The sequence below is a fragment of the Pteronotus mesoamericanus genome, unplaced genomic scaffold, assembly GCF_021234165.1.
Source record: "Pteronotus mesoamericanus isolate MK-2021 breed Mesoamerican mustached bat unplaced genomic scaffold, CSHL_Meso_final contig_52, whole genome shotgun sequence".
Lineage (NCBI taxonomy): Eukaryota > Metazoa > Chordata > Mammalia > Chiroptera > Mormoopidae > Pteronotus > Pteronotus mesoamericanus.
Window position 1 is genome coordinate 19,333,720 of NW_026555189.1, and position 138,096 is coordinate 19,471,815.

General features: G+C 55.7%; 5 protein-coding genes and 1 pseudogene across 6 annotated transcripts; 2 read left to right on the forward strand and 4 right to left on the reverse strand.

Annotated features, from left to right (window-relative positions):
• Positions 1 to 4,331: 4,331 nt before the first annotated feature.
• On the reverse strand, positions 4,332 to 21,015 carry MMP15 (matrix metallopeptidase 15). Its single transcript, XM_054579090.1, has 10 exons — positions 20,733 to 21,015; positions 11,584 to 11,732; positions 10,805 to 10,930; positions 9,254 to 9,561; positions 8,774 to 8,935; positions 7,631 to 7,884; positions 7,138 to 7,276; positions 6,520 to 6,670; positions 6,267 to 6,382; positions 4,332 to 5,144 (listed from the first exon to the last, which is right to left on the reverse strand). The coding sequence occupies exons 1-10, from the start codon at positions 20,892 to 20,894 to the stop codon at positions 4,687 to 4,689; spliced, it is 2,025 nt and encodes a 674-aa protein (XP_054435065.1). The 5' UTR covers positions 20,895 to 21,015; the 3' UTR covers positions 4,332 to 4,686.
• Positions 21,016 to 28,627: 7,612 nt separating this feature from the next.
• Positions 28,628 to 40,222, reverse strand: USB1 (U6 snRNA biogenesis phosphodiesterase 1). The gene is made up of 7 exons (XM_054579091.1): positions 40,033 to 40,222; positions 39,028 to 39,194; positions 37,911 to 38,094; positions 34,658 to 34,711; positions 31,979 to 32,084; positions 30,678 to 30,761; positions 28,628 to 29,568 (listed from the first exon to the last, which is right to left on the reverse strand). Exons 1-7 carry the CDS (start codon positions 40,134 to 40,136, stop codon positions 29,464 to 29,466), a joined length of 804 nt encoding a protein of 267 aa, XP_054435066.1. The 5' UTR covers positions 40,137 to 40,222; the 3' UTR covers positions 28,628 to 29,463.
• Positions 40,223 to 40,949: 727 nt separating this feature from the next.
• ZNF319 (zinc finger protein 319) lies at positions 40,950 to 46,916 on the forward strand. 2 transcript variants are annotated; one of them, XM_054579386.1, is made up of 2 exons: positions 40,950 to 41,182; positions 43,227 to 46,916. In XM_054579386.1, the coding sequence occupies exon 2, from the start codon at positions 43,334 to 43,336 to the stop codon at positions 45,092 to 45,094; it is 1,761 nt and encodes a 586-aa protein (XP_054435361.1). In that variant the 5' UTR covers positions 40,950 to 41,182; positions 43,227 to 43,333; the 3' UTR covers positions 45,095 to 46,916. The 2 variants fall into 2 exon arrangements, with proteins under 2 accessions (XP_054435361.1, XP_054435360.1); XM_054579385.1 differs by lacking the exon at positions 40,950 to 41,182 and adding an exon at positions 41,601 to 42,979 and having other exon boundaries at positions 43,080 to 46,916.
• A 5,970-nt stretch (positions 46,917 to 52,886) lies between these two features.
• SPMIP8 (sperm microtubule inner protein 8) lies at positions 52,887 to 58,948 on the reverse strand. Its single transcript, XM_054579397.1, has 7 exons — positions 58,726 to 58,948; positions 55,513 to 55,574; positions 55,060 to 55,234; positions 54,563 to 54,624; positions 54,287 to 54,351; positions 53,996 to 54,028; positions 52,887 to 52,917 (listed from the first exon to the last, which is right to left on the reverse strand). Exons 1-7 carry the CDS (start codon positions 58,946 to 58,948, stop codon positions 52,887 to 52,889), a joined length of 651 nt encoding a protein of 216 aa, XP_054435372.1.
• A 6,161-nt stretch (positions 58,949 to 65,109) lies between these two features.
• Positions 65,110 to 118,989, forward strand: CNGB1 (cyclic nucleotide gated channel subunit beta 1). Its single transcript, XM_054579398.1, has 35 exons — positions 65,110 to 65,250; positions 67,575 to 67,632; positions 67,942 to 68,014; positions 68,811 to 68,928; positions 69,036 to 69,078; positions 69,272 to 69,308; positions 69,808 to 69,954; positions 70,100 to 70,175; positions 70,418 to 70,493; positions 70,891 to 71,050; positions 71,853 to 71,928; positions 73,083 to 73,122; positions 78,442 to 78,607; positions 79,387 to 79,473; positions 85,390 to 85,480; positions 86,046 to 86,073; positions 87,784 to 87,835; positions 87,930 to 88,156; positions 91,391 to 91,553; positions 93,401 to 93,502; positions 95,626 to 95,783; positions 96,869 to 97,024; positions 97,980 to 98,188; positions 99,258 to 99,308; positions 99,580 to 99,666; positions 101,014 to 101,078; positions 101,832 to 101,954; positions 105,151 to 105,292; positions 106,066 to 106,225; positions 107,541 to 107,638; positions 107,734 to 107,817; positions 110,265 to 110,383; positions 110,635 to 110,781; positions 115,993 to 116,209; positions 118,738 to 118,989. The coding sequence occupies exons 1-35, from the start codon at positions 65,110 to 65,112 to the stop codon at positions 118,987 to 118,989; spliced, it is 4,029 nt and encodes a 1,342-aa protein (XP_054435373.1).
• A 16,283-nt stretch (positions 118,990 to 135,272) lies between these two features.
• Positions 135,273 to 135,434, reverse strand: LOC129075318 (uncharacterized; annotated as a pseudogene).
• Positions 135,435 to 138,096: the final 2,662 nt, after the last annotated feature.

The window sequence follows — 138,096 nt, forward strand, 5'->3', positions numbered from 1 at the left end:
ATTTGGAGGCTATTTCTGGCAAAGACCGAGGTGCGTGAAATGGGGGGGTGGGAGGTGTCAGGGACACTTGTGGGGGAAACCTGAGCTGGGCTTCATGCCCTGGGTCTGGGAAGAAAGGCTGGTGGGTGGGTGAGGAGCGAGTGGCGGGGCTGGGACAGCCCTGCCCCCAGGGTCGGCAGGACGAGGCCTCGGCAGCTGGGAGAGGGGCTGGGGGGACAGGAATGTCCCTCCTCCTGGCACCTGTCCCCAAGCTTGTGACCACTGACCCCATCCCACCAACAGTCCTGGGGAGAAAGGCGAGGAGGCAAGCCTCCTCAGCACCCACCAGGTACGGGCTCCTAAAATAGAGACATTGGTAACAGACCATTGAGAGGCTGCCCCGGGCGAGGTGCTGTTCTAAGTGTTCACAAGGATCAGCTCAGTCAAGCCTCACAACCGTAGGACACAGGTGTGGCTATTGGTCTTATTCTAGCGGTGGAGAACGTGGGAGCATAAGTCACTTCCCCAAGGACATGCAGCCTGTGTGCAGTAGAGCCGTGGTCAGCATCTGGGTGCCTGTTAGGCTGGGCAGGCTGGGCTCAAAGGCAAGGAATGGCGAGGACACACGTGCGGGGTGAGCCAGAGGGGAAAGAAACTCCATCACCTCTAGGCAGGAGGCTGGGAATCCAGAAAGGCAGGCCTGAATCTGAGCCTTGAATGATCTGTGCAATTTGGAGAGGATGAAATGTGCAGGGAAGAGTTTTCATGCAGGAGGGAACAGCATAAGCAAAGTCGTAGGGACAAGCAAGCACAGGGGACACTTGGGACAGCGCAGGTAGCCTGGCAGGACCTCTGCCAGTCCTCGGTGTACCATGAGGTCACCTGAGCAGTGGGCTGCGGGTGGTAGTGCTGTGCCCTGAACGGGCTTCGAGACCTGCAATCCCCAGAACTTGCCGTTACATCTGAGGGTGGCCGTCCCTACCCTTTCGGGTGAGTTCATGGGTCTGGAGGCAAAGCCTGGCCGCCTTGGGCCCCAGAGGCAGGCCTGGAGGACGCGGAGGGGCAGGAGCCCTGCGTCTCTCAGACCTCCATGGAGGCGTCCACGCAGCCTGGGCGGCTGTGGATGGACAGGAAGCCGGCCATTCCTTCCCGTGAGCTGGAGGAGAATGGCCTCTGTGTGAGCCACAACAAAAAGGCTTTTCTGCCAAGTCGGAGGGGGAGGAAGCGGCCAGCTCGGCCCCTGCCCCAGCCTGAAAGGAGGCTCTGTTGGTGGCCCTGGGGTCTTCGATGCCTAGCATGTGTGGGGAGGGAAGGCCACGGTGGGCGGGGGCCTCCCTGATCCCCCAGCAGCACTGGAGTGGGTGGGGTTGCACTGCTGGGAAGTTGGCCCTCTGGGTTCTCATCCTGGCGTGGCCACTTCCTAGCTGTGTGGCCTTGCCCAAGTGACTTTACCTCTCTGAGTCCCACCTTTCTCGTTAGTACAATGTAAGTGGAGTCGACTGAGGTCACCAAATGCCAGGCACTGCCCCAGCACTTCACCCTCTATTCGCCGTCCCAGCAGCAGCCCGCGAGGCGGGTCACGTGATCCCCTCCATGGAGGCTTACATTCAGCAGCGTCAGGGCCGAAGCCCAGGCTGCTTTAGACTCAGAAACCCCAGCTGTGCAGATGCAGAGGAAAAAAAGGCTGGAAGGAAACCCGCCAAGCTGTCAACACCGCCTGGGAGAATTTAGGGGACTTACATCCTTTCCTTTCTCTTTATCTGTAATGTCTTCATTGTCTTACTTGAGAATTAGAAAATATAAAAGAATAAAAGATGGTGAGGGAATGGGGGCTGTCAGGGGTCCAAGGTGAGTTTAAGCCACAGCCGTGTTAATAATAATTAAAAAAAAAAGTTAAAAGATGCAGCCTCCTGTTTAATGCTGGGGCAGAGGGGGCATCGAGCTGGGGCCTAGAGTCTCTCTGGGGATGGGGGTGGGCGGGGCTGAGGGACGGAGCTCCGCCCACCCCTCCCCAGAGACCTGCGCGGCACACCTGGGCCCCAGGGACCAGCAGCGAGAAAGGAGGAGCAGGGCTCCTGAGATGCCCAGGAGAGCAAGCAGTTCCATCAGCCACTGGGCTTTGCGATTCTACGAGAGAGTTTGGAGGTGGAAGGTCCCTCAAGTTTCCTGAGGGGCTGGCGCCTCTGCCGAGTCTCCGTGAGACGGGCCTTTATCCTCCCCTTTCTCGTCCCTGTGCCCCTAAGCTGCCCGGTGACCTCTGCGCTTCTGGGTGACCCTAAGGTTTCAGCAGAAGGCAGAGCTGGGTGGGGGCCCTGTGGCTTCTGCCCCAGGAAAGCTGACAAGATGGTGTCTGGCCTGGATCCCTCGTTCCTCCGCCAAGGTCCCTGTGGTGAGGGGAGCTCACAGGCCGTTTCCTAGCTGGGCCGGAGAGGCCTGTGGGGCTTCCCGGGGCCAGGACTTCCTACTCTCCCCAGCCAGCTTTCAATACAAAGAGAGGAAAGGGCGGGATGGGGGGTTGGGGGGGGGGGGTGCCGCTGTGGGGGAGGGTGGGCCTGGAACAGGTTGGAGGGCCCTGCCGGAGTTGTGTAGGCCTGGCCTGCTCCACAGCTCGGGGGGACCCTGCTCCAGCCGATCACTGCGTTCCTGGGGTACAGGCAGGGCCCAAGAGGATGGATGGCAGCGGGCAGGGGATGGTTTCCAAGGCTCACCCAGACCGGAGGGACAGCAGTGCTTGTCTCCCGCTCTCCTGGGTGTCCTCTGCACTCTGCCCAGGGCGAGCTTTTTTGCTGCCTCAGAGATGAGAGGGCAGACCTGGGGTGCCCCTCACCCTGAGCAGAGCACAGGGTGAGAGGAACGTTCAGAGCGGACAGTGGCGCCGTTTCCCATTCCCTCCTGACCCAGCTGGGTCTTCAGGCTGCTCAGAACCCCATCTGGGTGGGCGGAAGGCCAGCTGGCCTGGCCTGGTTCCCTGTCCTTCGGATGTGCAGGGCGTGTGGGAAGACGGGTCGCCCTTTCTCACCGAGAATGAATGACAGGCATCTCCCCCACTCCTTCCCTGACCCACCCCAGGGGGGCCGCCCCCGTCCCCTGCCCTGCCCAGCTGAAGGCAGCTGCCTCTGTTACCCCAGCTCCTCCCCTCCCTGGGCCCTGGGAAGGAGCCCCCACAGACCTGGGAGCAAGGTCTCTTAGGTGTGGGAGCAAGTCCCCCAGGCCCAGCTGGGACTCTACCCACCGCCCGCAGCCCCCTCAGCTGTAAGCTCCAGCCCAAGGCCTCTTACTAAGGAAGCCACACTCGCCGGCCATACAATTTAATCAGTGCAGATTATTTACAGAAACATACGGGGGGTGGACACGGCCCCCCACCCCCCGCCTGGCTTTCCGGTTTTGAGGATGGAGGGGCAAAAGCTGCTGGCCAGCCCATGAGAAGCCCCTCCCTCTGGGGCCCTCAGGATTCTGGGGGGGCAGACCCGCTTCCTCAGGGCTGCGGGGACGCGAAGGGGACAGAGCCGGCTGTACAGTACCATTTCCCACAGCAGCTCACCTCTGCTTGCTTAGAGGAGGAAGAAGAGGAGGAGGCATCTCTGCCCCTTGGGGCTGAGCCAGCAGCTGGGAGCCTTGGGGAGGAACCCCCGCCCCAAGCCTGGTGCATGCTGGGCCGTGGGCACCCACACAGGTGGGCATACTCTGACACCCAGCACCCAGCCTGGGCACCCATCAGCCCTGCCTCCCCAGAAGAGCCGGGATACTGGCAGCTGGAGCCTGAGGCTGGTGGGGCTCTGAGACCCCTGAGGAGAGTGGTGTGGGTGAGAAAAGGTGGGATCAGGCCCAGGGAAGGAGCCCAGGTGGGTCACGCAGCTCAGAGAAGGTAGACAGGAGGCTGGAGGCCCAGCCCGGGAGGCAAGGCTCCTGGGGTGCAGGGGCCTTGGCAGACCCCCTTTGGTCCTTGGTAAGGCGGGCCCAGAACCCCTTCTCTAGAGAGAAAAGGAGGTGTGGGCTCAAGGGGACGGGGGAGCTGGGGCTGCGGGCCCCTCGGCTGGCCAGGGGCAGGGTAGGTTCTTAGGCACAAGGAGCTGGGCTGCTGGGGTTGTTAGAGGTCGGTTGGGAAGGAATCAAAACTCAGCAGACTCACAGCCAGGGCCACCCCCTTCTGTCCCCTCTGACCTGGCGTGGCCCTGGGTGAAAGCTGTTCCTAAGGCAGAGACAGACATCGGTAGGTGGAGGCCAGCTAGGTACCACTGGTCTCCAAAGCCAATGGAGCTCATGGTTCTGGCCCCGGGGCTCAGGCTACGGGGGGCGGGGGGGCGGCCCAGGGCGGGAAGAACCTCGACAGCCGCTTTCCCACCTGGGCCTTCTGACGTTCCCTCTGCTGGCTGGGGCCAAGACAGAGCGGGGTGGGTGGGGACTAGTTCCCTGTCTGGAGCAAAACCCCCATTTACAAACCTCTAACCTCCTGCCCCGGGGGACTGCCCCTGGTCAGGAAAGTAGAAACCAATGTTCAGTTAGTGTGCAAAAAAAAAAAAAAAAAAAATCTGGGCATAAATAAACAATGGGGTCAGGGCTGGCAGGGATGTTGAAAGGCCCGGAGGCCCCCACCCAGGGGCTGAGGGAGCCACGGGAGGCTCTTGCTGGGTGCCCCAGCAGCAGTCTCAGAACCACAGGCGCCGCCAGCCTGGCCCCTAGCACCGTGAGGAGCAGGAGGGCGGCGGGTCAAACCCACTCCTGCAGGGAGCGCTTGCAGTACAGGAGCATGCGGGGCGCGCCCTTGCGTTGCATCTGCACCAGGGCGTAGGTGAGGCCCAGGATGCACAGGAGCAGCAGCAGCGGTGGCACCAGCACCATCACCATGTTCACTGTCCGTGTCACCTCCTCCATCTGCACCACCACGCGGCTGCCCCCGTCCTCATCTGTCCCCGTCCCAGAGTCCCCCTCCCCGGCACCCGGGCCAGCCTCATGGCCCTCATCGCCCTCCTGGCTGTCGCCGCCTGCCCCGGGCTCTGCTCCCCCATCGGGGTTGAAGGGCGGACGGGCCACGTCGGGCCACCGGGGTCCCGGCTCTTCGCAGCCCATGAAGTCCCGCAGGATGGACTTAGGGTAGCCAGGCTCCATGCGCAGGCGCTCGTTGTCAAACTTCCAGTATTTGGTGCCCTTGTAGAAGTAGGTGTAGGCTGTGGGGGCAAGCAGGCCGGGGTGGTGTCAGGCCAGGGCTGCTCGCCAGCCAGAGCCCCTCGCAGGCGACCGGGACGTGCTGAAGGAGCCCTGGCTTTCCAACACCCTCCTTTTCACTTGCTTCCCCAACTTGCCCCTTCCCGACTCACAGAAACCAGACCAGGCCCAGCGAGGGGCAGCATTTGGGTCAAGGGCACTGCTACAATACTGTGCTTCCTGGCTGGGCTGACACTGACGAGAGCCGCGCACGGGGAAGGGTCCTGTACGGTTGCCTGGTGCGTTGGAGGCTGCCGTCAGAGGACCCTGCTCCCCTGTCCCTGGACTGGCTCTGCCCCACACGAGACAGGCCCGTGTCTCGCTCTGGGCCACACAGCCAGCCTGCAGCAGACCTGGAGTGGGGCCCAACGCCGCTTGGCCGAGCTCTTCGGCCTTGGGCGCCCTGCCACGTCCCATCAGCTCCAGGAAGGGCCAGGTTTGATTCATGGGGTGAGTCTATGCTCTGCTGATCACAGTGAGACCAGAGCGGCCAGAGAGCGATGCCATCACATGCAGAAGTAGTGTGACCTGCCCTAGCACCGGCAAAGCCCACAGGGTCTCCCTGGGCCTGAGAACCTGGAAGCCAAGAATCAGAGCTATGGCGTTTCTTAAATTTACCCGAGACCGTGCTGGAGAAATAAATAAGAGCCACGGCTCCCTGTCACTTGGTTAAAATGACAGAGGTCAGGCTTCCTTCGCAGGGGGTGAGTGGGCACCCTGGGAGGACCCTCAGCTCATCGCTCCGAGCTGGGCTCGAGGCTCCCTGCAGGCGGCCCCGGGGCAGCCGGGCTCTGCGGGAGCAGGGCAGTCCGGGTGGGGCCCCTGACCTCGCAAGTCCCTCACTGTGGGATCTTGGGCCCTCTCCCCTGGCTCTGCGGCTGAGTTTGGCTGGCAGTACAACGGGGTGGTGACAACCCAGGAAGGACCAGGGCTGGCGCATTCTCCCAGCAACCCAGGGCCTGACACAGCTGTGTCCCCGACACATGCCATCACAACGTCCGATGACTCGGGCAAGCCCTGTCTCCGGTGTGTGGAGGAGGGGGGTGGTGGGCGCTGGGCAGACTGGAGGGTGCTGGCTGTGGTACCTGCGTCGTTGCTCAGGAAGGCCCCTCTGGGGGAGACGGGGATCCCCTGCCAGACGCTGATGGGCTTGGGGTAGCCCGGGTCTCCACGCTGCGTGTCCTCATTGAAGCGCCAGTACCTGTGACCGAAAGCACCAGCTGTGGGTCTGCTTAGGCCTGAAGTCTGTTCCCCGCTGGTGGGGGGTTCTCCCTGGGTAGGCCTGGGACGGGGCGGGCCTGGCTGGGGCCTTTTTGCTTTAGAGAAACGGGCACCCACCTGTCCTCTTGGAAAAAGAAGGTGTGCCCTGTGGGCTCCCACCAGATGGCCGTGTCGATGCGGTCGTAGGGGATGCCCAGGCCGTAGCTGGTCAGCGGCTGTGGGTAGCCAGGCTCCAGGTTCGCTTCTCGGAAGAGCCAGTAGCGGTCGCCTGTGGAGGCAGCGGGAGGCGGGTGTGAACCGGGCCGGGGCTGAAGCGGTGGGCAGGGAGGGGCCCAGGGACGCTGCTCTGGGCCCGCAAATCCATTCACACCCACTGCCGCACGCATGACACACGTACACACAATCACACTCATGCCCTTGTACCCAGTGCAGGCACTGACCACCACACACAGTGCAGCTCACCCTCCTGTCATACCCACTCTGCACCCATGGACAGCTGGGGCACCCTCGTTTCCACACACGCGTGTCACTCAGTGACCCCTGTACACCATGCCACAAAGTCACACATACCTGCGTCTGCATTTCTCTGGGAACACTCACGCCCTCGCAGTGCCCCCCACTTTCGGTACGGGCCCCTACCCGTCCTCCGGGACACAGCTGACGGGGGTGCTGCCCTAATGGAGGCAACGCCCCCGGCCCTGGGTCAGGCCCTCCCTCCCACCTACCCCAGCTCACCTTTAAAAAAGACGAAACGCCCGTCTTGACGCTCGTAGGCCGCACTGATATCACTGGGCAGACCGCGCCAGAAATGCCCGATGGGCATAGGGTAGCTGTCCAGGACGCGGTTGTGCCGGACCCGCCAGAACCAGCGGCCCTGGGGAGGGGGTGGGTGTGAGTGGACGGAGCATGCGCTCTGCCTCGGCCTGGGGGAGGGACCACCCGGGAGCGCCCCTTCCTCCATCCCGGTGGGCCCTGGGGAGGCACCGAGATCCTGAGGGCAGCACCAGGGGGACAGCCCTGGGCGGAAAGGGCGGGTGGGGCAGCCCCTCGCCACTCAGGTGGGCTGCTCCTCAGTCTAGAGTCTGGCGGCTTCCCAGCGGCTGCTCCGTGAGGGAGGGGTGGGGATGGTGAGCGCCAGGTAGGGCCAGGCCCGGGGGGCGGGGCGGGGGTGCTCCTCACTCTTTGAGTCGGGCCCAGGGGCTGAGGGAGGCGCGGGCAGGGGCCAGACCTTGAACACGAACATCTCCCCGCGCAGCATGGCCACTGTGTCAAAGTCCCCGTCGCAGATGTTGGGGCCATACTGGTCAGGCCGCTCCGTGGCTCGGGGCTGGACGGGGGCGCCTGGCTTCGGGGGCCGCTCTGGCTTCCCTCCTGGGGGTGGAGACTGGGGGGGCCTGGGGGGCCGATGGTCTGGCCGGCCTGGTCGCCGGGGTGTCACAGTGGGGAGGGGCTGCGTGGGCTGGGGCTGGCCGTCTGGGGTGCCTGTGGGGCAGAAGGAGGGAATGAGAAGCGACGACAAGGAAGCCCGGGCCCTGTCTGTCCACGGCGGGCCCCTCCCCTCCCCTCCCCCGCCCACCAGGGCCCTCAGGGGGACCTCTGTCGTTCTCCACAGAGCCCCCTTCCTGAGCCCCTCATGTGGGGCTGAGGTCGCTGCGCCCATGAGGTGGCCTCCCGTCTCCATTTCCCCTTGGGGACATTCCCCTCAGGATGCCAGCCTGTTCCACGGGAGGATCCAGGAACACACACTGAGGGAAGAACATGATTTTCCAAACTCTGCCAAGTTCCCCTCTGAATACCAGGTTGCTGGGGATACAGGGTCTGTCTCGCGCCTCACAAGGTGGGCACTGCCAGCCCGAGGGAGAGGCTTGGCGTGGGCGCTGGGTGGAGGCCCCGACCGCCCACCATGGGCCTCAGGACACTTCCTCGCTGGGGGCTTTCTTGGTTGGGGCCTGAGTTGGGGGTGTCACTGGCCTGAGAACTACTGGGAAGCAACAAACCAATAATGTTCAGCAAAGACTCTGGGCCAGGCTCGGGCTGGGAGTGACAGCAGAAGGAATGGGGTTGTGGAACCCAGGGTACCGTTAGTCTAATAGTGATGTCACCAAGGCTGAGGAGGAGACGGGGGCAGAGACGGGACCTGGGGCCACCCAGGACCCCGCAGGCTCCAGCCCGGGGCCACTGTGAGGGCTCTGGGAGCAGGTCCTGGGCCAGACGCCTGGCCCCATCTGAGTGATGTGAACAAGTCATGAATCCGCTCGGGGCCTCAGTTTCTTGCCTACAAGATGGGGCAGCAGGAGGGCCTCGTGGGACTAGGAGTCGGGGGCAGGCGTGCAGCATGGCGCCCGCCGGCCCAGCCGTGCCGTCCGCTCACCGTACAGCTGCTGGATGCCCCGGAGGTCGTCCTCGGGCAGCTGGAAGTTGTCTGTGTCCATCCACTGGTAGAAGGGCGCCATGATGGCGCTGGGGTTGCTTGAGTGCTCCAGCCCCAGCGCATGGCCCAGCTCGTGCACTGCCACCAGGAAGAGGCTGTTCCCTGCGGTGGGGCCCGCGGCGCGGTCAGCATGGGCCAGGCCCAGGACCCCGCTGCCCCAGGCTGTGGGCCGAGGCTGCCAGGACGCCTGCCCTTGCTTTGCTCTTAGGAGAGGCTGAGCGGATGCGATCTTGGGGCCTCCAACTTCCCCATATGAGACATGGGTGCAATGATCCCATCTCTTCCCTGCCGTCCCGTGAGGGTGGTGAGCTTGAGACCAAGCGTCAGTGCTGCAGAGAACGGCACAGGGAAGCTCCCCGCTCCCAGCCCCGCAGTTCCAGCTCTGCCTCCCCTGCCCTCGCCCTGGCCAGCTGTTCTCACCATGCATGTCTGTGCTGGAGAAGGTCCAGGGCTCGTCTGCATCGAAATGGGTGTCCCCACCCAGACCAGGGCCCGGGAAATAGGCGTGGGCCAGAAAGCCGCCTGTGCCATCAAAGGGTGAGCTGTCGCCATGGAAGCCAGAGGCAAAGAGGACCATGATGTCAGCCTCCTTCTGCCTCCGCAGCCTGATGTCCTGGTAGGGCACCTCCTGGAAGACCAGGGGCGTGGCCTGCTCCCACACACGGAAGGCCCGGCGCACCGCCTCCAGCGAGTGGTACCAGCCCAGCTTCTCCGTGTAGTTCTGGATGCTGCAGGTGGGCAGGGAGACAGGCGGGTGACCCCAGGGCCTGGGGCAACCGCCCACTGCCGGCCCCCACTGGGTTGGAGGCTGAGACACAGGGTCCCAAGGACCTTGCATAGGATCTGAGCTGGTTCACTGACAATGCCTGACCATTTCAACCATCAGTTTACTTAGAGGTGAATTTGAAAAAGAAAACATGTCAAACTCAGAAATTCATTAGGATACCACCCAATGAGGTCGCATTGTGCCAAACAAGCCTATTTTCAGTAGGGAAACAGTAAGTGAATAAAAGTACAGGGGATATGTAGCTCAAAGACCTAGAGAGAGAGGCGCAAACAGATAACGTGTGGGGAACACAGAGCTAGCAGTTCTGAACGTTGCGCTCCGGGGTCAGGCTGACCTGAGTTCAAGGCCGGCTCTAACATTATTTGCGTGACTATGGGCCAGTTAGTCTCTGAATTTGAGTTTCTTCACCTGTTAAATGGGAAAAGGAAGGTCGTGCTTTCATCCTGGTGGCCCTGTGAGGATTAAACGAGTTACAGTAACTCACATGGAACACATGCCCCTGACCTGCACGTGAGGAAGCGGCAGGAAGTCTGCTGTTACCCACGTAAATCAGAGTAAGTGTCTGGGCGCTGGACAGGCCTCCAGTAAAGCTGGCTGGACCATCCATTCACTCTGGGGGCCTGGGGTCTAAGAGGCCGTGGGAGCTACTCTTGCTTGGGACATGGAACTCTGGTGGGGCCCTGGCTGGACAGACACAGGAAGAGGAGCCCTTGGGGACCGCCACATGCTCGGGCTCAGAGGCGTTTCTTGCCCTAGGACTCGCTACAGAGGGGGACGGTGCCCGCTGCCTGCCTGCCTGACCCCTCCTGGTTTCAGGTGCCTGACACCCCATGCCCTGCCCTGTGCAGGCCCCTGAACTGTACCAATACAGGAACCCATCTGGGCCAGTGAGGGCAGACTGGGCAGCTGGGGGGCGGGGCGGGGGCGGGGGTGGAGGGGGGAAGGGGGAGACAAGGGAAGCAGCTCCGAAGGTCCTGAGCTTCTCCAGAGGAAGACATCCTAGGGTGTGCAGCCGTAGTCAGCGTGGGAGTTAGAGTGGGTTTGGGCTGTCTCTACTGGGCACCCTGGGGGGCTGCTGGGAAAGGAAGCCTTCCAGACAAGTCCACTGGGGAGCCCGCGGTCTCAGACCAGGTGCTGCGGAAGATGCTGGGAGAAACGCCATTGTGGGAAGCTGGGGTCCCTACCTGAAGGTCAAATGGGGGTTGTTCCACTTCCTGCCAGTGAGAGCATAGCGCTTCCGCCGCCGCAGATTGGCTTTCACGTGCACCCCGAACTGATCTGGCACCCCACAGCGAGGCCGCTTCATCCACCTGGGTCATGAGCATGGCGGGGTGAGCTCAGAGCCTCTTCCAGGCAGCCCTCCTTCCACCCGCCCCGCCTCTGGCCTCCAGCTGCTTCTGAGGGTCCGGTGGGGGATGGGCTAAGCTTCCATTTCCTTAGCAGCAAAAGGAGTGCAATGGTCTCACAGCGGAAGACTGGGGGCCCAGCAGTGGTGCTGCAAAGGCGAGCCCCGTCTCACCAGAACCACCCAGGAACAGGACAGTCACTTCCGAGGCCTCCTGCCCTTGATAGGTTATGCTCTGTGCGTGCTCAGCAAGGCTGTGGCTTTTGATCACACCCTCTCGGTCGGATTCAGAGCCAGGCCTAACTCGGCTGTGTGTCCCATCCAGGGCAGGTGCGCTGTGACCCACCCCCCGTCTCATTCCTGTGGCAGCCATCACTAATTGATCCCGTGTTTCTTGTAGCCAAGCTGGGATCCAGCCTCAGCAGCTTTCTCAACCCTAGGCTTGAGGCGGCCACTGCCTACGAATTGGAGCTACCACAGGGGATCAACACCATTTGTCGCCTCTTAGCTAGACCACCACTCTTTTCTGGTAAGGCCACATGCCAAGCCTCACGAGCGCAGGCTGGAAGGAGGGCCGATGCCAGAGGGATCTGGGAAGGGCCCATCGGAGGGACTCACGCCTTGGTCTCTTCGTCGAGCACACCGGTGACAGGGATCCCATAGAAGCGCTGCATTTCAGCGAGGGCTGAGGCCAGGATCTGGGCCGAGCGCATGGTGGACATGTGGCGGCTGGGCTGGGGCAGGTAGCCGTAGAGCCGTAGCCAGTTCTGCAAAGGAGAGACCACGCCGGTCAGCAGGTCCTGGCGTGGCTGGCCCCCACTGCACATAGCCTGCATCAGGCCTCTGCCTCCACCATCACCCCAAGCCGCCGCCGCCTCCCTGCTTCCACCTCCTGCCGTCTTGTTTTCACACAGAGCCAGAGCAAAGGTCTCTACCAGTCAGATCTGGTCACCAGAGACTTCCCCTCTCAGAGGAAAAGCTAATTTTTACAAAAGCTACCGGGCCCTTGCTGCCTGACTTCACCGCGGCCTTCTGACCTCACTCCTCCGGCCCACCCAGCCGGCCAGTCAGGCACTCTCCTGCCTCAGGCCCTTTGCACGGGCTGCTCCCTCCCAGATACACGCTTGGCTCACACCCCCATCTCCTTCAGGTCTCTGCTTCCACCTCGCCTTAGTGGACGGTGTTCTCTGACAACATTATATAAAAAAAGAGCCCCACATGCTGTGCCCTGCGTGCTCTCTCCTCCTTCCTTGGACTTGTCACCATCTGACATACCATATATTTCACTTAGGGGTTTATCGTCTGTCTCCCCTACTAGGATGAAAGGGGGGGGATCCCCAGTGAGCCACGCTGAGTTGCGGTAAGGAAGGGGACTCTGACCTGACTGCCTCATGTCCCCAAGGCCTTGAGAGCACAGTGACCACGTGAGAGGCTGTTGGCACAGAGGCCGGGGACTTCCATGGGCCTTGGCCCCATGGAAGTGTGTCCTCTGCACCTCTGCTGGCCCTCCCTGGTCCCTGGGGCGAGATGGTGACCGGACATGGTGGCTGCTCTGGGCTGACGGCCATGTGTCAGCTGGCCAGGGCCATACCCACATCTGTCTGCCACCCGTGTCGCAGCCAACTCTGTAGGTACTTGCTCCCTCAGTGCCACTGTCAGCCCTGGCACCCAGCCAGGCCCCGGGCGCGGAGGGGCTGCCACACCCACCCGGCTTAGCTGGACCCCGGCTGCCACTGGAGGGGGCGGCTGCTGAGCCCCAGAGCGCAGTGCGGAGACAGGGCCAAGCTGCGAGGCCTCTCAGGGCCGGCGGAAACAGCCACAGAGCAAGGAGACAGAGCCACAAAGATGGTGACAGACAGGGCTGAGGACAGATCCAGCTACGCCACTTCCGAGGTGTGGCTGTGTTATACGAGGGCCTGCCTCACAGCACGGGTTTCTGTGGGGACGAAATGGGAATGTCCACACACACGTTTGCATTGTGCCGAGCAGGGGAATGCACTCAATAAATGCATCATTAGTGACATGCATTTATTGCCGGGGGTGGGGGAGGGGGGCAAGCTGTCTGATTGTCCCTGAAGCAGCAGACTTTGGCCTCTGTCAACAGGCCTGAGGGCCGTGGCCGCCTTGGGGAGGGCAGGTGGCCTCGCTGCCAGCCCTGCTCAGCCGCCTGGCCCAGGGCACATTCCTCCGCTCCACCAGACCCAGGCACCGTCCTGGGCACCCTCCTGCCGCCCCTGCTCTTCCCAAGCTCAGGAAGCTTTCCTGGAGTTCCTGTGTGTGTGTGAGGGGGGACGCCCACCACCCTGGGCAGACGCGCTTTTCCTGAAGAAGCCTGGAGAGATCTAGAAGGCGAGGCGTGACGCTCAGCCAGCTCAGGCAGGGAGAGGGACCAGCCGGAGGAGGTGGGGCGGCCTGCTGACAGATGAGGGCATCACTTATTTGCATAAGGTAAAAATATCTCAGGGAGCTCAATCACAGGCCACCACAGGGCTGATTAGCAGTGTCTGCAGAGTGACAGGGGAAGGGCAGGGAGGAGGAGGCTCGGGCTGGGGCCCTGGGTGGGGGAGGGGAGGGGAAGGAGCTGGGCCTGTCTGCCGGGAAGAGCCCCAGAGCCCAGCAGAGGACATGGGGCCCTTTAATTCTGGGGGCAGTTCAGAGGCTGACGGGAAGGTCCCAAGGGCGTCTGTGGACTCTCCTTCACGCAGATGAGCATCCTCTGAGTCTCAGGGAAGCTGAGAGCTTCCATCTCAGTACCAGCTGGGCCTTGCAACCCCAGCGTCCCTGTGACAAACGCTTCCTGGCCACTGCCAGGGCACCAAGCAGGAGCTGAGGACAGGTGGCGTGGGAGGGTGAGCAGAAGCGCGGTTCTGGCCCAGAGCTGCCGAACTGCCGAACGGTAGGGTGAAGGAGGCAGAGCCAGCTGGCCACCCGTCCAGGGCTGCGGGCTGTTCCCTTCCTCAGCATCCAGGAGGGAGTTTCTCACGCCCTCCTGCTGTGCTAGGTAGAACCAGCCCAGGAGGGGAAAGGCCGCATGGGACGGGGGAGGGGCTGCGTGCACCCTAAGCCTCAGCTTCCTGAGGGGCTCTGCTGCCATGGGACCCAAGTGGGGAGCAATTTTCAATGCCATGACTGGCCTCTTAGTGTCAAAGTAGGGGAAGGGCCGTGCTTAAGCTCCTGCCACTCCTACTGGTGACTGACTGCAAAGTCTGTCCCTTACACAAGGGGCCTCCTTTGCCTCCCTCTCACCTAGTCTCGCGGGTGGATGCCAGGGAGGTGAAACTTCCTTTCTCCAGTGGAGAAACTGGCTTGGGGAGGCCAGTGAGCAGCGGAATAGGGGGACCTCCTCCACAGGGGTCGCTGTCCAGCGGGAGGCAGGGAAGGCTCTGAAGAGAGCGCTGGGGCCGTGGGGGCCCCTCCTACCTGCAGCCCACCCAGGAGACCCTGCCCACCCTGGCTCTTTCAGCCATTTCTCTCTTGAACCATAAGTATACATAGATGCTTCGGATTAGTGGCTGGTCCCAGGCAAGGAGACGTGGGGCCTTCGGGAGTCCGAAGGGGGAACCCCCGGCCCCCTGGCCCTGGGAGACGCCACAGATGCAGCAGCCGAGGGCTGAGAACCTGGCCATCCCCTCGTCATCCCGTTCCATGCTCAGGAGAGGGCGAGGGGCCCACCAGGGCTGGCCGGGCTAGAGCTGGAGCCCGCAGCAGCACTCCTGCACTCGGCTATTTGTGAGGTAGCACCCGTCCCTCGTGGCCCGGGGCTGGGGACCCCGGGCTCTGGACCCTCTCAGTAGCAGTGCCCAGCACAGCACTGGAGGAGGGCCCCCCATCCTCCTGAGCTCTTCCTCTCTGGCTGCTCTGCTCTGGGGCTGGGCCATGTCTGGCTGCTCTGGGGCTGGCCCCCCAGGCCCTCGAGACAAGGCCAAGGCAGGCCCGTGGGGAGGGTGTGTCTGAGAGGAGCTTCCAGATGGATCAATACGGTGCAGTAAGCACAGCCGTGGGGGCAGGGGCCAGGGCGCTGCTGTCGCCACAGACAGCTCCTCCGCCAGCCCCTCCCACCTGCCATATCAGGCCCGAGTGATAAGACACCCCAGCTGGGCTCTGCTTAGCTTCTGCCCCCCACAGCTCTCTGGGCCATGCAAGCAGGCCCTGGCAGGGCTGCCTAGACAAAGGGCATCTTGTCAGGCCTGCGGGTGACGAACTGACCTTTCAGGGCACCGTGAGGCCCACACTGTGACCACCTCCCCGCCGGGTCGTGGTCTGAGGGCCCTTGGAGGCAGGCCAAGGCCATGCCGGGCACGGAGCGGGCGTGAACGGGACGGGTCTGGGGGAGCCACAGACACTGCGGTGGCAGGCCATGCCCGCCAGCCCCGCTGGGCCCACCTCGTCCTGGGGGTCTGAGCCAGGAGCCCCTGTACCAGCTGGGTGATCCTGAGGGGCCTAGGCTCCTCCAGTCTCGGGCTGGAAGGGACCTCAAAGCCATCAATTCCAGCTACCTCACAGAAGCCTCCATGGACCACCAGTGGGCAGGGGGCCCATCAGGCCTGCACTCTTGCAAAGACGGGGGGCTCACTGCCACCAAGGCGGCCCACCCCCTCTCTGGGCGGCCGTGACTGTTAGCTCTCCCTCAGGCTGAGCAGAAATCTGCCTGCCAGTGCCATCCGCCCCTTGGTCCTGCCCGCTTGCCCTGAGAATGGGAAGAGGCCTACGCCGACTTCTCTGAGCCCCTGGCCATTCCCCTCTGTAAACTGGGGTCAAAATTTTCACTCCCCAACTGCCGCACAGGGTGACAGCACAGGCGACATGGCCCGTGAGCAAAGGGGGCACTGGGCCAGGCCACCTGTCCTTGGTGGACCTTTTACTGCCTTCAGAGGCAGCATGGCCCATAGTCAGGCAGTTCTAGAAGAACTGGCCTTGCGGAAGGGAAAGCTGCAGGTGGGGCAGAGGGCTCCGGGGGGCGTGGTTGCGCAGCCAGGGAAGCAGGAAGCAGGTGGGCAGCCTGTGCTCCTGCCGCTTCTCTACCTTCTGGCCCCCCAGCCTGCCTGGCCTGCCTTCACCTGGAGGAAAAGCAGTTCGGTCCTGGAGCCCGTGGGCAGGCAAGGCGGGGTGCAAGAGCCCTGTTTGCTAGTGGTTTCCGCATGCCTGGGGGCCAGGCCTGGGGCCTCACCTCGTAGGCATTGTCTCCCAGAAGGGGGTGTCCACAGGGCAGAGCCCGGGGTGCTGGAGAGCCCAGGGGAGGGCTCTAGGTTCGCCCGGCCGCACCTCTACCAGCTCCGTGCCACCTGGCCCAGACCCAGCCTGCGCCTGCCTGGGCAGCTCCACAGGATGACACACTGGGCTCCGACCTGCAGCCTTTAACCCAGCGTGGGGCCGGGGCTCAGGCTGCCTGGGTTCGAATCCCAGCTCTGCCACCCCCGGCTGGGGAACTTGGGATAAGTTCCCTCACCTCATTCTCAGTTTCCTCTTCTGTACAATGGGATAGCAAGAGCACCTACACTTACAGAGTCAATACCAGGACTAGAATGAAAATGCTTACAGAACACCCCAAGGCTGGGCCCAGGAGAGAACCAAACATGTCGAAGGTGGTCAAAGCAGCGCCGGATCCTACTGAGCCACTGCGCACAGTGGTCAGCATTTCACATACATGCACTGAATCTCCCCAGTGGCTCCATCCAGTAGGTGCTATTACTGTTCTCACTTCGTAGGTAGGGAAACTGAGACCCAGATGGGTTCAATGACTGACTTGTCCCACAGCATGCCATCTGCTCCTCGCTGTCACTGTGTTTTGCCACCATTTTGCAGGCATGGCCTATGTACCAGGTGCCCTACCCACAAGTGCTGGACATGAAACGAAGCTGGGCTCTCACCCCTCGAGGGTGACAGTCGTTCCTGGGAGGACAGGGTGGTGCCCAGGGCTCAGGGCCAGCTCAGAGCGCTGACCCAGACCCTGGCCCCCAGGCGCCATGGCTCCTGCAGCTCAGCCATCGGATGGCGGCGGGGTGCGGAGTACCTCCCAAGGCTGGTGAATGGCCGGGACCCAGGTCCACATCTGGCCAGATACTGGAGGTTGCGTTGGGTCTTTCTGCTTGTTCCCTGCTGTTCCCATGAGGGGAATGGGATCTGGCACGAGGCATCCCTCCTTGTCTCTGACGCACGGCCGGCTGGCACACCTCTGCTGTGCCTGCCGGGTGCTGCAAATCCTGTGCTCCCTCCCCAAAGGGTCCCAGCGTCCCTGGAACCAGTGTTTCTCTGGGGAGTGGTCTCCTATGAGCTAGTGTGGCCAGAAAGCACCTGTCGTGTGCTGCAGGCCTGCAGCGTTCGGCCACCTTCGGGGCCCCAGGTTTCACATTCACCTGTGGAGTCCTCCCAGGACCCAGTCTGTGATGGCGGAGGATCCCAGCAGAGGGCCCCTGGCCCCGCTCTGCTGCTGCTGACTCGGAACACATCTCCACGCCCGAGGCAGAATGGGCCAAGGGGCTCGGCCCCTGCCTGAGTGGCTGGCTGGGTGAGCCACATAAATCTCAGGACAATATTGAAGATGCCAACTGCCTTAGTCCATTCGGGCTGCTGTAACAGAAGTACCATAAACTGGGTGGCTTATAACAACAAGCATTTATTTCTCACAGTTCTGGAGGCCGGAAGTCCAAGATCAGGGTGCCTCCATGCTCAGGTTCTGGTCAAGGCCCTCTTCCTGGGTGCAGACTGCCAGCTTCTCACTGTGAGTCTTCACACGGTGGAAGGGGCAAGGAGCTTTCTCGGGCAGCTTCTTTGGGGTGGGGGACCTGGGTGTGTTTCTATGTTGTTTCCTTTTTGGGTGGGGCGCAGTGAGGTGTTTTCGTCCAAAGGTTGGAACAGGCAGGTCAGAGAGGTGCGCTCTTCAGACAAGGAGCGCACACTGCAGGGAAGTGGCTGACAGATGGGACCCCGGGGTGGCCCAACACAGGGACCTGGCAACAGGCTGGGCGTGGGGCGTCTGGAGTTTCTGCTCCGTATTTAAGACAGGGTACCGATCAGAGTGCAGGTGCGGGGGCTCTGGGGAGGGCGTGGCCAGCAGGGACGTGCCCGCAGACACTGGGCACAAGGAAGCCTAAGGCTATGGCTCCCCAGTCAGATCCGAGGGTGAAAATCAGAATTCAAGCTGCCCCCCAGCCTTCCTTTTGCTCATCCTGCAAAGCTGGTGGGAACAAGGAAGATATGCGGGGGTCCGTTCAGGGAAAGTGAGTGTGCCCGCGCTTTCGTGGCAGCCGCATCACGCCTGTGAACTCTGGCAGCCCGAGTCACCTGTGTGGGGCTTGCTGAGGCCCGGCCTGGGGCGGACGGAGGGTAAGAAGAGACCCCAGCTTCCCTGGTGAAAACCAAAGGTGCTTAAGCGGGCTAGGCGCTGCAGCCAACAAGAGCAGGACAGACCTGAGGGGGCGCCTTGACTCTCGGGCGGGGGAGGCCAGCACCTATGCAGGGGTGTGGGCTCCAGCCCAGAACAGCTGGGGCCTAGGGCTTGACATCCCAGCGAGTGACGGGGACAGGGCAGAGTAACTCTACGGTGGCTTCTTCAGGGAAGACGGCCGCTACTAGGCAGGGGCTTGGCGGGTTGCAGGTGTCTGCCAGCTCCTAGCACATGCCAGACTCCCCGATTCCTCAGTCTAGTGAAATTCCTGTGGTTTCTGGGAGGCACAGGGGCCGGCCTTGGCTCCGCTACCAGGATGCTCAGAGAAGGCCCCAGCCGTGACCTAACCTGAGGTCTGCAGCTGTGGGAGCTGCTCTGGACACAGGGCGCAGGCCCAGGAGTCTCTGAGGCTGGTCCCTGGAGAACATGGGCCTGGGGAGAACGGTCCCACAGCCTCCCGGCAAATGCACTGACTGCTGAAGCCCTTCAACTCTTTGGGCCTAGATCTGCCCAGACTTGACAAAACTCCAAGAAACAGCCTGCACCCCCAAGTCAATTCTAGGAACAGGGGTGTCTTTAGCCCTCCATCTACTGTGGTTTACAACATTCAAGGGTCTCTAAATCTTCCACAGTCTCTTCCAGCAACAGTCCAGCCCAAATTTTCCCCCAGGAGAGAGGATGCAAGTCATTCTCATGATCCCCATCTGGTGCCACCAAAGGCTTATTAGGGCCATGGTCTCTGACCCCAATGCAGGCCCTGGGAGAGTAGAGGGTGATGGAGAAGCAGAAGCAAAGGAAAGAGAATGAAGCCCCGCAGATCACAGGTCTCAGTGCCCCCAGCTCCCGGCCATCTAAGATGACAATTCCTAATGCATGGCCACCAAATTCCAGCTTGGTCCATAATTGTTTCCTGTGCAGAGATACCATTCCTAAATAGATTAAAAACTGCGCAAGGGTAGGTCTGTGACTTGCAGTTCTTTGGTACTCCACTCCCGAGAGGGGCAGGTGGGCCCAAACACTGTCACTAGTACCTGGATCCCAGGCCAGGGGGCAACCCCCATCAGCAGAAGGGCCCTGCTCGCAGGCGCAATGAATGGCGAGGTCGCAGCTGGACTGGGCAGGGGCTGGACGCCTACCCCACCTTCTGCCAGGACCTGGATCCCGGCAGCTCTCCCGGGCCAGGCGAGGAGGGAGGGGAGAGCAGGTGGGGAGCTGGCGGAGAGGTGTAACTTGAGCCGGGAGGAATTCCCTGCCCTTCCTCCAAGCTTTTATTAAAGTAGGGCGGGGAAGGGCAGGCTTCCATCGGAAAAATCTCCCAGGCAGCAGGGGGAGGTGGGGAAGCCACTGGGGGCTGGGAGGGAGCATCGGCCCCAAAGCCTATAAGGACGGTGCTCAGGCCGGCAGCAGCCCGGCACCGCAGGCTCCAGGCCGGCGCAAGGGCACCAAGGCCCGAGCGTACCCGGGGAGCGAGGAGGCAGTCTTCCCTCACCACCCACTCTCCTCTCCTAGGCCCGGCCGGGAGCGGGGTCTTAGAAGTTGGGAAAGAGTAGACCCCGCTTAGGGGCAACGGAGCGGGTGTTCTCACTGTCCCTAATCGGAAGGACGGCGCTGGGTGGCTCCATGGGGCCGGGGCACTGGCTCGACCCATCTCTGCGCCAGGAGGCCACGCCTGATCACCCATGGGACCGACCCAGAGAGGGGGCCCCGCAGGGACGTCACGAGGGCTCCCGGTGAAGAGATGTGCGGAGTTCGTCCTCCGTGCACCGGGCCTCCGGCGCAAAAGCTCTGGTGGGAGGAAGAGCCGGGGAGACCGGGTCTCTCTCGGACCTCACCTGGCCGTGGCGCGGTATCCGCGCAAGAGCCCAAGAAAGTCGCCAAAGCGCCCCCGCCACCCGAGTCTGCTGTCTCGGAGGTTCGCACCCCTTCCCCCTATCCTGGCCAGCCGCGCGTGGCCCAGGGTCACCCAGACCAGATGTTACCTAGACAGGGGTGGGGCTCCCCGCCCAGCCCGTGGTTCCCTCAGGGCAGCCCCCCACCCCACTTGTAAAGATTGTCACAGCGCCCGCAGGGCTCTCGAGGAATCGGCCGCCGGGTCGGAGGGAAGGAGCGAAGCAAGGGCTGGGGGCGTCGGAAGCTGCTCCCGGACGGGAGCGCGGGCGGATCAGTGCCCAGGGCAGGACTATATGGGTAGAGAGTGGGCGCGAGCCCTACGCCCTCCAGGGTTTGGCAAGAGGGATAGCCGGGGAGGGGCAGCCTGCCTGGACCCTTCCTTCTGCCCCCTCCCCTGGCACAGGGGGCTCGTCTCTACGCCCTCAGGCTCCGGGCCTTGGGCTGCAGGCGTGTCTCCTTCCCTGTCCCCAGTTCCCCCGGCGAGGGTCCTTACCTCGGCATTGACTTCTGCGTCCTCCGCCGCTGCGCTGCGGCCCAGGCAGCCCAGGAGCAGCAGCAGCAGCGGCAGCACTCGCGGCTGCGCCGCCGCCTCCCGGCCGCCGAGGAGGCTGCCTGCCCAGCACGGCCGTCCGGGTGCGCTCCGTTCGCTGCCCATGCTCTCGGCGCCCAGCCTGGTCGGGAGCGCTGCACGCGGGGCTCGCCCGCTCTCCGGCGCCGGGTTCCCGCACGAGGCTTGGAAACTTGCGACGCTCCCTGGCTCCGCGCCCGGCGGGCGCGCGGCAGCCCTCCCGGTCCCGGTCCCCGCCGGAGCCGCTTAGGTCCCCTCGGCAAATTCCCACGCCCGCGGAGAAGCCGGCAGGGGAGGTTCGGGCACGCGGAGCCGGCCCACGGGAGAGAGGGCCGGCCGGAGCCGCCGGCTGCCGGGTCCCGCAGCCTGGCCGCCCGGGGCCCGGCTCCCGAGAGCAAGCGCAACTCCTGAGCCTTTGTCTGGCTCAGCGCTCCGGCCGCCCGGTCCCGCGGCGCCCCCTGCGCGCCCAGCTCCCTCTGTCCATGCCCGGGGCCGGGCGCTGCCCTGAGCGCGCGCCTCCCGCCCGGGGACTCTGCTCGCCCCGCGCCCAATCGGGCCCGGGTCCCCGCGCAGTCCCGGGAGGAGGCGCTGGGAGCCGGTCAGAGCGAGTGAGGGAGCCAGGGAGCCGGCGCCCGACGTCCCCGGCGAGTTTAGCGCAGCTCAGGGCGCTCCCAGCCCTCCTCCCGCGCCGCGGTCGCCGCCGCTCTTAAAGGGCCAGCGCTCTCTCCGCGCGCGGCCGCGGGTGAGGGGCGGGGGCCGGGGGCGGTATCTTAGGCGGGGGCTTGTCGGTAGCAGGTGCCGGCGGTGCAGCCGGGCAGGCGCCCCTTTACTCTTTCCAGAGGGCGGGAATCCTCACCAGCCCACTTCCTTCACTCCCATCCGTGCTTTTGGAGAGTGGGGTTAATCCCCAGAGTGACCTCTCGCCCACCATACACACAGAGAGTAAGGAGAAATGGAGACTCCTTTTTCTCCCTCCTGGTAGGTGGGTGGGGACACTGAGGCAGAGGTGCGCAGAAAGGAGGGCTGGAGGAGGAAGGATCCCAGTGTCCTCATTTAGGCTTAAACAAAACAAAGATAAACAAAAATCTAGAGATGTGTTCTTTTCTCAAAAGCCCATCAAGTCTTTGGCTCAAGTGGCTTTCCTCAGTGGCAGAGTGAGGGGTAAGTCATGTCCACCTGCAGTATGACCACGCACGCGTGTAGGACGGACCAGCTGCAGTCAAGCTGCCATCTACCTGCCGCTCAGAGGTGGGCAAGTCACTGAACGTTCCGGAGCCTCCATGGCCCTATCTGGAACATGGGGCAAAAAGTTAAAGGTGACGGTTCGGTGTGTGTCCGTCTGGTGCCAGGCCTAGCACACATTAGGTATCCAAGTTGAGGACACTATTTTGCGCAAGTGAAATGTGACAATCGGGCCTGACAAGGATGCTGGGCGGGTAGCAAAACGTCCTGCCGAGTGGAGTTTAAAAGTGCTAGACTGAATCTATTCCAGGATCAGCTTGAGATCCTGCCAGTGTGGAAGCAGAAGGCTTGAGGCGAGGGGCGTGGGGGCCGAGGGCTGTGTGCCCAGACCAGGGACAGCACTGGCCCAGCAGATGGGTGGCAGGAGGCTGGATGCAAAGGCGAAGGCGCCCGGAGGGCAGGAGGACACAAAGCTCTTCCCCTCTCGCCTGCCACCTCCCAGCCCCGGAAATGGGAGCTTTCCTTGCCAGAGGGAGATTCTTCTTGAAACCTGCCCGGCTGGCCTCACCTCCCAGACATGGGAAATGGGCAGCTTTAATTGACCTGTTCACTGACTTGCCAGGTGAAAAAAAAAGTACTGTTAAAGAGAACAGATAGAAGGAAAACGATGAAGATAGATGTTATTTAAAAACAAAACTATCGGAACAGGGGAAAATAGACTCTGTATAGAACTGGGCCCGATTCCCAACACAATCAGTAACAGGTGGGGATTTATAGCTCAGCAGCAAGGGGGCAGGGTGTTGGTGGATGGAAAACGACTAACAGGAGACATCAAGTCCGGGGCTGAAGGCAGGCCCGGGTGATCAGGTGTCACCTGGGAGGCAGTGGGGTTCTGGAGATGAACCAGACATACCAAGGGTGGGGGATTTCACCGAACTGACTTCGCAAGTTTTCTCACTCACACTGGATCCTACGGGAAGCACGGGCATGAGCCTTGTTGGGGAGAGGGTTCAAGGGAGCCAGGCTAAAGTTTCGTTAAGCAAAGAATCTTTGTCAGTCTCCCCTCTTGTTCAAGGGGAGAAGAGCCATTCTTTTTTGCTCGGAACCACATAAATCCTTTTCTCACTTGGTTGCCTTGAGTCCTTTAGAACCAGCTGAACCATCTGTTGAGACTTGGTGACGGTGGATAATTGCTGTACTATACGACCCACAAGACAGTTCATGAGATACTCTGAAGGTAAACGGAAAGACAAAGCCTAGAAGCTGAATCGACCCCTGTGTCCAGCTTCACGGGTTGACCAGAAGTCCATGACCTGTTGTCCTTCCTCAGTGGTGTGAACGCGACGGCGATGATGCACACATTTCTCCGTTCACCTGTCGAACCATCCTGGTTATGGCAAAGGCGGCAGGTAGATTGTGGGGGACAAAGGTGCAGTAGTTGCTTCCGGTCACTGTGCTAGTGGCCCTGTCTACAGCCAGGGCCACAGGGAGGGTGATGCCACTGTGGAGGACAGCGTGCTGGTTTTCTCATGGCTGGTGAGCCACGAAGTCAAGGCCAGTGGTGATGGTAACTACCAGAGGCACAGAGGATTCGTGCCTGCAGCTGGCACCCCAGCCAACAATGGGCCCCAAACATCACTATAGTTAAAACTGGGGGACATAACACAGAAAACTCTGTGTTTCTATTACATACCCGAGCCGTGTTCCACCTCAAAGGCACAGCAGACATCAGCGCAAATGTTAACCTTCCCTCTGTGTTTACGGAAGCCCGAGTTAGAGTAGTGAGCTCGGTTACGTGGGCCCATTTGACGTTTTGCAGGGCTCAGTATTCTAGAAGCTTATGGCGAGCTGTAATGGCATAGCCAGCCTGGAGCGCCCCATCCGCCTTCAGGAGGTAGGAGCCATCAATATGAAGGGTAGGTCAGCCTGGGGGAGGGGTTTTCTGATGAAGCTAGCCTAGGACAGGATAATGACCTGGTGCTAATGACAGAAGCGTGCGCCGTCGGTCCAGTGGGTGGGTAAAGGAAGGCAGGGTTAAGGTTATGACAGTGATGTATGGTGATGGGAGAGGGAGGAAGGAGTAATATTTCATAGAAAGTAAGTGGAGACCCAGAAAAGTGCTGCATAATTTCATTAAGCAATGGCGTCTGCGTGGCCTGAGGAATGCGTATGGCAAGTGGGTGACCTAATGCTAAGACAGAGGTGGCCTGGACAAGTCTGGTGGTTGCAGCCGCGGCTCACAGGGGGATAGGCCTTGGGTCGAAGGCCAAAATGTAATATCCCAGAGGTCTTTGTATCCATTATGCTTCTGGGATGACATTCCAAGAGCATGACCCTCTGGTTCATGCACAAACAAGGAGAAAGGCAGGGAATAATTGGGAGGTTCAAGGATGGGAGGTGAAAAGAGAGAGCCTGTTAGGTTTTTTTTTTAAATTTAATTTAATTTTTTTAATTTTACTTTGTTTTCAGAAAGAGGAGAGAGAAACATCAATCGGTTGCTTTTCATAGGTTCCCCACCTGGGAAGCTGGCCCGCAGCCCAGGCTTGTGCCCTGACAGGGAATCGAACCAGTGACCTTTCAGTTCACAGACCAGCACTCAATCCACTGAGCCACACCAGCCAGGGCTCTTTAGGTTCTTAAAGCATTGTTGGCTAGGATGCTTTCCTGGTCATGGCATAAGGAGTGAGGCAGTCATGGAGAAATGAGGTCCCCACAAGACCTCACCTTCTCAGTTGTCGTTTTCTGTCACCGAGAGGAGAATGTTGAATTGTATAAGCCCTGTCTATGGATACAGGTTTACCTGAAGCTGCAATATGACCCAGATATCAGACACACAGAGAGAGCAGTTGAATTTTGTCTGTAGTCACCTTGTGGCCCTTTCTCCCTCATGGCTTATGAAGGTACACAGTGTCCAGAGGAGCTGTCATAACTGTCAGGACACAGAAGGAGGTTATCTACATATTGGATTAAAGCAGAGCCTCCTGGGAATTTTAATTCCCTCCAGTTGGCCATTAGGGTGTGCGAGAAGTATAAGTAGGAGCCTCTGTAAATCCTTGGGGCATAACAGTCCGTGCATATTGTTGATTATCCCGGGGGAAGGCAAACAGGTATTGGGATTCCTTACAAAGGGGGACCCTAAACCGGGCAGAACAGAAACCAAGGACTGTGGGACGCTGGGTGTTGGGAGGAACAGCAGTCAGGATAGTGTTAGGATTAGGCACCCAGGTAAATCTGGGTGTAACGATTTTATTGATAGATCTCAAGATCTTGGACTAACTCATATCCTTGCTTATTTGGTTTTCCGACAGCCAAGAGGAGAGTAGTGCATGGGCTGTCAGTGGGGATCAGAAATGTTTTGTCTAACAAACCTTGGATAATTGGGCGGAGTCCCTCAAGTCTTCTTGGCTTTGAGTGACATTGAGGAATCGTGGGGAGGGGTGAGCAGACTGGAGACAAAGCTCTAGGTCATCTAGGTCATCTAGGTCGCGCTGGTTGTGGCTATGACCCAATCTGAGTTGTGACACTAAGAACTGTTAAAGAGAACTGGAGTTGGACAGATGTCAGAGCGGTCACGGTGGATTTTCCTCAAAACACCATTGCAATAGGGAGACACTCCAGTATAGCATAGGGTTCAGTTCCAAATAGAACCACAGCAAGTGGGGATTTATGACTGAGGAGCAAATTGCGGTGGGGCGGGGGCGGGGACAGTAGTGAATGGAAAGTCACTCAGACAAGACGCCAGGTCAGGCAGCATCCTGGCTGAAGGCGGGCCAGGGTGGTCGGACCCCGCCCCAGCCCTGGGGGGCAGTGGCGGGGGGGGGGGGCGGGGGATCAGATAACCGACCTGACTTAGTGGGGCTCTAGATAAAACTGGATTCTAGAAGAAAGTACGTGGATGGGCCTTGTTGGGTGGAGGGTGGGGGGGGCGTGGCAGTAGTTTGGTCAAACAAAGGACCTTTGTTGGCACCAGCAATCGGTGGTCACTACCTGGTATGTGACCGAGGGCCCTCCAGGACAGGAAGTTGGGGTTTGCAGACAAGGTTGGGGCAATGTCATCATTTCCACCGACAAACTTTCTCTGTGGGGTCCCTCCTTTGGGAATTGGATTTCTGAATTTTTGGCTTTGAAGTTTCCTTTTGGGAAAGGCATAGGGGACTTTGGAAACGGGCGACAGCATTGTCCCGTTTTAACGGAACGCCTCGCCATCTTTCGCCCTGTCTGTTCCCAATCAGCCACTGTTTTAAGAAATCTGAGTTTAGGGTGCTATCCAGCAAAGAGGGGTGCCTGAGAACTATGAGCGATGCTCTCAGAGGCTACGGTAAGATGAGTTTGGTCCTTGTTTTTCTCCTGGTAGGAATTTCCTCTCTTGGGGTAAATCCTGTGCATCTGAAAGACATGGCATCCCTGTGCCCAGATGCTGAAGTTCCTAGTGATAGGTTCTGGCTCCTACAGGGAGCTCACGTCCATCCATCGCAGGGATCTGGGGTTCTACTGATCCCTGAGGAGACCCAAGGGGCTGAAATGTGCGAACTGTAGCCCTTCAGAGCCAGCCAGCTTTACCCCTTCTCCGCATGTCGCCACGATCATTTCATTAGACCCTAACCTCCCCCACCCGCTTCTCCTCGGAGTCTTTTGAGTGAAAGCCCAGATGCGTCATTTCACAGCACAGCTTCCTTCTGAGACCCTGATGTGGTGTGAGGGGTTGTCCAAACAGTTCTGCATTAGCAGCCCCGCCACGAGGTTCCAGCCGCTGCGGCCCCAGCCCTCGTTTACTGTGCACTCTTGAGCAAGTCATTTCCCTTCTTTGGGTTTGTCTCCTCATTTGCAGAAGGAAGGTTCTGGCTCAGGTAGTGGCTGGGGCCCCTTGTTTGGTCAAGGAAAAGCACTGTGGATGGGAAGCAGGCCCAGGACCCCTGCCCCCACCCCGGGCTGCCCTCCGCTGGCGCTTGGGCTGCTGGTACCAAGACAAGGAATAAACAAACAAGCCGAGGTGATCTCCCCCTTCCCTGGAAACAAAGCTCGGGTGGTCTGGAGAGCGGAGCCCGCGGAGAGCAGAGCGTGCCAGGTGGAAATGGGCCAAAGAGGCCGAGGGATGATCCGCTGAGCATTTCCCTGCCCTGCAGGGAACATCTGAGGACACCGAGGCCAGATGTGTTGATTTTGCACCCTCCCTTGTGTGATAACATCCCCGCAAGGGCCTGTCTTTACTCGGTGAGTCAGGCTGCCTGGGGAGGACCGGCCTGCCCTGATCGTGCCTCTGTCTCCTGAGCGTGTCCGGAGCACATCGCCTCTTAAGGAAGAGCCCCAGCTGCTTCTGCACTGTCAGCGGCACACTCAACGCCGGGGCGCCTGCCAAGCCCCTGCCGCCCAGCCCGGCCCCCGCCCCTCCCCCCAGCGAATCTCCTACTTCCTTCCTCTATCACCACCTTCCATTCTCCAGTGAAGAGCCGGTTATTGATCTTGGCCCGTTGCTCAAAGTTGCCGCACTCTAATTCCATCCACGCCACATCCTTCCCCCTGGGCACCAGGGGTCAGCCCTCGCGGGTTGCGGAGGGTGGTGCTACAGCACACTTGGCCCCCTCCCAGAAAGAGCGAACACCCAAGATGGAGGCTGGTGTCGCTGATGAGGAGAGCCAGGTGGTCTGTGCTCGCAGAGCCTGCCTTGTGGGAGGCTGGCTTCCATCCTGAAATTGGACCATGAAGGGAGTTGGGGGGCTGAGAGGTACAGAGTTGGGCATGGGGCTCCTCCCTGGTGCAGCCTGCCAGTGGCCATCCTCCCGCCCCCTCCCCAGTACGAGCAGCCAGAGGCCTGGAGGAGTCTGATTGGCCCGGCTGTGCAGCTCGGGCCTGGCACAGAGCGGCGTCAGGCGGTGCTGGCGGCACAGCCGGATTGCCGTTCCCTGCATGCCAGGAAGGATGCTCGGCTTCTTCGTCTTCATCTCCAACGTGGCCTCAAAAGCCAGAAGAACCAACTGACGGGTCGGAGTTGAATCAGCAGATCTGTGTGGTGGGGCTGGGGAGCAAGGCACAGCGTGTGACCTCCCAGGACCTTCCGCGCAGCAACCGGGAGCCTGCCTCCCGGAAGCACACAGGTGCGGGAGGCGGAGTGGGAGCCAGGGTGAGGAGCGCCTCGTTCCCTGCCTTTCCCTCAGGCCTGGCCAAGGCAGGATTGAGGTCAGCATGGAGGTGGAGCCTTACCCGATTTCTCACGTGACTTCAGGGTAGTCATTGAACCTGTGTGCAAGTGGAATAATCATTCCTACCTCGTTCACCTTTCGGCAGGGTTATTGGGGAACAGATGACAAGGTCCTACAAGGGGCTTTGAAAATTGTGCTGAGTCTAAATGTCTTACACTGATGAGGAATGAGGGTGGCGACCCCCGCCACACGCCCAGCTCCGGGCTAAATGTGTGTGCAACCTCCGTGGTGTGCAGGCCTGGCCAGCTGGGTGACCCCACCCCAACGTTAACATCTCTAACGGCCACGTTAGCAGTCAAAACGGAGATTCCCGGGGCCCCGGCTGCGAAGCGCACTGACAGGACGGCGTGGAGAAGAGTCATCTTTTCGCCCAGTTGGATAGAAGTCCAAAACAAAATCCAAAATACAAACTAATTTTTATTTGTTGAACATAATTTAAAACTCTAACATGAAACTATCTCTTCATCCATCACCAGTAGTCCGGACGGCAACTGGAGAGGACTGGTCCTTCGCTCTCGTGAGGGCTCAGAGTAGCAGGCCTGTGCAGCCCGGCCCCCGTCCTTGTCCCCTCTGAAGGCCCGCAGGCCAGAGCAGGCTGTTGGGGGCTGTGGAAAGCGAGCCTGGGTTGGGGGGAGGTGCCTCTCAGCCTCTTGGAAAGCTGATGGGAAACCAGAGGTCACAAAGCGTTGGAGGCCTGGCGGAAAGCCACCGGCGAGGCCAAAATGAAACATCTGCTCAAGTCTCCCCAGGCACCTGGCGGGGGGCGAGTGGGATGAAGGAATGGAGAAAACTGCTGCTGAACCTCCAATTAGCACCCTGTACCTTGGCCCTGGAATGGCGTCCGATGGCATAGGAAGAGGTGACACTAGGAATAAAGTGACAAGCCTCAACAAGGGAGGGTGACGGACCCATTGAAGCACCCCGCGTCCTGGCTGGAGCTGGTCGGAGGCCAATGGCATCAGGATGCAAACAGCTGAAGGGGCCGTGGGGGAGCGTGGGGAGGGGCCGCTTGTTGGAGGGACTACAGTGGGGATACTGGCAAGTACGGGTGGGCTCACTGAGTGACCCCATTTTGTGTGCCTTTGTGGAAGAAATCAGACCTAGTACAAGGGAGCCCAGTCTGCCCTCTACTGGTGATCTTTGGGAATGACCACAACGCAGCAGCGCGGGTCCTGCAACCCAAAAGGGCCAGGAGAGAACCCGCCGGCCGGCGGCCTGGACCACCAGGCCTCCCGTGGCTCCTGCGGCGAGTCCTGGGACGAGGAGGGCTTCGGTGCTCACTTCAGAGGCATCGAGAAGAACTTGTTCCCAGACTTGCAGCGGACCTGCTCGGCGTGCATGCGCAGCAGCAGCTCGGCGTCTTCCATCTGGTCCACAGCGTCCTTAAACCGGGAGCCAGGATAGTCGCTTTAGGGGACTCAGGGACCTGGAGGGCGCTGCAGACACATCCAGCCCATGGAAGGCCTTCAGGGGTTAGGCTTGGCCGAAGGAAACCGAAGGCCCACAGGCCCCAGGGCCTGCACTCGGTTATCCCGCCTGATCTGCTCTGCCACCGCGGGAGGTCGGTCCTGCCGTCCCAGTGTTGCAAGGAGGAAATGGCAGCTCAGAGCCCTGGGCTCCAGAATCTAGTAAAACCAGGATTGGGACCTGGTCTGTGGGAGCCCCACACCAGAGGTCTCTGCCCCCTCCGGCATGACCAGGCCAGGGGCAGACGAGGCGGCTTGGTGGTGGTGCGTGGGCCGTGCCTGGCATGCACATTTTGTTTGGTTTGCAAAATGCTTCTTTTTTTTAAAATAGAAATTGGTTGCCAAGATTAGAAAACAGGGAGATTACACATAAACATCTGGATTCCTGGCTTCTCTGGAAAAACAGGAGCGGTAGCAACACAAGCCTGCATTCCTGCGCGGCCACTGTCTCCCTGACCCGAGGGGGTGCAGCAGCCTCCCCATGGCTGGCGGGAAAGCGAAACCTTCACCTACTTACCACGGTACGGGAAAGGCTATGAAGGCGGGTGTTCCTCACCCGGCGCGTCTCACGCATTCCCAACATCGGCCAGGCCCCCATGGGCACCCCAGCCTCTGACCTCCGGGCAAGGGGCTGGGGCTTCTGGGAAGGCCCGCAGCATCGCCTCAGATCAGTGCTCTAGGGCAGTGCTTCTCAAGTTTTATTGTGCACACAGACCCCCAGGGATCTTGTTAAAGTGCAGTTCTGATTTCTTAGGTCTGGGTTGGGGCCTCAGAGTCTGTAGTGTTAATAGGCTCCCAGGTGCTGCTGCTGCTGCTGCTGCTGCTCGTCCAGAGCCGCACTTCCAGGGCCAAGGTGGGGTGGGGGTGGGGGCGGGGGCAGTCTCCTGCCATGTCAGTGATTTCCCCGGGATTCAGGTTTGCACACCTAAACCCCAGGGTAAGTCAGCTCCCCTCGCACCTCCCAACGTCCCCTCGCCCTGGAGTTCGGCGCCCTCCGTGCCCGGCACCCCGCACTGGGACCTCACCTGCAGCTCCCTCAGGCACTGCCCTTCCAGCTGGAGCCGAGCATCACCCACACACCAGGCCAGGCTGACGTGGAAGGAAGGATCCTGCAGGGGAACGGCAGGGCGAAGGTGGTCACCCGTGTGCCATGGCGGGCCCAGGCATCGCAGAGACCTGTGACAGAGCTGTCCCGGCATCCTTGCTGGATCCCTGGACGGCTCCATGGATCCTAGAGCCTCAGTGTGGATCCCGAGTACCCTGAACAGGTAGACGAAATACCCCTGGATTGGTCCTTGTTATGAACTGAACTGTGTCCCCCAAATTCGTATGTTGAAGCCCCAACCTCCAATGTGATGGCATTTGGAGGGGGGGGCCTTTGGGAGACAATTAGGTTTAGAGGAGGCCATGAGGGTGGGGCCCTCGCGATGGGACTCGTGCCTGTGTGAGAAGGGACACCAGAGAGCTTGCTCCCTCCCTCTCCGCACCATGCGAGGTCACAGTGAGAAGACGACCGCCTACAAGGAAGGGGGAGACCATGCTCACACCTGGCCCTTGGACTTCTGGCTTCCAGAACTGTGAGAAAACAAATTGCGTTGCCTACGCCCCTCAGCCTACGATATTTTGTGACGGTGGCCCAAGTCTGAGACAGTCCTGTCCTCAGGGGCTTTCCTATGCGCATCGTAGTGCGTCACTAACTCTGGGACACACAGTCTATTCTCTGATCTAAGACATTTCAACAGATGACGGACTTTTTAAGATGAACAAAAACCAAAATGTCTAAAATTATGAGCAAACGATAAATTGTCTCCATTCAAATTCATACTTATATACCTCTCGGCATGGTTTAAAAGGAATGTATCAGGCAAAACCAATGGCCCTTTAATACCCTGACACTCAGCTTGGAGTCTGAGTAGCCTTGCGGGGCGCGGGGCAAGGTGCGGGAAAGTATGTCCAGCTACACCCTTTGCGCTGCCAGTTTTACTAAAGAGTACTGGGGAAAACTGCTTCTTAAAAAAATGTAAAAATAGACATGAAAACAATACGGAGTAGAAGGCACACCTCTTGCGCACACTTAAAGTGCATAAAAATGAATTCTAAGAAGCTCTAAGAGATGTCAGACTTTGGCTGGGTTGCGTCTGACCGCACCTCAGGCCTCTCCACTCTCCAGGGATGGAGTGTGTCCTCTGAAGGGTGGCATTTGGGACACTTGCCAGGGGAAAATTCTGGAGGGCTCTCCAGTTTGCCTCTGAGTAAAGGCTGGCTTTCCTCACGATATGGCTGGGCCACCGGAGAAGAAAAGGCCCCGCCCAGAGCTGCTCATTACCTGGTAGAAAGGGGTGAGGTCGAATTCCTCCATGACCCTGTCTACCTCTGAGACCAGGTCCAGGAACTGGGCGTGCCCGGAGGTGACCTCGAGCCCGAGAAAGGTCCTGGCGGGAGACAGAAGTGGAGACGCAGCCTCTGAGAACACGAACCGCCTGTGATGGGGCAGAGGACAGGACAGACAGAAAGCCGAGCACGCTGGGCCGTGAGTGCTTTCTCACCCGTCTCCGGGCAGTTCGCTCTCCTGCTCTCCGAGCGGCTCCTTCGCCCTCCCCCGCTCTGTCTGGAAACCTTCCTTCCTTCCTTAACCCTGACCGCTCACCGCCCCTTCCTCCCCAGGGTCCAGTAACAGTTGCAGGAGCACTCCTATCTGTCACGGCCCAGGCTGCACACCCCGAAGCCCCTACACCCGTCTCTCCACCATGACTTTGGAGTCTGGCCCCTTCTCGAGGGCTTGGCTCGGAAGCGCCGGCTACACTCCCATCGACACTCCTACATGCTCTCTCTCATCTTTCATTTTTTAAATTTATTATTTATTTTTAGAGAGGGGGGAAGGGAGGGAGAAAGAGAGGAAAACACCAATGTGAGAAACATTGATCAGTTGCTTCTCCTACATGCCCAGCGTATGTGCCCAGACCAGGACCGAACCTGCAACCCACAACCCAGGCACATGTGCCCTGACTGGGAACTGAGCCGGCGACCTTTGGCTTGCAGGACAACACCCAACCAACTGAGCCACACTGGGCAGGGCCTCTCTCACATCTTTAAACCCTCCTTGGAACCCACATCTTCAGCCAGCCTCCCCTCCATTCTGAGTAAAACTTCTTTTAGACGAACTGTCTACGTTCACAGTCTCTAATTCCTCACCTTCCATTCTCCGCCGACTTGGTCGGGAACTGCTCATTCGAGCTGCCATGGAGCTTCCCATTCGAATCCGATGGATACTTCTCTGTCCCTGTCTTGGCTGCTCAGCAGTATCTGACACCGCTGACGCCTCCCTCCCTGAAACCCTTTTCCCTCCTGGCTTCCCAGACACCGGACCCTATACAGTCCTGGCTTGATCCCCGCTCTGGCCTCCTTGCGTCTCCCTTGCCCCCCTCTCTTCTTTCCAACCCCTCCACGGCCAAGGGCGGCAGAGGTCCGCCCTCAGTGCACGGACCTGTTCCATCTGCACTCTCCCAGCAGTCCGATCGCGCCCAGCCCCGCTTTAAATACCACACAGGCGCCTGGCTCCCCAATGTCTACCTGCAGCTGGCCCCTCCTGCACAATACAACTGTGTATGTGACAGCTCCACAGCGGGTGGGTGGTTAATAGGCAGCAAAATCTCACGGGCATAGAGCAGAACTTTAGATTTGCTTCCCACTGGTGTTTCCCATCACAGAAAATGGGGCCATTATCTACCCAGCTTTTCCAACTCCAAACCTGGGAACCGACTTTGAGTCTTCCCCTTATTTTGCACAGATCCACCCCATGGGTACTTCCAGTTGGTCCCATCTCCAGTATTGGGAATGTGGCGATTTCTTGGCTTTTCACTCCCCTCTCCCAATCCAGGCTGCCACCGGCCCCTCACCCGGACAGCGACACCTGCCTCCGCTGTTCTCCCCGCGTCTGCCCTGCTTCCTACCCCTCCCCTCTGCTCAGTAGCCACAGACACGATCTAGTCAGGCTGACATTTACAGCATAGATCGCATCCTGTGTCTCCTTTGTCCACATCCCTCCGATGGCTTCCGTTACACCGAAAACCCAAACTCCTTCCCTTGACCTTGAGGGTGCTGCTTGAGCTGAGCCTGCCCAACTCGTCACTTAGCACCCTCGCACCTGCTCCCCGGCTTCCACGTCACTGGCCTCCTCGGACTTGCCACGCTCCTCCCTGCCTCAGGGCCGCTTCCTGTGCCGTGTCCTCTGCTGAGAAGTTCTCGCAGCAGCTCCTCCTCAGGTCGCCAGCACATGCCACCGCCCCGGGACTTCCCTCGTGCCCTCCTTGGCCATCTGCTCCTGACTCTGATTTCACATTATAGTTACGAGCGATCTCTTTTGCTTTATTATCTGTCTCCCCTGCAGAACGTGAGGTCCCTCCCGGCAGGGACCATGCGACCTTGTCACTCTGACTCTGGGCGCTGAATGACTGTGAGCAGCAGAGACGGAAAGAATGAATGAGCCCTCCTCTCGGAAGCGCTCGGGGAAGGCAGCTCAGGGACTGGGTCAAGATAGGGAGGCCTGCTTTGAAGCTGTGATAATGACGATTTCTTTCTTCTTATGCTCATCAAAAACTTGTTTGGCTCATTTGAGCCTCACAAGGGCCCAGGGACGACTGTTCCAAGGACAGGCATGTGAGGGCGTAGACCCGGAAGGTCACAGAGGTGAAGATATGAGCTACATGTTAAATTGGGGACAGAGCTGGGCAGGAACCCAGGTTTTTTTTAGTTGCAGGCTGTTTTGAATATGCCAAGATGCTTTCTCTAACCTAATCCACCGCCGCCCCCCGCCCCTGCTGCATGTTCTTCTATTATTTCTCTTAAAGAAAGGTTCACAGTTGGGAACAACTGCCTTTGTAGTCATAGAGTTGGTTAAAACACAAACAAATGAATAACTGACAGACAAGGCCAGAGGCAAAGCAAGCCCTCAATCTTTACTCTGAAGAATCTTCTGGAAATGACAGGGCCCATGGGGAAGACCCACCTGGTTTTCTCTTGATTGGTGTAAATCTTTACCTGGTTGGCAGTAAAGCAGAATCTGAAGTTTAAAAGAAAAGACCACATTTCAGGAAGAAGGAAAAAAATCAGAAAAAAAAAAACTGATATAAAAAAATAGCACTTTGAAAATATAGTTAACTCATTTCACACTTAGTATTGTCACCCTACTATACAGGTGTTAAGTGGAGCCCTAAAATATTAGAGCTTGACAAAGCCTCAAATAATCACCCAGTTCGAGTAACACATAGTTTCACTCAGACGCCAGCAAAAACTGTACTTTATTAATAGCTCTTCATTCCATTAAACAATTTGAGACTACCTCAACTTACTGACAGGAAGTGAGAAAGTGTCATTTATCAAGTAGGGGATAATAGATCACTTAAGGGACAATTTGTTCTTTGCAGTTTTAAAAAAGACAATTCTCGCCCAGTCTAAGCAATGACAAGAACATTCCCCGTGAGCCAGGCACTATAATTACGTGCATTTTAGACACGAAAACTGAAGTCGGCAAGGCTGAATTTGATAAGCCACAGTTTGAACCTCAGCCTGCCGGGTTCCAAAGTCCTTGCTCTCACCTACGATGCCTTCGTGGGTGTCTGTTGGTGGGAAAGTGGGGCAGAAACACCCACCCACCCACCACGCAGATCAGTGACTCAGGGACCGTCAGCTGCAGCCAGGTGAGTGCTTTGACTTTGGCTGGCTCCCGCCGCATCCTCTGGGACACTAGGAGACCCCGGAGGGCCCAGCTGGCTTGCTGTCCCTCGTGGGCTAACTTGGCCAATCCCATTACAGGAGACGATTGTTTCACAGCCTCCTGGCCAAGGTCCCACCCCATCTGAGGGAACGCAACACCCCAGCGTCTGCGTAGAAACTTTTGGCTACTCTGTCAGCCCCCCGCCTCCCAGTGCATCCCTTTTGGGGAAAATGTCCGGGATAATGGAACCAGCAGGAGCTTGGTTAAATGCAGAGGTTAGGAAGGTTCTGCAAGGTGCCTGACAAACATTCGGGAGTGGATGTTGAATGTTTTTGCCCAGTATGATGGTTAATTTGATGTGTCAACTTGATTGGGCTAAGAGATACCCAGAGAGCTGGCAAAACATTCTCTCTGAGTGTGTCTGTGAGGGTATTTCTGCAAGAGAGCAGCATCTGAATTGCCAGACTGGGTAAGGCAGACGGCCCTCCCCTGTGCGGTGGGCATCACGGGCTGAAGCAGAACAGAAAGGTGGAGGGAGGGCGAATTCTCTCTCTGCTTGAGGTGAGACGTCCACCTTCGCCTGCCCTGGGAGTCCAGTTTCGGCTCCTTAGGCTTCCAGGCTAAGAGGGGACTCACGCCATCAGTCTCCCCAACCCGTGCCCCTAATTCTCAGGCCTTTGAACGCGGGACTGAATTTACCTCGCTGGCTTTCCTGGTTCTCCACCTCGCAGGCGGCAGACAGTGGGACTTTTTGACCATAACTGCAGGGGCCAATTCCTAGAATAAATCTCCTCCTCTCTCTCTCTCCCTCTATCTCTATGTGTGCCCTGTGGGTCCTGTTTCTCTGGAGAACCCTACTACAGATTTTGGCTGAGAGTGTTTCTGAGGAGGAGAATTTTAAGGATGAGTTTTCTGAATTGGTTCGGGTCTTTCTGGAATTGTGGAGGGCCTGTTAGTTAAGTCAGACCAACCAAAGTCATTCCTGCGACATTTGCTGAAGCTATTAGAAAAGAGAGCTGTCCTTCAGGGCTGTAGGTGGACAGCCTTGAGATGCTGGTGGCCCTCGTTTTTGTCGTGAGAACGAAGCCCACACAGACAGGGGCAGAGCTGAGAGGTGGCGAGAGGCAGGTGCCACCTGATATCTGACCACCCCAACCCACTCATGCATGAAGCCCGTGCTACCTCTAAACTTCTTAGTTACACCAGCCTGTAGAAATTTTTTCTCAGTTTAAGCCACGTTGGGGTGGATTTCTGGCACCATCGAGAGAGTCCTAGCCCTGGCTGGTGTGGCTCAGTGGATCGAGTGCTTGCCTGTGAACCAAAAGGCTACGGATTCAATTCCTGACTGGGGCAAATACCTGGGTTGCAGGCCAGGTCCCCAGGTGTGGGCGTGCAAGAGGCAGCCGATAGATGTTTCTCCCCTTCTCTTTCTCCCTCCATTCCCCTCTCTCTAAAAATAAATACATAAAATTTTAAAGAGAGAAAGAGAGGCTTCTGATATACATGTGATTCAATAAATTTGGTAGTGACAATTAAAAAAAAGGTGGCAGGGGCTGCATTAGATGGCGAGATGAGTTTTAGTCCTCGTTCTCTGGCTGACCGAATGGGGGCAGATCCTTTCCTCCTGTCCCCTCGGAAGGGGTCAAACTCAATGCGCAGCTCTCCAGCTGGCGGAGTAGCTCTGTGGGCCTCAGGCTTCCTGAACTGTGGGCGGGGCTCTGACTAGAAGATGCTGTTTCTCTCCCTCTCACATCCTGCACATCTGGGCTTTCGTGTAACACCTCACTTGAAGAAAGGGTTCTGCTGATAAAACCACGTGGGTGGCTTCTTAGGCTTCATCTAGAACAACATCAGAGGATCCAGAGGAGGAATTCTGGGCTCTCTCTGGCTGCTTGAGCATTTAATGTATGTCCAACTGATGCCTACAGTGAGCAAAGCACCTGCAAAAAAGGTGGGGTCATTCAGAGAGGAGCTACATTCCTGGGCCGACAGGAACTTTGGCTCCCAAGGGACATGGGACTGGCTGGCTATGAGGATGAGTGAAACAAGCGCCAGGGCGTAAACAGCCGCGGGATGGGAGATCCCCGGGACTGAGGGCTGCTGGGAGAAGCTCCAACTGGGAGAGCAAGGAAGGAGCAGGGCTTTGAGCTGGCCCAGCCGAGAAGGAAAGGCACTGCTGGTAGAAAGAAGATGTATGAAATGGTTAAGGGAAAAAAAGCCCTCGGCTGGCAGATAAAACCAGAAGTGGCATCCAGTCCAGATCCTTTGCCAAGGGCCATGCTGAGGGCACGCATGACCTCATTTCACTCCCCCAGGCCCCTACCACACGTTCCGTGACCGGCACACAGGGGCTTATGCGGCGGGCCTAGGTCGCACAGGGTGAGGTGTAGAGCAGGCGGCTCCGGACGTTCTAACCTTTAAGTCTGGCCTGCTTGCTGGGGTGAGACACCCTCCCCCCCACCACATGCCCAGGGCAGCTCAGGACAGGAAGAGGAGCCTTGGAGGGGAGGGCGATGAGGGACAGCAGGGAGCACGTGGCACTCACCTGTGACGGGAGGCCACGCGGTCCTTCAGGGCCTGCACGAAGGGAAGGATCCAGTGATGCCGCAGAACCACACTCTGGGACAGGCTGAGGTGGAAGGCCTCCATCCTCACCAGCCGGGGGACGTACTTCTGGGCGCGGGGCAGCAGTTCGTCAAGCAGGTCCAGGAACTCCTCCCCGGCTTCATCTGGAGGGGACAGCGAAGAGGGTGGGCCACTCTTAGCCAGAGCAGCATGGCTGCGTGAAGAAGCCCAGAAGGCAAAGGCCTTTTTCACTCTGGGTTTTAGGAGAAAATTACCTTGACAGCAGCTTATGTCTATGTACTTTAATAATATTTTAATACATATTTCTGATGATAGAAGTAACACACATATGCTCACTGTAAATAATTAAAGTAAAAAAGATCCAGTGTGTTACTCAATCTGCCCAAACGCCCTGCTGGGAGGCAGCACAGAGAATCACTGCCATCCTGCCGATGCGGAAACGGGCTCCAAGAGTTTATGTGACTTAACACTAAATAATAATACGAGCCACCGCTGACTCGGTGTATTGTGCTGGGAACTTGCCTTAGATTATCGGATCTAATCTTCACAGAAGTCCCAGAGGATAGGCATTCCTGTCATCCCCATTTCAGAAGTGAGGAAACTGAGAAATCCAGTAACTTACAAAAAGGCACCTAGAGTCGGGGGTCATGAAGCAAGGACTGACCTGGGAGGTAGCACTTATTATTTTCTGCCTGTCACTCACTTCCTAGGGTGGGAGTGGGACTAGAACCCAGCACACCCAAGGCCCTCTTAGAAATCAGGTGCCAGCTGCAGCTGCACCCTGGGATGGCCTTGACACGCTGCCCTCAGCCTCCCTTGCTCACCTCCTCATGGGCAGAGAGGACACTATCCTATACTAGGGCTACTAAAAATGATTCCAGGCAATGATTTGACAACTGAAACTAAGTTGACAGAAAAATCCCCCAATTCTTGAGCCTTGTTGTCTCTGCTGAGTCAGTCTTTCCCGCAGCAACGTCAGAGGCTTCTGGCTTCTTCCTCCTGGTGGGACTCAGCGTCTCCCATCAAGAGGCACCTATCGGCCTCAGCCACTTGCCTTTCATACATCACTCACTCACACGGCACGTAGACGTGGGTGGCCCAGTTGCCCCGCTCGTGGGGAAAGGTGCGCACACGGCCCCCATGTTTTGCGCTGTCATCTTCAGGCCTTTCATCAGTGCCTGCGAACATGTGCAGCACACTGTCCGGAACTGGCAGCCGCTGGCTGGGAAGGGGGCTCTGGCCACTGCAAGGGAAGGAAAGAAAATGAGCACATGTATCCTCTGAGCATCCTCTGCCTCCGTACACACAGTGGAAGTTGTAACCCCTTGTACAGGGTGGGTGACTCTGTATCTATTTCCCACCAGCTTCAAGGTAACTACAAGGCTCCTTCCCCAGTACTGTCTCATTGGGGTCCAGGAATGACTCCGAGAGGCAGACCTTGGGTGGTTCAGCGGTCACCTTCCTTAGAGGGACAGGCCTGAGCTGGAGTAGCAGCACTTCCTAGCTCTGCGGCCTTGGGCCAGTCATATGCCCTCTGTGGGCCTCAGTTTCCCCATCTGTAACGTACACTTCTACCTGACGCTGCTATTGAGAGATCAACTGAGATACTGCTTGAAAAGCACACGGCAAGCCCCAGGTCTAGCACTTAAGAATCGAGGCTCCATGACAAGACGTAGATAGTTTTGTTCACTGCTGAGTCCCCAGTCCCCGGAGTGGGTGCTCAATGAATATTTATTGAATGAATGAAAAAACTCTCCAGCGCTTTAGCTATTCCTCTGCAACTGTGTTAAATGAGGAATCGGACCTAGGGCGGTACAGTGACGCGCGCCAGGAGAGAGCCAGTGGCAGAGGCTGATCCGAACCCAGGTTTCTTGCCTCCGAACCCTGGCCCAGCTGGGGGTGAGAAGCACTCCGGGGCTCTGTCCAGGGGTATCCCCTGGAACCCCCCCTCCCTCATGCCCCTTCTCCTTCCCTGCCTAGACGCCCCCCCCCCCCAGCCGCCGCGCCGTCCCACCCTTCCGCGACACTCCGGGTCTCGCGTTAACCCGCACCCTCCCCAGAAAGGCTCCTTCGCTCCTCACCGAGGGCGGCGTCCAGCCCCCGGCAGGGCCTGAGCCCCGGCTTCGACCTCATCCTCATCGTCCGAGCCGCTGCTGCTGTAGCCCACCAAGGGAGCCGCGCTCATGGGATCTCCTCGGCCACAACCGGGCGGACCAGCAAGCAGCCGCACCCGGCACCCGGAATTCCGCGGCGCCGGAAATGCTCGCCGGGGGCGGGGCCTGTGTTAGCACCGCCTCTGGGCGGGGCCTGGGGCGGGCCCGGGGGTACCCGGCGAAGACTACCACCCACCGAGACTGCCACTCGTTGCTTGTTTCGGGCAACCCGGGTACTGCGGTGCCCCGAGACTCCAGCGCCCATTTCACAGATCATCTGGGGCTCGGTCTGCAGCTACCGGGACCAGACCTCCCAGCTACGGACGGTCCCTAAGTCAGCGCGCAGCGCACTAGACAGAGCGGAGATCCCTGCCCTTCGGAAGTCCCGGAGCCCCCTATTCAAGCCGGCCCAAAGTCGGAGCTCCGGGCCCCCTGCCCTTAGAGCAAGCTGAGCAGTTAGCGGCTGGTCCGTTCCGGAAGACCAGAGGGTCGGAGGCCCCTCCTCTCAGGTGCAGGGGTCGCGCCGGGAGCCGGGTCCTGGGAGCGCCCACCCCTAAGGCTGAGCAGGGTGGTCGGAAGCGGAGTCCCCTCCCTGAGTCTGCTGAGGCGTGCGGGCCGAGCGAAGGGAAAGCCGCCCCACGCTTCCGGGCTGTTCGGCCCGGCCCGGTCCGGCCCGGCCGGGCCTCGGGGTCCCCGGCAGGGGGCGGCCTCGCTCCGCACAGTCCGCCCTTCCCGCAGCCGCCGCCGCCCGGCTGCCGCTCCTCCTCCGGCCCCGCCTCCCTGGCCCCCGCGCGCCCGCCTGTCCTCCGATCTCCGCAAGGCCGTCGGTCGGTCCGCCCGCCCTCCTGGCGCTCCTCCTCCCCGAACCGCTATCCCGGCCGCGCTCGTCGCTTCCTCGGTTCCGGCCGCCGCTAGCCCGTTCCCCGCCCCCGGGCCGGCCGCAGCCGCTACGCGAGGCCGGGGATTGGCAGAGCGCGTAGGCCGCGCCTTGGCCGACCGAGCCGGAATAAAGGGGCGGTGGAGAGAGCAGCGGGTCGCCACTCGCCTCGCGCCCGACGCCGCGGGCGGCCTGGAGCAGGTGAGCGGCTGGGCGCCCGGGGCCGAGTCTGGGGGCTACTCCCGCGCCCGCCGCACCCCTTCCCCAGCCGGCCCGGCCGTCCCCACTACCCTCCGGCCCGACCCGGCGGCCTCTGAGCTCCTGGGCGGCCCAGGCCGGCCTCGAGGCGCAGCCGCTTCCCGGGCCCGGCCTGCGGCCCCGGGGCCAGAGCTTGGACTGCAGCGGCCTGGCCATACCCAGTGAGGGCTGACAGGAGGCAGCTGAGCTGGAGCGGCGGGCAGCGCAGGTGGGGAGGTGATGGGCTTTCATTCGGTTTCCCAGAGAGGAGGAAGAGCTGGGGTGGGGCGCAGGTGTGGGCCTCCCCTTGCTTCCCTGCCCTAGTCTCTCTGCGGAGTGATCCGAGAGGCCTCATGGCTGCACCTTCCTGGAGTGGGTGGGCAGTAGAGCTGGGAGCCCCGGGCCAGGGACCTTATGTTTGGCAGCCATTCATGCTGGAGAAAACAGTTGTGTTGGTGCAGCCTAACCTACACCGCCGTCGGAGTAGCCCGCTTCCCTCTTTTCTGGGGAGGCTTTGGCACCTGCTTGCTCATGCAACCTGCTGCCTTCACCCAAAGCAACAGCTTCTTTCTTTCTTCCCGGAAGATGCGGAGGATGACAGCTTTTAGCAGAACAGTTAGAGGCCAGACTGGCCTGTGAAGGCACCCCCTTCCTTCTCCTCTTTCCCTCAGGAGGAAACTTAGAAACTTTTCAGTGTGAGAGACAGAGGAACTGGGAACCTGAAAGTGGGTTATATCGAATTCTAAAAGTTCCTCCCTCTCGCTGTCATTACCTTATGCTGCCACAAAGTGGTGAGTTAGAGATTTGCCTGGGCTGGGTGGTCTTTACCTTCCATGATTACTCGGAAAGTTACAGATGAGGAGCGAGGGAACAGGATTATCTCGGGAAAGGTGATGAGGAGCAGTGCTCTGTGGTTAGCAGATCACTCCCCGCAGGGCAGAGGCAGGCTCACCATCGCTTTCATCTTCCTGCAGGCCTTGACAGTCAGATCAGAGGATTTAGCACTTTTTTGGTGTTCTGGGAGATTGCTAGAGTGGGGAAGTTCTGCTGTAGCTACGGAAGCTGGGTGGGGCTGTGGACCTATCATTCATCCCCCATCATGCATTGGCTCAGGCCCCTGCAGGACCCTCCGACGTGCGTGTGGAGAGAGAGAGCAGGCACAGGAGGGCTGGAGAGCCTGGGGGATAGCTGAGAGGGATGTGAAGGTTTTTGAGATGGTCTTTTTGTTCCATGCAGTTGTTTTAAATGTTGACTGATGGAGGCTGTTTGCTGTTGGGCCCTCAGGTCTGGGAGGCCTGGCCTCTCCGACCCAGCAGGCTGTTCTCCTGAGCAGTGGTGTCCTGAGTTGAGATCAGGGCTGCGATGGGAGAGGAGCTGTCTGGCCTCGGGGGGGCCTCAGCCAGAGCCTTTCTGCTTCTGTCTGTCTTGTATATATTGGGCTTCCAACTAAGAATCTGTTTGCAAAAAAAGTTATGCTGCTAAAATTTTTGTTTTGGACACCATGGTGCAAACGGGTCGGTCTTGTGTTGGAGCATGAGCAGAGTTTGTGACTTTTTTGTATTGTGGGCAGAGCACCCCAACCTCTTGCCTGTGAGGCAGCTGATTTAAAAGGGTTGGCAGTACTCGGGAGGCTGGGACACCCAGGCCCAGGTGGGGTGGAGACCGCCACCATCCCTTTGCAGGAGGAGCTGAGATGCCAGCAGACTTCACTGGCAGTGAAGGGAGCAGACCTCCCAGCCTTGAGCCCCTCTCCCTTTCCAGGTGAGGTTTATGTCAATGTGGCACGGGCAGGTGGAATAGGGACAGGAGGGCCCTGCTGTGTGTCCCAGATTCAGTCTCACAGTTTCTCTCTTCTCTACAGAACCCGTCATCGGGGAAGGCAGAGCCTCCCTGGCATTGTTGGCACCCTGCCTCGAAGAGCCCCCTGTCCTGTAGGCAGAGCCTTGTAGTCTGTCTTGGTTAATGACTTGGGCCATCTGACCAGTCCCTCTTCTGTGCCTTGTCTCAGGTCCTTGTCCGTCCCTGATCCCGGGCAGCTTCTCTCTCTGGGTTGGGTCATCTTAATCAGGGAAACTGAAGCCATTACTCTCCAAACCCTGTTTCATCTTCCCAAGCATGTCGGAAAGCTGGCAGCAGCCGCCACAGACACAGCCGCAGCAGCCGCAGCCACCGCAGCCTCAGCATCACGCAGAACCGCCGCCAGCCCTAGCCGAGCACTCGCTGCCTCCGGGCACGGCTGAGAACCCCCTGGGCTGTGCCGTCTATGGCATCCTCCTGCAGCCCGACCCGGGCCTACAGCCCCCACAGCATGAGCCCCTGCAGGCAGCAGGTGAGCCGGGCCCCAAGTGTGGTGTGTGTGGTCACGACCTGGCGCACCTGTCTAGCCCGCATGAGCACCAGTGCCTGGCGGGCCACGACCGTTCTTTCCAGTGCACACAGTGTCTCAAGATCTTCCACCAGGCTACTGACCTGCTGGAGCACCAGTGTGTGCAGGCCGAGCAGAAGCCTTTTGTCTGTGGCGTCTGCAAGATGGGCTTCTCGCTGCTCACCTCGCTGGCTCAGCACCACAGTGCCCACAGCGGCACCGGTGGCCTGGTGAAATGTTCCATCTGTGAGAAGACCTACAAGCCTGGCGAGGCGGCCGAGCCAGCGGCCACTGCTGCCCCCTCGCTGCCCCCAGCGCCCCCACCACCGCCTGCTGTCACCCCTGCTGAACAGGCCGAGAAGCCGTACAGTTGCCCCATCTGCCAGAAGCCCTTCAAGCACCTGTCGGAGCTCTCGCGGCATGAGCGGATCCACACAGGTGAGAAGCCGTACAAGTGCACACTGTGCGACAAGAGCTTCAGCCAGTCGTCACACCTAGTGCACCACAAGCGCACACACAGCTCTGAGCGGCCCTACAAGTGCTCGGTCTGTGAGAAGACCTTCAAGCACCGCTCCCACCTGGTGCGCCACATGTATGCGCACTCGGGCGAGCACCACCTGTTCCGCTGCAACGTGTGCGAGCTGCACTTCAAGGAGTCGTCGGAGCTGCTGCAGCACCCATGCACGCCCAGCGGCGAGCGGCCGTTCCGCTGCGGCGAGTGCCAGAAGGCCTTCAAGCGGCCATCGGACCTGCGGCAGCACGAGCGCACACACAGCGCCGAGCGGCCCTTCAAGTGCGACCTGTGTCCCATGGGCTTCAAGCAGCAGTACGCACTGATGCGGCACCGGCGCACGCACAAGACCGAGGAGCCCTTCAAGTGCGGTCTGTGCGAGAAGGGCTTCGGGCAGCCCAGCCACCTGCTCTACCACCAGCACGTGCACACCCTCGAGACCCTCTTCAAGTGCCCTGTGTGCCAGAAGGGCTTCGACCAGTCGGCCGAGCTGCTGCGGCACAAGTGCCTGCCGGGCACAACTGAGCGGCCCTTCAAGTGCCCGGTGTGCAACAAGGCCTACAAGCGGGCGTCGGCCCTGCAGAAGCACCAGCTGGCCCACTGCTCCCCAGCCGAGAAGCCCTTGCGTTGCACCCTGTGCGAGCGCCGCTTCTTCTCGTCCTCAGAGTTCGTGCAGCACCGCTGCGACCCAGCTCGTGAGAAGCCACTCAAGTGCCCGGACTGCGAGAAGCGCTTCAAATACGCGTCAGACCTGCAGCGGCACCGGCGTGTGCACACCGGTGAGAAGCCCTACAAGTGCCCCAACTGCGACAAGGCCTTTAAGCAACGCGAGCATCTCAACAAGCACCAGGGCGTGCACGCCCGTGAGCAGCAGTTCAAGTGTGTGTGGTGTGGCGAGCGCTTCCTGGACGTGGCCCTGCTGCAGGAGCACAGCGCGCAACACAGCGCTGCGGCCGCTGCAGCTGAGGGCGCCTACCAGGTAGCTGCCTGCCTGCCCTGAGTCCCTGCCGCGGCCCCCACCAGGCCGGGTCCAGCCTCCTTGTACGGAGGCTCCCCCCACAGCGCCGTGTTCAGAGTCCCTGGGCATGAGGACAGGAGAGCACTGGGCAGGTGGAAGGGCCTGGCACGCCTGGCACCTGCCTGGAGGTGGGGGAGCCAGATTGCCATGGTTCTACAAACCTCTTTCCCATTATAGGATTCGTTTTCCTGAGAGCCATCCACCTCCCTTGCCTTTGGGAGCCTGGAACCAGACTGGAAGTCAGGTGGCCTCTCTCCACCCCAAGGAGGGGTTGGTGCCAGCCCAATCTTCCCAAACCCTTTAGCCTAATTAGAAACCAGGTGGTTAGGAAAGAGAAGGTCATGGTAGGGTCTGGGGGAAGGGCTGGACTCCAAAGGCGGGCTGGGTGTAGGGTATCCCCCTTTGAGTTGCTGTCTGCGGGAGAAGGCCGGCTTCGTGGTGTAGTCTCGGGTACCAGGAGGGCACGCCGGGAGCCACAGGCCTGCCTGCTGCGGCCAGGGGTGAGGCATCCTCCGGGCTTCTGACGGGGGTGTGAGAGAGGGCTGCGCACCTGTGGGCTGGCTCTGCCTGGAGCGCAGTCAGCGTAGCCAGAAGGGAGAAGGCAGAGAAGTTCTCCAGGGAGAACACTCAGCCTGGGACAGTGCCCAGGTCAGTGCTGTCCAGAGGGAAAGGAGGAAGGGCGGCCTTTGCAAGGAGGTCTAATACTGATGTTTTGGAAGTGCCCCTCCCACTTTTGCAGCAGGGCTCCAGGCTCTGGTGGGGAAAGTGCTCTCAGCCACGCTGAATGAACTGCAGTGTGAAAAAGGCGGATTGTTAGACAGCCTGGTACTCGGGAGGAAGCCGGGCCAAGCCAGTGGTTGTGAAGGAGTGTTCTCCGCCTTGAATTGTGCGAACCAAAGTGTCAAGGGTGGGGCCTCAGTCAGCTCCCAGCCCTCTTCAGGGCCAAGACCGTCCTGTGTACCCAGGGTGGGGTAGGTGAGAGGACTGTGTGAATGGCCTCCAATGGCGCAAAGCCCTCCCAGCCCATGGGAGCCCTCCCCCATCAGGCTCGCTGCTGGCCCGGCCCCCGGCGATGCCCCGGGTGACATCCAGCTCTTCCCAAGGCCGAGAGCTCTCCCTTGGGCCCTGCTGGTATCTCCCATGTCTCTGGCTTCCCACAGGGCTTGTCCAGCCGAGGGTGTTGGCGCAGGGAGCAGGCAGAGAAGGGCGATGCTAAGGAAATCAGTAGGCAGGTGGAGTCCAGCGATGTCACTGGACGTCCGAGGCCTTGGGGAGGTCCAGAGGACCTTTATTATCCAAGTGATTATATTGACCCCAGTTTTGCCCTCGCCCCCTTCCAGCCCCTTCCCTGGTTGTGGGCCTTAGAGAAGACTTGACTTAGTGCAGCAAGGACCCCGAAGAGCAGGGAGCCCCACCTTGTCCTGCTCTCCCCTACACAGGTCTGAAAAGGGCACGCGATCTCCATCTGACGGGTTCCCTGGGGCTTCCCTGACCCCCCCGCGCCCCAGAGGGGCTGGCCCATCCAGCCCCTCAGGGCTAGCTCTCAGCCACAGCTCCTCAAAGACATTGATTCCAGGCTGACAACAGTCCCAATTGCTAATTTTTTATTTTCATTTTGCTTTCTAAAGCAGTTGTTACACTATTCATAACATTGTATAGTTTAATTTCATGCCATTTTGGATCTTCTATAAAAATGTGAGAATTTGGGTTTTTAAAAAGAATGACTCCATTTTAGATAGCCCCTTTTGATGTTAATATATAGTGAGTCCAATGTATGCTTTAGAAGTAAAGACATTGACCATCACAGACGAAAGCCCTGCGTGTTCTGGTCGTTCTTCCACAGGGCACAGCGGGTCGCGGAGTGGGGAGAGCTGGGCAGGCCAGGGTGCAGGCGTGAGCTTGGGGCACGGGCTGGGTTCAGATCCTGATTGTTGAAAGTTCAGTTTGTGTGACTCTAGGCAAGTCAGTGTGGGAACTCCCAGTGGCCTCATCTGTAAAATGGGGAGGTTAACCCTTCCTTTGCTTGGCTGCTGTGAGAATTAAATGGACAGGTGTAGGGAGGCCCTGGTGGGGAAGCTGTGAAGACGCTGAGAGTGCCGGCCGCGGACACCTCAGAAATGGCCCTGCAGCCTGCTGACCTCCTTCGGGTTTAACCGTGGCCCCCGCAAAGGGAGCTGGGCTGTGAGGGGTCAGCAGCTGACGAAGGTCAGAAGCCGGAGCCGGGAGCCGGGCCTGGTAAGCGTGGGAGTCTGCTCAGGGCCTGCCTGGGGCAGCAGTGGGGCCCGCCAGGCCCTGGCCCGGAGGGTGGCCTGCTCTCGCCCGCTGCCACTCGCCCTGTGGCACAGCGACCCCCCGCATGCCCAGCCCAGCTGCCTGCCCTCTCAGCCCTCCTCCTACACTCCCCTGCGGTACCCCGTCCTTGTCTCCGGGCCGGCAGGCCAACTGCACCTCGGCCTCCTTCCGCTTCTCACAGGCAAGAGTGGGGCTGGGGAGAGGGAGAAACAGCCTCCCCAGCTCTGGGCATCTGAGGGCCGGTGGAGGACGGCCAGCAGGGACACCCTGTCCTGGGGGTGGGGGCGACGGCTAAGGGTAGAAAGTCAAAGAGGACAGGGAGCTGCCCATGATGCCGGGGCTCAAAAATGGGGGCAAAAGGCTTAGTGGAATGGCCGGGGGACCCCAGATATGCTCCGGACCCCACACTTACCCCTCTGCGTGTGGCAAGGGGAGGCCCTGCCCTTGAGGAGCTGTGAGACTCTTTCCTGCAGGCGGCCACCGCTCAGCCAAGGGGGTTCCCAGGGCTCTTTGCAGCTGTGCCAGGTCTGGCTTCCCTTCTTGCTGAGTGACCTCAGCTCATTGGGACGCCTGGAAAGCACTGGCGTGTGTTTGGGGCTTTACGGCCTCCGGTTGCCCCTCCTGAGTGGTCTGCGTGGGTAGGGGCAGCCCTGGCGGGGGATGGCTGAGCTCACATGGAGCCTGCAATGACCTTTTCTTTTTTTGTCGTCTTCTTCCCCTCACTCAGCAGTGAGTCCCCACAGCTCCCCCTTGGCCCTCAGCCTCCGCACTCCAGCCTGGGCCCCAACCAGGGCCGTGAGTGGAACCCTGGCCTGGGAGCCCGGATGCTCTGTTTCAAGTCCTACCCCTTGGTAACAAGTGATGCAGGCATGTCTCTGCCCCTCAGTTCTCCATCTGGAGCACAGGCCTTGATCCCTGATCTCTGGGTGCTTAGAGCCCTGAGGCTCTGATTCTGGGAAGGTGACCGCATCCACCTGTGGCTCCCGTTCCCTGCCTTATCTTTCCTGGCCCCCCGCCTGCTGCCGTCCCGTTTCAGTCCGGTCTCTCTTGGTTGTGACAGGAACCGCACAAACGCGTAAGCAGCTGCGCAGTGCGCCTGGCCACACCCGGGTACCTCTCTCCCCTGTCCCTTGCCCGAAGCGGCTCTCTTCTCTTCGAACACAGCATTTTCATGGGGGAAACCTCAGACATTGTGACTAGTGCCATCTTCTTTAGTCTCTGGGCAATCCTTCCCTTTGCCCCAACCACTGACAGTGTGACAAAAGGATGGTCCCTTGGCATGAGGGGTGACACTGGGATGACAGCCAGAGCTGGGTGGAGCGAGAGGGAGGTGCTGACAGAGGTCTGACGCCTTAGCGGTCTGGTCCCTGGCAGCTGTGGGAGGCGGCGCTGCTCTGGGTGAGGGCGGGGGGCACTCTCTCAGGTTCCACGAGGTCAGGTAGCCAGGGCAGGACAGGCACCAAAGACCACTTCCCTTGGGAGCCCATCCTCCTGGCAGCTGTGTCAGCGGTGTGGCTGGCTCTGCTCGGCCCTGCAGGAGCACAGCGGGAGGGTACCCTGTGCTGGGGTGGAGCTCAGGAACCACGGTGGCAGTGGCGTGGTGGTGTGGGTAAGAGCGCTCCAGCCCGAACTGGCTAGTGTCCTGTCCTGCCTCTGCCGCTCATCAGTGACAAGGCGCTGGGCAGGTTGTTGGGCTTCTCTGAGCCCCATTTTCCTCACCTGTGAGATGGAGCCAGGAACGCTCGGCTCTGGGCTCCAGGCGAGAGCGCAGCGAGGTGGCCTGCGTGGAGTGCTAGGCGCGGGGCGGGCGCTCAGGAGAGCAGAGCGGTGCGCGGGCACGGGTGTGAGGGACCCAGCCGAGCCCTCCCGTCTGAATGTCAGGGCTGCCTCACCCCCTCCGACACCCTGTCCCCAAGACCTTTCACGTCCGCTGGCTGGCCCGAGCCTCGTACGGCCTGTGAGACCAGCCGGCCAGGCCCAACCCTTGAGATGTCCCGGGGCTGCCTGAAGCCATGCAGTCAGTGATGAAAGTGGCCTAGAACTGCGGGCCTGGCCAGGCAGGGGACAGGCAGCGGGGCAGGACAGCCGTGAGCCCTGAACCTCACAGGTCTCCAGCTCCAGCCGCAAGCCTGGGGCTCCCGTTCCATCCCTCTCCTCGCTGACCAGGAAGCCGGAACAATGACCGGGGCTCGTGCTGGCGCTGGGTCTGGCCAGCAAAGGAGGGAAGCCCTTCCCTCTGGCCTGTTTCCTTGAGGGCATGAAGCCGCTGTGCTCTGACTTCCCATCTGTGCGGAGCCAGCTTTACAGAGAGCCTAGGCCTCCGCAGGTGCCTTGCGGACGGCCTTTGTCTCCAGTCCTCCATCCGGACCTCTCAGACCACCCGCCACCCCTTCCCTCCTTCAGAGCAGACCTCAGACAGGCCAGGGACTGCCCAGGCCTTGTAGCTTTGTGCGGGGCCTCCCAGCCTGGGCCAGGCTGCCTGTGGTGAGCTCTGCATCCCATCCTCATCCCATCCTCGCTGGCGGCTTTGTTTCTTGAAGGTCAGGCCTCCAGGAAAAGCCTGGGATGCTGCTGATCTTCCACAGATTCACAGATTCCAGCTGGAATGCCGGGTCTCCTTGGGGCCAGAAAAAGGTCAAAGGGAGAGCCTGGGTGGGAAAGGGCCTGTGGGGTCTCCCTTTTGTGTGTGCCCCTCCCCACCCCGGTATGTGTTCCTGCCTTTGCTCATCCACCGGTGTTGCTGTTTGCCAGGCACTGAGCTAGTGAAGCAAGAACTTCGGAGGAGAGAGTTTTGAGGTTTTCACGTGTCAAAGGGTGGGATCAGAAATGTCAAAGCTGCTGATATTCAGTACAAAATATTCCCTGGGAGAGCTCTCCCTGGCCCTCACCCCACCCCTCCCTCAGCTGGACCCTGATCCTCCCCCACTGCCAGCCCTGGGCCAGTAGGGATGTAAGCTCGAGTGAGTGTCAACACCAACAATGATTACGGTGTAGCAGCGGTTTCGGTTAGTCCAGATCTGTGTCTTTGATCTGGGAGGCCCCAGGCCCCATTCCTGAGCCCCAGGTCCACTTGGGGAGATAAGGGAAGCTGGCAAGATCAGTATTTCCTGAGAGCCAGAGGCTAGGAGTTAGTCTCTCTGAATCAGCTCCGGTCCCTGTCCTCCTAGACTTTGTGGGGGGGGGGCGGTGGTGAATGAGGGGAGGGCGAATCAGGAGAGGGCGAAGGGATTGAGAGAGGCCTGCCTGGAAGAAAGGGTGGGATTCAGAGAGAAAGATGGGGAAAGCACATTGCAGGGGCAAGGAAGGCTTTGAGCAAAGGTCAGGAAGCAGGCTAGAGCCTGGGGTGTTCGGAGCAGCCAGGAGGCCAGTGGTGGGGTGTGTGCTGGGTAGTATGGCAGGGCCAGGGCCTGGGTAATAGACTGGGGTTGGGCCAGGAGGGCCTGGAGTTGAGGCATGGAGGCTGGGCTGCCTTGATGCAGGGAAGATTTCTAATGTAATCTATTTACAATGAGCACATAGAAGGCTGAGGCTGAGGGGACTTCTTGGCCAGGGGAGAGTGGCCCAGCGGGGTGGGGGCAGGGCTTTCCATTTCTTGGCCTCTGGGTGGGATTTTTAACCTGCAGATTCAATCATCACTGCCAGCAACTCCAAGAGAGCTTTCTGGTGAGCGAGCTCCTCCTTCCAAGGCCTGGCCAAGTGTCCCTGCCTCCAGGAAGTCCCGTCTGCTTTTCTCCTCACTCTTGGCTTGCATCTCTCTTAAAGCAGGAAGGCAGTAGATTGTGGTGGCCACAGGCTCAGGGGTCAGGCAGGCTGCCTTCAATTCCCGGCTCTACCAACGACCAGCTCTGCGATCTCAGGCCAGTCGCTTCCTCTCCCCAACCTTTTCATCATCTGTAAAATGGGTATATAATTACCCACCTCATGGGGCCTGCAAAGGGCTTAATCCATTACCTTGCACCTAAAAAATGGAAAGCGCCTGCTAAATCAGGCTTGTTAATGCTCATCTGCCCCACATTTCCTTTATTCCTGGGCACACATTTTCACACCTGTGACATGAGGATTCAATGTACACCTGGTGGGCAAGGACCTGTTCAGATTGCCAGTGTGGGTTCCCATTCACAGCTCTTGGGCCTGAGCAACGTGGCCCCGGTGCGCCCACATTCTCACCTTCTGCTTTCAGCCCTGAACACGCTGGGCCTGCCTCTCTCCCACCGGACTGGAAGTGCTTCAAAGGCAGATGGTATCTGGGCTGCGTCCCTCCGCCACCCACCGCAGGACCTGGCAAGGCCTCACACGTCTGCTGGATCAAATTCCTGGAGGGACTTGCCCAGTCACTCAGTGTCAGGGAAGCAGGGCCAGGAAAAGCCCCAGGCACTTGATTGCCCCTGGCATGCTCCTGCCTGGTCTCTGCATGTTCCCAGTTTCACGCAAGTGGGGACTCCAGCACCCCCGCTGTGAGCCTTAGTTGGGCGAACCTCTTCTCTGCACTGGGATATTGGAGGGGTGCTCAGGGCTGCAGAATGGGGCCTTGACACCCCATGGGGCTCTGCCCAAGGAAGAACCTTGGGAACGTCCCAAGGTCGCAGCCAGGTTGACTGTCAGCTGGTCTTGGAGAAAAAGGGCTTCTTCCTGCGTGAAATCGGGGGAGGCGGGCTACCCTCTTGAGAGGGCTCGGAGGAGGAAGGGCTCTGGGACCTGCTTACCATTTCCTGTCTGCCCCTCCCCGCTCTCCTGTCTTCTGCCCTGTTATCGTCAGAGCCCCCTGCTCAGGACAAAGAGAGGGACACCATGGCCCCTCAGCTTGGTGTAAGGGCAACGATCACCGTCTCCACCTCTAACAGAAATGAAAATCAGCCTCAAGTCTCTAAGGTAGGCTTTGTCTGCCTGCCAGACAATAGCACACCTGTAAACAAAATATCCCCATTCTGGGAAATAACTTTTTTACAAGTATTGGGCATCAACTATATTGTGTCAAGTGCTGGTACTTGCTTTGAGTCCCGGGTTCTGGGTTTGACCAGAGGCTAACTGTCTCCCTGATCGGGGCCTCAGTTTTCCCATCTGTAGAATAGGGAGGCCTGGAGGAGACCGTGGGTCTCCTGGACTAGCCCTGATCTGCCCAGCAACCGACAGCAAGGAGGGCGCGCCATCCTGCGGACGGCCGTGGAGGCTCCTGGGCCGCGTCCGGAATACCCCGCTCACAGAGGCTAAGGAAGAGTGTCTGTCTCCAGCACGGCGAGGGACCATGGTGTCCATCGCTTTGTCTGGAGTAGGGGCTCTGATGACAGTACAGCAGGAGACAGGTCCTGAGTGTCTCATACACACACGACACGGGCCTGGCACCTCCCAGTGGGAGCATCAGGTTTATTTCTGGAAAGGCTGAACTCCTGGGGAGATGGGGCACGCCACCGTTCACCCTCTGTCCTGCTGGGGAGCCTGGGGAGGCAGGGTCCGGCAGCCTGGGGAACCGGCCTCTTCCCACAGCTTAGCGCCAGGGGATTAGGTAGTTGACACGGCTGCGGAGAGAACCAGGGGGTGAGGTGGGGGGGGTCTCTAGGGGAAAAAGTGGGCTGTCCTTCCCTAGGCCACCCCCCAAAACCCGCCCTCCTGCCCTCAAAGCTCTGAAAACACAGCTCCCACCCTGTTTCTCTCTGGCTCAAGAACCTTTAATGCCTCCCTAGTTCCTTTTGTATATTTTCAGTTGCTCTGCTTGACTTCTAAGCCCCCTCCCTTCCAGTTTGCCTCATCTTTATCTCCCTGGGATCCCCAACCAGGCACTGCTTTACTCATTCTCAATCTTTTAGTGAACCTCCTCTGGCAGGCATTATATAGTAATGAAAAAAAAAAGCCAGTGTTCCCTTGGGTGTGCACAGGGTGGGTGAAGGGAGGCAAGCTTTGCATCAATAATCATAAGGCAATAGTCTGTGTGCCATCAGATAGGGGTACACTTGCGTGGTGGCCAACTGGAGGGGTCTGAGCTGGAGAGGAGAGGCAGAGGGTCAGGGAAGACTTCAAGGATGGGACCTGTGGGCAGGGCTTTGACGACTGAAGAGGAGCTCTTCAGCTAGGGAAGAGCTCTGGGGTGGAGTGCTGGTTCGTGCTGGTGGTTTGGGTCACACCCAGGAGGCTGCTGAAATGTAGGGAATGGGGCTGGAGGGGTGGGGGTGGCCACATTAGGGAGACGCTGGAACGTCTTGCTCGCTCCAGCTGAGAAGCCCTAGCTGCGGCTGTTAGCACCTCTCGGCCACCTGGAAGGTGGGGTCTTGGCTCTTTCCATTAAGTTTCTTTTGTCTCTTTGCTCTTTTGCCCCCGCCTCCCCTTCCAGGTAACTGCCCCGCCCCCACCCTTGGCCTCCTCAAGGACAAATTGGGTGGGACAAGCAGTCGGCTCCCTCTGTCTCCCGGTGGGCTGCGCAGGAGGGGCGCATATCTCTCCGCCCCCCTCGCCCCCATCCTGGGGGCTAGCAATCCTTTGGAGCCTTCCTTGTCAGGCCCCGGTGGAAGGCCGAGCAGGGGTCTGAGAATCCCAGGCGCCTGAGGCAGTGAGGGTGGCGGGGCCAGGTGTGGGGCAGGGTGGGGGCGGGGTCGGCCCTACCTGTAGTGGGACCCGAAGCTGCGGAAAGCGTTCCTGCAGAAGAGGGAGGAGGGTGAACCGAGGCGGGGAGGCGCACCCTCGTCTCGGGGACCCTCACTCCCATCTCGGGAGGCGCCATGCCCCCAGAAGGGTTAGCTGCACCTGAGTGCCTCCACCCCCGAAGGGTGAGGTTGCCAGGGGCCGGAGGTAAACAATTAATTCATTTCGAAATGGCTATTTTACTGTGGCGTATTGGAGCCAACCAGTTTTTCCCAGGTCTCTCAGGGGGTCGGGGCCCGCGACCTCACTTACAGGGAATCGAAAGGCAAGGGCTTCTGTCCGTACCGGTCCAGGCTGGGGTTCTGGTTGAGACAGTACTGGGGCGGGCCAGGGGGACGGAAGGGGCGTCCGTGAGCCCACGTCCCCCCTCCCCCCAGCCCAGCTCTCTCCGCGGGCGATCTTAGCCCTGGGGCCGCGGGACCCCGAGGTCGGTCTCCTCTCCCTCCCCGCACACCCGTCCCGGGCTAGAGGCTGCTCCCCGTCACCCTGCGGGGGCCCCAGGGACGGATGGTACACAGCCCTCCCTACCCGCCAGTTCTGTGTCGCCTCGGGCTTCAAGTGCCGCACCGCGTAGCCGCTGAAACTCTGGACTGCGGAGACAGTGCCATCTTCCCGCCCCTGGCACCGCCCACCCCGGAACAAGCCCCGCCCCTGGGTAAAGCCCCGCCCACACCGCACCTGGACTGTCCCTCCTCAACTGCCCGGCCAGAAGAAGCCCCACCTCTGGACCGTGCCTCGTGGGTGGCGGGACCAACCCTGCGCTCAGCCTCAGCCCCGGTGGCTCCGGGCCCGAACCTGGCTCCCACCCTGTCCCCGAGACGAGTCCCTCCTCCGTGTCCCTCAGTCCGCCTCAGCTCTTCCCTAAGGGCCCCCACTGCTCCCCAGCTTCCCCGCCCTGTCCTTGCTGGAGCCCGCACCTCCGCCCCGATGTCCCCGGTCCGCAGCCAGCGCTCCAGGGCCCGACTCCAAGGTCCCCACTGCTTGCCTGCCTTCCCGCCCAGGGCGGCCACCCCCGGTAGACTGACCCCTCTTGCTCGGGCAGGGCAGCTTGAACTCTCCCGCAGAGGACACGAAACGGGACCAGTCCTCGATGGCGCGCGTGAAGCAGGGCCAGTCCACCCGGTTGATGCCCGGCGCGATGGGCGCCAGCTTTCCCTCGCGGCACCTGTTGCGGAGCCTCTGGCCGGTCGCGGTGACGTCCTGCCAGGACGGTGGGAGTCAGGGCCCCTGAGGCAGATGCAAAGGCCTGGGAGTCTGCTCCAAACCACCCCGGAGGGCGGAGCTGACACTTGGCTCATCTAACCGAGGGGCACCTAGAGCCCCTGATGGAGCTGGAAAGGGGACCGGGGTCCCAAGGGGGAAGCTAAGGAAGTACATGGAGTAGAGCCCAAGACCAGAGGTGCTCCGGGCTGGATGCAGGCAGGGCCTTTGCCCCTTTCTCCTGAGCGAGCCCAGGGCCAGGGGCAAAGGGCACTCACCAGGCACTGCAGGGGTTTGTTGGGGACACCAAGGAGTGTGAAGTAGGCGTTGTCAAAGTCATCTGAAGAAGGAAGAGGAAGGGAGGAGAGATGCCCATGCCGTGAACACCAGCGGGCACGGGCCCGCCCAGGAGGGGTTTGGCCCTCACTGCTTTAAATTAAAAAAATTTTTTTTGACAACTTTTAAAAATATAGATTTTTACTTAACATGGCTTACAATAGAATAAACTCCAAATTGGTCAAACATGTCAATATTAAAAAAAAATGAAATCATAGAAGTACTAGAAGAAAACATGGGTGAATTTCTTTTTAACCTTGGGGTGGGGAAGGCTGTACCAAATCAAAATCCAGGAACCTTGAAGAAAAGATTGGTAACTTTGGCTTCATAAAAATTACCTTTTGCATTGCAAGAAACAACATGAGAACTCAAAAGGCAAATGGAAAAAAAATTTCACTTATTTTACAGATGATTTTCCATTTCCCTATTACTGAAAGCACTCCTAGAAGTTAAGACCAAAAAAGCAAAAAAGATAGAAAAAGAAAAGAAAAATGAGTGACTAACATGCACAGGTAGTTCACACACCAACATAAGACATACATATGGCCCCTAAACATATAAAAAGACTCTCAATATCACTCATAATAAGATGAATGCATATATATTCAAGGTACATTAAGATTCTAATTTTTGTCTGTCAGATTAGAAACAAGCCAAAAGTTAGCTCAGTTATCAGAAACAGGGGCATAGCTACACATTGCCAGAGGGGGTATAAATTGACTTGAGCTTATAGAAAGCAATTGGCAATATCTATCAGAATTATAAAAATATACACCTTTTGATCCCACAGTACTGCTTCTGGGAATTTTTCAACTTTACAACTGCATGACTGGGAAATAATGTGGGGAGAATGTTTATCTATGCCAGCATTGTTTGTAATAGCAAATGAATGGAATCAACTCAAATGTCTGCCATGAAAGAACTGATCAAATAAACTATGAGACACCCACACTATGCAGCTATCAAAAGTAAATAAAGTTCTTCATACGGGACTGCCAAAATACAGAAGATCGTACATCGTATGCTACGTTTTGCTTTAATGCCTAAAACTAAGACGATTGGAGGTTGAAAAGAATATACATTCAGGTTACGACTATAACCACGTCATCAAACACAGCATCGTGAATCGTGGGACAATGGCATTCTGTGCCTCCTGCCGAAACATTATGGCAAACACAGCATCCATCACCTGTGAACGACTCTGGCCAGCAATGTTCTACCTGGCTAATGAAGTCTCTACACCTTGCTTTTAGTTTGCAGAAAATACATGACCAGGATAAAGGACACCATAAGGAAGGACTCGTCAAGTTCACAGTGTGGGACTGTCTACAACAAAACTGTTTTGAAAGAATAACAGAAACTGGGGAGACTGTTTTAGCCTAAGAGACATCACAACCAATTGCAATGCACAATCTTATATAGAATCCTGCTCCCCGCCCATGAAAAAAAATTAAGCTCTACGAGACATGTTTAGGCGATAATTGAAGGCTTTTTAATATGGACTGAATGTTATGGCATTGTTAACTTTCTTACATCTGATAATGGTGTTGTATTGTGTAGGATGTTGCATGTGTGAATGTGTGTGTGTGAGAGAGAGAGAGAGAGAGAGAGAATACGGGAAAACATTAATTAAAGCAGGTGGAAGCTAATGGGTGTTTATGGCATTATTCTTTCATCTTTTCTCTATGTTTGAATATGTTCATAATAAAAAGCAGGCGAGTAAAATAATACATGTTTGTATTTGCAGTAGTAAACAATGAGAGGATATGTTTCAAACCAAGAGTCATTACCTGCAGGTGGATGTGGGAGGAGGGGAGAAGTGAGGCTTGTTAAAATGTACCTTGTTGCAGCATTTTGAATTTTAAACCTGTGACTTGAAGCATATACTTGCAATAAATACATATCTAAACCAAGAGTGAGCTTTCCCTAAAAACCCAGATTCCAAGAGAAGCCTGGAAATTGGAAGGTCCGACAGGTGCACGGTGCCTCCTACGCAGCAGGGGGTGGGGGAGCCCAGTGCTGCTCCCTTGTGGAGGGGCTTCACTTCACCTTTCCCGTTCCCACCTTGGCCCTGCAGGGATCTCTGTGGGACCTCTGCTGATGGCCATGCAGTCTCTGATATGCGTGGGACCAGGATATTGTCCTGGTTTCCCCCACCTTGTCCCTCTACCCTCACTGGTACCAAATCCTGTTATTTTTATCTCCTAAATACCCTCCAAAACGCTTGCCAGTGGCAAAGACACTTCACTCCTTCTAAAGACTGTGGTCCCTCCCAGTGCCCTAACCACCTCTCTCCCATTATCCACTTCTCTTCCCTCTGGGCCCTCCTCCACCTCCTCCCTCACAACGCTCAGACCTCTTTTCTGCTTGAAGTCTTCAGAGGTTCGTGTTTCCCTCCTGAGAAAGCCCAGGCCCCTGAGCTCAGCACCTGGGCCCCTCCTGAGCTGTGCCCTCGTCCCCAGCCACTGCTCCTGCTTCCCCCACAGACCTTTTCCTCCAGCGCTACCATGCCCCCGTACCCTGTGCAACTTTCCCCTTCCAGGCCTCTAGCTGCAACGCCCCGCGTTTCCTGGGGACTCAGCACGGCGCCCGGCACGAATGAGGTGCTAAACAAGTGAACGCATATGGCAGCCCCACCTCCACACCCAAGTTTCTGGTCCACGAAGAGTTCTCCCCTGGGCCTTGTGCTCCTCTCCTTCATGGGATGCGTGGGGAGGTCTCTCTTCCTTTTCCAGATAGACAGGTGACTGGACAGAGCTGTTACTATTGCTATTATTATTACTCCTACTGCGGCAACTACTGACCTCCAACTACTTGCCATTAACAATAGTAATATCAACGACAACGATGTGCTCAATTCGTTGAGCACCTGGTAGGCGCCAGGCACTACTCTTCCTGCCTTATCTCATCTTAACCTCCCACCAGCTGTGGGAGGCGGGCCGCATTGTCATGCCCATTTTACCAACAAGGAAACAGAGGCTCAGACCTGGCGAGGTCCCCTGGGTAGGAAGTGGCAGAGCTGGGACTAGCCCCTTGACTGCTTTCACCCTCACTCGTGGCCTTTCACTCCCAGATCTCCCTCCTTCAAACCACGGAGTCCTTTCCCAAGGGCCCCGGGGCCCCGGCAGCGGGGGCAGCAGGCCAGGCGGCCTGACCTTTGCGGCAGTAGGTGGAGGACCGGCAGTGCTCGTCCGACAGACAGGCCCTGGTGGAGTCCATGTCCATGCGCCGCAGGCTGGGCAGGGCCGGGTGGTACAGCTGCTGCTTCACGCCGGCCAGCTGGTTTCTCTTCCTCTCCATCGGGAGCAGGATGGCTGGGGACGCGTACACATGGGTGGAGCCGTCCTCCCAGGGCACCAGGTCGATGATGCGGGCCATCGCTGGGAAGCCAAGGGCACAAAGGGGTTCACCCTGGGGTCTGGCCAGCCAGACACCCTCCCCCGCGGGAACACGGCCTTGGCCAGGGCTGATTCGTCTACCGTCCCACGTTTATTGGGCACACACTGGATGCCAGATCTTGTTTTTTCAGGATCTTCCATGTGGCGGGGACAGTCAGACAACAGGACGCGCGCGCACACACACACAGGGTGTGCTAAGGGCTCCGACCGAGGTGAGGGCAGGGTGTGTGTGTCCGCGGAGGCTGGGGGCCACGGCGTTCAGGGCATGATCTAAAAGGGGCGGCATCGAGTCTATTCTTAAATAACAAGCAGGAAGCCGCAGCAGCAAGTGGGTTCAGATTTAGCTCAGATGCCTCTGGGTAACTAATTATGGGCTTTTGGCCTTAGTTAAGGTCCCTGGCATTTACTCAAAATTCTACAGGGAGAGCAAAACGTTTTCAAGAAGGGGAGAGACACAAGAGGTACCAACTAGGAAAACATTGCTGGCGAGGCAGGGCCTCCCTGTAAAGCACGGGTATTCCCAGGAGCTGTTCAGCCCTGTCGATTTTAGTGAGAATTTGTTGACCCAGCTTGGTTCCTTCCTGAGCCCCATGAGGGGTGAGAGGGGCAGGTGGGTGGTAGGTGGGCAGGGGACGAGGACCTAGGGCCCTGGAGGAGCAGGGAGAGGCCGCAGGCAGTGGAACGGGGAGAGGAGGGAAGGGAGGACTCCTTGCCCCTGACCCACCGGCAGTGGCTACCCGATCAGCAGGGCACAGGCCTCAGGTGCACGAGGGTATGAGGATTTTCTGCTCTTCCAGCTGCACAGTGGGGAGGGGAGGCAGGGAGATGGGCCAGGCCCCAGTGCCTCAGCATGTGGCAGGAGAATAAAGAATGTTCTGCAGACAATGCCCATTGCCATGTGATTGTGAGGGCACCCACTCCTCCGCAACCCTGGCAACCACAGGCTGCCGGGAGTCCTGTGCGCTGCCCGGCTTCAGCCTCCCCGGAGGTTGCTGTCCCCGGGCCCCAGCGCAGGCCAGGCATGCTGGGAAATAGACGGGGAGCAGGGCTCTCTGGGGCTGGGCATGCCAGCGCTGGCCAGGGCAGGCTGTGTGGCCCTGGCCGAGTTACTGTCTCTCTCTGGGCCTCACGGCTCCGCTCTGTGCTCGGCAAGGGCCCTCGGCCCTGCCATGCGGGTGTTTGTGACCTGGGAGACCTCAGGAACGAGGGCGCCCTCCTGCCTGCCAGCTCTTGGGGCTCCAGGGCTGGAGATTAGTGGTGGCCAGTACCCAGGGTCAGCGTAAGGGGATCAGGGAGAGTGGTGGCCTCAGCAGGATAGGGATTAGCAGGTGAGACATCACCCCCAGGCCCTGCAGGCCTACAGCCTCCCTCCCTTTTCCCCAGAAAGCAAGGTCATGCGTGTCTAAGCCCAGCACCGCAAAGCCCTTGGGCCTCCCCACCACCCTGGTCACAACTACCGGACACAGACCCTCCACGCAAGGGAACTCTGGGAGAGCCTAGCTTATTTGCATATATCTGCACGGGCTTTGCATACACCGGCCGGGGGCTGAGCCCGTGGGACCCTGCAGGGTGTGGCTGCCCAGGTGCCCCTTCCCGCCCCGGCAAGGCTCCCAGGGCCCTGCTCACGGGAAACTCCAGAGCTGATTCCATTCACCACCCCCCACATTTATTTTTAAACTCTTTTAAAGCTGTAAAATACAACAAAATACAGGAAGTGCATAAATAACATAACTAATAGTTTATAAAGGGAGACCCCATGTAACTAACTACCAACTCAAGTCAAGATGTGGACTTTGCAAGAACAGTTTAGCAGTTTCTTAAAAAGTAAAACATTCATTGACTATATGACTCAGCAATTCTACCTCTAGAAACCTTCCTAAGAGAAATGAAATTATACGTCCACACAAAGACTTGCACGCCATGTTCATAGCAGCATTCTTTATAGTGGCCAAAAAATGGAAAGGATTCAAGCGTCCGTTGACCAGTGAACAGATAAACAGACTGTGGTATATCTATGCCACGGAATACTTTTGAGAATGAAAAAGAGATGAAGAACAGACACGTGCTATCGTGTGGATGATCCTCACAAACGTTATGCTAAGTGAAAGAAATCAGATACAAACTCGCTCCATGTATGGTGCTATCCATTCACATAAACTGTTCACAAAGGGCAAATCCTTAGAGACAGGAGGCAGATTAGTGATTGTTGGGGGGTGGGCGAGTGGAGAGTGATTGTCATGGGGTGCAAGGGAGCTTGTAGGGTGACGGATGATGGAAATGTTCTGAAATGAGAGGGTGCTCGTTGCCCAGCTCAGGCAATTTGCTTAAAAATCATTGAGTTGGACACTTTTAACGGGTGAATTTTATGGCATGTAAATTATACCTATTATTTAAATAAAATAAGAAAACAAAGTTGTTTTATTTTATTTTTAAATATTTTATTTATTTATTTTTAGAAAGAGAAGGAGAAATATTGATGTGAGAGAGAAACATCGATTGGTTGTCTCTCCCACGCCGCACCCCTCAACCAGGGACCTGGCCCGCACTCCAGGCACCTGCCCCGACTAAGAATCAAACCAGCAACCCTTCGGTTCGCGGGATGACGCCCAACCTGCTGAGCCACACCAGTCAGGGCTCAATAAAGTTTTTTTAAAAAATAGATGCCAACTAAAGAAAGCAAGAAACAGGGCCCGGCAAGCCCCTAGAATCTTCCACCACCCTTCCCCATCACAGCCCCGACTCCCTACAAGTAATTAACCAGTGCTTCTGCTGCAGAGAATAGCCGCTGCTTTTCTTTATAATTTTATTGCCTGTGTCCCCAGCCAGAGATGAGACAGGCTAATCTGGCCCTTTTGAACTTTGTATGCAGGGACTCCTGGGGTCTTTGAGTTTTATCCTTTTCCTCCACCTACAGGCCCGTGAGAACCCTCCAGGCTAGGGTGTGGCTGAGCGTTGTTTACTTTCCTTGTCCTAGAGCCGACCTGACTTTGCCTGCTCCCCAGGGTTTCCAGCCCAGGGGACACATGTCAAGTCTCCATGCAGGCTGCTCACGCAGTGGTCCCCTGAGACTGCTCCTCCCCCTCCACACGCCCACCCCTCTTGGCTTGCAGCACATGCCGCTTCTGGGTTCTCCTTCTTTCTCACTAGCAGCTCCTTCAGTCTCCTATCCTAGCTCCTCCACCTTTTCCCAACCTCGAAATGTGCCAGAATGTTCCAGGCACCATCCTGGTCCCCTTCTTCAGGCTGGATTCCCCAAGTGACCTCAGTGAGTCCTGTGGTCCTCTGCAAGCTGAGCTGATGCCTCCAACGCTTCCGTCTCCCGTCTACGCCACCCCACCCCATGCACCAGCCCCGTGCCACCTACTGCACACTTCCACACGGACGCCTCCCAGACATCGAATCGAGGCAGAGTTCATCATTCCCCCCAAAACTCTTCCTCTCCCCAGCCCCAGGCTGCCCCTTTTTGGTAGATGGCACCACCTCCTACCTGGTTGCCCAAGCGGAGACCCCCAACACAATTCCTTTTCTTTCCCCTCCCCCTCTCCTCTCTCTCTATCGCCATCCACCTTGTCCAAGCCCTGTCATGTCTGCATTGGCCTCTGTCAAGCCAAAGGAAAGGTGAATGTCACCGACGCCACGGTGGAGGTGTCCTGGCTGGGGGTCCTCTGCAGCAGCCTGGTGCATTCACAGAGGAGGGCCGGTGCCACCTTGAGCTTTGCTCCTGGTTTCAGCCTCGCTGGCAGAAAGAGTCTTCTCCTGGCAGTTGCCTTAGGGAGCTGCGTCTCAGAGGCCTGGCATGGGAAGGAGAGCCCAGGGGTCACCCAGTCACACTGGCTGGTCACCGGGCAGCCTCCTGACCAGCTTCCTGCTTCCACCCCTGCCTGCTACTCAACAGCTGCACAGATCACGTGTGGCTTCTGTTCAAGACCATCACGGCCTTCCGTGGTCCATCAGCTAAAGCCCCACGTGTAGCTGTGGCTTGCAGGCCCTGCAGGATCTGTCCTGGCCAGTCTCTGGGCCTCCTCTCGGGCCACTCGCCTCTGCTCTCCCCTACTCTCCCCTACACCCACTGAGCCACCGGCCGCCCGACCCCCTCTGTTCCTCCGGTGCATCCACGCTCCTCCCGGCCTCAGGGCCTGACCTGTGTGGTGCCCTCTGCCTGGAACAGCCCTCACTCAGCTCTTGCCCCACCCATCTAAGCTCAATTATCCACCTCCCTACTCCCCACCGCCATGCTCGTCTCTGCCCTGTTTGTTCCTTTCATGCAACTCAGCGTAATTTGCAATATCTCTTTATTTGTCCTTAATCTGTTTTATTTCCACTTCTTCCATTGACTATAAGCTCCACGAGGAAAGGTTGTGTGTCTGCCTTTAAAAAAAATTTTTTTATTGATTCTACTTTGAGAGAGAGGGGAAGAGAGGGAGAGACACATCGATGTGATAAACATTAATTGGTAGCCTCTCGTATGTTAACATGCCCTGACCATGGACTGAAGCCACAACCCAGGCATGTACCCTGACTAGGAATCGAACCGGCAACCTTTCAGTTTGCTGGGCGATGCCCAACTGACTGAGCCGCACCAATCAGGGCCCATGTGTGTCGATCCATGTGCCAAGGTTGGCACACTGTCAGGCACTTACAAAGAGCTTGAGGAATGTTGCGATCAAGTCAGGTTCCTGCCCCTTTGCTGAACACCCCTCTATCCCACCCCCCACCCAGATTGTCACCTCGCTGAGCCCCTCTTCACTGGGCCTCTGCCCTGCTTGTCCCCTTCCCCTAGACCTGTCTCCCTTCCAGGGTCCGACCGCAGTTCTGGGAGCCAGCTCCTCCGCAGTTGGTCACCCACCAGTCCCGGGGTCCTTCCGAAAGGCCCAGCCCCGGGACCACAGCCGTTCAGGCAGAGCCCAAGGCGGGGGCTGCTGGGGCCCTGCCCCAGCTGCGAGGACTCCGGACGGAGAGAGTCAGCCCGAGTCTGGCAGTGGGGCTGCAGGGCTGGGGCGTGTTGCCACAGCTCACTGAGAGTGGACAAGCCGCTGCCACTTTGAGGAGTCTCCCAGAATCACACGGGGACTTCACGCGGTCATTCTCCCACCAGCCACTCTGCAGCTTGCCCAAGGTATGTGGGGAGCCAGGCTGCTGGAACCTGGGCAGGTCCCCCAGGAACTCATGGTGCCCAAGCCTGGGCCACCTGGCGCTTCTTCCCTGGACCGCGATCTCTGCTGGCCTCAGGCGGTTGCTGTCAGCGCCCTGGGCATCAGCCTCTCTTCCACCACCACCTCCCCACCCCCGTCCGGCACCTGCTAATCCTTTGCACACGGCCCCAGTGCTGCCAATTAATCCCCCGGTGCTTGCGAGGCCAGCTGGGAGCAGAAGGGAGAAGGTGATTCCTGGCTGGCAGTCGGCATCTGAGCAGGTAACTCAGGATGACGTGGTGGCTTGGTGGCGGTGGGACTACCGGCGGGATTGTCACGCTGTCCTTCTAGCAAGGCGTTTAGACATGAAGAAGCAGGCGAGGCTGAAAACCCTGGGGCTTCCCTCACCCCTCCCTCCCCAGGTGGCTCAGGGGCAGCTCGTGAAATGCAGGTTCTAGGTCCTGCAGGGGGTTTGGAGGGGTCTGGGAGCCTGTATTTTTACCAGCTTCCCAGTAGGTTCTGAAAGGCTGGTGGTTCAAGCACCACTGTTGTCCCAGGCTGCCACCCTCAGGTCCCCCTTCCCATCTGAGCTTCTGTCATCAAAGTGGAGTGGGCAGGGATGTGGCCAAAAGATAGAAGGGGCTGCAAAAGTGTCCACGTGGGAGGAAAGGGCTGAGTCCGGGGGGAGAAGAAAAACTGGGAGTGAGGCAGGCTCCCCTAGCCCTTTCCAGAAGGTTCAGAAACACGGGTCAATTGCTGGCTGCTGGCGAAGGGTTTGCAGGATGGGCCTGATGGATATTTGAATGGTTTTCCTCTTTTGCTGCAATACTGTTGTGATCAGTCTCTCTATACACACGTTTGTGGGCTTGGGTATTTCTCCTTGGAGGTATAATTGCAAAAATATGAGAGGAAAGAGAAAAGTGTAATCTACACAAGTGGCCTCTAATGGTGGGAGCAACTGTGAGCGCCCTGGGGAGGCCTAAGGACTCTGTCCCCCACAGGTGTCAGGATGTTGGGCTGGGTCCAGAGGGTGCTGCCTCAGCCCCCAGGGACCCCTCAGAAGACCAAGGTGGAGGAGGAGGAGGGGGCAGAACCAGAGCCAGAGCCTGAAACAGCTCCCCAGGAGGCCAAACTAGAAGATGCGTCCCTGGTAAGAAGCGGAGGGTGAGGAAGGGCATGCTGGGTAGTAAATATTTTAGGCTTTGTGGGTCATGCCACCCCTGTTAATTACTTAACTCTATCATTGGCACGTGAAAACAGCCATAGACAATATGTAAACAAATGAGCATGGCTGTGTTCCAATAAAACCTTATTTATAAAATGAACGGCATACTGGGTTTGGCCCATGGCCCTTGTTTGCCAACCTTTAGAGTCTAGAACAGAGCTACTCAAAGTAGCCAGTGCGTGAACTGTTAGTGACGAGGCCACGATGAGATTAGGAGCTTGCTAGGGGGTAAATCTACTATGTAACCAGGCACACTGCTTAGTTCTGCTGGTATTTGTTCTGCGGTAAGGCTTTCTCAGCGAAGGGAGTGATGTGCTCATAAACGTTACAGTGCAAACTGCCCATAGTCACTATGGACCAGTAACAGTTCACAGACTGACAGGGGTTCATGGACTACACTTCTAGCTGCTCTAGAACTTTCCTTCGAGCACATCAAAACCGGCCAGTCTGCATCTCATTCATTCAGGAGCCTGGTGACAACTGATTCAGAAGCTCACCTTTTCTTTGAAAGATTTTATTTATTTTATTTTTAGAGAGAGGGGAAGGGAGGGAGAAAGAGGGAGAGAAACATGAATGTGTGGTTGCCTCTCAAGCACCCCCTGCTGCGGACCTGGCCAGCAACCCAGGCAGGCGCCCTGACTAGGAATTGAATCAGCAACCCCTTGGTTTGCAGGCTGGTGCTCAATCCTCTGAGCCACGCCAGCCAGGGCAGAAGCTCACTTGAACAACTGTGATTTAGCTTCATGGGTTTCAGGCTCTGGGGGCAGTGCTGAGAGCCTCATGATGAATACAGCACTGCCCCCGGGGGTCAGGAGACAGGTACCTGCCCTGGTCACTCTGCACGGAGACGGAGGTGAGGAGGCAATGCGGAGTACTCCGACATGGGCCTCAGCTCCACCCGCCTGGGAGGCCAGATAAGGGTATCAGACTGAGCGTGACGGGCGGTCAGGATAAGGAGAGAGTCATTTTGGGACATTGGAAGCTGGCAGGTGAGTGCGTCTGAGACACAGAGGGCTGGACTGAATTGCAAGGGGAGGAGGCAAAGAGGGGAAGCGCTCCAGAGAGAAAGGTTATTACGGGGGAGTGCAGGCGTGTTAGGAAACAGTGAGCTACCCAGGTATAGGGCTTGCGCGTGTATGTGTTTGCTGTATGTGCACAGAAGTATACTCTGTGTGTCCTTAGCAGTGTTTGTATATACACATGTGCTTGAAAATCAGGGACTACGTGCATGCATGTGTATGCATGAGCAGGCGAACACACACATGCATGCACACACTTTAGTGTGTCTGTAGTTTCATGTAGCTCCATGTGGCATGCTAGTGTGTATACACATGTACTTGCACATGCTTCTGAATCTGTGAATACATTAGCATGTCTGTGCATGTTTGTGTGTCTGTGTAGTGTCCTTGTGTATTTGGTTTTGTGCTCCAGATATATGCATACGTGTACACCTGCATGCATACACATGTGTATACACACATGGTTGCACACGTGTGCTTGCTGGGACATGCAACACAAATGTACACACACCTGTCTTATGTCTTGCATGTGCACACGTGTGAGACACATCATATACTTGTTTTGCACATGTGCACGCATGCACACGTGCATATACACACATGCACAGATACGTGCTTGCATGTCTCCATGTGTATACATGTGTGCTCACATATGTCTCTGTGTGCATGTGAATGCATGTGAGAGTAAGTGTGCACACACTTATGTGCCTGTGCCTGTGTTCGCTGTGCATACACATGGGTGCACACGCAACAGGAGGCGCTGCTGCAGAGGCAGGTGGGGGCAGGTGGCAGTGGCGGGACCCCTATTGGCTGCTGGAGGGGATGGAAGGTTTGGCCCAGAAGGAGAGGGAGAGCCCTGACCGGGAGCTGGGTGGGGGGCTCTTTTCACCTCCTTCTTCCCCTCAGTTTGCTCCAAGGCTTCATACAACGTTCCCCTTCTTCCCAGGCCCCTGAAGTGGGGCAGCTTCCTGGGCTTCGGGATAGGCTTGGGGACCACCATGGAGGGGGTGTGAGGGCCCCTCTGTAGAGGAGAGGACCCTGGGGCTGGGAGGAAGGGAGTATCCCAGGTGGAAGGCAAGGCCACCAGGATTTACAGAGACAACTATGAGAATAGAAGTGTTTGGTCCTGTGGGGGGAGGAAGGGTTCCTTATGGGTGAGTCGGGGGTTACCCCTGCCTGAACTAGGCTGGCCTCTCTGAGGGCTTACATGGTTCTGTTTGAACCCTCCAGCCCTCCGAGGAGCCATTTGGAGGGGAGGAAGCAGCTGTGGCTGACGGAAAGCCTCAGGGTGAGTGCTGGAAGCCCAGGATGGCAGGGCGGTGCGTGTGGGGGGTGGGGTGTGAGGGGCCATGTTCTCCCCTCAGAGCCCTGTCGAAGAACCATGAGGCTGGCCAGCCCGCTTCCCAGATGAGGGAGCTGAGGCTCGAAGAGACTCAGGGTCGGCTCTTGGGGACTTTTTAGCTGAGCTGAGCTGAAATCTGGGATTTCTGACCCCTTGGGGCCTCCCCTCTCCCATGTCTCTAACTTGACCTCCCCAACAAGGTGGAAATGGGCTCTTTGAGGCTCCAGGTCTCAAGTGTGAGGGACTTTTTTGCAGAGATCCAGAAGGCTGCCACCGCTCTGCCCACAAGCCTCCAGGCCCAGGTTGCTGTGGTTCCGGAAGTGAACGGGTACTGTAACACCTCTGCTCTCCACACGGCCAGCCCCTGGTCCAAGCTAGGAAGCCAGTGGGGGGGGCGGGGGGGCGGGTAGAGACCAGCACTACTCTCAGGCCCACAGTTACTCCCAGGCAAATGTTGGGACATTTGGGGAAGGGGCTGAAGGTAGCCTCGGGCAGATCGTGAGGGTCTCCTGGGCCGAAGGGGCAAGCTGGCCAAGAGAAGTGAAGGGCGGGGCCAGAGGTTTCTCAGCACCTGGGTGAGATGCAGGCCCAGAGTGGCTGCAGCTTCTGACTTTCCCAGGATGCCAGAAATCCAGGGAGTCTCCTGGTTGGCTCACACAGTTTAGACCCGTGGTGCTGATCCCAGAGAGCACATCTGTGGCTGGGGCTGGCCCAGGCAGTGAGCCTACAGCCCTCGTGTTTAGGAGGACCAGCCTCAACCACAAGGAAACACCCCTCAGGCATCCCACAATGCTACTGGAGCACAGAGCGTGTGCCGAGTGCAGGATGGGGACCCCTGGAACCGGGCTGGGGGCGGGGAGGCAGGGTGATGGAGAGAACTGCTCCCAAGCTCCTGATGGGGGTGGGCCCAGGATGGCGCTGGGCATACCTGACTCACAAAGACTTGGTGTCCCCCACTTTCCAGAGAGGGACACATGGCTCGGGGGAGAGGACGCTGGGTCTGAAGTCTCACAGCAGGGAGATAGAGGTTGGCCATCCCAGCCAACTTCTTTAGGTTGAAAAACTGAGACCTTTTGCTGCAGATGGCCCCTCTGACCCGGACCGGTATCTCTATCCCTCTGCAGTCCTGGTACCTGGGTGCTGAGCTGGCTCAGGAAGGGTGTGGAGAAGGTTGTCCCGCAGGCTGTCCCCAGCAGCGGGCCAGCCCAGAGCACAGCAGCCGGCCTGGCGGGCCCGGATCAGGTACTGCTGGGGTGGGGAGCTGCAGAGGGTGGGAGGCAGGAGGGGCTGTGGGAGTCTGGCGCTTCCAGGCTTTCTGCTCACTCCTCTCTGTCTGTCTGTCCTGGCAGGCGGGAGCACAGATCCTTGGGCACCGCAGCACGGGGGGCTCGGGTAAGGCCATGAGGTGGGAAGGCTTTACAGAGCTGGGGCTGAGGGGGAATTGGCGTGGGCCTGGCCCGTGGGGAGAGCCCATGGGTCGAGTGTCTCACTTGACTGGCCTTGGGTTCAGACCCGGTTCTGAGTTGGGCTGACTGGGGTCTCTGGGCGGGCCCCTGGCTGCTGACCGCCATACTTTCTTCTGCAGATGGAGTCAATCAGGTCTCCCGGGCCGGGGACACTGGGTGAGTCCCCATCCCTGAGCACTGGTTTGGGACCCGACGTTTACCCCAGGACAGCTAAATAATTTGTGAGGCCCAGTGCAACATACAAATGCAGGACTCCTTTTAAAATATTGTTAAACCCTGGCTGGCATAGCTCAGTGGATTGAGCGCTGACATGTGAACTGAAAGGTCACCAGTTCGATTCCCAGGCAGGGCATATGCATGGGTTGCAGGCCAGGTCCCCAGTCAGGGGTATGTGAGAGGCAACATATTGATATATCTCTTGCCTCTAGAGAAGAGATACCAGTAAGAGAAACATCAATATTTTTCTCCCTCTCTTTCTGCCTCCTTTCCCCTCTTTCTAAAGATAAATAAATAAAATCTAAGAAAAAAATTATTAAGCGTTTAAGACTGCGATGACAGAACATTAAATAAAAAATGGGCCCTTCTAAGCACGGGGCCATGTGTGACTGTACTGATCACATCCCCATGAAGCCAGACCTACCTGTCCCTGTTGCAGGGAGCCCACTGCTGCATCCAGGTCCCCAAGCAGCCCCGACCCCTCACTGCAGCCCAGGAGGCCAAGGCTGGGCCTGCTGGGCGAGAGCCTGGTCCGGCTCTGGGCCAGAATTGGCGGGTTTCCCTCACCACCTGAGGTCCTTTCAGAGTATCCAATATAAGGCTTCCATTGTGCGGAATGGGAGCCCAGGGCTAGGAAGGGCTGGGTGAGGCCTGGGACCCCAGCCGGGGGGTCAGAACAGTGTGGCTGGCCACTCCTTAGGCCGCCCGGCTGACCACCGGCCCCTCTGCAGACCCAGGCCCTGGTTGCTCAGGTGGCTTGAGCAGAACCTGGAGAAAGTGCTGCCTCAACCTCCAAAAACCCCCGAGGTAAGTGGAGGAGAAGGGGAAGCAGGAAGCGGACCACCTGGGAAGGTTTCTGGTGGTGTCAGGAAGGGCGCTTCTACTCCGGCAGCCTGCTCTCCCCCTCCCTGGAGGGTCCTGGATGGGGGCAGTTTCTGCATGGAGCACAGAGGATTCAGGGGAAGGACAGGCTAGCGCATGGCTGGCCAGGGGAGGGAGTGCGCAGGGCTTGCTTTGCTCTAAGCCCTCTCTCCCTGCTTGCACTCCAGGGCTGCAGAGACGTGCCTGCAGACGAGCCCCCGCATGAGCCCGCACACGGGCCCGCAGACGCTGCCTTGGGCCCAGGTACAGGGACGGGACCTGGGAAGGGGCTGACTGAGATGGTCACAGGCTGGGTTAGGGGTATGGCTGGGGCCCGAGGGATCCCAGGGGAGGACCGTAGCTTTTGTCCATGCTAGGGAGGGGTTCAGGGCTTGCTGGGAGAGGTCTATTGTGGGGTGCACTAGAACCCCCTCTCCTCAGCCCAGGCTGGGAAGCCAGTGGCCTGGGACAGCCTTGTGAGGTCTTAGACAAGTCCCTTCCACACTCCAGGCCTCGGTCCCACGTCTGTCTGGTGATAGGGTGACCACAAGGGGCTCCCACTCAGTCATGTTGGCCTCTCGAATCTGGCCCCCTGTGCCCTTAAAGGGCTGCATGGAGCCTGGCCACATCATCTTAGTCTCCTGCTCTCCCTGCCACTTAGAGCCCCCAGGACACCTCTTGGAAACAGAGTCCACTCTGCAGGCCGCAGAGAGTCACCCCCTGGCCACCCCGGGCCCCGCCGAGCCCACGGAGAAGGTGACTCCAGAGCCCAAGCCTGGCTTCCCGGCTTCCCCGCTGCCGCCCCCCACGGACCCTACCAGGTGAGCCCCGCTCAATGCCATACCTCCCCCGGGAGCAGCCCAACACCCAGCCTTCGCCAAACTCTTTCTTTAAATTATAAAAGTAACACATGCTCCTGGGAGAAAATTCAAAGGAGTTTCCAGGGCTCCTTTGCAGGGCAGCTGCATCCACAGCTTCTCCGCCTTCCCAACGTTTTCTAGGCACAGACAAGCTTTTGAATAGGTTTCACTTTTAAATACACCCACATGGCAATAGCAAGCTGTATATACTGTTCTGTCCCTTGTTTTTTTCACCCCAAAATGTCTCTTTGAAGTGGTTTTATACATTTAGGTCCGCTTCATTCTTCCCATGGCTGCATAGTACTCCATTATATGGATATATCAGCTTTCATTTAACCACGTGGTAGACATTTCATTTGTTTTCACTCTTTTCCTGCAAGCTATAGCCTTGTACAGGCATCATGTTGCCACATGCAAGCAAATCTGTAGGATAAACTGTAGGAAACGAAGTTGCTGAGCCAAAGGATATGTACGCTTAAAATCGGGATAGGTACTGACAATGCTCTGCCCCCACCCTCCGGGCAATGGGCAAGGGGCCTGAGGGGTATGGCTGGGGGTGGGGGCAGCCCGAGCTACCTGCTGGGGCCTGACCGTTAGTTACAGGCTTGCCTAAAGAGGCCAGGGAGAGGGACAATGGTCTTTGGGGCTGGAGACCTGGGTTCTGGCCTGGCTCCGTGCAGGTTTGCCGTCTGCCGTGGGTTGGGGATGATCAGACTCTCCTGTCGCTTTTGCACCTGGACATGCTGCTCTCTCGCACCCACAGGTTGGTGGCGTGGCTCCTACATAGACTGGAGATGGCCCTGCCGCAGCCGGTGCTCCGTGGGAAGGCTGAGGAGCAGGTGGGAGCTGGGTGAGGGGAGTGAGGGCCCTGGATGGGGGCAGGAGGGCTCTTGGGAGCTCAGGCAAGAGTGGGAAGGGACACTTCAGTGGGAGCCCAGCCCAGCCAGCCTGCCTGTCCGTACTGCTCAGTCATTCTGCCCACTCTCTGGGGCACCACGCCTGCAGGGCTGAGCGGGCTAGTTCAGCCCTGCCTGCCCGGTGGTCCCAGCTGTGGGGGAGTTCCGTCCATGCTGGAGCAGACAGGGTGTGGGGTGTAGAGGAGGAGCCTCCGGGGAGCATCAGGGAAGGCTTCCTGGTGGAGGTGGCCTGCAAGCTGAGACCTGGAGGAGGAGCAGGAAGTGAGTGGGTGAAAGTGAATGTGGGTGGTTTTGAAAGGGCCCTCCAGACAGAGGGCCAGACATGAGAGAGGACGGGAACGTTCTGGGAAGAAGCCAGGGCTCTAAGGAAGCCAGTGGCTCTGTGTGCCCTCCTGCAGGCCCAGGGCTCCAGCAGGGCCTCTGTCACCTCCTGCCGTCCAGGAACTCGGTCCTTGGCCCTTCTTTCTGGGAGCCAATGACCATCTTCACAGAAGCACCTGGAACTGGGAGGCAGGGGCCCGGGTCTGAGTCCTGCTGCAGTAGGGGGAAGACAGTGTCCCCTCGGGCTCCGTGCGGCCTCTGGGTGACAGAGGAGGCGTCGCTTTGGCGTTTCCCAAGAGAAGGGAAGGGGGCCTGGTGGCAGAAACAGTTAGACATTGAAGATGCCCTTACAGAGAGCAGGGGCCCCTGAGGATGGAATAGGGGACAGGGAAGGCATGGTGCTGGCGTGCGGAGAGGACTTGGGGCAGACGGAGCTTTGAGACAACCCTCCAGGGCTTTCCATACACAGAGAACCAACGAGAGGGCGCTCCAGGCAGGGGGCCCAGCCTGGGCAGAGGGGCTGAGGTGGGACCAGGCAGCGACCCTGGCGGGAGAGCGGCTGGAGCCAAAGGCCCCCTCAGAGGCAGGGGAGCGGAAGCAGGGAGGAGTGGGGCCCCACTCGAGGGGTCTTCTGACCGTGTCCTAGTGGGGACAAGGGGGAACCCTCCCGCCCCTGCGTGGGCTGGGAGGGACGGCGGACGCAGGGAAGCCGGCGAGGAGGCCACAGCAGTCCTTGCCCCTTCCTCCCTGTGCAGGAGCTGGACCACTCCCCTGTGACATGTGACGTGCAGACCAGTAAGTGGCACGCTGGTGGGTCCTCGCGTGCATCTCTGGGAGGGTTGCTTGGTTGGAGCGCATGTGGACAATGGGGCGGTCCCTTGCCAGGCCTGACTCACTTGGGGGCGCACAGTCAGGGTCTGCTGACCAGCAGCTGAAGGAGCCCGAGCTCTGGAGGCCCCACCTCAGGGCAGCCTGGCTGGGAAGCAGGTGGTGGCGGGAGGCCCCTGCTGGAGGCGAGGGGATGGGCGGGGCGGGGGGGGGGCAGGCGCACGTGGCCTGCCTTCCAGACTCCATGCTGAGGAGAGAGCTCTGAGGCCAAGCAGGGGGAACACCCAGAGGGAGCTCCCGCTGCCCCAGCCGCTGGGCTTGTTTGTGGGTTTGGCTGAGCTGGGGCCCTGGCTGAGGGGTGAGGGTGGATGGGCGGACAGGGAACTGGACCCCACAGACTCCAGCTCCCCTGACCGGTGGCCAGGTCGAGCAGGTGAGTGTATTGCCTTTTATCCCAGACCTGCTGCAGGACTGGGGGACAGACTGAGACCAGGAGGGGCGGGTTAGGGTCCAAAATCCGCCCTTCTTTCATTTCATGGCCTTTGGAGAGGCATGAGGCAGACAGGGCATCCATCCGTCTGTCCATCTGTCCTTCCATCCATCCATCCATCCATCCATACATCCATCCGTCCCTCCCTGCTCTGTGCCGGCCTGTGGTGAGTGCTGCAGGTGGGCAAAGCGGAGTTCAGGCCCCTGGCCGCGGTGGCCCTGTACCACCTGGGACACGGGCCCTGGACTGCGGGCCTCCCAGGGCTGCCTCCCACCGTGTCTGCGAGGCTGCGGACAACCCCAGTGCCCCTGGGCTGATGGTGATCCTTATGGGACCGTGGGCTGGAGCGCAGCCAGGCCAGCTGGCCAGGCAGCTCGGGTCTGACAGCGCCTGTGGGAGGCGATGGGGTCTGTGCAATGGTGACGCCATTGTGAGGGCAGAGCAGGGCTCCTCGCTCCGTCTCATGGAGCTCATGGCCACCCTGCAGGGCACAGAACAGGGACTCCCCAGGCCGCTGGGGCAGGCAGTGACGTGCCCAAGGTCGCAGAGCAAGTTCTCATGGAGTGGAGGCTGGAGTCCGCTTGGCCTGGCGGCACTTTGCCTGTTGGGCTGAGGTTAAGGGAAAGTTTCGGGGGACAGAGCGGCCCCCAGGGGTTGCTGGGAGGGTTGAGGGACGGAGCCCAGGCTCCCCTGAGCCTGTCTCTGTTCCTCTGGAGGGAGGCAGGACTCTCAGCCAGTTGTAGTTAGAGCCTCCCTGTGCTGGAGCTTGAGGGTCAGGGGTCAGGGGTCAGGGACAGGCATAGAGCAGCAATGGGGTGAGTCAACACCCCGGCCAGGAACCAGGCATTAGTTTCCTGGGGCTGCCATAACCGTGGACCACAGACTGGTGCCTCTGAAGGGCAGAAGCGCACCCTCCAGCCGATCAGGAGGCCAGGCGTCCCAAATGCAAGTGCGGGCAAGGTTGGCTCCTCCCAGGGCTCTGAGGGCAGCACACGCCTCTCTCCTGGCTTCCGGTGGCTGCGGGCAATCCCCGGTGCCCCAAGTCTCTAGCTGCCTCCTGACCTCCGCCTGTGCCTGGCAAATCTTCTTCTTTTTTCTCTTATAAGGATACTAGTCCTTGGATTTAGGACCTACCCTAAATCCAGGATGATTCCATCCTGAGATCCCTAACTAATGCCATCTGTAAAGGCCCTATTTCCAAACAAGGTCACCTTCATAGGTTACAGGAGTTAGGACTTGGGTTATATTTGGGGGTACACTATTCAACCCACTAGGTGGGGTGATCCTGAGAAGCTGGGGGATGAGTCCCTCTGTTCCCCACTCTGTTCCCCACTCTGTTCCCCAGCCTCCCCATCCTCACTCACTCGGGCACCCACCCATTCTGTCCCTCCGCCGGTCCACCGAGCCACCCACCCTTCTGTCTTCTCCTTTGTTTCAGGGGTGTCAGCAGCTGGAGGCCTCTGAAACAAGGGAGAAGGGAGCCTGGGAGAGCACAGATGGACAAACGGACAGATGGATGCAAGGGAAGAAGGGTGTCGTGAAGAGAAGACCTACAGGGAAGGGGGGACGGAGTGGTGGCCGACCCTCCAGCCTCCTTAAACAGTGACCCCTGGCCCGCCCCACACTCCCAGGCAGGACAAGGGGGAGTCAGAGTCCCTTCCACTGCCCCAGAGCCGCCTCTCGGGGACCAAGACTGGCCCTTTTCCCCCAGAGCGAGGGGGAGGTCAGCTTGGGGCAGCCTGTGGCCCTGAGGCTAGACAGCAGAAGGACTTCCCACTGGGAAAGCCCTGCAAGGACTGTCTTTGAGTGGATACGTGCCCAGCCCTCAGCATGGTGCCTGCCACACAGTTGGTGTCCCCATGGGACACGGGTTTTCCCAGAAGAGATTCCTCTTAGGCTTGGCCCCATTCCCTCCCTTTGGGGGTCGGTGAACGGACAGCAACAGATGCTTTTATTGACATTAAAGAGCATAAGTCAGCACACGGAACCTGCGATTGCGTAATGTGATTACTTCAGACAAGGCTGAAACGCGTGGTCAGGTTTGAAGGGTGGGTGGATTCAGGGCAGCCTGCAGCGGGGGCCGGCAGGAGGAGGAGTGAGCCACAGCCCCCAGCGGCTTGCGCTGGGTCCCCGCTGGCCCACGGGTGTCTGTGTTTGGGGCAAGGAGTGGTTTTAAAAATTAGAATCAGGTGTCAACATCTAAAAAGCAGGCAGCTCTCTGTAGAGGAAGGCTGGCTTCTCCTGGAACCTGGGAAGACCCAGCTGTAACAGGCCCACGTTATAGACACCACTTCACCCACATATACCATCTGCCTGGCGGGTAGGCCTTTGGGTATGAGGCCCCGGAGGTCTCAAACTGGCGGTAGAAGGGGAGGGAGAGCTAATCCCAAGTCCTCGAGGCAGAAGGCAAAACTAGAAAAGTTAGCGACTCTGTTTAAGGGACTAGGTGGTGACAATGGGGAGCCACTGAAGGTGGCTGAGCAGGCGAGAGCCTTCAAAAAGAACGCCATGGTTCAGCAAGCATCGCGCTCTGGGCCCCATCCGAAGCATCCAGGACCCGAGCCTGCCAGAGAGGACGGGGGCTTGGAGCCAGGGCTCGGGCTTTGCCAGAAGCCCAGGGTCCAGGTGGGGGCCTTCATGCCCACTGGTCCCGTCTGCTGGTCCTGGAAACAGGAGCTCCTTCCTCAGAGGAGGCTGACGAGCTCCATGGCTGGAGTCAGAGCTCCACTGAGTGACACCCTAGGCTGGCAGAGAGGATGCTGGCCAGGAGGTGGCATGGCCATGCGGGACTCCAGGGGTGGAGGGTGAGCCCCAGCAGAAGCAGCAGTCTCCATGTGAGCTTGAGCACCCAGTGTGGCCCCGTGGGGACAGCTGTGAATCCTTTGCCTGCAGAGAGGGGCTCAGAGCTCTGGAGGCGGGGACAGCGGCTCCTTCCCCAGGTCTGCTCCGGGCCCTGCCCCATGATCAGTGTGGCAGAGTGCCCCGTGCCCGCCCTTCCTGGTTGGTACCTGGGGCACCGTCCTCTCCCCATTGTAGAATCTTCGGTTGTAAGTGGGGGGCAGCTTAGGGCGTGCCTAGCAGGCCTGGCATAGAGCAGGAGGGGGAAGTACCTGTAAAATGCTTACTCCCTAAACAGCACCTTAGAGAAAAGGTTAATGACAGGGAAGCAGGGATGCGAACAAGGACGCCCGGACTCTTCAGGACACCAGGGAGGCCCTCATGGGGCACATTGATCACCTGGGACAGTCCACCAGGGAGACGGGAGTCAGGAGACCTGGCACTGCCTCCGCCAGCCTGTGTGGGCGCGGACATGTCACACCGCCTCTCGGAGCCGGCTCTCTGGCCTGGGAAATGGGAGAGTACTGTTCTCGCCCTGCAGGGCTGCCATGAAAGCTGAGCTCACAGGCCAGGGGCTGCTCTGCCCCTGGCCGTCCCCTGCTCTGTCCGGAAGGAACTTGCGCCCAGTGGCTGCTTGGGGTAGAGACCCCGCACCATTGCTGCATAGAAACATAGAATGACACATGTGATGCATCCCATCACTGGATTTGGGGCCACACTTGGAAGAGACTGCCAGGGCCGCTTGCACAGCTGGAGGGGCGGGGACAAGCCATGGAAGAGGTTGTTCAGGGCTTCCCTGGGGGGCAAGCAGGCGCTCCCCTGTGAGGAAGGGCAACATCGGCACCTGGGGGCCAGGGGACGGGAGCAGGGAGCGGGGTGGCTCTTGGGAGGTATTCAGCCCCTAGCATGTGAGAAGCACCCCCTCAAAAAAAGGTGTTAATCTGTGTCTCAGTTTGCTCATCTATAGAATGGGGAATAACATATATTAGATGAAAAATAAAATGGGAATAATAATTGTTCCCATGTCAAAAGGTTGATGGAAGGACTCATTGAACTAATGCATGTAATTCACTTAGCACAAGGCCTGGCACTAGTAACTGTTGTCGTTATTGTTTGTGATATAGAATAACATATAATAACTTCCAAAGTCACAGGGTAAGACTGGAGGCGAGCTCCCCTTTAAAGTCACCATTAGTAATTTGTGCCTGATTTGAGGGCCACCTAGATCCCTAGACCTTTTTGGAAACACCTGGTATCCAGGTAATTCCCTATTTCTCCCCTTTTCTCCTGCTTGGGGGTGGGCTTAGCTTCCTGATCAGTCTTCCCTACATGCACTTCTGCCAAGCTCACAACACCACAGTGTTTTCATGGTCAGGGACCAGGGCACATGGAGAATTGTTGAAACTCACAGACTCTTCTCTGCAGCTGGGACCACCTCCATGAGAGAGTTGACCTCTTGGTGGGTCGAACCTCTAGGTCCACCAAGGAGAAAAAGGCTCCCTGAAGCAGGCGCTGAGATTACGGGCATGTAGCACGTTGTCACCTGGGGGTGGCAACTAAAAGCAGGCAGTGGGTACGCTCTCTCTGCATCTGTTGGGACATTCTGAGCCACCGTGCCCCTGGATGTGGCAGGTGGACCTCGAGCCTGGGTCTTTTGGCATCACTTGCAATACTGCGGTCAGGAGCAGTTTCTGCTTCCACGCAAACTCCAAGAAGGAGGCCCCGAGGAGAAACAAGGACTCACTGTAATGGAAGCTCTGTCTCAAGCAGAAAAGAGGGGGAAATGAAAGGAAGGAGACAGGGTGAATGATCGGGGGCATCAGCCCGTCACTTTCGCGCTGCTGACGGTGCTGTGGCCAGGGTCGGCTGAGGGCTGCTGCATGACTGGCGATGGCCGAGGCCCCTGTGGGATCGGGGACTCAGAGCCCCAAGCCCGCTCTCCCCTGTGTCCCCTGCAGTCAGGATCCTGCCCCAACGGCAAGAGGAGCCCGATCTCGTGCTGGAAGAGGCTGGCCCTCACTGGGAGGAGGTCGCGCATCCAGAGGGCAGCACCAGCCCGCAGGGCTCAGAGGCGGTGGCTTCAGCTTATGAAAGGGAGCGGGAGGCCATGGAAGAGACGCCCAGGTGGGAGCCAGAGAAGAGCCTGATCAGGGACAAGGGAGATGCAAGGCACATGGCACGGAGCCTCGAAGGCATGCAAGGGCCTGGGGGTGAACCAAGCCTGCCTCTCCCTCCCCCCCTCCCCAGGCACCCATCCCTTCTCCACGGGCCCAGTGGCTGCCAGGTTCTCCTGTGCCATTCCAGGGACCCCCCTGAGCAGGAACTCCCCTCTTTTATCTCTGCACAAAACATGGCCTATCACATGCACCTTCCTATCTGCACCTTGTGATATTCATTTAGCAATAGATGGAGAATTTTCCACCTTCAGTATATAGAGATCATTTGCACATTTTTTTTTTTTACAACTGCATTGTATTCTATCATATGGATGTGCCAGAATTTGTTTAACCGGTCTAATATTAATGGACATTTAGGTTGATTCCAAAAATTTGTTTTTGTAAATAATTCTGCAACAAACACTCTTGCACATGCCTGTGAGTGCATCGTGGGAGGTCTCAGGTCCTCAGGTCCAAAGCCTACGTGGCAAAGATGGGGAAACTGAGGCCCAGAGAGGGTCAGGGGCTGACCTCAGGTTCCTATCGGGGCCTTAGGCCGTGAAGAGGCCTTGCTGCTAGAGAGACCCCAGGGATACTCAGGTGGCGGTCCCCAAGATGATTCTTGGCTGAGGGGTTCAGGTCTGGCCTCAGGGGGCGGTCACAGGACATCTTACTGAAAATGGGGAGGGAGGTGGGCTCGGGGGGGCCCAGCAGAGAGCTCACCTCTTGCCTCTGACCTCATTTCAGGGAGCGTCCCTGGATTCAAGAGGAGAAAGAAGCTGAGGTGGATGGAGATGAGGAGGAAGAGGAAGAGCAGGAAGAGGAGGAGTCTGAGTAAGGCACTTACGCCTTGGCTAAGGGGTGGCCCAGGGAGGTGGGGTTACAGGGAGGGGCGCCAGGCTTCTGAGTGCTTTCCTTTCTTCTGTATTGGGTGCTGCTGGGCGCAGACCAGAGAGGCTGGGGAAGCTGGGGGTCCCCCACCCACTGTGCTTGTCATGACCTGGGACTCATAGTACCCACCACCCACCAACCCCCCAATCCCACCCCACACATAGATGCAAACAAACATGAGAATGCAACCCCCATGGAGGGGAGGATTTTGTTTATTGTGTTCACGGCCATGCCCTCAGGGCCCAGAACAGCGCCTGGCACAGTGGGCACCAAATCGGTGTTGTCTGAGTACGCGCATGGATGAACGAGCGGACGCAGCCGTGGCCTCCCCGTTCTCCGTTCTCCCCAGTAATTAGCCAAGCCCACGCACCAGGCGGTCTCCCTCCCGCACAGCGCCCCCAGCGGCCAGTCCGCGGCCGCCTCTGCGCCCAGTAAGGCTGCCGTGGATTCCGCTCCACCACCGTTAAAGGCTGATTTTCCACCTACACCCACAAAGATCTCAACAGTAACACACACAGAAGAGTTAAGATAGAGGTTAAAGAATGGAGATGGGAAACCACTAAAAATTAGAATCATCAAACTTGCTAAGAAACAATATCTTAATTATTCCAACCACTAAAAAGGAATAGTAGGTGATGTGATAGAGGTGCTAGTTGTCCTTACAACGGCAGCCTCAATATATAAATGTTATATTAATATTTATATTAACATTAACAAATCAACCTGACATTCACACAATGTTATGTCAAATAGATTTCACTTAAAAAAAAAAAGCAGCCGGCAGGTCCCGGGGACAGTGACCACGTGGCCATGGAAGCGGTCGGTGGACGGTGATTTTTCAGAAGCAGAGGGGCCACGTTGTAAAGGTCTTGAACTGGATTTCCCGGGAGCACCGGGGAGCCACTGAAGGTTTGTGAGCAGGGCAGTGGCACAATCTGGCGCCGGCTTTGTGAGGAGACTGAGGCAGAGAGAGCAGGGAGGAAGCTGCTGGTGCGATAGGGCCAGACTGAATGGGCCCCTTTGCTCCACCCCTCGCATTATCCCCTGTCACTCTGCCCTCCGTGGCATGCGCCGGCCCACGTCCTTCGTCCCGACCTGCCCCTCTGGCCGTGGCCCCAGGGCCGGGTAGCGCCACGAGTGTTGGGAATACAGGCTCTGGTCCTCTTAGCAGAGAGGCCTGGGCAAGCGGCACACCTGCACAAAGCCTCCACCCCCGCACCTGTGAACGGGGGCGACAGCAATGGCCCGCGGCAAAGTGGTCATGGGCCCAGCTGTGACCATGGGTGACCTACCAGACCTGGGCTGGAGCACGTGCCCCACCGAGAAGGTCCCTGATGTTCGAATCCCCACTGAGGGCTGTGTTTAGTCCTTACCCGGAAAGAGTTAAACCGATGAGACCAACACAGGATTTCAGGGCTGGAAGCCTGCTCAGTGTCACCGGCTTGTTGTCCACCCTTGCCCGGGTCACATTGACCTTTTCCATCCCTGGCAAGAGGCCATGCAGCTGTTTGCTTCCCTCCATTGATGGGGAGCTCACCTCTCAAAGGCTGTCCATTCCATTCACATGGACCTCCAACTTATGAGATTATTTCTTCCCTTAACATGAAGGCTCTTCCTTATGGTTTCTGGGACCCAGGCCGCCTCTGCCCTCTGGGCCCCCGCCCCTCCCCCCGAGGCTGTCTGCTCTCATTGATGGGTGGCTGCGCTTCACTTCGGCGAGGACCTGCAGTGCTGCCAGCTTCCTTAGCGCAGCCTGGTTTGCTGTCTGCTTTCCACTCGCCTCTGTGTAGAGCGTATCGGGGGAGCTGTTCCCCCACTACACCTGTGTGCCCAGCACCAAGGCCTGAAAACCCCTTTCCATGCCCTGCTCCTGCGCCAAACCTCTCCTGAAGGCCAGTGGTCCAATGCTCTCACACACGTGCACGCACACTAACTCCTTGTGTTCTCTGCGCACAGTGCACACGGGTACAAACACACCTGCGCTGCCATAGACACACCAGTGCACAGGCACAGGCATGCACGCGGGTTAGGCACACACACAGCCACACGCACACACATATGCACTTGCAGACACACACACTACACCCTGCACGCACGCTCGGGCACACAAACATGTGCGTTCCGCTACCTGCAGATGCCGCAGGCACGCACACACTCCCACAAAGGTTTACTGAGTTTCCAACTCAGGGACGTTTCGAGCCCGGGGCCCCAGGCAGGGACAGGGGCTCTGTGGTGAGAGAGTGTGACCGCAGAGCCAGGGCCAGAGGGTTCCAGGGTGGGCAAGGGGCCGCTGTCACTGCTGGGGAAGGATGCTCTTAGCCAGCTGTGTGGAGGCACAGGAGTTACTGATGACGCTGGCAGATGGTCACCTAGCGACCAGGTCTCTGTGGGCAACAGCTTGGCTTTTCCTAGCAACCGCAGCCTTTGGTCCCCACCTGGCCTCCCCGGGGGAGGTTCTGCAGAATTCCCCGCACATCTCCTCAATCTGATTAGGGGCGGGAAGAATCCGTGGCTCGTCCACCACCTGAGTCACACTGGCTGCAGAGCCGGCCTTGCAGGCTCAGGGCTGGGTAGGTGCTGCAAATTCTCCAATCGCATGCGCTGTCCAGGGCCTTGGGATGATTGTCATCGGTCCCAGCTGAGCTCCTGCACCATGGGCGTCCTTCTCAACAAAGACAGCGAGACCCAAGTAGGTGGCTTTTTCTCCCTCAGGGTTCCCCTCCTCCCTTCTTTGGGGTTAGGGTGCCAGGTGAAGAGTGTGCTGAAGGTGACTGTGAGGACTTTAATTTGGGGGCACAGCCTGCTGGGTGACTCGCGGGAGGAAGAGTGGGCTGGCCAGCCTGGGCCAGCTGGCTGCCGCAGCTCCTCCCTGCACCTTTAACCCTTTGGGGAGCCCGGGGCCGGGCGGGGGCGGGGGGCTCCTCTGGGAGGCCCCCCTCAGCCAGTCTGGCTGGTCCTCCACTGGGAATTCCCTGGGATTTGGGAACCTTCTGTGGATGGCCTGCTGCTTCTGGGCCAGGCAAGAGCGGGGTCTCGGCTGACACTGGGCACACTGCTGAGCAGAGGCAAACATCACTTTAGGTACATAAGTCCCAAAACAGCCCTCGGCGGTGCTGACCGGGCCATAGTAGGGCTGGTGAGGCATCTCAATAGTGGGAGATGTTTGTGCAAAACGTTTCCCAGTCCACGTGGGTGATCCATAGCCCTGGAGAGTGCTGCCTCCTCTGGGATTAATAACAATGATGACAAGAACGGTCCTAGGAACAGCTGTTACGTGATGAGCACTTGTTTTCTGTGTCCGGCACTGTGCCACGGCACCTGCTGGTAATCCCATTTCACAGATGGGCAGTCGGAGGCTCAGGGATGGGGCGTCTGCCTGCAGGTACAGAGCTGGCCTTCTGTCCCAGGCCGGGCTGGCTCCAAATCCAACCCTTGGTACCACTGACAAGGAACGCTGCTGATCAGTCGTTAGAGATGGTGTATTGAGAATGACCCTGACATGGGGGGTCTTTTATGACTTTTCTTTTTGTTTAAAGATTTTATTTATTTATTTTTAGAGAGAGGGGAAGGGAGGGAGGTAGAGGAGGAGAGAATCATCAGTGTGTGGTTGCCTCTCATGTGCCCCCTACTGGGGACCTGGCCAGCAACCCAGGCATGTGCCCTGACTGGGAGCCGAACTGGTGACCCTTTGGTTCGCGGTCCGGCACTCAATCCACTGAGCTGCACCAGCCGAGGCTGAGTTTTCCAAGAGATTCCAGGTGGCCCTCTGACCTCACCAAAATAAGTCGGATGGTACAGGCTGGGCAAGTCCTACCCATTTGACAGGTGAGCAGACAGAGGCAGGCCGAGGGCTTCCCAGTAACTTGCCCATGGCCACCTAGTGCCTTCCTGGCCTGATTCCAGAGTGGTCAATTCCCTGGGCAGCCTCTCACGGGACCGTGGGAAGCTCGTTTCTGGGAGCTTTGTGCTCTGAGAACCGAGGAGGGCCTAGTTCCCACAATGCTTTTAGGGGCCCACAAGGACTTTTTAATTTCTTTTAAAATCAGACCAAAAATGAAACTTTGAGATGGAAGACAATGTTTTAATATGTAATATTAACAAATGAAGCTTCATATAAATGCAGTTGCAAAATGTAATTTTTAATGTAATTTTTTCGGAGGAAGTGGCCTGCGACCACTGAGGTGCCAGGCTCCATGCACGCCATAATGTGCCCTTGCTTTTGTGCCTGGGGTCTCTTTAAGGAAATCCCTTTCTTCCTGGGCAGAGTGGGAAGTGCGGCACCGATGTCAGGCCCCTCCTGGTGGAAATAGCCACACGATGAAGAGAAATAAAGCGAGTTGGGTCCTTGGATCCCGCCGACACTCACCGCACTCCCCTCGTGACGTGGGGTCGTGTAGACACTCAGAGGTGGGCAGCAGAGTGTTACATACGTGGCCCTGGGGTCAGAGACGCCGTATTTTATCCGGACTTGCCTTGCACAGGCTGCGTGACTGTGGATGGGCCACCTCTTGGAGCTGGATTCCTGAGCTGGGTTCCTAAACTGGAATAGGCTCACTCGCAGGCCTGGCCTCGCAGGGTTACATGGGGGAGGATTCGGGGAGACACTGGGCGTGCCAAGTGCCGGGCCCAGCGCCTGGCACGCAGCCCGTGGGAACCGTTGTGACGGTATGATCGCCCCGCTGGTCCTGCTCCCAGGCTGCCGGCTCCGAACTGACTGGGGCTGCCATCTGCCTCCCCCCACCCCCAGCCTTGGGAGGACCGAGGATGGCGAGTCCAGGTTCACAGCAGATCATCCTCCGTGAGCCCCTGGCTGATGGGTCTGTGGGGGGAGGGGTCTGGTGGGAAGCAAGATCTAATTCTAGCTACAAACATCCCATTAGCCCCGTTCTGAGTCACATGTTAACCCAGAGATCACACGTGGGCATCTGAGGCCCCAATTTAGCCTGGAGACAGGCTCTTTTGAATGTCTACATATTAATATATAGATAGATTAATTTGGATTAATTATCAGCATCAGGAGATTCCACCTTAAAAAGTATAGTTTAGGCTTCTCTAGAAAATCAGAAGATCTGGCCACTGAGACCCCATTCCAAGCGGAGTGGGGTTGCCGACTCAGGGGGCCGTGGGTTCTCTGATTTGCCGTAGTTCCCTCTGCTCCCTATAGCCTCACCCCTGGTCCCTGTCACTCATGCAGGCCCGGGCCTGGGCCAGGGGCCCCTGGGAGCTTCAGCAGTTGCACTGTGGCCCTGCTCCCGTGCGAGGAAAGAAACGCAGGGCCTGTGTTTCAGGGTTTGTGTGGTATGTGACAACGTGCTGTGTGACTTTGGCCAGGTGAGTCCGCCTCTCTGGGCCTCACTTTCCCCGCCCCCCTGTGCTGTCTGCACAGTCACCAAAGTTGCCAGACACTCACGGAGGGGAAATGCTGGGCGTGTATTTTGAACGCCATACAGTGCCCTTTGATCACACCCCAGGGGGCATTTCCTCTAACTGCCCTCCACGTCCTTCTTTGCACATGCTGTTCCCCCTTCCTGGACGCCCTTCCCCACCTCGTCCTGGTGGGTCAGCTCATTATCCTCGAGGCCCAGCTCACAGGCCACCTCCTCTGGGAAGCCCTCCTTCCTAGGCGGAACTGGGGCTGTGCCCTTCACAGCCCCTTGTGCCAGCACGTGTCTCAGGCTGGGAGACTGTTAGCAGGCCACGTGGCCTGCCGCCCTCCCTGTGCTGGGAGCCTCAGGATGGGGGGACCTATTCCAGGGCATCTTGGTGCCCCAGCTCCTGGCACGGGCTGGCACTCATCAGGTTCAAGAAACATTGGACCCCCCTAACCCTACCCTTTCCTCCACCCCCTCTGGGTCCTAGTGTCCTCCTGCTGGATAGCTGTCTGGTGTCAGAGGCCGGCAAAGACCCAAGCAGAACAGACAGGACGGCCACCAGGAGGGCCTCATGCCAGGTAGGAACAGCGCCAGGCCTGGACCACCCTCCCTGAGGCTTGGCCCGGCTTCGGTGGAAGGGGCTGGGATCTTGTCCACTTTACTTACAGGGGACAAGGTCTTGTGAGGTGCCCACCGGACGGAGGGGAGCAGGGTAGTGGGCTGCAATGTCCTGCTTGTACCAGGAGTCCGACGGTGTTAGGAGGGGCCTGAGGAGACAGCGGGTGGGGAGCTGCTGGCCCTCACATGGCTGTGGCCCTGGACAAGTCACCACCCCACTGCGCCCCAGCGGCCACCTTTGTAAAATGGACAGCCTTTCCCCCGGGAGCGGTGCACAGCTGTGCACTGTGAGGTGCGGTGCCCGGGGCGAGGGCTGCGGGGGCCGTTCTCGCTGCTTCGTTCCTGCATGTGCAGCTGCATGAGAAGACCCTCTTGTTCTGTGTGACGAGTGGGGGTAGGGCCTGGGGCCCCCCTATGCACTGCCCTCTCCTGGGGGAGGCCGCCTCCCTGAGGCCCCAGAAGGGGGGCTGCACAGGGCAGGGGTCCTTGGTGGTCACAGCTTCTGTTTCCCCTTTATTTTTTCAGGAGGGGGCCGCAGCCGCCAGCTCAGGAGGTACGTGTGTGGTGGGGGTGGAGGGTTACAGAGAATGTCCGGGGCACTTTCAGGCTGGGGGCAGCCTGGGTGCAGCGGCCCCCCACCTCCTCTCCGTGCCTCCGTACCATCCCCCTCCCCCTCCACCTGCCCACCCTCAGGCAAAACCATCCTCTGCCTCTTGGGGCCACATTACTGGAGCCGGGTGAGGTATTTCAAAGAGCCCAGGGGGACTGCGCGGAGGCCCCAGGACTCCAGCAGGCCTCGGAACCTCTGCTCTCCGCCGGCTCCGCCTCCCACCCTGCCCCTCCCTCACTGAGAACATGGCTCCCTTGGCCAGCACCCGGTGGGTGTTTGGCTCAGAGGTAACATATCATAGTGAAAATCGGGACCAGAGCTTGCAAAGGGCGCATCCTAGATTCCATGTCTCCTGATGAGCTTCTTGTTGCTGCTAAGGCCTCCAGGCTGGACCCAGCATGTCCCCTCCCACCCAGGGACTGTGGGGACAGAGTCTAGGCGTCTGAGGATGTGTGGACACTGAGCCCTGGCCTTACGAGCCCCGCCGTTGCTCAGGCCACGGGTGCTCCACCGCCCCGTGAGGCAGACAGACCACTTTACAGACGAGAAAGCTGAGGCTCCGTGTGGGCAGCATTGGGCCACGTGATCAAGGGCACTGGCCTGCGTGTCCCTCCTGGCCCCTCCCTCGTCCTCACTGTGTGACTCAGAGCTCTGTGACTTCGCTTAACTGTGGCTCCCAAATCAAGAATGTCACAACAACAGTAGTACCTACCGCACAGGGTCACTGGGCTGAGCAGGGGCCACGGTGCCCTGAAGGCACCCAGCATGGAGGGAGGAGGTCAGAGCGGTTCAGGTGTCGCAGCCAGCCAGCGACGAGGTGGGACTGGAGTCACGTGTCCTCACCCTGGTGTCCCGAGCTCGTGCCCTGCCTGATCTTTCAAAAACGTTCCCTGTCAACATCAACACCTATCCGTAGAAAACCTCTAAGTCTGCATCCACATAGATGAACAAGACCAGGCTTACCCGGAGCAGGGTCCCCAGGTCATTTGGAAGCTGGTGGTCTGGGAGCCACACTCAGAAACACTGGGGTACGGCCATTTGCCTGCTGCTTCTCAAGAGTGTGGCCCTAGAACTAACAGCGCTGGCGTCGCCTGGGAGCAGGTTGAAAATGCAAAACCCTGGCCCCACCCAGACCTGCTGAACCAGAGTCCGCATTGGAACAAGCACCCTGGTGATTAATCTGCAATGTCCTTGAACCCTGGTTCTCAGTCAGGACTGCACACGGAAATCATTTGGGGATTTAAAATCCTGGCGTCCAGCTGGACCCCAGGCTATTAAATGAGAATCTCTGGGACGGACCTGGGCGTGGGCTATTTCCGAACATCCCCGGGTGATTTGATGTACAGCCCAGCTGGGAACCGAGGCCCTAGGAAAAGTTGGAAGTGGAATTAACTGAACTCCAGGGTTTCTGTCTTTGGGATGGAAAATCCTACCGGGCTAAGGATGTTTGAGTCTCGAGTCCGTGAGTCTAACGGTCTGAGAGTTCTAGGTTCTTTGATTTTAACTTTTTTTGAGTCTCAGGTGGGCAATGCTACCGGTGGTTGGTTAACAGAGAGAGCACGGTGGGAGGGGGTTGGCGCTCCGGGCTGGTCCTCAGAGCTCTCGGGCAGACCAGCCTCATAACGTGGTGATACACTTGACGTCGGATTCCAGGGACAAGAGCGGTGCCCCAGACTTTGCGTGTGGCCGCTGCAGGTGCAGGCGGGTACCGGGCTGGCCTGTGTCGGCCCGCCTTCCTGACTCTGTGCCCATTGCAGTCCCCAGAGTCCCGCCTCTGCCTGAGACCCCCCTGGTCCCAGCACCATGGCTGACCCAGGCCGGGACATGGAGCTGAATCACCTGGTCCAGGACCAGCCACCTGGCCAGGCGACCCCCGGGCTTGCACCCCCAAGCCTGGCGGAGCACCTCCCGAATGTGCCCAGCTACCACCCCCCCATCACCCGCATCCCTGTCCTCATCTCCCGGAGGACGACCTTGTCCAACTCCAGCTTCGCCAAGGTGACCAGGAGCTCCGTCCGCCGCCTAGGTAGCGTGACCTCGCCACCCAGCATGCTCGCGCCTGGCTGTGTGCTTCTGCATGGCTGAGGCTGTTCCCCAGTGTGCTGCTGTGGTCAGGGTGTGGGAACAAGAGTTGGGGTTATGGAAAACCACACTTTCTTCCTCTGCTGTCAATGCTTTTGCCGTGCTTTGCGGTGACTTGAGGGTCATTAGTCCCTTGCTCTCTGTGCCTAAGATTCCACAATTAGCAATTCATTTCTTTGGGTTAAACATGGCTCTCTGCAGATCATCATTTTTTATTCCTGTAGTCACTCACACCCTAGTGTAAACAAGTCACTCAGCTCTCCAGGCCAAGAGGCTTGGGGCAGGCAGCTGGGTGGGGGAAGAGAATAAATGGGGAGGAACAAAACAGAAGAGGAATGTGGGGGTCCATTTCAGACAGAACCTTCTGACCTTGAGGGTTTGCTGGGAGCTGGAATCTCTGAGGACTGTTGCTATCTGCCCAGCAACTTCCATTTCGGGAAAAGAGAGGCCGTGGAGGCGGACGGGCAGAGCAGGGGGAGGGGCATCCTCAGGGGCCAGGCCTGCCTGGATCTGTTTAACTGTGACAAGGTCCCCTCTATGGCCTTCAGGCTTGCTGCCTGATGACAAGGCTCTCAGGGACACATGGGGACCTCTGGACCAACCCCTGTCATTTTCTGCCTTAACTCAAGCCAGACCTGCCTACTTTCCCTTTTGATCCGTTTATTTTTGGATGACACTGCACAAGGTCGCCTCTGACATCAGCCAGCAGGTAGAGCTGGACGTTTCCTGACAGGGAAGGCTCTGTTGTCCTTCTCTTCCTTTCCCAGCTTGGGGTGGGCACAGAGTGGGCCGAGTGGCACGCAGCCATCACAGGACAAGGGATGGAACCCAGGCCCCGCCTTCCAGGCAAGCCCTAAATGAGCGCCCTCTGCAGGGTCCCCGACCTCTGCTCCAGGATTTTTAGTCTGTACCAACTCTATTTTTACTTGCTTATGATTTTTCTTTCAATGGATGTGCTTTTTTATTTAATGAAATCTATTCAAGCAGGAAACTTGCCTTGACTATTCAAATGAAAACTGGCCTGGCTTTCCATAAATAGAAATAACCACAAAGACACTGAAAACAAAGTTACGTTGATAATTTGTAGTGAAACAGGAGGGCCAGCCAAAGGTTCACAGCTGAGACCTGCTGTCCTAGCCGCAAAGGAACAAGAGCGGGTCACAGAGATGTTACAGCCCTGGAACACAAGCCTGAAACTTCCTCTCTATCCATTCAGGGTCTAGAGACTTGAATTGAGAGGAATGTTCTCATTCTGTGTTGTCCTTGCCTGCTCTGTGCCACCTAAAATTACCTTGTGTCCTCCCTGGTCCCTGGGAGCCCCACACTTTGAGAAATATTTGCAGGGTCACATGGGGACAGTGGACTGAACCGGCTGTGGTAAGACCCATGATTTTAGATGCGGCAAAGTAAGGACAGCATGTGGTGAGAACATTATCAGTGATGCTGCCTGGCACCCAGTGAGGCTGTTTAAATGGAGACTCCACGTGTGCTGGTCCCCAGCCTCAGGATGGGGTAAGAGTTTAAGCTACCTGGGTCTGCAAAATGGGGACGACAATAAGAACTCCCTCACAGAGTGGCCAGGAAGGGGAAAAAATGAATGTGTAAAGCACTTGGAGTTCAGTATAACAAACGCCTGGCAGGCACATCAAAAGTGCCAAAGAGTAAATATTATTATTCTCTCAATAATTATAAATACGGTTCCTTGTATTCATAATAATATTATTCTTGTTCTAGAAATCACTATCATATAAACCAATGTAATTCCTATTCGAGTTCCCACTGTTTGAGAAATGGAAATGCCAGGCTTAAGGGTCTCCTCCCTCCTCTGGGGCGATAGAGGCAGCAGGTCTCACTCGGGGGCAGCGGAGCACCTGCCCCTGCCCCCAGGCTCCCTGGGACAGACTCCTGGGTGCGGAGGCCAGGGCGGGGCCCTTGTCCTGGCTGCCTCCGTAGCCCCGCCCCCCCGCCCCCTTTGCTCACGCTCTTTCCTTCTTTCCACAGCCCGGGACATCTCTTGTTAGTCTGGTGACACTTCTTGCATTTTAGAAAAGTCTTGATTCCTGCTCATCCTCTCCTTCTGGGAGCATGGGGCCCAGTAAAACAAACGCCCCGAAGTCCTGAGTCCTGCTTGGGTTCTTTCCACCGAACTCTGCAAAGTGCTGGCTTTCCCTGTGGTGGCATTAAAAAAGAAGTCACATTTTGAATGTTTTCAAAATGTTCCCCTCCCCCATCTGGAGATGTGTCCCTGCCGGGCTGGTGCCCAGGCCTGCGCCCGGCTGCTCTGGGGACCTCCCTGCCCAGGTGTGCTGGGGCGAGGGGGTGCTCTCTCCACCCCTCAGCATCCTCCAAGCTCCACCTCGGAGCGGACCTGGTCCCAAGTCCCTGCGGTGGCGAATGGGCCTCAGGCGGGGCCACGCCCAGGCTCCTGGGTGAGGACCAGATTCTCAGGGTGTGGAATGTTGCCCCAGGCCTCTTAGAGGTCTGGAGAGGAGTTGGGGTGATGAAGTTTGGGGGCTCCTGGCATGTACAGAAGCGAGGAAATACCAAAACGGGTCCCTAAACAGGGCTAACACTCGCTACAAAGACACGCCATTACCCCTGACAGGAGGAAGCTTCCAAATGTCTCCGTTTGAAGCCCTTCAAGAGAGTGAGGCCACGTGCCTTCTGCCCCCACCCCAGGCCCGGCCGGGAAGGCACCATCACCCCTTTCTTGGGCTGGGGACACTGAGGCCCAGAGAAGGGAAGCAGCTGAGCCAGGCGGGGCCAGGCTGAGCCCTCGGACTTGGGCACCCCCCGTCGCCCAGGCCTCCTCCGAGAGCTGACGCCCCCTCCCATTGTCCACAACCCCTGGTCCTTGATGCTTCCCCAGGCCCAGGGAATGCAGGCGGGGCTTTGGAGACCTGGGCACCAGGCTGTGTCTGGGAACTCCCGAGGCTCTGGCGGCATCGTGGCTTCTTTCGTGGGCCCTGGACTGGTGGCCAGGGTTGCGTGGCCATCAGAGCTCCGCGTTTTTGCACGTCCTGCATGGAATGCCCTGTGGGCCCCATCAGGGGGCGGGGGGTGGCTGCCAGTGGCTGCTCCAAACCTGCTTTCTGTGGCTTCCTTGAAGAACACGGCCAGGCCCCGGGGCCTGGCTTCTCTCCCTCTCTCTGACTGTTCCCTCCTTCCTCTCCCCAAGTGCCTGCCACAAAAGAGCACCCAGAAGTGCAGGTGGAAGACACGGATACCGACAGCCACCCTGTCATTGTGGAGGACAAGCCACCCTCACCAGAGCCGCTGCCACCTTCTCCTGCCAGATCCGACACCCTCACGGTCCCGGGATCAGCCGCAGGGACCCGCAGGTCACCTTTCATGCTTCTCTTAGGCTTTTAATCTGCTCCAAGCACTGTGCCACCTGTGCTTGGCGCAGATGAGGAGGCAGAGGCCAGAGAGGGAAGCAGCTGGCCTGAGGTCACTCGGCGAGTTGGGGTTGGGACTGGGGCTGTGCCCGCCCTCCCTGGCCCCCCTAATTCCTGGCGTGGGGCTCCCTAAGGAACTGTCCAGGGAAGCCCTGACTTAAACACCCACAGCTGTATGTAAGAAGGGGGCAGAAGATGTGACAAGGCTGAATTCCAGCCCCGTTGTATTATGAAATAATGCAATGGAAACACCAAGGAACGCTAGGAAAATCATCATCCATAATCCTGCCACATTAGACGGTGTTTTATTTGTGTTTTCTCTTCCACGCCTTGCTTATGGGCCCATGCCTTTGCATGCTTTTATTTGGAGGAGTGATTTGGAGTACATTTCCTTTAATGATCCCCTTCACATTTTGCTAGGCTGTCTCCTTAGCACTCATTTATAATGGTTTTGTGACATTTCTCCAGTTCAATGCACCAGAGTGGACGTCAACCCCCTCTTATTGGTCACTGTCCATGATGGCACTATGAACTCTCTGGTCTTCTGCCCTCAGTCTGTGGGCTCCTTTCTCACGTGTGGATTCCTGGTCAAGGCCGCAGATGTTTCTATGCCTCTTGAGATGGATGTGTGGCTGCGAGGTTAGAGTTGGTTTTGGACAACCAGAGCCAGCTCACTGAGACAGGTCCTCATAGCACAGCATGTGAAGTGCTGTGCAGTGTTTTGTGAATGACGAGAGTAAAGCTAAAGGGGGTCCGCCCGTGCTCTCCAGGCTCAGGGGAGGGCGCCTGGCTGCGTGCAAGAGGACCGAGTGTGGGTCTCCGCCGGGGGACTTTGGCCTCAGTCTTCTCATGAGTGTGACCATCCTCTTAATTAGAGTGTTAATGTGGTCATTCATGAGTTTTGCATCCTAGGCGAGTTGGTAGAAGGTAACAGGACAGTTTCAGAGCCCTCCTAGTGTGTCCCTCTCAGAGCCCCACTGGTAAAATCGAGAGGCCCAGGGCTGAGGATGGAGGAGTTCCAGGTGGAGTCATACCTGGACACTATCGGCTGAGACCCCAGAGGCCCCACGTGTGATGACTTGGACCGGAAGATGGGGGAGAATTAGTCTTTATTCTTCAGATAAGGAACCTGGAGCTCCAGGTGGGAGGGGCCTGCCCCAGGCCACCTTGTAATCTGGAAACTGCACTCCACAGCGCCAACTTTCCCAGCTGGGGATGTCTGCAAAGGCGGGGAGGTTGAGTTTCTGGGAGAGTTAGCCAGATGCAGTAGGAGCCCCCTGGACTTCAAGGCAGCTGAGAGGGGCTGTGACAGAGAATGGGGTGGGGGCAGCTGGGGAGGGCAGCAACTTCAGGCTGGGAGGGGGAAGGGAGGGGGACGTTTAAGCTGAGGCCCTACTGAGAGATAAGTATCTCACTGAGTTGGGTAGATTTAGTCCCATTTTACAGAAGGGGAAACTGAGGCGGCTCAGAGAGTTAAAGTAACTTGCCAAGGTGGCACACTGGTAAGAAGCAGGGCTGGACGCAGGCTCAGGCTCGCCCAAGACCAAGTCAATGCCATTGCTTTGATGCTCGGCCGTCGAGCAGATGCAGAGGCCGAGGTCCGGAGAGCAGCTGCGGCCCTCTCTTCTCCCTCTGGTCCCCTGCAGGCAAGTGAGGGCCCCTGGCAGCATCCTCCCCGCCCCACCCCCACCCAGGGTCTGGCTCTGGGTGATCTGCAAGGTCAAAGCTGGCCCCCTTCACCAGGGCCCCTGCCCTCCCTGAAGTCCCCTTCCCTGTCTATGTCCCCATAGGAAGAGGCTGCCCTCTCAGGATGATGAAGCTGAGGAGCTCAAGGTGCTGTCCCCAGAGGAGGCCCCCATGATGGCCTGGTCAGACACCCCGCAGGACACTGAGTGAGTGGGGGCCACCTCTGGGGTCTCAGAGAGTCCGAAGGTTGGGTGGAGATGGGTGGACAGTAAATGGGGGGACCCTGGATGTTTTTCGAGCCCCCACCACAAGGCAGACCCTGCCCGGGACTTCCGAGGAGGGAGGTACAGCTGCATCTCCTGCCCAGACTGCTCCTGGCTGGGGCCTGGTGGTTCTGCAAAATCTGGAAAACGGGCTCCGACTCTGGGTGCAGCTGCATCCACGGCCAGCCGTGCTCAGGGAGGGAGGTCCCTGGGCAGGGGCTCTGTTGTTAAGGAGAGGCTCGGGGGTGGGGCACAGGCAGGGGCTGGCTCCTCACATGACCCCGGGAGGGTCAGAGGGGAGAGGAAGGACCAGGAGGATCCCAACCCTGGGGGCTCATAAAAAATACAGACTCCCAGTCCATCCAGACCTGCTGGGTCAGGACCTCTGTCAGGGGGCCTCGGGGACTCCACCTTTACAAGCTCCCGGGGGACTCAGCCACGGCTGGCCTGTGGAAGGAACAACGTTTGGAGGCAGCTGGGAGGGTGTCAGGACCTGCGTCTTTCACCTCCAACTACCCCCAAGGTTGGGGGGGGGGCGGCGGGAGACGTTTCCATGTGAAAGTAACCTGGTTGGTGGTGCACACCCTCCTGGCCGCAGCTCCAGGAGCGGCCATGGGAGACACGGGGCTCTTCTTCCCGGCTTTTTTCCTATCCGTAACTTTTGGAGTTTATCGGTTGTGGAAACTTTAGAGTAGTTAAAGAAGCAGGAAAAAAAGCCCCCAAAACCCAAACCTTACCCATATTTCAGTGGTGCATTTTAGTATATGATGGAGTCACATCTCAGGCAGTAGGGTAGGGCTTGGGTCAGGGATTAATATCAGAAAGTAAGACAGAAATCAGGCATAATAATAAAAATTACCCTTGAAAACTCTTAAGGGGGTCCAGAACACTTTAGAAGCCTATCATGTATTAGCCAGTTAGGTTAAGTTACTGTAACAAATAGACCCCAAAGACTCAGTGGCTTAGGGAGCAAGGTGTCTCAGGTATCATAACCATGTCACTAGTTGCCTGTTCCAGGTCAGTGGAAGGCTCTGCTCCATGCATTCATTAGGGACCCAGCTGGCAGTGGCTCCCAAGATCTCACTGGCCACCACTAGAAAGGGAGAATGCCCGCTGTTCTCCGACAAGGAGGTCTCGATTGCATCGAACACGTCTGCTTACATCCCATGTGAGCTCTCACGTGGCCACCCCCGGGGAATGTGATCATTGGCTGGGTGTCTACGTGCCAGCGACCACTCCCACGGGAAAGGACGGCTGTGGGCAAGCAGCTGGTGTCTCCGCCACGCCCACGTCCACTTCTCATTAGGGTCCCACGCTGGTTGTTTCCAGTCTGGCTTCCTCAGCCGAGCACAAGAGGAGGAGCTGGCTTGAGTTTGGTGCTTTAATATATGAGGGGAAAAGGTCTGAAAACACCAGTGTTACACCAGCTCAGTGAGGTGAACATAGGGAACCACTCAGAAGAGAGCTGATGGATGTGGCCTGTGTCAACTTACCCAGGGCACTGGCCAAAAACTGAGTGGGATGTCAGGCAGACTAGTGTTCATCCATCCATCCATCCATCCATCCATCCATCCATCCATCCATCCATTCATTCATTCTCCCTCTCTTGCTGTGAGTTCATAGTTTAAATACCTGTATGTTAAAAGGATGTATAACATATCTGCACTGTATTTTCCCCCCACCAGCTATTTCTGAAGCCTAAATAAGTAGCCCTGCCTCCTCTTTGAGATACCTGTCCCAGACACGTATCTCATGTGAACCCCACATGGGGACCAATAGCCCTGAACTGAGTTTCCCCTACATCACAAGTGGAATCAAAGGTTTTTCAGAGCAGCCCATCTGAATCAGAGCCTGCTTGGTACCTTTCCCCAAAGCGGGGCCTGGGGCGTGATCCCCTGGACTGAACTTCCCCCTAGGACATAGTAAAGTGGCTCTGATGTTTCTGATGTCCAAAGGAAGCTGGGGCAGTGTTCTCCTGCTGCAGGCCGGGTGGGATGGGGCTCTTGGGTGGGGCCCTGGCTTCCCTGCCCACGCAGCCCGCTCTGCCACGGGCGGCGTTCCCACAGGGTCCAGGACCGTGCCTCCTCTACGGCCAGCCAGAACAGCGCTGTCATTGATGCCCGGCTCCAGGAGCTGGTGAAGCTCTTCAAGGAGCGGACGGAGAAGGTGAAGGAGAAGCTCATCGACCCAGATGTCACCTCCGATGAGGAGAGCCCCAAGCCCTGTGAGTCAATAGCTGGGGATGGTCCCCCCGGCCGGGGGTGGGGTAGGACCCCCAAAGCCCCTGCCAACTCATGGTGAGGGCAGTCCCCTAAAGCGATCGAAGTGTTTGAGAGAAGCCCAGATCCCCACTGTCTGCATTTTTGGGTCCTGTGTGCACAGGTTTAGCTATATACCCAGGGGAGGGAAGAAGGTCATAGTCTGACCAGTGAAGTAGTTGTACTTGGCTCTCTGTCCACCAGGGTAAGTACCCTCATTGACCCCCCCTGCCTTTTTCCCACTGGCCGGCAGGTGGCCCTCCCTGGGACATATCTCATGGTCTTACATTCAGATGGTGTCTATAACTCATTGTGGAGTTAGGCAGCCCTATTTTTTCAGATGCCTCAGTTGCAATATTCTTATGGGACTACATAAAAGTTTTCTACTTTCAAGGTGCCAGTTGTCAGGAGGGAAGAAGGAGAGATTTCTAGGTCTTCCCAAAGGAGGACCACACCTTAGGACTCATGGTGGCAACAATGACCCCAGCAGAGCCTGACTTCACAATCCTAAGGCTAGAAACATAGCCATCCTGAACCTATAAGAGCCAATCTCTAGGTCCACAGCATCACCATAGATGCGGAGCAAGGCCGTGCTCCCATTGGCATCTTGTTTTAGAGGTGAAGGAGCTGCTCTGAGAAATCTAGAGCAATGTTGCCCTGACTTCTGACCCTGGGGGTAGAAGCCTTGGGTACAAGGTGCTCCCAGCCTTATAGAGGGAGCCAAAGGGGCCCAAACACAGACACACAAACAGGCACTCCACAGAGACATCTAAGTTGCCCAGTGACACCTCATTTTGGGCAGTTTCAGATTAGTAGCTGGTGAGAGTTTGTGACTAGGTGCCCTGGTCACTGTAAAAGAGGGAGCCGGGGGATGGGAGTCCTCCCAGAGGGCATCCTGGTTTCTGCACACAGAGCTCGTAGCAAGCAGATTGTGGGATGGTGCCAGGGTCCTCTTAGCTCCAGTTCCAGGGTCTGCCGCTGGGAACCTTCTCTCTGCATCCTCTGCCTGAGCCTTGGGGCTGGGTCAGGTGGTCACCGTGTCATCCCATAGCTCCAGCCAAGAAAGCCCCGGAGCCGGCCCCAGACACGAAGCCAGCTGAAGCGGGGCAGGTGGAGGAGGAGCACTACTGCAACATGCTCTGCTGCAAGTTCAAACGCCGGCCCTGGAAGAAGTACCAGTTCCCCAAGAGCATCGACCCGCTGACCAGTGCGTCCCACGTGACGTGAGAGGGCAGGAGGGTGGGGGGGCGTGTTTGCGCTGTGCCAGAGGTGGGCTGGGAGGCCGTGGACATCCTCGGTTTGTGACTCTCAAAACAAACAAACAAACAAACAAACAAACAAACAAATCCCTGGAATAAGAACACAAGATCACACCCATCTTACCAACAAGGAAACGAAAGCCCAGAGGAGATGAGCGGCGTGAACACGCTAGTTAGTGGCAGAGTAGGACCCCTGAGTCCTGGCCACGTCTTTCTGCTCTCCTCCTGCTGGCTCCTTCCTGGAGGTGCTGTTCGGAGCAGAGAAGGGAAGAGGTTCCTCCAACGTCTACAGTGAATTCCCTCTTCCTTCCCTTTTAGCCCACTGTATATTCCTCAGGAACAACAACCCTTCACAAGTGCACAGCCCCTAATAGTTTACAAAGAATCTCCCTGCCTTTCTTATCTGACATCCCCTCTGACTTCTCTGAGGAGGCAGAGCAGGTGCCACAGAGGGACTTTCCCAAGGTCACACAAGCAGTCATTTGGGGGACAGACCTCCTACCTTGGTGTGCACTGGGTCTCTGAAATGGTCAGGTGACCTACAGTGTCCATCCATCCATCCGTCCATCCTTCCACATGTCTGTGCCTCCATCTGTCCATCTTCTCTGCATCACTTACCATTATGTATTTACTGAGGCAGGAAATAGATTTTTGGAAAAATTTCAACAAGAATGAAAGCAAAGGTGTTTCTAGTTAGCTGTGTATTATCCAATAACACCCCCGTGTCTCCTCCCCGGGGTACTTGATTTATTAGGGCCTAGCAGTGATTTGCGTTTAACTCCAAGATAGTTTTACCCACTCCAAGTACAGGAGTGTCATGCGCGGTGCTGGTAGGAAAGCGCAGACGCCAAGAGCCCTGCCCCGGCTGAGGTTCCGCCACGTGCCTGCCCCTCCCCTCTGCAGACCTGATGTACATCCTGTGGCTCTTCTTCGTGGTGATGGCCTGGAACTGGAACTGCTGGCTGATCCCTGTGCGGTGGGCCTTCCCCTACCAGACGCCAGGCAACCTCCACCTCTGGCTGCTGATGGATTACCTGTGCGACCTCATCTACTTGCTGGACATCACCGTGTTCCAGATGCGCCTGCAGTTTGTCAGAGGAGGGGACATCATTGTGAGTCCCAGGCAGGTGGGGTGGGTGGCTGGGGGCAGACTCTGCAGCCGGAGCCTTTGGGGGACCGACCCCTGGTGCTTCTGTAGACAACAAGGTAAACAAACAAGGGAGTCTCAGGAACGTCCGCCCCTGCTTGTACAACAGTGCGGTTGCTTAGGTTGTACATCTTTGATATATTCAACTATTGTTCATGGGTGAAATGGTTCTTGGACCACCTGATAGGGTTAGAGATGGAGAAGGGGTCCAGAGAACGGCCTTGAGTGCAGGTGGACCTGGGTCAAGTCCCAGCTCCGCCGCCACTGGCTGTGTCACCTCTCTGAGCCTCAGTTTCCACGCTTGCAGAGTGGGGATAGTAACTGCCCCCACCTCACGGCATTGCGAGGACTGACTGTGAGGACTGACTGAGATAATACAGGCAACAGGGCTCTGCACCGCTCTCTGCTGGCGATCGCCGTTTCCTGGGGGTCCTGCAAAGAGCACGCCCCTTGGGCCCCTTTGAGACTCTGTGCTCTGGTGGCACAGGCCTCATTACTGGGGAGGGGACTGAAGTCCTGATTGTGACTTGGCAGAAGCAAGAGGCAGGGTCCCCGTGTCCCTGAGCAGACCTTTCCAAAATTCCACACTGGCAGCGACTGCTTCCCTGTGTGCAGACAAGCTGAGGTTGTGCTTTTAAAACAAAAAGCATTTGCCAGGCAGTCTCTTTCCTGGCCTGATCAGAGCCGTTGCCAGCTCCTCAGTCAACAAGGCTGCAAATGGTTCAGGTAAGACCAACGTGCTGAGCAAACGCGCTCCGTAGCCTCGCCTTTCTTCCTAGAAGTAGGAATCTGGCTGGGCGACCTTGGACAGCTCCCTCCCAGCTCGGGGCTGGGGGCTCCGCCTCTCCACCTGCAAACCCCAAGGCTTTCACCTGCGCTCAGCTGCTCCACTCCGGCTCCTCCTCCTCTAGGGGGGCTACGACTCTGGCAGGAAGGCAGAGGGTCTTTACGGATTTCCATCTCTGCTCTGCTGGGGTCAGGGATTAAGCTCTTCGGCCATTTCACAATGGGGTCATTATTCCGTTTTCTTCCAGACAGACAAAAAGGAGATGCGGAATAACTACCTGAAGTCTCCCCGCTTCAAGGTGTGTTTGCCAGGGATGCAAGTGCCCGCAGGGTCTCGAAAGGTGGTGTCTCTGGGGACCCTGGGCGCTTTGGGGCCAGCGTGACCTGGCTCCCCCAGGACGGGCACTGGCGGGGCGGTCAGGCCGAGCCTGTGGGTGGGATGTCTTCCGCTCACTTTTGGGCCCTCCTGGGGCATCCTCTGTCCACCGAAGGCAGAGGCCCGCACTCACCCCGTCCCACAACCCTGGCGTTTCCCGTTTTACATGCCGCGGTGTCCCGCCGGGGTTTCAGATGGATGTCCTCTGCCTGCTGCCCTTGGACTTTCTGTACTTGAAGTTCGGCGTAAACCCCCTCCTGCGTCTGCCCCGCTGTCTGAAGGTAAGGCCAGGGGTTCCCCGTCCAAGGCCCTCATCCACACCAGCCCTGGCCTCTTGATGTCTGCCCTGAGCAGCACTGGGGAGCGGGAGGCAGCAGGGAGGGGTGTGCCCCACGAGCCAGACTGGCAGTGCGGCAGAGTGGAAAGAGCTGGCAGTGTGAGTCCAATCTGGGTTTGAACCCTGGCTCCACCACTTACTGCCTGTGTGCCTTGGGCAAGTTACTGGACTTCCCTGAGTGCCAATTTTCTCTCTGTCAAAGGAGGATGATTATACATACCTCACATGTAAAAAACGCACTAAGGTGTTATACACACACATGTACGTATATATGTGGCTAACCTTGAACAGCATGGGTTCAAATTGTGCGGTCTACTTATATGCAGATATTTTTCACAAATACATATAGTACTATACATTATTTTCTCTTCCTTATGACTTTCTTTAAAAAAATATGTTATTTATTCATCTTTAGAAAGAAGGGAAGAGAGGGAGAAAGAGGGAGAGAAACATCATCGTGTGATTGCCTCTTGACCACCCCCCACTGGGGACCTGGCGTGCAACCCAGGCGTGTGCCCTGACTAGGAATCTAACCGGCGACCCTTCGGTTCCCAGGCCGGTGCTCCATCCACTGAGCCACACCAGCCAGGGCTCTTCCTTATGATTTTCTTAACATTTTCTTTTCTCTTACTTTATTGAAGGAATCCAATGCATAATACACATAACATACAAAATATGTGTTAATCGACTACTTATGCTATTAGTAAGGTTTCCTGTCAAAGCAGGCTGCTAGTGGTTAACTTTCTGGGGAGTCAAATTTTATATATGGGGGGTCTGCACAGGGGTCGGTGCCCCACCCCCTACTTTGTTCAGCTGCAAAGTGCAATCATCGAAGGAGCTCAGTGGGGAAGAGCGGTTTATTAATATAAAGAGGCCTTGCAGGGTATAAGTGAAGAGGGTTAGGGATGCTGTTCCTTTATGAAATTGTTTCCTAAGTAAACATTGAAAAGTGTCCTTAACCTGGGATACATGTACCCCTAAAAATTTCGTAATCATATTCAGAAGGCTTGGGGGTCCCCTGATATTATAGGCAAACTGGAAAGACTTCATTACCTATAATTTCGAAAGGGAGAGGTGCCCTGGTTTCCATCACGTTAGCCAATGGAGTTCCTGCCCTGACCCCTCGGAGGGCTGAGGACCTCTGATTTGGAATGTTCCCTCTCCAGGCCCCTCCCACTGGGGGTTTTAGAACGAGCCCAGTCCTGGCACCCATGGGGAATGGGCTAGGGAGTGGAGGCAGGGGTCACCCCACGGACAGTGGGCTGCCTTGACGCTTTGCTTTCCCTCCCAGTACCTGGCCTTCTTTGAGTTTAACAACCGCCTGGAATCCATCCTCAGCAAAGCCTATGTTTACAGGTGAGAGCCCTACACACACACACGCGCGCACGCGTACACACACACACACACACACACACACACACAAGTCTCCACCCACATCGCTTCCCCTGGCCCTGCAGGTCCCACTGCCACCGGAAGTCAGGCCTCTTCCTGGCCCTTCTCTGAGGGATGTTTGTTTTTTAGAGAACCTGGAATGTCTCATTTCCCCCAATTGTGAGAAGGGCACACATAGGTCGACATGCATGGCCGACCCTCCTATCCAGGGAGTGGAGCCTCATTCTGGTCTCAACTCAGGGAACCGAACTCCTGCCTCAACTGCTCAAACACAGGGGTGGTGGGCGTCCCAGAATGCAGTGCGAGAGCAGCCAGGCCATGCTCAGGGACAAGGCTCCTCTCCACCTCTCTCATGGGTCAGCTCTTGGGCACGCATCTGTCCCTTCTCTGTCCCTCCCCCTGGATACACTGCCCCAGGACTGTCTATACGTGGAGCTCTGTGCCAATTCCAGTCCCTGGTCTTGACAACGCTGTGCAGGCACCACTGTGTCTAACTCGCGTGGTCTCCAGAGAGCATCCGGTTGGCTCAGCCCAGCCCGCACTGTTCCGTTGGCCAGTGTCTGCCCTGCCAGGCAGCTGGGCAGGGCCATGTAGCTCCAACAGGGGGCACCTGTGGGGTGGGGTGAGGACTGGCTTGCTCCCTGCATCCCAACCCCTGGGTGAGATGTCACAGCCACCCTTCCTGCTGCTGTGTTCATGCCTTTTCCTCTTCTGCAGGGTTATCAGGACCACCGCCTACTTGCTCTACAGTTTGCATCTGAACTCATGTCTGTATTACTGGGCGTCGACCTATCAGGGCATCGGCTCCACTCACTGGGTCTATGACGGTGTGGGAAACAGGTGAGCCACAGCCTCCCTCATGCGGCTACCGTTCGTGCACAAGGACTCCCATAAAAAAGTCCCACTGCCGCATGCTGTTGTAGGCTCCTTAATCCCAAGGAACCTCTGACATGATAAGGTGGAAGCGCCACGTGTTCAAATCCTGCTGAAGCTAACATTTCCTGAGCACCAGCCACCTGCCAGGCAGAGGGGGGCACAGACAGGAACGAGACCTGCTAGAAAGGTCCTTTCAGCGTCCCAGAGTCTAGGAGAGCTGGCAAATTCACCACACACGTGTCTACACATCCACCCTAGGGGCACAGCGGGGAGGGGACGAGGCCAGAGAAACCCCGGGCACAACTCCCGGGCATCGCTGGCCGCGGAGGGGCTGGCCTTCAAGGCACAACCTGCTCGCCAACCCAGAGAGCTGCCAGGTGCTGTGGGACATGCTCAGATGATGATAGTGATGGCCATGATAATAATAATAATGACAACAATAATAATAGCAGCAGGTACTGGGGAACAGTTACAATGCTAAGCATTTAACCTGGTCACTCACTTAATCCTCCCAACAACCACACAAGAGACGTACTATCATCACCCCCATTTTACAGATGAGGTAATAGATGCACGATGACTTCCCCGGATCACGCAGTTGCTACGTTAGGGAGCTGGGATTTGAACCCAGGTGGCACAGCTACGAGAGTCTTAAATGTCGCACCATCTGCCCGGTGCTGCTGAGGGGGCATGGGATGGTCAGTTCTAAAAGGGTGTTTGATCTTGGCCTTGGGTGGTGGAGAGAAGGGTAGAGAACCCCTGGGGGAGGGAGCAACATGAAGAAAGGTGCGGATTTGCAGAGCTATGGAGTTAAGGAGCTGGGTGCACTCTTGCGAGGCTGGAGGCAAGCGCGTGTGGAATTACCTGGGAAGGGAGGCGGGGCCAGGTTGCCAAGCAGCCTCCCCCTGGGCAGTTCCAACCTCAACTTCTAGACCTTTGCTGCCCAACGCTGTAGCCACTAGCCACACGGGCTTCCGAGCACTGGACATGGGCAGCTGAGATGCGTGGGACACACTGGCTTTCCTAAGGGGGAGTTCCTGGCTTTCCCAGGATTCTCAAATCCTTAGCTGTGCCCCAGCGAGCTGAGAACCCACGCCCTGGGGCTGGCCCCGGCACACCCATGACGGGCAGGCCGGGGGGTGGGGCGCGGCCAGCAGGGAGGGGAGACCAGGGGACGCTGTCCTGTCTGGGACTTCCTCCTGCAGGGCCCTCCATGCTCAGCAGCGGAGGGGCACCCTTTCTTGGCAACACTGCTCTTTTCCACATGAAATCCTTTAGGGAACCCCAATATAGGCACAAAGCACACGTAGAGAAGGAGGATTCCTCTAGAAGCCCAATGCCATGGATGATAATGAAAATTTCCAATGTAGCAACCATTTGTTGAGTGCCTGCTAGTGGTTAGGGCTCGAGGACCCAAGCTCCTGCATATCTGGGTCCTTCATCCTGCTTCTGCCTAGCCCGGGGCGTGCAGGGGCCCCCACAGAGCCAGTAGCATGGAAGACAAGGACTTCAGGGAGGCCACTAAGATGTGCCATGCCATTGGAAGATTCCTCCAACCAGGAGGGGCTTGGGGAAAGCCTGAGGTTTGCGGACATCACTCCTGTTTTCTTTCTGTTGGCCCAAGGGCTTAGTCCCGCTATAGGCTGTTTCTTGTGCCCCCTGGTGGCCAGGGCTGGTATGGCAGGGTACTTAACGGCAAGCCTGTGTTGTCCTGAGGTTTCCATGCACCAGGTGGTAGTGAGGTGCACGGGGCCCAAAGCCCTGCGCCAGGCCTCCCAGGTGGTCAGAGACAGAGACCCCTCCCCTACAATTTCCAGCAAGCTCTGCTTCTCCTCGCCCCACCCCTCTCATTACACATTTGCTTGCTTGTCCCTACCAGATGGAGAGCTTCTTGAGGACACAGGGGCGTCTATTGTTCCCACTGCAGGCACATGACAGGTACCAGCCACAGGGAAGGCTCCCATAGCTGACATTTAGTGGGAGTCCACCTGGGCCAGGGGTTCTAGCACCTCATTCTGTGCTCATGGTCACCGGTGAAGGGCGTTTTCTACTGCCACGCCTACTTTGGGAGAAAGAAGCTGAGGCTGGCTGGGGTTTATTTAGTCCCTTGCCCAGGTATGCGGCCAGAAGGTGGCAATGCTGGCGGTCCGGCTCCAGAGCCCGTGTTTTGACTACGACACTGCATAAACACCAGGTGGAACGTGCCCAGGAGAGGGCCGATTTCACCTTATTCTCTGATCAGATGACTTGCCAGCTGGGTGATGTTCTAGATTCTGGAGTTGCGCAGGGAGCCTGGAAGCGTGGTTTCTCAGGACACTGGAGCTGGGGCAGGCTCTGGATGGCTCCCTGGGCCCTGGTGGGAGGAGAGGAAGGCACAGGAAAGCCGGCCGGGATTACCCCAGGGCCTCTGGGGGGCACAGCCTGAAGCTGTGGACCAGCATACGAGGGGGGCCAACATCTGGCTGCTTTGTGATAATGAGACAAGCTCGGGGCTTTGCCTGTTGCCTTTCATCACATCACCCGTACCCGCCTTCCCATGGTTCCCATTCCTGTGTCACAGGGTTAGTGGGGGTGGGGTGACAGCTCGGAGAAGCAGATGACGCCTGGGGCTCTAATCCCATGTCTGGAACTTGAGAGGTGATGACCTTGAGCATTCCCTTTCCCTTTTAGGGCCTCAGTTTTCCTATCCAGAAAATGGGTGGTCAAGGGAGGGGGTCCGAAAAGGTGGTCCTTGAGACGTACCCTGACATCGATGGGGCTCTTGCTTTCCGTGAACCAACGCGATGAGATCGCAAAGGAAAGACTGGACATTGACAGAACAGGAAGGGAAATGGAGGGAGTTCAGGCGCCCGGAGTCGGAAGAGTTGCCCTCCTGCCAGCTCTTCCTGGCAACCTCCTGGAGCCTCAGTTTCCACATCCATCAATGGGGACGGCCCCCTGTCTCTGCAGGGTTGGGGCGGAGCCACAGCAAACCAGCCAGCACTTGCAGCCACGCTCCGCAGCCTGCACAGAGCCCTGCGGGCCTGGAGGGCGTCTTTTTCAGACGTCTGGGCGGTAAAGGGTTTCCTTCCTGCACAAGGCACATCTGTGAGAGCCTGGGCCCCAGGGTCAGCAGAGCAGGCCTGCGATGGCCCAGCGCCCCTTCCTCTTCTCTCTCCAGTTACATTCGCTGCTACTACTGGGCTGTGAAGACCCTCATCACGATCGGGGGGCTGCCCGACCCCAAGACGCTGTTTGAGATCGTCTTCCAGCTGCTCAACTACTTCACGGGCGTCTTCGCTTTCTCCGTGATGATCGGACAGGTGGCCGGGTCACTAGGCTGGCTTCCCACCCACCCGTCGGCAGGGCCTCTCCCTCTTCCTGCTGCTGACAGAAGTGTCCCCATCTGGGCCCAGGGCTTTTAGACTGAGCCCGGGAAAGAGCACCGGACTTAGAATCAGGAGCCTGGAGCTCTGGGCCCCCCTGGGTGAAGGGGGCGGTGGGGGTCTGAGTCCTATTCCTGTTGCGAGGGGCTTCCATTTGAAATGTCACATCCTTTGGGGTATCTCAGGGAGCTTGGCTGAGTGGCTTTCTGCCAAGGCCGAGGATTTGGGTTGTTCCCCTGGAGAGAAACCCCTGGAGGTTCCTAAGGTGCTGGGGGTATAGCTCATCCTGTAGCCAGTGCAGGAGGTGACAATCTGCAGGAGGTAACAATCAAACTCTGAAGGTCCCCACCCTGAGGAGCAGTACACCCGGTATGTTTCCTCCATTGTGGCCGCTGGCGCGAAGGGGCTGTGTGGTACCAGAACCAGCCCAGCCCTGCAAGGCATTCCCTTGTGACCTGAGGCCACCGAGGGGCCAGCAGCCTCACCCCCTCACTCCCACCTTCATCCTCAATAGAGGCAGAACATCCCCCTGTCGGCAAAGCCTTCTCCGGGCATGGACATGGGTGTCCCTCCCTCTGGTCTCCCCCACTCCCTCGAGCCCGCACCCCCAGTCTGTGTGACATAACTGTGCCCATGACACACGTCCCCAAAGCCCACGGGAGGGCCCCACTCTGACCCAGTGGCTTCCTTGACCTCTGCCTTGCCCCCAGATGAGAGACGTGGTGGGGGCCGCCACCGCGGGGCAGACCTACTACCGCAGCTGCATGGATAGCACGGTGAAGTACATGAACTTCTACAAGATCCCCAGGTCCGTGCAGAACCGCGTCAAGACCTGGTACGAGTACACCTGGCACTCCCAAGGCATGCTGGGTAAGACTTTTGTTGATTTGCCAACGTTATACTTTGCTTCTGAAATTATGTGGCTGCAATTCCTTTAATTCACTGTTGTTTCTGCTTTCTTGCCCATGATGGGGTGTGCTCAGGAATTCTTACAAAGTGAGAGAATCTTTCCTGAAAATCATTTCCACGTCTTGTGAAGTTCTTACAGATTCTGAATGGCACCTTTACTGAAATCTGAATATGCTAATTATATGCCAATTGTATAAAGGTTTCCAGTTTCTTTTTTATCTTTGGGAGCCAGTCATTTTGTTCTCAGAGCCTAGACGACGCTTTGGAGGTCTCTGAAAAGCCCGTAGGCCACCGACACTGTGCCTTAGGGTCCCCCAACTCCCTCAGCTGAATGAAAGGGCCCCATAGCCTCCGTGGGGTTCCCTCTGGTCTCAAAGAAGCCACGCCTCAGCCCCAAGGTCTCCTGAGCTGGGGGCGTTGGCAAGCGTGTGTACAGCGAGCATTAGGCTCTTCCTCATGGACCGTTGCTAAAGCATCTAACTCTACAGTTTACAAGGCATGCTCACCTCCATTAGCTCCTTCCGTTTGGTGATGGGGATGCACATTAAGATGCAGAGGGGTCTCGCTCAGACTCAAGTCCGTACATAATTGTGGTGCAGTGGGAGGGGCATCGGGGTTGGAGACCGATGGTACATTTCCTGTCTCCAGTGACGACCATTCGTTCCATGCCAGGCCGTCTGCTGGGCACCACAACCTCACGGTGGACAAAACAGACCCAGCGCTTCCTGTCCTGGGTCAGGCTGTGGAGCCCTTGGCCTGGTGGGGTCCTGGGCCCATCCCCCTGGGCTGCGAGGCGGTGGGCCAGTCACTGCTCCTCTTCCTCGTCTGTTAAGTGGGGCTACAGCAGAGGGCACCTCTTGGGTTTCTGGGAGGAATTAAGAAAATTATCTTTGTAAAGCATTCTGTAAAAACAGTGCTGGAAGTACTTCAGTTCTTGCTCATATTGTAGTAACGTGAGGAGGGAAGATATATCATGAAGAAACAATTGCTATAAAGGGTGTGACATGTGCTGCAGCACAGAGACCACTAACATTGTAACTGGGAGGATATCTCAGGGAAGGCTTCCTGGAGGAGGTGCCATTAGTTCTGATTTTTGAAGAATGGGTAGGAGTTAACCAGGAAAGTGTATACAAGACGGTGGCATCTGCAAAGGTGAGAGAGGGTACTCTCCCAGTCTGGAGGAACGGTGTGAAAGGGTCAGGTGCAGTGCAGCCTCGGCCATGCTTTGGGGAGGAGCCTGCCGTGTCTCTGACTATTGCCAGGGTCTCTTTCGCAGATGAGTCAGAGCTGATGGTGCAGCTTCCAGACAAGATGCGGCTGGACCTTGCCATCGATGTGAACTATGACATCGTCAGCAAAGTGGCGCTCTTCCAGGTACGACCCACCCAGCACCCTCACCCCCAGGGCTCTGGGAGGCCCGAGCCCACATCTTCTTAACGGGGAGTCCTTTCTGCTCCTCTCCGGGACAGGGCTGCGACCGACAGATGATCTTTGACATGCTGAAGCGGCTTCGCTCTGTCGTCTACCTGCCCAATGACTACGTGTGCAAGAAGGTGAGACGCCTGAGGCAGCCACAGCGCGGCCTGGGGTTTACCGCTCGCTGGCTGCCAAGAAGCGGGCCGCAGCGGGTGGCTGCCGGCTGATGGCCCTTGCATAGGTGTTTGTGGGTTTGGGTTTTTTCCTAATCTTAAAAAAAAAGGTTGAATTAGTCCCCAACCTTAAAAATAGAAGGTTTTACATGAAAATCCAGAGTTCTGGCTGAAAACAGACCATCTCCTAGCACGGACGGAGCCCCAGATTCCCAAATAGCAAGAGTCAGCTGGGGAGGAGAAGGGGCTCCCCTCCAGGGGGACACCGTCCTCTCTCCTGAGCCACAAGTCCCACCACCCGCCACTGCCCCCCACCCAGGCTCCTTTACATCACCCACCTGGCCCTGGAAAACATTCGGGTTTGGATCCTGGGGCTAGACTGTGTCTGGAGCCCTTCTGCTCCCACTCTTTGGGATTCGAGGTGAGTCTAAGGTCGCTTGGAGTGAGTGGTCAGCGGTGAGAGAGCAGGAACCAGACTTCAGGCCTCTTGTGACAGAGCCGTTAATAAGGCTGGTATGTGTAAGGGGGTAAAAATACTGCCCAAGCAACCCCTGTAGGACTCAGAACCCCCAGCCCAAAAAGGCCCCTGTTTTTAAGTTGTATGCTTCAGTGAAGTTTCTGGAAACAGAGAGCTGGGGGAAGAAGGGGAAAGTGTGTTATATACGGCTGTAAATTAAAGCTGCAGCTTTAGAGACCAAGAGGGGCTTGGGTGTATTTGTCTGACATTGGAGCTGCTTCCTAGCTGTGCACCATTGGCTGGGCCTCTCTGAGTTTCTCCCTTCTCATGGGTAAAGTAGGGCTATTGAGAATACCTTCCTCACGGGGTGGTTCTGTGAATTGAATACGATGTGCACACAGAGTTTGTCACTGTGCCTGGCACAGACTAGCTGCGATCATCCTCGTGGGTGATGTAGAATTTGCTTCAGGTGAGAAAAAATGAATCAGGTTGGAAAGTTTGCAGTTGGAAGTAAAAATGAACGCTTCGTGAGCATGTGGGAATGGCGCCCTCTGCTGTCCAGTTTTGCTCTGCCATGATTTCATTGAGGAGCTCTTGGGCCACCCCGGGCCACCCCTGAGCTGGTTACTGAGGTGAGGGTGAGCTCTTGGAACCCCCCACGCTTCAGCCCCTTGTCAAGTTGGACATAGAAACAGGGAAATGAAACTTTCTTTCTTTTTGTTAAGAAGGTCATACAGGTGTGAGATACCCAGGAAACGTTTGTCAGATGAATCAAAAGTGTAATTGGCTTACCTGTCCTTGGTTTTTCTCCCTTTAAACATGGCAGGTGAGACCAACAGGTAGTTACCATGGCAGAGGCCTGTGAGGCCATGAGGACAGGCAGGTGTGTGGCTGACTGGGTATCCCTGATTGTGGTCCAAAGCAAGCTATTCATTCATTCATTCACTCACTCACTCACTCATTCATTCATTCGGTTTCAATTGGGATGAAGGCCATTGTATTAGTTTGCTACAGCTGCTAAGCACCATAGACCATGTGGCTTAAAGAACAGAAATGCACCTCTCACAGTTCTGGAGACCTGAAGCCCAAGTTCAAGTCCCAGTGGGGTTGGCTCTTTGCAACAACTGTGAGGAAGGCTTCTCTCCTTGGCTGGTAGATGGCTGTTTCTCCCTGTGTCTCTTCACATTGCCTTCCTTCTGTGCCCGCCTCTGTGTCTAACTGTACCTTGTAGACAGACACCAGTCATATTAGATTAGGGATGCACCCAGCTCCAGAATGACCTCATCTTAACCTTAATTTATACCATCTGCAAAGAACCTGTTTCCACATAAGGCCACATTCGGAGGAACTGGGGGTTAGGATGAACTTGGGGGAAGGGAAGATGCAATTCAACACACGACCGCCATGAACTCTGGAGCCAGGCCATCTGGGCTTGAACCCCGGCTGTTCCTTTCCTAGTTTGTGACCTCGGGCACGGAGTCCTGACCTCCGAGGGCTGTTGAGGGGTAAGCAGGCCCGGCCACATGAGGCCCTGAGAACAGTGACTGGCCTGGAATAATGTCACAGAAATGCTGGGCATGTTAGCAAGTGCTCACCAAGCTCCTGGTGCAGTATGTGCTGGGCATAGATACCAGCTTATTGTCTGAGCCGCTGTGGGACCGTCCACGCTCCCGGCCGTATCATTGGGAACTTGCAGGGTACCCTTACACCTGCCCCATCACACCCAGCCCTCTCGTTTCTGTCGCCCCACTAATCCCACTGTGATCGCACCCAATCCACAGATGGAGGGACCGAGGCCCGCCCCCCCCCCCCCCCGCCGACACACCAAGTTGGTGGCAGTGCCGGACCCCAGGGCGGGTTCCTCCGCATTGTGCCACCAGCCTCTGGGCCCAGTCCTGCCGCTTCTGTGGTCGCTTTGACGATGACAGAGGGACTTTCCCCTTCTCTGTCTCAGGGGGAGATAGGCCGCGAGATGTACATCATCCAGGCAGGCCAGGTGCAGGTCTTGGGCGGCCCTGACGGGAAGTCGGTGCTGGTGATGCTGAAAGCGGGATCTGTATTTGGAGAGATAAGGTCAGAGGGGACCTGGGCAAAGGCTGGGGAAGGGCAGGGGGTGGCCGGAGTGGGGCCTCACCCTCAAGGGCCCTTGGTGGGTCTGAGGGCACCGCTGTGCATGCAGCCTGGGTGCCTGCTGACATAGGCAGGTGACATGTGCCCTCGCCCATGTGGGACCCCCATTGCACTCACGTGGGGCTGGAAATGAAGACAGTGTGATCGAACCCGCGGCCTCGGAAGGGCCTCAGCTCCCTCCTCTCTCACCCCAGCTTGCTGGCCGTCGGGGGCGGGAACCGGCGCACGGCCAACGTGGTGGCTCATGGATTTACCAACCTCTTCATTCTGGATAAGAAGGACCTGAACGAAATTTTGGTGCATTATCCCGAGTCTCAGAAGTTACTCCGGAAGAAGGCCAGGTACATTTTTTTTTAATTAAAAAAATCTATATATATTTTAGTATGCATTTCTGAAGGAGTAAGACTTTCTCGTACATAACTGTAGTACCTTTATCAGGAGATTCAATGTTGAAACAACACGGTTGTCTCATCCCTAATCCATATTTGAATTTTTCTATTGTTCCAATAGTGTCTTTATAGCTTTTCTTTTCTTCTTTTCCACTCCTGGATCAAGTGGGGGATCCACTGTATTATGTTGCCATACTGTATCTTTTGTCTTCCTCGATCTGGGATCAAAGTTCCTCAGCCTCTTCCTATCTTTAATGACTAATTTCTTTGAACATTTTTTTTCTGTTTTTATTTATCTATATTTAACATTTTCAATCCAACACCAGAGTTCATTCCAATTTTCTCCTTTTCCATATTTGTAAATTCCTTCTGCAACACGAGTGACTCTTTTTAGCCTCACCACATCAAAAGTAGCATCTGCGTTACTATGGGGCGTCACCGGAGAAAGAGAGGCTTCTGGGTTCTGTCTGTCTTGAGCTGGAGGACATGTGATGGAAGCATGTGGTCAGTGTTACCTGGATTAGTTCTCATTTTCTCCCCTGAGTGCGGTTGTTTTGTCCACTTGAAACACAGCTGGGTTGGTGTGTTCCAGTCTGCACTCCATTCTAGGGATCTGAGTGCGTGTGTGCGTGCGTGCGTGCGTCTGTGTGCGTGGTTTTGAATATGTGATACTGTGGTAACATCGTACCAAAGTCAATCACTACAAAACAGGATCCTCAGAGAACGGTCCCAGTTCCCCACACTTGTTGCCACCTACCGCCCAGCAGAGCCCAGCCTCATTCATTTATGCTTTTTCCTTCCTGTGTTTCCTTTTGCAAAAATAAGCCGATCCAGGGATGTTTTCTGATCTCTGCTTCTGTCATGCACAAAAGGTAGCATTCCTTGGAGTCTCTTCCGCACTGTGCTTTTCCCCACGTGACCACCCACCCTGAAAAGTGTTCTGGTCAGACCCTCCGCTGCGCGCTCACCCCTGCTGGGAGCCGCAACCCATTCCTGTGCGTGGGCGAGCAGGCTGTTCCCAGCGTCTTGTAGTAGAAACAGCGCGGCAATGAAGGACCGTGTTCATCTGTATTTTGGATTGTTGGAGAGTAGGTAGTTTCTTAGAAAAGCGTATTTTTGCTTTCAAGCCCTTCAGATAGGGTTTTTAATTGACGGAGGCCACATTATATGGTAGAAAACCCACAATAGGCTTGGGAGGCTGATAGGGCTTATATCTCATCCATGTGTGGCACCGGCTGTGTGCCGTCGGAAAATTACTTAACTTTTCTGGTCTCAGTCCCCCCCCACCCTCCATGAACTATGGGTAACCATAAATAAAATGCTGTGTGTGGAAGTCTCCAGCTGGGCACCTGGCCTGTGGGAGAGCTCCATGACAATGTTTACCCATTATACTCCCTCTATAATTTTTTCCATTGGATTAAGATTTTTTACTTCACGTACCTGGCTTTTGCCTTGCCTTGCCTTTCATCGCATTTTCTTATTTTCCACTTCATTCTATGAAATAACACCATAAATATACTGCACAGAGAGTGGTCATGAGAAAAGGAGCCGGCCCACCAACATCTATTCACACAGCACAGTAATTTATTGAGTACATAGTGCGAGGCCCTGGCAACACAGCGGGGACTAAACAGAACGTACATCCTAGTTGAGGAGACCAGCAACAGAGGAATGGAAGGTTATGTGATGCGTCAGCTGGGGACGGGGGCTGTGAGGAAACAGAGAGCCCCATGAGGAGACAAGGTGACGGAGAGAGCTATCTGAGATAAGTTGGTAAGGAAAGGCCGTTCTAAGGAGGTGGCATTTCAGCTGAGACCTGCCCAGAATAAGGAAGTGAGCTGGGGCCCTGCCTGCAGGGAAGAGCAAGGCAGGCACAGGGAACAGCATGTGCAAAGGCCCCAAGGGGGCACAGGCTCCGTGCGTGTGCAGACCGGCGAGAAAGTGAGTGTCGCCAGAGATGGGATGGGAGAAGCCAAGGGGCCGAGACTGGGTGGGGCCCGTGGGTGAAGCCTTGTGATCGCTCTGGCTCCTACACTGAGGGAAATAGAACGCACACAGGGGTTACACAGGGGGTCACTTGTGACTCGGTCCTCAGTGGCCCCCTTGGCAGCTCCCACGTGAGTGGCTATAGTGTTGATATCAGAACTCAGTACACAAAAGGCACTGGGGTCCCCTGGGGAAGGAAGCCATTTTGGGACCCATCTTCCCTGGCTGCCTTCAGAGAGGCCACGGGGCCCTTTCAAAGGCTGTTTGGCCTGAACTTCTCCCACAAAACTGCCCATTTCCCCCCCTCTCCCCAGGGAAGGGGAAGGAAGGTCACAGTCTTTATTCATGGATCCTGTAGTTGCAGTTTGCCTCCTCACTAAAATTTATTTACAACCCCCAAATCAATACTCAAGGTCATCGTGGTCCTTTGCCGGTGGCGCAGAGCAGTGGAAAATTTGAGTCCCCCGGTGTGCCTGTTCCAAGCTGGAGCTGAGCAAAGGGACGCTCTGCTGTCTCGGTCCCACTCCTTCTGGAAACAAGTGTCTTTTTTGTCGTCTGTTATGTGCCATGTTATTTATTTATTTATTTATTTATTTATTTATTTATTTATTTTGGTGATCTCTCTACTTAAAAGGGCTGGTGCTGAAATGCTGGCTTCTGTTTCAAAGAGCAAGAAGGCTGGGATTGCCTTCCTTCAGGAACCAATGATAAAGCTCTTGGCCCCCGTTTCATTGTTAACGGGTCAACAAATAGGTTAAATAAGACGTCTTTAAAGGGAAACACACACAAAACAGGTTGCGTATTGATCCGCTGATAAGAATGTTGTATTGAGCGGCACGTAGAGACTTCCTCCTGCTTTCCCCCAGCAATAATGGCTCAGTGGTGGCTAATTCAGTGTTTGCCCAGACTTGATAGACCCACATCACGGGAATGAACTGTGCAAGGCTGGCTTAGGTGAGGGTTTGCCGAATCAGCTGCCTCCTGCAGGGGCCACGCCCCTGACCTGCCTGCAGCGAGCTGGTGTGGGGCAGGGAGGAGGGGCTGACTCTCATTCTCTGGACAACAAGCTTGAGGAGAGAGGCAGGGGCTCTGCCCGTCCAAAGAGAGCCGTGGTCTGAGAACCGCAGGGCCCGGGGGTGTCTGAGGCGGCGAGAGCCACAGGCGGGATTCTGGCTGAGCTCCCTGCTTGATGGGAGGCCTGAGGCCCCAAACAAGGGAGGCGCTCAGCTCCTTGACCTGGCCCCTCCAAGAAATGGGGCACGAATATCTCCGGCCCTCCACTTCCTTCTGGGGTGAGCTCTTGAGGCTAACGAGAGTGAAATGCGTGTCGTCTGAAAATGAGACTCAATTTCCTTCATCTGGAAATGTCCCAGAAGCCAGCTCAGTGTTTCAAAACAGAGCCAGCCGTCAGCCATCAGCAATGGTGCTGGAGAGGGTTCTTTTGTGTCAATCTGGTATCACGCTGAGCCTTCCTGCAGACTGGGGTGCTATGAATTATGGGCTCAAATGACACAGGTGACAACCGACCCTGTAAGAGGCCTCTGATGAATTACAGTGTTTGCATTCTCCTGGGAGAGCCCCAGCTAGGAAATGCAAGTCTGGGGCAATTAATATCAATATGCACAATTTAAATCCATTGCCTCTGATTAGATAAGCAGCCAGTGATGGCCTCGTTTTTAAACAAACAAGCTTTGCTGGAACCCTGATGAATGAATTTGCCAATTAGTAGTCTAGGCCCTGCTAGATGGCAGGCGAAATTCATTTGTTCTAGAGCCAACCCACTCATCATAAATTTGTAGTATGAAAAACGCCTTTGAAAAGGCTGGGGCTCTGTGAGATGGAAAATTCTGTCCTCATTTAATAGTTGGCTGATATGTTGCATTTTGTCTGGGTTGTCACTCTGTGCCACTTCCTAGCAAGTCCCTTTATTCTGGGCCTCAGTTTCCCCAACTCTCATAGGTACAATAATCCCAGCCCTTTTCATGTTACAGGGGTGTGGTCAGCATCCAAGACATTGCTTTGTAACCATTGAGATCTGGGGTGCTGGGGTCAGAGGCCTGGGTTCGAATCCCAGGGATGTCATTTCCTAGCTGTGTGGTCTTGGGAAAGTTACTCACCCTCTCTGGATTTCCACACCCTCATCCAAAATGAGGGAAGATAATAGGACCTACCTGAGGATTACTGCGAGACTTAAATGAGAGAATGTGCTATCAGTTATCTATTGCTGCGTAACAACATTACCACACATTTAGTAGCTTAAAACCACACATATTTATTACTGGAGAGTTTCTGTGGGTCAGAAGTCTAGGGACTGCTGAGGTGGGCCTACTATGGAGCTGTAATCAAGGTTTCCTCTCAAGTTCAAGTGGGGAAGGATCTGCTTCCAGGTCACATGGTTGTTGGCCAAATCCAGTTCTTGTGGTTACAGGACTGGGGGCTTCTGTCTCTGGTTAGTTCCTAGCTGTTGGCTGGTGGCTGCCCCCAGGTTCTTGCCACATCATGTCCCCCAGTGTGGCCGCTTGCTTCCTCCAAGCCAGCAAGGCTTTGCTTGTCATTGCAAGACAGAGATCACAAGGCTATCTGACATATTCACAAATGTGATATTTGAGCACCCTTGCTATGTTCTATTTATTGAAAGTAAGTCACATGTCCCACTCACCCTCACGGGAAGGGATCACACAGAGGCATAAACACCGGGCAGGGGGATCCCAGAGGCCACCAACAAGTGACTGTAAAGGACTGAGCACAGGGCCCGTTTCTACAGACACTCAGTAGGTGCTGACCGAGATGACGGTGCTGATGGCGAGGTGACAATGAAGCAAGAGAAAGAGAAGCAAGAACTTTGGGTCCTTTTTCATCTGGGCATCTTATTTCTGACCCCCTATACTGAAGCACCCTTCCTCAGTTCCTGTGTGACCTCAGAAAAGTTACTCAACCCCTCGGAACCTCTGTCTCTTCATCGAGAAGGGACAGACAATAAGACCCACGTAGGTTGTTCTGACCATTCAGTGAGATGCTGTGCGCTTGGCGTTCCTGCTTGGCTCAGAAAATGCACTCAAAAGTGGTTCGCTAAACAACCGCCGTCACACAAGTCCAACTCAAAGGGCGCTGCACGGACGAGCCTTTCTTCGGTCCCAGAGCGGGCTTGTGACATGAGTGGACACTGCTTTCTTTCAGGCGCATGCTGAGAAACAACAACAAGCCCAAGGAGAAGAGTGTGCTGATCCTTCCTCCCAGGGCCGGCACCCCCAAGCTCTTCAATGCCGCCCTGGCCGCAGCGAGGAAGGTGGGCGCCAGCGGGGCAAAAGGCGGCAAGCTGGCCCACCTCAGGGCGCGGCTCAAAGAGCTGGCTGCGCAGGAGGCGGCTGCGAAACAGCAGCAGTTGCTGGAACAGGTAATGTGACTGGAACCAAGCCACCCGCCCATTTCAGCCGTGTGCCAGGGAGAGGGCCTGGGGACCTCAGAGAGCAGGCCATGCATTGAATTTGAGGGAATTCTTTCCCTTCTTTCTACCTGTCAGGGCTTGTTTGGTTGCAAGTAACAGAAATGTGAGTGACAGGGCAAGCTCGTATTAACTTGAGAAAAGGGAATTTGCTGGGTCAAGTAATTTAAATGTTCACGCAAGGCTGGGTCCCAAAGCTCAGATGATGCTAGCAGGACGAGGTGTGCTGGCCTATCATCTCTGCTTTCCTTGGGGACGACTCCACTGCCAGGCTGGCCCCACAAGCTCTAGGATTACAGTCTCCTGGTTTAGCAACTTGAACACAAAGAAAGTACCTCTCTCCCAGTAATTCCAGCAAAAGTCTCAGGGCTCATTGTCATTGGACACCTTGGGTCACATGCTAGTTCCTGAGCCATTTAATGGGGTGCTCTGCAGAGGGCTGGCTACATGTCCCTGGCTATGCTGAGGAGATGGGGTGGGTTCCCGAAGGGAAGCCTTGGTGTGGGCACGGAATGTCCCTCCCTCCCCAGAAGGGAGTGATGTTCTCATAGTTAATGTTGTGTCTGTGACAATTTAAAAGATTTGAAACGGTGACAGGTGTGGTGTCGACAGCCCCACCCCCATAAATCTAAAGGGAATTTTGAAATTAGTTCTGAGACTTTTTTCTGTGACTAATGCCTAGAATGCCAGTTAGAATGATTGCATTAATTACAGCTGCTCATCCCTGTCCTTCAGGGAGGCTGCCGGGAAAGGGGAGTGGGGCTAGGCGGGAGCTCAGAGGCAGGAGGGGACCACAGTCTATAGGAGACGATTCAGAGGAACCCTGTGAACTCAGGCTCAATCCAGGCTGGTGTCAGGGTCCAGGGACCCCATCGGAAGCCATATGAGAGCAGGAGACTGAGGGGTGATCTCAAAGCCACCTGCGGTTCCAGTTGTCCAGATAAAATCACCCGCAGCCGCAGACTGAGGACAGACGTGATGGGCTGGCTCGCCAAGTGTCAAGGGTGGCTTCAGGCTGGCAAGTGGGGGTCTTCGGGGCTGGCCGAGTTGATGTGAACTCTGAGAATGTTCTCAGTACAGTGACATCCTTCATCTGAAAGGGGGTCCTGGTCTTAGCTCCTCGCCGAGGCAGCTTAGAGACACGAACTCAGTTTGCACGAATGCGCCAGTAAAAGGCATTTCCCCCACAGTTCGGAACCAGGGCCGAGCGGCAGAGTTGATGGTCTCTCAGGTAGCTGTCCAAAGGCACAGGTCTAAGTCCCCATTCTGTCACCGCCAGCTGCGACCCAGGTAGCTGACTCCTCAAGCCTCCTGAGACCCTAGTTCCCCGTGGTTGTCACACAGGGTGTCAGAGATGAAGCAGGACACCCAGGCTACCTTTTCTAAGGGCAATCTGAACGTGGGGAAGCCCTAAAGCAACGTGTCTGTGATTCTCCTGGCTCCATTTACAGCAGGGTGCTTCAGGCGGTTTACGGGGGGCCCCACGTGGGCATCCAGCCTTGGGACGTTGTCAGAGTTTAGAGGGGACAGGGGAGGCTGGAACAGGTATGACAAACGTTCAGCAACACTGAGACGGAGGGAGTGGTGAGTTCCCCAAGAAGCCTTGGGTCCCAGGAGCACCCTGTCCCTCACCCCGCACCCCTCTTTCTTCAACACCTTACGACTCGAGCAAACTTCGGGGTCTCTGCTTCTCACAAGCACGCCGACAGCTCTCGCTTGAACTCACCAGTACCATTTCAAGTGGGCCTTGGACATGTGTGGACCCCCTGGGCCTCCTGGTCTGGGGGCTGCACTGTCCCCACTCTCCTTCGGTGCAGAGGTGGGACCGGAGGAGCAAGAGCGGCCAGGGGTGCCCACCAAAGCACGGGTTTCCGACCAATTCACCACTGACACGCAGACCATGGCTGGCACCCGCAGGGAGCCCGCAGGCTGGAGGCTGGAGGCGCTCGCCAAGTCCCCAAACAGCGGGGCTCAGCCCAGCCCAACGCCGGTGGCCCCTGGGCATCTTAACTTCTGAGACCTTCCTGAAAGGGGGTCAGGCCACAGCTGCTCCAGCCCTCACCGGCCTTTTCCTTGTTTTCTTAGGGTTTTTCTTGCTCACCCAGGAGCCCGCAGCCCTGAGAACTGGGTGGGCAGGGAAGCCAGCTCAGCTTGGCCAGCAGGTGCTCCCTCAAGGTCACGGCCTCTCCTGCTTCCATAACCTGGGGGAGGGGCTCAGCCTTGCAACTCAACAGAGACCTAGAATATCTCCCCGGGGCCCACCGCTAAATCCAACCAGGATTTGTAATCCTTAAACGTGCGTCCCCCATAATGGAGTGTCTGTACCAGTGACCCTGATGCGGCTCTGCCCAGCCCGCCCTCAGATTGCACCCTCTGAGCCCCCACCTGCCTCTCCCAGGGGGTCCGGCAAGGGGAGCAGGGAGGTGTGCAAGACCCCTCGGATGTTCTCAGCCTCACCAGTCCCCCTTTTGGGATTCCAGGCCAAGAGCTCAGAAGATGCCGCGGGAGAGGGGGGCTCTGCCGTCGCCGACCAGCCTGCGCCCCCAGAACCCCCAGCCTCAGAACTCCAGGCCCCAGGCTCTCAGCCACCTGCCTCCCCCAGGGATGCTGAGCGGGGGACAGGTGGTCCAGAGGAGCGCTCTGTGCGGATCAGCATAAGCCCCGGCCCGGACCCTGGCGACCAGATCCCGTCGGCGGAGATCCCAGAGGAAGAGAAGAAGGAGGCAGAGTGAGGTGGCTGTTCCCCCTGCCGTCCGCATGCCCAGCAGCCCAGTTGCTCATCCCCAGTGGTGGCCTTGGTGGCTCTCAGCTAACTGCTGGCCACCCTTCCTGCCCCAACATCAGCCTCTCCCAGGGCTGGCCTTAGAATCAACACATTTCCTAGTGCCCCTAAGTTCCCACCCTCCCTTGAGAATCCTACCTCTCTTGACTATTATTTTTGAGAACAACGTTTTTTTTTCTGCTTTGAAAGTTCATAGACAGAGGATAGAGGATAAGATTCTAGCACCATGGGACGCTTCGTTGGAGACTTCAAGGGTTTTGAATGTTAGGGGTTTCCCTTCAGGAATCTGTCTCCCACATTTCCAGGACAGACAGCGTCCAGCAGAAAGGCAGGCAGTTGCCCTGTCCTTTGGTCCCACTGGGAACCAGGGTCCTCTGAGCCTGTGACAGATGCCGTCTTTGCTGGGCAGTCGCGGTAGCAGCAAGATGCTGGTCAGGGTGCCGAGCGCTTCTTATCTTCCCCAGCCTCTATTCGTCCCCCGGCGGTGCCATCGAGGCCATGATCGCAGAGCAGATAGAACAGAAGCGGACCGCCTGGCCAGGGCTGTGAGCGTTTCTGAGCGCCCCCGGCGTCACCCCCTCTCCTCGGCAGGGATCAGCCTACCACTTGCTTTTGACGCCCTTGCTGTAGAGGTGAGGGTAGCAACTTTGGTGAATCCTAGATGAAATCTTCCAACTGATACCACTGAAATTCCCGAAGTTTCTCCAGATCACGGCGTGCTGCTTTTATGATTCAAAAAAGGCGAGGGGAGGGATTCAGTCAATGGATTTTTTTAAAATCCTCACCCGAATCTATACTTACTGATTTTAGAGAGAGAGGAAGGGAGAGAGCAAGAGAGAGAGAGGGAGACATCGATGTGAGAAAGAGACATCGATTGGTTGCCTCTCGCACATGCCCCAACCAGGGATCAAACATAAGTACGTGTCCTAACTGGGGATCAAACCCGCCACATTTTGGTGTACGGGATGACACTCCAACCAACTGAGCCACCTGGCCTGGGCAATGGGTATTTATTGAGAGGATTTGATTTGCAAACCGAATGGCTCTTGGGGGAGTGGTGAATTAAAAACAAAAGCTAGTATTGGGCCATTGTTCCCACCAGCAACCATAAACACAAAAGGCCTGATTTCTAGTGCGTAATGCCCATTTTATATGCAGTTACTGGAACATTGCAAACTGCTAACGGGGCCTTTGAGGGCTTGCAAATGTCTGTATTTTCCCATCAATCTAAAAGAAGAACTTTCATTTCCCCTACCAAAAAATTAAAGATGTTTAGGAGGGTCGAAGCATCTCCAAGTGCCAGGGTAACGAACAGATTTATCTGGCCGATGATGCATCACATGATCTGAGTAGTCATCACGTTGAACATAATGATGAACGACATTATTGAACCCTTTAAAAAAGCTCTTGTTAATTCATTTTAACAGGTAGTAACATATTTCCATGGGTATAAAAAGACACCCAGTAAAAATTCTCCCCCTCACCCCTGGTGCCCAACCTTCCTCACGCCCCCTTCCCGGAAGCGACCACTGCTATTACGAGTTCCTTATGTATCTTCGCAGAGATATGTGAAGTTTTCACAAGGAAATGTGTAAATTTACTCTTGTCTCCTTCCACCTCCCTCTTCCTCCCACATATTGTAACACACTAGAGCCACTGCTATTTTTCACTTGACTTCGTTAGGAATGTCTTCCATTGCAGCACATACAGGGTGTGCTTGTTTCTTCATAACTGTACCCTGGTCCGTTGCCTGGAAGTAACACGACATTCCATGGCTTGCCATTGACGTGCATTTGCATTATGTCCAGTCTTACCCTGTTAAACAGATGCTGCAATAAAAAAATCACACACAGGTGTAATTTCACTGGTAAACGCTGTTTTTAAATAGAAGTCTGGAGGTTTGGGCTAATTTCTTTTTTCTTTACCATCCCTGTTTATCATTCCCATATTTGCACTACAAACTCTAAGGTCCAAGCATAGACAATGCTTTCATCTTTAGCAAGTGTTTTGGATGTATCAGTAAAGCAACTGTGTTGTCCTTCAGCCGAGGGCACAATGTTTCAAGGGCAGGCACCCTCACTGTGAGATCCTATTTTATAAGGAATTTTTATACAAATGTACTTATTCTTTTAGACACAACCCTTGAATATATACTGCTTATTATATAAAGCATGGGATTTTTGAGGTTCCCAAGAACTGTCCTGGAAAGAAAGTTGATTTTGAGATGAGATTAACAGTGTTTTATTTTTGCTGACTATCTCACCAAACTCGACAATTTCACAGAACTTGGATATTAGAGAAATTGAATCTGAGGCTGGCATTATTCTCTAAATAGAATTGGACAGGTTGATCGCCACAGTACAAATGGTACCACTCAGAAATACTGTAATTCTGCGGCTGAACCAGGACCTTCGTGTGTGTGTGTTGACTCTCTACTGATTTAAAACATCTCAGCAGTTCCTGCATTTTGGTAGACAATGAATAGCAAGCTCTTTTTTTAAACTACACAAACATCTGAAATAAAATTAAAACCAAGAAGCGGTTTAAAATTTCACTATCAAAATGTACTCAGCTAACCGGGAATATTGTCATGTTTTCTTAGTGAACTTGAAGACTGCCTTTTACAATCTGGCTTTCCCCCTATTACAATGCATTTTAATTAAAAGTATCTAGACAAATGTTCCTGGCTTGTGGCTTCATTTCAGAAATTGGCCATGTATGACAGACACTTTTATGAGGAAAAACAACGTTCATTTCCTGGCTCAGGCTCCGGGGCTCGTGCCCCCGTGGCATCGTTGGGGGTACCCCCCAGCCTGCATTCCTGTGGCTGAGTGACGCCCCTGTGGCAACCCTTATCGAAGCTGCCTGGGCCCTAGGATTCAAAGACCCCCTCTCCCCCACAAAATGAACCCAGCCCTTTATATCTAGCCTCACCTACTGGTCCCACCAAACCAATTGTTTATGATTTCCCCAACCCTGTCGGATTGTTCGGCGGCGCAGAGTCTGATGCACACAGGCCCTGGGTTCAGACAGCGCAGCCTCCCAGCCCAGCCTGCCCGTGCCCCGTGGATGGCAGGGGCCTCTCTGAGCCCCAACGACTGCGATCGTAAGGGGGAAGTGGTCCGCTGCCCCGCACAGGGCCTCTGTGACACCCAGATAAGGGACTGTCATCGCCAGCCTGACCGGGCATGAGGATGGAGCTGACTTCCCCCGCTTCCTCTGCTGCAGCTGGAGTAGAGTGGAAACCCCGCCCCGCCCCCAAGAACTGCCTTCTCCGCTCTGGGTTATATGCACGGATAGGGGGGATCGCCTCTTTCTTTGCTCTCTGAGACTTCGTACTAATGCCTGGACACATTTGGCTTTAATGAAAAAAATCACAGCTTTCCCTACTATCCATGAATGTATTTAATCCAATTTCATACAAAAGCAGACCCGGAAACACCTTCACCAAGGCTTCCTGCCCTGGGCCGGGCCAGGGCAGGCTTCGTGGGCGTGTGACCCGCGCAGCCGCACAGGGCGCCGAGCTCCGAAGGCCCCCGAGCTTGTTTAATGCGCTGCTGTCACTGTCTTTAAAGTCTGCATAATTTTTGCACAGCTGGGTCCTGCATTTTTATTTGCACCACCTGTGAGTTATGCGGCCTCTCCTGGAACACCAGCTGCTTTCTGGAAAGGCCAGTGGGGGGTGGAGGGGCCTTACACTCAGCTGCCATCCCGTGTCCTGCAGCACAGGGCCCTGCTTCCTTTTGGCACGTTACCTTTCAGTCACACATCGTGACTCAAACATGGTGACTCTGGCCAGGCCTCTTGGTCCCCTCAGTCAGTCTCCCATTCACTCAGCCTCCTTGCTGGGCGTTGTATGTCGAGCTCTCCTGCCCCATCCTCCTTGCTCAGGGAACCCTGATTTGGGGCAGTAACATGCCCAGCCCAGAAATGAGGCTCTGGTATATGCCAGTCACGGCTCTTCTGGTCCTACGCCCAGTACTCACTTCCCCAGCCTCCCTCGTGGCCAGGGGTGGCCCTTGGACTCAGTTCCAACCAATGGATTATAAAGGGCTGAATGGAGGGGAGGCCGCTTTGGTGAAAAGGAAAAGCCCCTATTTCTGCTGCCTGTCTTTTTTCCCACTTGCAATACTGGTGAGAGAATATATTTGGAGCTGCAGCAGCCTTCTTGTGACCCAACAGCCAAGGAATTGGAGACGCAGACTGTGACATGCGTGAGGTGCCACGCCGACCCCCAAACCATTCATCTCAGTAAGACAGTGAAGTAAATACCTTTGTTAGTTCCGCCATTCCTAGCCACGACTTCTGTTTCCTGCAGCTGAAAACCTCCGGGTAGCAGAGCAATGGAATGAAACGAAAGGAAAAAAGCAGGAGCAGAGGTATCACGACTCAGCATCCTCAGCACACAGACCATTTGTTCCCGGTGCTCTGAATCTCCTTACTCCCTGCGTTCCTCTCCTTCCCGATCTGGTCTTGTGCTTTTCCCTAACTGCATAAGTTACTCTGTGTGTTTTGGAAAAAAAATTCACCTTCGGCTTAAGTCGTCCAGAGACAGGGTCTCTTGCTCACAACAGTAAAAACCTCACCAACGCAGACGAAGGTGCTTCTGGGAGTTCCCTGGTTATTTAAATGTCAAGATCTAGGCCGCCCAGTCTGGGTGTGATTTTTAGTCTAAACTTGCCTTTTCTAAATTCAAGCAGCCAGAGGAGATCCTGGGGGCAGGGAACAGAGGAGGGAGGGGCTGTTTTGACCAGGATCAAATCCAAGTACTTCCCTGGGGAAACTCACGAGGAGAAGGTCGGCATCAAGCCTTGTTTCCTGCGGGCTCTTCCCAGCCTCCTCCCTGTCCTTAAAAGGGACCCAGCCACCACGCTCCTGGGACAGACGCCTCGTTGATGATCTTTACTGATCTGCCTCCCACCACTCTCTTGTGCAATTAAGTGCTAAGAACATAGTGATTTTCTTATGGTTTTCAGAGAACTTTCCCTTTCAGCTTGCTTCACCCACCACGCTGCTGTGGGGTGATCAAAAAGGGAATTATCAGACCCAAATTAGAGATGAGGAAATCCAAACCTAGACAGGCAAAGAGATTCCTCTGTGGGCAATCAGCACCTTGGCTAGCGACAGAAACAGCGGGGAGAAGACCCTGAGGCCCCAGCCACAGCCCTGCAGCATGGCCTCAGCTGGGTAACTTTTATTCATTCAATAAATATTTTTACAAGTTCTTTCAACATTCCAAGCACTGTTCTAATTGCTTCCTGGGCCTCAGGAGTTCCGTCTTTTGGTTGAAAAGAATAGAACAATCTCAGCTTAATGGCGGTTGTAAAAAGAGTCAACGGATGCTTGAGAAGCAAATTGTAACCACATGGCCTTAGTCTGTCTGCTAGGGCTGCTGTAACAAAAAGCTACAGATGGGGCAGGGGGAGGGAGGGCTGAAGACAACAGGAATTTCTTTTCTCACAGTTCTGGAAGCTAGAAAGTCAAAGGTCACGGAGTCGGTGTCTCGTGAGGACTCCTCTCGGCTGGCCGATGGCCGCGTTGGGTCCTCACGAGGCCCTCGGAGCTCAGGCTGTCTGGTCGTCCTCGAAGGTCACTAATCCCACTGGATCCGGGCCCCACCCGCATGACCTCATTTAACCTTAATTTATTTCTTAGGGGCCTTGTCTCCACATATAGCCATGGTGGGAGTTGCATTAGGCTTTAATATATGAATTTGAGAGGTGGGGGGGACACACTTCGGCCCACGACACACATAAACTGTGGAGGTCAGTGTTTCCTGGATTCAGTTTTCTGAGTACGATCTCCTCCAACATTCTTCAGAAATGAAGGGAAGGGACATCTGAGTGCCCTTTTTATTTTATTCTTTCAATAGCCATGAGGTGTCATCTCCAAAGGGTCTTCACTGGTCACTACAATAGAGTGCTGGATTTAGCAAATAAAAAAACAGGAGGCTGCAATGTTGGATAAACTATAAATGGAGGGTTTTTCTTCTGAAGCATAAGTATGGCCTCTTAACTATTTGGGATATATTTATGCTAAAAATTATTTGCTATTTCTCCAAAATCCACATTAAACTGGGTGCCTTGTATTTATTTCATTGGCCCCCTCTCGGGCTGGGGTGGCAGCCTCATTGTTCACCTTGGCCATGAGGCATTCCACCCTTCCTCGCCTGGAAAGGCTTTTGATTGTATGCCTGACTCCCTCCTTCTCCAGAGCTGGTCTTGATTGGTGCAGGAGAGAAAGGACCTGCCCCAGTCAGTCTGTCGGTGCTTGGTTGTTAATATTCATCATTATTAACTTTGTTGTCAATGCATGCACGAAGTGTTCTGCATCAGAGACAGATTTCTTATTAATTTCCTTAATGTAAATAATAAGTACATAAACGCACTGGCATATCCTGGAGGCCTTGCCCCAGGCCAAGGATCAAACGCCCTCCGCAAGCAGCCAAACACACCACAGAGGAGGGATAAGGAAAACAGTTTGTCTGCTCCCGAAGAGGAAGGAGGTAGCCGTGCCCCTCCCTCCCTGAAGGGCTCTCCTGGGAAACTTAATGGGGCCTGAAATCTGCCTCCCACCATTTGGAATGTTAAATAAACTCTCTGGGAGCTAGACCTCCCCAGAGTCTCTGCTGTCACCGCCTAGTAGGTTCTCCAAGTTCTGGGACTTCACCCCTTTTGATGTAAATGCCGATGGAGATAACGCTGTGGCTGCCGGAAGTGGGGCTTCACCCAGAGACCCGGCCCAGCTGCAGCCATTTGGCCTCTCCCTGAGATCCCGGTTGCTTTATTACCCCTTCGGAGGAGAGCAATTAACGAGACAAATGGCTACAGATCTAATTATCACAGTCCCTGCAGGGTCGCAGGAGGCGGGTGCTTTTCCCTGGAACTCTGAGAAATCGGAGGACCTCGGGGTTCCCTAGTCAGTCTTTATAAAAAACGTGAGTGCCGACTGCTGGTGAAGCCCACCTTCCCCGTTTCCAGATTGCGGAACTCAAAGCGCTGTGCTCCTTAAAGAAAGGTAACAAAAGGACCTGAGGTGGTTCAAGACAGGATCAAAACAATAACTCAGGTAATACTGAAAACATCCGTAGACAAGTCGTTAATGTAAGTAAACAGTTTTAAAATCAAATCGACCTCAATTACCCAGAAGATAATATCGCATATTGGAGGATTTTTGGCAAATTTGTCATGGATAGCACCCACCAGGAAAGAAGATGCTGGGAAAGTGTGCGAGCCGCAAAAGTTGGTCCCTGAAAATAATAGTTTGCATTCTCTCAGAATCTTAGGTTTACTTGAAAGGATAGACTTGAGAATGTAGGTAGGTCCTTTTAAAAATTATTCCTGAGAAGTATTACATGATGACTACTGAGAAGAAAAGTTTGAAGACTAGGAAAGGAGAGTAGAAGCTTCGTGTGATTCAGATTTGAATTGTCTATTATGATCTGGGGTGGTTCTGCCCCATACGAGTGATGCCCCTGAAAACCATGAACCGCAACGGAGACCGATGCTTGTGGAGCCACCGAATTTCTCAGATGTCACTCCAAGCCACTGGGATGCTCGGGGACTTGGGGCTGTCCCACTTAGCAATTCTGTTTTGATGTTTGCAGAATTGCTCCCAGAAGGGACAATTACTCCGTAAACAGTAAATTAAAACAGTAAAACAAAATAAGGAAGTGGTCAGCTGCTGAGACTTTGTGCCTTCCTTTAATATTCTGTTTCATTGTAAATTTTGGTGTCTGCTGAAAGCCTGCTGAAATCTCTTCGTGTTCCAAGGATTAGGAGGCTGAGCCTGTGCGGTATCTTCAATCGACTTTCTTAAAATGAATCCAATGAAATGTTTTCTGACTTCTACTTAGCACAGAACTGCTGCTCTCAAGGCTACTAGAATGTTTGTGAATGATACCCGCCATGTCCCCTACATTGTCATTGGTTCTTTATTGGGTTTTTGACCTTTACTCTTGCTGTTGCTCAGACTCAGTGTGTATATGACCTAGAGGTCCCTGCTTAGTCAGCTTCTGCCAGCCCAGGAAATGCCCCTTCTGCTTCCTTCCCACTGGATGCTGTGTCTAGGGCTTACATTCCCTTTCTTATTATTTTATAACATTTTAGATTTTTATGTTAAGGAAATTATGTATGTGTGTACTCATACTCTAATCCATGTTGCTTTTGAGGATATATATATATATATAGATATATATAATCTCCCCAGGCATTGCAAGAAGCAATTTTTGCTTATATTTGGGCCCCCGCATTATATTTTGTACTTCACTTACATTATGCAATACTTTTGGGGGTTATAGTCCACTGTTTTATAATAGCTTTGAAAGCACTAGTCTTCATAATACCCTTGAAATTTATTCTACCCAAATGGCCATGTGATTTTTCAAGAATATTGTCTATCTAGATGCTTGGAGTAGCTCATAATTCTGTGCATTTATAATCTGAGCATTTGGATTCTTCCACTAACATAGAATTTGACAACATAAAAAAAACACACACAAAATTGACTAAGTATATGGCCTTAACTTTTAACTGATCCTAAGTCTCTGACTTATTAAAGCAAAATATTTTCATGTAAGGGTTTTATTTTTTTCCCCTCTCAACTCTATTCTAGCAAGGCTTCTATCTGCAGGAGGCATCTAGAAAAAAAAATTAATGTTGTTTATATTGATCTATACATTGATTTCAATGGTTGGGGGAAGCAGTTCAGCTGACAGAGTAAAAAACCAGGGAAAAAAAATTCCACTTTTGAAGCACATTATTTGAACAAAAGAAATTATTCCTATTGAATTAAATATTTCAATTATCTGCTGTAATGTAACTCTCCTTACTATTAACCTAACCCAAAATGAAATACTAAGTACACCGGGAAGGTGCACAAAGCTCGCATAACAGAAGTGCTTGGACAACCAGGATAAGAAGTGACATTTTTTAGCTGAGCCTTTGTTGTGTGATATCAGCTCATCGAGCTGACAGGTCCATTAATCAAGGGACACTTAACAGCCAGCAAGCTGAAAAGACAGGCTTCATTGGCTGAGTATTCATTACAGGAAAAATAACTCATGAAATCCTCTAAGCAGAGCACACTTATCACCAAAACAGAAGGAACGACGACGGCATCGATGGAGACACAGGATTTCCAAATGGAATTTCAGGACAAAAAATAAATGGGGGAGTCTGGAGAATAAGAACACATTTACATTTCAATGGGTGCCAATTCAGAAGGTAATTTTTCATGATAACCTAATATATTTTAAATCACCATGAAATTAATTGCATTGAAATTAATTAATTGCGTGCCTTGTTTGGATTTTATCATGGAGCTGATGGCTTTGCACTGGGCTAATGGACTTTCTCCCCGTGTCGCTGGTTACCTGTTTAAGCATTAGTAGCATTTAATATTTTTATTTATTTAAAGTTTGTAAATAAAAGGGAGCCAAACATATGGTGATGGGACATGATTCGACTGCGTGGTGGGCACGCAATGCAACATAGAGATCATGCATCATAGAAATGCACACTTGAAACCTAGAGGATCTTATTAGCCCAAGCCATCCCAATACATTTCATTTAAAAAGTGGGCTTTTCACCTCTGTGTGTTTGGAACTCTTTTCGAATTTGTCAGATAAAATAGAGCTGACCTGGATGGAGCACAATCTCCCTTGCATAACTATTGGGCATAAAGGAGGTGCACCTAGTAAGCTTACAGGTTGAGGCTTATATTGATATTTAATGGCAGATAGAATTAAAAAATCAGGCCAGGCTGCCTCCTGAGCCCATCACTCATAAGTGGCTACATGCTTTTAGGTCGATAATGTCCGAACTGCCTGCGCCCAGAGACGCATCCGCTTCCTTCAAATCCGTCTCCAGAACCTGCCCCCTGGATTCGGAGTCCAGCCGTAGGAAGGCTGGCCTGTCCTTCCTTCTGTAGTTTCTCCTGTTTCTAAACACGTCTCAGGTATAGATTTCCCAAGAAAGAGACAATCTGGAGGAGATACGTATTGGCAGACTCGGTTTCCCCTTTGTCTCTATGTGCACATTCTTGTCCCTGCAAGTGGCCTTATTTGGGGTTTGGAAAATGTGGTCAGTGCAATGAAATGGTCTGGTTTCCATGTTATGCTCTCTGTGTTTCTGGGGTCATGCAGCAACAGCGGCTGTGTGTGTAAGGCATCGGTCAGCTCTTAGTTAGGGGGATCCTATCAGGCCCCAGGCGGTCCGTTGTTTGAGAACAGGTTCCTGCAGTCACGTGCTCTGCAGGTGCAGGTCACTGGGATTTGCTAGTGTAACTGAGCACGGCAGTGGGGTCTCCCTTCAGAGACGGTGTCAGGGCAGGGCTGATTTGCTTCCTTTCCCCGCTCAAAGGCCCTATTGACTTAAGTGACTGTACCTCCGCTTCGAAATGTTTGCTTTGCCAGGACGCGGCCTAGGGAGCGTGGCCCTGGGGACAGATTACAGCATCGGTCTCCTTCAGTTTTGTTCATTTGATTGGCTGAGTCTTATTTTTGACAATCAGAAAGTAACTTAGAAACTAAGTATCAGATTAATGAAGTGTTTAGGTCAGTACGTCTTCATGGAATGTATTTAGACACTCCTGTTTTGTGACTGCTTTGCCGCATCCTCTCAGAATTGTCTTTAATATTTTCCATAATGTTAATTGGCCATATACGGATGTTAAACATTTTTTTAAATCACATTATGATGAAGATTAAAAATTTGAAAAATACCCATATACTCTCAATTAAATACTTCATTTGTGGTTTGAATTATTAGGATCCTGTGCCAAATTTAATCAGGATAACAAGCAGTAAATCAGAGAAGAGGACCATAGTACGCAGAATTGTGGCTGCCTTTTCCCGTTCCAGGCATCTGAGCTTCATTAGTTATTTCATCACAAGGATAAAGGACTCAAGGTCACTGAAGTTAGGCCTCTAGGGTTCACTTCACATGTGATCTAATTTCTGTCGCCTCCTAGTTTGTTTAAGCTGGGAGTTTCTTTCTCGTGTTTACCGGCCCCACTCGCCTTTTTCTCCCCCTGCTGCACTGCCTGGTCACCACTAGGTGGCGCTAAGACTTGGGTTATAACTGCCAGAGGCTCAGGCAAACTTGAGCCCAAGGCCTGGAACTGAGGAACCAAAAGATCCCTTCAAAGCTCTTCTGAGCAGTGTATTACGAATGAGGAAACAAACTCGGTGAAATTATGTAATTTGTTAAGAGTCCCATAGAGCTCCCCTCTTCCCCATCCCCTTCCCTCTCCTCCTCCTCTTTCTCTTCTTTCATCTTGTTAATAGCTCCCAGTCTAACCTCATCATCTGAGAAGGAGCCCAGGAAGGAATACAGCTCAAAATGCTGCAGCCAGGTTTGCTTTACTCTGGCAGCTGCGGGGTGCCTTCCACCCATCCATCCATCCATCCAGGAAGCAGTTATTAAATATGTACTTTTTGCTTTGCACAGTGCTAGGCATTGGGAATAAACACAGATGAAGCAAAGGCCTTAGGAACTCACATTCTCTTAGAGGATATAGAAATGAAAAAAAAAAAAATCACACTCTGAACCAAAGATGCTGCAATATAGGATGCGCTAGTTGCTTAGAGGGATTCGAAACCAGCTGCACAAGGCATTTAAAGGGGAGAGTTCGGTGGGACAACCTTAGAGGCTGAAGGGCACCTGGGCTGAGAAATGGGAGGAAGGACCTTCCAGGCAGAGAAGAGAAGGGCTTGCTGGGGGCTGTTGGTCATGGCTGACACCCAAGGGCAGCAGGCAAAGGGGCGGCTGGCGATCTGGAAGGAAGGAACAGATTGTGAAGGTCTCGCACGAGCTGTTACCCCTAGGGATCTGCCCTTTTTCCTGACGGGAAGAAGTACTGCACTGTAGCTCAGAGAATGGTGGGGACAGGTGGTTTTTCAGAAACAGCACCCTGGTGGCAGTGTGGAGGGTCGGAGACAAGGAAGGCTGGGGTTGGGGGCTGCTGCCACGGAGCAGGGAGGGAGGGAGGGTGGGGCAGCAGGGGTGGGAGGGGATTTCAGGAGTGGGCGCAACTGGCTTCTCTTTGTAAAACAGTGACTGGGACTGTAACCAACATCCTTAGAGGGTTGTTACAACTCCAGCGCTTGAATTGCTTACAAGCATTAAACAAATTAAGTTTTAATTAAATGCACATATTACTTGGATAACATCTTTGAAATTATTTTTGAAGTATGATTTAATGGCATTCCAAGTTGAAGCAGATAAAACCTTCCAATAGAGGAACCCCTCCCCCCCATGCCCTGCCCTCAGCACTGACTGGTTAGGATTGGGGAGAAACAGACCTCTCCTCCGCACCTCCCCATCCTCTTTCTCTTCTGGGACATGTCGCTGATGTCTTCCTTCTGATTGTCCAAATTCTGTTTCTACCAGAGCCCTCCCCTGGCGGCCACCCCTCCTGACAGCTGAGGATGTTATTTCTCTCCCCTGGACCCCATCACCAAGACCAGCCTGAAGTGTCCTGTTCTGTGGGGAGGGGCGCCTCTCCTTCTAGCGGGAAGGGCAGAACTTTGCGGGCTCTGGAGGGGGGCCCCTATGACCTGCCACTTTCCCCTGGAGGACCTTGTCTTTCCAAGAATTTCCAAGTCCAGAACCATCCTGTTTCCTTATTATTCCCTTCAAGTGCGAATTATACACATGATGGCTATTCATGTCACCTGGCACCCCAAATTCAAAGTCCTGGGAACTGAATTGTATTGCAAACGTGTCCCAGTGACTGTGAGTGCCAAGAGGGACAGCAAAGTCCCAGGTAAAAGAGGTCCCTTTAAATGTTTTAAACTCGTGGCAGTTTCTTTGTTTTGTCTGCATAGGTTTCCAAGTTTGGGGTTTTCTGTAAGAAACAATAAAAGCTCCCATTTATTGAGAGCTTACCATGTGCCAGGCAGTTTTAGTATTTTGTCGCCAGCCCTCCGGGGTCCTCCCCTGCCAGGAAAGCTGGGCTTGGCGGTCCCTCTTGGCTTCCTCCCGACTCTCCAGGGCCCAGCTCCACAGAAGCTCCAGCTATGGGCTCCATTTCTTTACGCATGCAGTGTTAAGTCAGCCCTCAGTGTTGGTGGGGAAGTCAAGGGAGGCCTCTCTGACAAGGTGACACTTGAGCTGAGACCTGAAGGATGAAAAGGAGCCACCATCTGAGGAAGGAAAGAAATCCTAGGCACGGGCTGCCATAAGCTCACCTGCCTGGATTTGCACCTGGAAGCTCATCCTCACTCTTGGATGCTCTATACGCATTGCAGACCAGTCTGCCTGCTCCTGGAGCTTGGAAATATTCCACCTGTAGGGAAAGGTTATTTTGATCACACAGCCCCCTTCTGCCCTCCTGTCCCTCGGTCCCATGGGGAACACTGTCATGACTGTCTGCTGGGGAGGCGCCAGCGGCCAGGGCCACTGGCTGTGTCTCCTTGAGAACACCCAGCCCTCTCAGCCCCATTTGATTTGTGAGACCAGCAAATTAATGATCTAAAATTTCATGGAGCTAGAATTGGAGGGACTAGAAGATGGATCGCAGTGATGAGTGAAAAAAATGTAAGTTCATTTCATTTGAACGCCCGGTTTGATGTTCTAAACTTTACCCTGAGTTTATTTAACTTCCTTGAGAGGGGTTAAGAGACGGCGGCCTGGCCAGCACAGCCTGTTCACTCCCGCTGAGGTGGGCGCTTCCGGTAGCTGCTGCCACCTGGCCCTGAGGGAAGTTGCTTCCAGGAGAAACTGAGGCCTCCAGCCAGGAGCCATGTGAGCGAGTCTCCTTCGAAGGGCAGCCTCGGCTCCAGCCAAGCCTGCAGGTCACTGCAGCCCCAGACGACATCTTGCAAACTTGTGAGGACCCCTGGCCACACCATCCAGCCAAGCTACTCCCAGGTTCCTGACCTCCAGAAATTGTGAGATAATGTATGTTTATTGTCCTAAGCAGCTAAGTTTTGCGGTAATTTTTTGCGCAGTAAGAGACAATTATCTAGTAAAAATCACCCTAAAAATAAAAGATGTTCATCTGCCACCCTTGTTTTAATCTTCAAAATTTGAATAGGTAATGTGTTTTGAAATGAAACCAATATTTCGGAGATTTCGGTTACCTCCGCAGTTGCCCTCCCGGTGGTCTGCCTGCAGGGTGGGTGGAGGAAATCGGGCGAGGGACGTTTCTAGGGCGAATGCAGACAGCATAATCGTGGGGTCTGTGGCAGCTCAGTAGGAATGGAGGAGCCCCCTAGTGCAGTTTCTGAAAGCTTGGAGTTTCTGAAAACAGCTATAATTAGTATCTCTAACTAATACCGTTTTTACTCCCAACTGAAGTCATTCATGCCATTTGAGCTGCTCCAACCAAATTTGGGGGAAGGGCGGGGAGCGGGGGAGGCAGGAGCACAGCCTTTTCTTAAATTTGGAAGTGGAAAGGAAGAAAAATAGGCAGAGAATATATGTTAGCAAATGCTCTTTTTTTGGTGTGTGGAAAATAAGTGGTTTTAGCACGGACATTTCTGGAAAGGCTTTGTCTTCCCTCTTTGGGATCAGGCCTTTAATATTATCCCTTCTTCTCCCTCACCATGCAAAGTGGTAGGACAGCCAGCTTTACAGAGACCCAACTCTACTTCCCCAGAATAGATACTGTTTAAGACTTTCCTGAAATAGAGAGGTGGATGTGGCCCTATGTATTATTTTAAGACTCTAAGAATGCAAAGTAAAAATGTCTTTTTGTTTCCTTTCTTTTGTTATAAAGCCAGAGGATACAGCATAGAATATTTTCTCTGCATTTGTCTGTCTTGATGCACATGGAATTAAATTTGTTTTGAGAATTCAATTATGTCTTTTCATTTAAATTCATTAAAGGAGGGGAGGGTCAAAAAAAAAAAAAGAAAGAAAAAGAGGTGTGCTTGTGAATTAGTGAACAATAGGAAGTAAATGGCATTTAATTATACACCTGGAACAGAACCCCAGAGAAAGACAATGCTGGCTGTCACGATGTGCCTCTTGTTTTTCTGTGAGTGGTGCGGAACTTACGTGGCGTGCCTTTCTACTAGTGAAGTGTGACAGGAAGGAAAAAAATAAAAACAAGTGAAACAAAAAGCAAAAACAACACAAGACAAAAACCTAAAAGTGGCTTCAGCTGCCTCTGGATTCTGAAAAAAAGGCTTCATGGAGGGGGCAAAGTGACCTTCGCCCTGGGGGGACTTTATTGATTGGCCTTTGGATTGCGCCTGGAGGCTCTGGGACTAAAAGAAGCCAAATTTCTCCGCTTCCCACGTATCAGGAAATTTGAAAAAGAAGAGAGGAAGTTTGGAAGGGTCCCAGGAGACTCTGGAAAGTGACAAAAGGGAGATGAGTCCCAGAAGGTCAGGCTGAAGCCAGGGGACCCAGAACAAGGCTTTCCAGAGGAGAGAGGGCTGGCATCCTAGGGATGATGGCCCTTGACCTTCAAGTTCACTGTTTCTTGGGGAGGTTGACAACATCCGGGAGAATATGCCTTTCCTTCTGGAGATCCTTAGAAAGGCACACAGCACCCAGGGGGCGTGGCCTGTGTCACTCTGCCTTTACACTAAGGCCTTGCCTTAGTGTAAAGCTGATGGATTTTGTGGTATGTGGTCAGGGACTGGCATTACTAGCATCAACATGTTAGACTTGTTGCTATCAGCAGTCCTGGCCTCATACCATGAGCTGGGAGGTGTCTCTTGTCTGTTTATTGGAAGAGATTGTGAGGAACTGGTATTATAACTTCTCCAAACATTTGATAAAATTCACTTGTGAAACCATCTTGGCCTGAAATTTTCTTTATCAAAAGGATTTGACAATGAATTCAATATCTTGTAACAGTTATAGGACTGCCTAGTCTGTCCATTTCTTCTTGGGTGAGTTTTGGTAGTTTGGGCTTTTAGGAATTGGCCTATTTTATCTAAGTTGTCAAACATACGTGTATAGAGTTATATGTAATATTTCCGTAGTATCTTTTAGTGTCATTAAGGTTTTTAATTGCATCCACTCTTTCATTTCTGATACTGGTGATTTCTATCTTCTCTCTTTTTTCCCTTGCCTGACTAGAAGTTTATTGGTTTTATTGAGCTTTTCAGAGAACTAGTTTTTGGTTTCATTGGTTTTTCTCTATTATTTTTCCATTTTAAATGTTATTAATTTCTGCTCTTTATTATTTCCTTGTTCCCATTTGCTTTGGGTTCATTTTGGGGGTTTTTTTCCTTTCTTCTTTTTTTTCTTTTCTTTTTCTCTTTTTTTCTAGAGATGTTTCCTGCATGGTTTGTCTCCTCAAGTCATTGTCCGAAGGACTTCGGGAAGCTGTAGGAATATGCAGGCGCAGGCTCAAGGCCCGGCTTCCTCTCCAACGTTGTGGAAAGGGACTGTGCAGGGCTCATTTTGTTTTTATCTTAGTTTCCTAAGGTGGAAGTTTAGCTTTTTGAATTGAGAACTTCTTTTCTAATGTAAGCATTTAATGCTATAAGTTTTCCTCTAACCACTTCTTATCTGCCTCCCACAAATTTTCGTATGTTGTATTTTCATTTTCATTCAGTTTAAAATATTTTCTAATTTCTATTGAGACTTCCCTTTGGATTCTTGGTTTATTTAGAAATGTGTTGTTTAATTTCCAGGTACTTGGAGACTTTCCAGATATTTTCCTGTAGATTTCTAGTTTAATTTCTTTATGGTGAGAGAACATATTTTATGTGATTTGAATTTTTTTAAATTTGTTACAGTTTGTTTTATGGCCCAGAATATGTTCTATCTGGTGACTGTTCTATGTGTACTTGAAAAGAATATGTATTTTGAGCCCTGGCCTGTATGGCCCATACCTGAAAAGTTGCAGGTTCCATTCCTGGCCAGGGCACATACCTAGGTTGTGCGTCAGATCCTGGGTCTGGGCGCGGGTGCATGTGGCCCCCAGTCTGGACATACATTATCCCCGGTCTGGGTGTGTATGAGAGGCAACCAATCAATGCGTCTCTCTCACCTTGATGTTTCTTTCTCTCCAATCCTCTCTCTCTAAAAGCAGTAAAAACACATGTCCTTGGGTAAAGATAAGAAAATTTTTTAAAAGAATATGTATTCTGTTATGCTGAAATAGTTCATAAATATCAATTAGATTCAGTTAGTTGATGGTGATGTTTAATTCTGTATCTTTGACAATTTTCTGCCTGCTCGCCTGTCAATTTCTGAGAGGCATGTTGAAGTCTCCCACTACAAGTGTTGATTTGTCCTGTTTTTGTTTTTTTGGTTTTTTTTTTTAGTTATGAGTACCTCAGTTTTTGCTGCATGTATTTTTAAGCTTTGTTATTAGGTGCATATACATTTAACATTGTTATATCTTATGGTAAATTGGCCCTCTTATCATTATATAAAGTCTGTTTATCCTTGGTAATTTCCTTGCTCTGAAATTTATTTTGTCTAATATTATTTTAGGCACTAGGTTTTTGCTTGCATAGTACATATTTTTCCATCTTTATGCTGTTTTCATACCTATACCATTATAGGTAAGGTGAGTTTCTCATAGGTAGTATATAGTTGGGGCTTTTTTTTAAACTCTAATAATTTTTGTCTTTTAGCTGGTGTGTTTAAATTACTTACATTTAATGTAATTATTAATATTTTTAAGTTTACGTCAATCATTTTATTATTTGTTTTCTGCTTGTCTTCTACATTTTTTCTGTTTGCCCTTCCTTTTTCTCTCTTAGGTTATTTGGACATTTTTAGTATATTCAATTTATATATTGGGTTTCTTATTATAGTTCTTTGTATAGTTTTTCTACCCAAAGAAAATTTCTAGTTTATGTTGATTTTTGTTTCATACAGACAATTTTGTGGCTGTTTCATGCAAAGTAATATTCTACCAAAATTTTTAAATTGCTCTAAGAATTATATATATATATATATATATATATAAACTTTCCACAGTCTACTTAAAATTGATATTCCACCACTTCGGGTGGAATGTAGAAACATTTTCACCACATAGGTTTCTTCACTCTCCCCCAGTTGGGTTCATTGCCTGAAACCTCTTGTAGTAAAATATGAATGTGTAAGACTCCTAGTTAAGCATGGAGGCTGGAGCCCACGGATTCATTTCCATTCATTCCTGAACCCATGTGAAATGACCGTATAGGATTTAAAAAGTAGAAACCCACAGGAATGAAGAGAACAGAAGAGGAAATGACAGCAGACAGAAGGTGCCAAGGAATCTGGACTTAGAGAGGTGGGCTGATGAGGCACCGAACCCACCACTGGGAATATGTGAAACTCTGACTCTGAACAATGAGACCTCCAGGCTCCTTCCCTCTCTAAGGTCTCCAAATGTTGGCAGCCAGGATTACCCCCAACGTGAGCCAGAGATGGGACCCTTCAATTCTGGGGGAACTGGCCAGCTCAAGAGAAAAGACCTAATAAAACTGATGAGGGAGGCCTTCCAGTAAAGGTCTTGGCCCCACTCCATCAGCCTGCGAGGTTTTGACTTTGTTGTGCCTCATCCTTAAATATGAACAGAAAGTCAAAAGTAATCTTACAGGATCTCTCTTGAGTAATGAGTAGAAACCGAAACAAAACATACAGGAAAACTGGCCTATAGACATATGAAGAAAGGATCAACTTCATTAGTCATCAAGGAAATTAAATAAAATCTCAGTGCATGGTTGGACCACAACGTGGATGAACCTCAAGGACATTATGTTAAGGGAAGGGTGGGAGAAGTGAGTGAGTTGCTTTTGTTTTTGTTTAAATAAATTGAATAAATTTTTAAAAATACAGAATAAAAGAGGGAGGAAACAGACAATCCAGGCAGCAAAAGAGAGGACAAAACCAAACCCTGTAATTAATAGTCCCAGAGAGATGAAAGGCAATCCTGCTCTTGAAATACCATTGATAAAAGAATGGTCAAAAAGAAAAAAGAAAAGAAAAAACTCTGGGGAATTAAAATACCATATGAAGGGGGAAAATCAATAGGTCAGTTGGAGGGTCAAGCTGAGGAGATTTCTCAGGAGCTAGAACAAAAAGAGAGAGGTTAAAAAAACAAGAAAAAAGCAAGGTAGCATCAAATCAAGAATTCCAAAAGCAGACCC

Bases quoted from the DNA above. Each gene is read 5' to 3' on its own strand.
- CNGB1 (XM_054579398.1), top strand. From the start codon at position 65,110: ATGTTGGGCTGGGTCCAGAGGGTGCTGCCTCAGCCCCCAGGGACCCCT. The intron at 68,929-69,035 runs GTACTGCTGGGG...CTGTCCTGGCAG, and splicing joins GCCTGGCGGGCCCGGATCAG to GCGGGAGCACAGATCCTTGG. The intron at 71,051-71,852 runs GTGAGCCCCGCT...TCGCACCCACAG, and splicing joins CCCCCCACGGACCCTACCAG to GTTGGTGGCGTGGCTCCTAC.
- USB1 (XM_054579091.1), bottom strand. From the start codon at position 40,136: ATGAGCGCGGCTCCCTTGGTGGGCTACAGCAGCAGCGGCTCGGACGAT. The intron at 32,085-34,657 runs GTGGGTCTTCCC...GTCTCCCGCCAG, and splicing joins ACCAATCAAGAGAAAACCAG to GACCTTTCTCGGGCTCGAGG. The intron at 30,762-31,978 runs GTAATGAGCAGC...GTTCCCCTGCAG, and splicing joins ACCTCACCCCTTTCTACCAG to GATCCTTCCTTCCACGTCAG.
- ZNF319 (XM_054579386.1), top strand. From the start codon at position 43,334: ATGTCGGAAAGCTGGCAGCAGCCGCCACAGACACAGCCGCAGCAGCCG.
- MMP15 (XM_054579090.1), bottom strand. From the start codon at position 20,894: ATGGGCAGCGAACGGAGCGCACCCGGACGGCCGTGCTGGGCAGGCAGC. The intron at 7,885-8,773 runs GTGAGCGGACGG...TCTGCCCCACAG, and splicing joins GGGCATCCAGCAGCTGTACG to GCACCCCAGACGGCCAGCCC. The intron at 5,145-6,266 runs GTACCACAGCCA...TTGCCCCCACAG, and splicing joins CTTCCTGAGCAACGACGCAG to CCTACACCTACTTCTACAAG.
- SPMIP8 (XM_054579397.1), bottom strand. From the start codon at position 58,948: ATGGCCCGCATCATCGACCTGGTGCCCTGGGAGGACGGCTCCACCCAT. The intron at 55,235-55,512 runs GTGAGTGCCCTT...CCGTCCTGGCAG, and splicing joins ACAAACCCCTGCAGTGCCTG to GACGTCACCGCGACCGGCCA. The intron at 54,029-54,286 runs GTAAGTGAGGTC...CCTCTTCTGCAG, and splicing joins CCCTTGCCTTTCGATTCCCT to GAACGCTTTCCGCAGCTTCG.